Source organism: Lepus europaeus, chromosome 15 (assembly GCF_033115175.1).
Source record: "Lepus europaeus isolate LE1 chromosome 15, mLepTim1.pri, whole genome shotgun sequence".
Lineage (NCBI taxonomy): Eukaryota > Metazoa > Chordata > Mammalia > Lagomorpha > Leporidae > Lepus > Lepus europaeus.
In genome coordinates this window covers 24,248-135,477 of record NC_084841.1, presented here as the reverse complement: position 1 = coordinate 135,477, position 111,230 = coordinate 24,248, and the positions used below count along the sequence as shown (strand labels likewise).

The window sequence follows — 111,230 nt, the reverse complement described above, 5'->3', positions numbered from 1 at the left end:
GTGGCTCTGGAACCAGACCTGAGCCAAGGGGCCGAGCAGGGAAGGGAGTGCTCCCATGGGCATCTTCCCCTGTGTCTCCATCTGTGGGGAGTGAGGTGCTCCCCAGGAATGCCTACACTTGCAGGGTGACAGTCACCACAGCGCCGACTACTGGGTTACACACCGGGTCTCAGGTAACTCATGTTTATGTGTGATTGAAATCCTCAGAACCAGTGTTGGTGAGGGAGCTGGCTCAGGGGACTGTGAGGAGGGCCTGAACTGGGCCTGGGCCAGCAGCTGCCAGCTCTGCTCCTGCCGGACAGGCTGACACTTCTCTGCCTCGTGGCTACTTGGAAGCTCAACTTCCTGCGTAACTGCATTGCACCTGTGGCTGATGCCAGCAGTGTTCCTCTCTATTAAGTTCTTTTTTTTTTTTTTTTTGACAGGCAGAGTGGACAGTGAGAGAGAGAGAGAGAGACAGAAAGGTCTTCCTTTTGCCGTTGGTTCACCCTCCAATGGCCGCCGCGACTGGCGCGCTGCAGCTGGCGCACCGCGCTGATCCGATGGCAGGAGCCAGGTGCTTCTCCTGGTCTCCCATGAGGTGCAGGGCCCAAGCACTTGGGCCATCCTCCACTGCACTCCCTGGCCACAGCAGAGAGCTGGCCTGGAAGAGGGGCAACCGGGACAGGATCGGTGCCCCGACCGGGACTAGAACCCGGTGTGCTGGCACCGCAAGGCGGAGGATTAGCCTGTGAGCCTCAACGCCGGCCTCTATTAAGTTTTGACAACCTCATCACCATATTTCTCTATTAATTAGGACTCTGGCCGTAGGCAGCTGAGATCAAGGTCTCTTAGAAGGGGGACTCACTCTGAGGCTACCTCATGGGACCTCAGGGCAAGAGCAGAGCATGCAGGTCAAACCCCAGAGAGGAACCTGAAGTTGCCAACAGGTAGATGTTTGGTGCGGTGGGTTCACCCGCATCCCATGTCAGGTGTCTTGTTCAAGTCCCAGCTCCTCCACTTCCTGTCCAGCTATTGCACATCATCGGAGGCAGCAGGTGAGGACCCAAGTCCCTGGGTACCTGCCACCCCCACGGGAGACCCAGATGCGGACTCCTGATGTTGCTCTGGCCCAGCCTGGCTGTTAGAAGCATCTGAGGGCTGAATTAGTGAATGGATCTCTCTGTCTCAGATATGATGAAAACCAAAATATTTTTTTCAAAAAGAAATGAGAAACACACAGCTGTCCATCTCCCTCTCTGCATGCCTGTTTGAGCCTGTGCTGGGGGTGGTCCAGCTCCCACTTGCCTGCCCTGCTGTGCCACACAGTGTGGAGATCCTTGGGTTGTGCAATGTTGTGTTGTCTGAGTGCAGCACGGACAGTGACAATCAAGGGTTGAGAGTGTGAGGCTTTTCCGATCTTCACAGGAAATCTTGAAAAGACCAAAGGCTGCAGTGCTGGAAGGGCCGGGGCCCCATGGCAGCTGGGAAGGGCGCTGTCCTCTGCACGGACCCTCTGACAGGCCCAGGTCCTGCCGCCAGGATGAAAGGACAGTGTGCAGTGTGCAGCAGCACCCAGGTGGCCTGAGCCCTGGGAGGGATGTTTGCTGGACCAGCCTAAGCACTGGAACTCCAGATTCACAAGAGCCCTTTGTGCCAGCACAGCCAGCCCCTGCCTGTCGGGAACGCAGCTTCCCCTTGTCTGCCTGTGCCCATTGCCCCTCCTGCTCTGACCCACAGGCCCAGCCTCCATGCCAACGTGCTGCCCTAGGAAGAGGTACAGGGCTTGGCCTGGGTGCAGGCAGGACCTGGTAGGGATGGAGAGGGGGAAGAACAGAGGAACGGGATCTGGCGGAAGGAGCCACGTGCAGGCACTGCAGCAATCCCGGGCTCACTGAGACGGAGCCATCCTTGCTGGGACAGCACCTTGAAACTCTCGAGGGGCCAGTCTGCAGGGAGTGGGGGCCGCAGCCTCTGTGTGTGGGGAGGGGTGGGTGTTGTAGCACCAGCAGCCCTGGGGCGGCTGCTCTTGCGGCTGGGGCTGACTGTTGAATGCCTTCCCCCACGGCACTGACCCACAGTTCAGGACCCGCGCAGGGTCAAAGTGCACGTGCCCGAGGGTGAGTCCAGGGAGACTGCCAGCAGCAGAGCACCTGGGGCGGACAAACCGGGCCAGGGCAGTGCCTCTGACCCTTGGCCAGTGCCCCGCAGTTCTGGATCTCAGGTTGAACCAACCAAACACCAGCCTCTGTCTTGAGGGAACTTTTTATTTTCAGGCTCTACAGTCCTTTTAGAAATTCTGAACTGCATTGAAATAAACACTGCAGCTGAGTAAACTGCACTGTGTCTTCTTGGCACTAAGCCGTTCAGCTCTGCACAGAGCAGCTCTGGGAGGAAGCCACGGGCAAATGCGTCTTCCTTGGTTGGTGGACCCGGGTGGCAGGCGTCACATGAGCACCAGAGTTGCCCCTTGGCTGCCCAGCAGAGGCGAGGCACAGGTGGCTCAGATGTCCTCAGTCCAGTTGGCCTTCGGCATCGCTCACTGACTGTGAAGCACCCTGAGAACGAGCCGTCCAGAGCAGGAGCCATGGTTCTGTGTGGAAGATGCTGCCGTGTGGGCATCAGTGCTGCGCCTCAGGCGTGAGGAGCAGGACGCCTTCCTGCTGGGCATGGGCCTCGTTCACTTCTCACTCTTCCTCTCCTTTCTCGGTGACAGTCTATGGGCTCCTGCTTACTTCACACTTCCCTCTGACATGTTCTCTAACTCCTCCTCCACTGCTGTGAGACCGGGGCAGACCCGCTCCCACTGTCCCAGGCCTCCACCGACCCTCTTGGTGGCCTCAGCCCAGCTCTCGTCCTGCTGTGCTGGTGCTCGGGGCTCCTGGAGCTGCATCTCCTAGAAGGCAGAGCTCCCTGTCCCCCAGGGCCTGACAGGCACGCTACGATTCCACTACAACTCACTTTGCGTGGTGGCAATGCAGGTGACGAATGCTCAGCCCAAGCCCCAGTCCAGGGTGGACTCCCAGGGCCTGCAGGCTGAAAGGTGAGGCCCACCACTGGAGCCACTCGAGGATCTACTCCGTTTGTCTCAGCGTTCTGGAGAAGTTTTCTAGAGCAGTTTTGAACGCTTGCAGCAAGAAAGCACCAAGCTCATTGCTTGTTTCTTCGATGTCTGGGTCAAAACTCCCATAGAGGGGCGTGGAGGCCTGGATATCCTCCCTGTGGGCTTGCAGCAGCACCATTCGCAGCTCCTCGGCGATCAGGTCATACTTCTGCCGGTCAAACCTGGCCAGGCCCAGCTCGTCCTGGGGATAGGCAGCGTCCTCAGGGTAGCAGTCTCTCGGCACCGGGAACTCGATGCATCGCAGCCTGGGGAGCTCGCAGAGGGCAGTGAAAAGGCGTCTGAGGGCGCGGGCCGACAGCGGGTTCCCCAGGAACCTGAACTCCTGCAGCCGGCAGCAGGGGCTCAGGCCCAGGATCATCATGCCCACGTGGTTATCGGCGATGCTGCAGTCCTCCAGGGTCAGCACCCTCAGCGTCTGGGCAGCCTGGCTCAGCAGCCTGAAGAAAGTCGAGGGAAACAGGTGGACCAGGTTGTGTCCACTGAGGTCCAGCACCTCCAGGTGGGCGGCATGGACACAGTCTGCCAGGTAGGCCATGTCCACGTGGTTCAGGGCGCAGTTGGCCAGGTCCAGTGTGCGTAGCGGGGTCCTCAGGGGGCTGCGGGGAGAACAGCACGGGTGAGGAGAGGGTCTGGGGGTCTGACCACAAACCAGCACGTGGCCAAATCCGGCTGACGGCTGAGTTCCAGCAGCCAGCGCACCATGGAGGGCCTTGGTATTTCCGAGTGGTGAAAAGCCGGAAGAGGAGCAAATGGTTCGTGACACGTGAAAGCTATGTGCAATTCAGACATCAGTGTCCCTAAATGGGTTTGCGGGTACACAGGCCACAGCCACACTCACACTCATGTGTGGTCTGTGGCCACGTTGGTGCTGCCACATGGAGCTGAGCGTGCTCACTGTGTGAAGAGCCAACCTTACCCAGGAGAGCTTTGCATCCTCAGCACCGAAGATGGCAAATTTGTTTTCTCAGCAACCGGGTTCGTGTTGTGCGTAGGGAAATCACGCACACGGCTCCGGCAGACCGTGAACTAGCAGGAAACAGCACATCACTCCCCTCAACAAAGATGGAGCCTGGCTCTACAGCTGGGAAGGGAAGCCTACTTTGCCCCTGCCTGGGGCTCTGCATCTGCAGTCTGATGAGTCGATGTTGGGTAGACAGGCAGCGAGAGAAGGCAGTCTAGGTGCTCGCCTCTCAGGGGACACAGCTCCGTCTCTGGGACGTCATCTTGTCCTCTCTGAGCCAGAAAATGTTACCAGGCTCACGCCCGCTTTTCCCTCCAGCCCCCTACTCCCACAGTGGGCCCCATGCACGTCCTGCTTACCCTCACCTGCCCGAGAGTCTGGGTGTGGCCAGTGCCTCCATTCGAGGCCACCTGGACCCACCCCTCCCTGGCTGCTGCCTCTGCCTCTCTTCAGGCAGAGCTGGTGAGAGGCAGACACCTGCTGCTCCAGGACTCCCAGTGCCCAGAGTCCAGGCTTCTCATGAGAGACTCCAAAGAAGGACCTCACCCCTTTGGGCCTTCCCATGAGCCCGCAGCTCCCCGCAACCATGGATAGAAACTTCGAGCTGAGCTGCATAGGTGCCCTGACCTGGGGAGACTGTGTGTGAAGCCACCAGGGTTCAAGGTGGTAACCCCACCCCATGGTGCAGTTACTTCTGTCAGGGGAGTGAAACGGGCCCCATCACTGCCCCTCCAGGTCCCCACCCCGGGCGGCCCCCTGGACTTACCCGAGCAGCGTTGGGATCTTCCCGGTCAGCGTGGAGAAGGCCACACTCAGCTCGGTGAGGTAGGCCATCCGGCCAAGTTCCCCGGCGATGGAGGTGAGGAGGGAGTCTTCACTGCCAGGGGTCGGGGCACAGGTTGGGGGCATGTCAAAGGCCTTGGTGGGCAGGGTGAGTGAGGCCAGCTGGGGGAAGCCCACCTGGGCCAGCAGCTGCTGCACGTGGCCGGCATGCAGCCGCACGTTGTGCACCACCTCGAGCTTTCGCAAAGTGCCCGGCCCGGCCAGGTGCAGCACATGCAGGAGCTGGCCGGGGCTGAGGCTGTCTGCCCGAAATGAGGGACAGCGCACCCGCAGAGGGGCCGGACCTGCTGGCCGCAGGGCCTGCACCACAGCCTCAAAGTTGCCCTCGGTGACAAAGAGGTCAGCGAGGACCTCGATGGGGCGCCCGGCCACACGAGGCCCAGCTTGCAACTCACAGCAGGTCCTAGCCAGCAGCTCGGTGCGGCCCCACCTGCCCAGCGCCCTCCTGCAGGGGCACCGCTGCACCTGCACGTCACGGATGCCTGTGAGGTCAGCCAGTCGCAGCCGCCGCCGGCCGCCCTGCAGCACGTGGCTTGCGAGGCCCCGCACGCAGGCCTCCAGGCAGGCCCTGCAAGCCCGGTCACGCAGATCCTCAGGGTGGTCGGCACTCGGACCCAGCAGCGCACCCAGCCGGAACTCCTCCAGTGGCCAGTGTCCCAGCACCGCACAGACCACCTCCGCCTGCTCCTGCAGGTAGCTGGCTTTGAACAGCAGTGGGTAGAGGTTGTGCGCCACACTGTCCAAGCCCTGCTGGGCCAGCTGAGGGTGGGACACCAGGGCTTCAGCAGAAATGAAGCGCAGCGACCGCATTGCGCCCGTCCGCCTGCCACTCTCCCCAGGCTGTGCCCTTCAAGCCTATTTTTAGCTGTAGCTGATTTGGGCCGAAGCCGTGAGCCACCCTTGCAGTCATCTGACTGCTATTTTTGTCCTGGGGCGCCTGCTTGGCTGTGACCGAGTGGTGCATGCTAGACCTCATGGCCCCAGCTGGTGAAGGCAGAGCGGCTTCAGCTTGGGGTGCCCCTGCAGAGCTGATCAGGCGCCCCGGGACAGACCTGCAGAAGCCAGCCCGGGAGGTGTCGGTGCAGGTGGAAGGGGAGGACAGCGGCACAGGCCCCGACTGCCATCTAGTCGGGGGCTGTACCACACTCGGGCTGACCGGCATGGCCTTTCCTGAATGGCCCTGGGGCCTCGAGCCTTCCTGTGTCTTATGCCTGGAGTCAGAGACGTGGGTCTGGGTGTGAGGAGGCATCTCAGACTTTAGGCAGAGGATGCTAAGCCCCCTGGGGCCAGCACTGCCCCCCATGTCCTCGAGTCTTCAGTCCCCCGGCGGGCTTCAGGCTTCAGTGTCCCACGGAGGGGAGGCCACTTGTACAACATCTGATAGGCAGGTAAGGCTGCAGGTAGACGCAGGGCCCCAGCACGAGCAGTCATTGACGACTGAGCGACGGGACCCTCCCCTGCTGAACCCATCACTCAGCTCAGGCCCCCAGGGTGTGCCTGGAGGTCACAGGCAAGAAGAGGAGAGACAGAGAGGCAGAGATGGGCATGGAGGGAGGGAAGGAGATGGAGCTGCCTCGGGGGACCCACCAGCCCCACGGTCTGACCGTCCCCAGCTCGTCCTCTGGCCTGTGCTTCTCCAAGGAGGACCCGTTACAGGGAGGGGGTTCTGCTGCAGGGTGGAGCCCCAGGCGTTCTCAGGGAGGGTCTGTGCAGAAGATGGTGGGACCTGGCTGGATATCTCCCTGGGTGTGGCTGTCCTTGGTGGGTGTGGCCATGGGCCATGGCGGAACCCATGGCACCTTCCCTCATGAGCTGCAAGTGACATCAGACACGTGGCCTGCTTCCTGGGCCAGGGGAAAGAATCCAGAATGCACAGTAGAAAGCACGTTCTGTTCGTGTCTCAGTTTTGAACACATCAGTCCCGACACAAAGCAGGCAGCATACGGCAGCCAACAGCGCCTGCGTGGACTCAGCACCGGTGTCCTGGCCTTGTCACCAGGTCCCTGGGCCTGGGGAGGGGGCAGGGAGCCTGCACCAACCGGACTCAGGAGATCGTCCTTCCCTTGTATGTGGGGTGGTGCTTCTCTGGGGAACACAGATGCCAACAGCACCTGAGCTTGGGTCAGGGCGGAACTTTAGTCCATGTCCCCCAACGTGGAGTGGGGAGTCCAGGAAGTGATCAGTCTCCCCTAACGTCCTCTCAGGCCTAAGGCAAGTACCATGCATGCTAACTACACACAACATGTTTTAAAAAGAAACAAAATGAGATCCAGTTATTGCAAGAGGCTGGTCCTGTGTTGGGGATGGACCGTGGGGACAGGCCTGGGGACTGTCTACCCTCTGGCCCTTGCTGGCCTGAAAGGTGGGTGTAGGGGACAAATGCAGTCCTAGTATGGCTCTCTCTGGCCCTGGGACACCACAAGCCGGCTGTGGGTGTGGCACAGGGTGGCACTGCACAGGGCTCAAGGCTGCTCCTGCCAGGACCACACAGTGAGAGAGGAGGAGGGTCAGGCCAGGCCCAGCAGGCAGGGCCTCACAGGACGACTGTCAGTGTGAAGAGCCTCCAGCTCAGTGCTGCATCTCCAGGCCTCATTGGTGTAGAAGCCTGGATGGAGGTCTTTCTGCTCCTGCTGACCAGTGCTCTCCCCAGAGGAACAGCTTCTTATCCAGGTGGATCACAGCTGTCAAAAGAACAGTGGTTGTTACCTTCCATGGACGTCTCCCGCCTGCCCCGTTTCCATGACTGCGACGGCACAGCCAAGCCCATGTCACAGGCACAGCATGGGGCCCCAGGCCGATTCTCACTGAAGACACAGCTGCGCTGGAGCTGCTGTCCTGTGGGTAAAGGAGTTTGGGCCCTAAAACAGGACAACACATGTCCATTCTGTGCTTGCTGCTCTGACCCCAGACCCCAGTGCCTCTGTGTGTCTGTCGCCTGTGTGTCTCCGAGCAAAGACCATTTCACATGTGTGGAGTCTAGAACACAGAATGCACGTGTCCACAGTGACTGGAGCAGAATTTTCTCCCCCGAGCTCCCCAAGGCTCTCGGTCCCCATGGGCTGCTGTGGTGTCTCCCTGCATGGGTCCGTCCTTTGTGCCCCCTGCCCCGCCACCTGAGGGATCCTGCAGCGCTGGGGGCTCTGTCTCGAGCTGGCCGCTGTGCAATTTGGGGCAGGTGTAAAAATTCCCACACACCTGCTCTGTGAACACGATTAGCTGAGCCCGGCTCCGGGCGCCCAAGGAGTGAATCTCTTCACTGGGTAGAGCCGAGCCTGGCAGGCGAGGTCTCGGCTTTGTCCCTCACCAATGTCACCTCACAGCTACACTGGCACTGGGAGGTCGGCAACTAGAAGCCGCCTCCCACAGCCACTTCGCACCCAATGGGGGGGGGGGTTCAGCCAGCAGCAGGGACAGTGTGCGTGGTGTCAGCTGCTCCTGCGGGTGCTCTCGGCCATGCTCTGGCCTCTGGGAGCTGATCTGGGGAGACAACCGCACCAGGGGCTGAGTGGCAGTCTCTCCCATGCAACTAACCAGGAGCCCCTGCTGTCAGCCCTTAGTTACCTGGGTGCTTGAGCTTTGAGGAGCTGTGGGCTGGATGGGAAGTGGGGGGAAGGGACGAGGAAGCCCCTCAGTGCTAGGCTGTGCTGTCCCTTTGGAAACATCTGGAGCAGGTGCCAGGCAGCCAGGGTGGCCTGTGGGAGGGCCTGGGGGAAGCAAGGCCCCCGGTTACTCTAGGGCCAGCAGGATCACCTATTACAGAGGGTGCAGGCCAGCCTGGGGCTTGGGGGTTGGTTCTGAGGAGGGAAGGGACTGCTCATCAGAACTGAGTCACAGGGCACAGCGAAGATCTGGGGACACGGACTCCAGGGCTTGTGATGTTCGGCCCAAAGCCCTGATCCTTGGACTCTCGGCTCCGGGAACCTCAATCCTGCCTCCCACCTCTTCTCACACTGCCCAGGCAGGACCCTGAGTGGATGCAGGCCAGGATAAACCCACAGCCTCAGAGAGGCAGTCTCTCTGAAGGTGCTGATGGTGACCACGACTCCTGTCTGACCCTCTGCTTGGTCACCTCGCTGTGTTCTTAGGGCATGTCTGGGTGCACACAGGGCTGTGGTGGAAAACACTGGACTTGCCCAGGGAGGGGACCCATCAAAGGCTGGGGACACAGGGCTGTGTGCGCATTCCAGGAAGGACAGCCCCAGACCTTTGTCCACGGACTCCACGCCTGCTTCTCCACGAAGCTTGGTTTAGAAACACCTGAGCTGATCGCCAGGGGGTAGCAGCTAGGCCTGCACTGGCCCTGAGGACGGGGCCTTGTTCCCTGACTCCACCTGCCTGAGAAGTCTCTGATTTCAGGGCCCCCAGAGTGCAGGATGGCGCTGATTCCCGTGCAGACCAGGCCGGTGGGGCACACGCAGAGGGGTCTCAGAGGAGGGACACTCACAGCCGTGGTGACCTGGCCACCTTCTAGCTGCAGCTGGGAGCTCCTCACAGGAAGGGGAGGGCAGGCATCACAAAGTAACTGCCGGAGGCAGGATGGCCCGCGGTGGACGGTGTAGCCAAGGCCACCGGCACTGGCCCCTGTCAACTCAGAATTCTTGGGCACTGCAGACGAGAAGCCGGCCAGGGGCCAGCCCCTCAGTGCCCTCCATGTCTGGGACACCCACCCTGCCAGAATCCTCTGGTGCTGACCGGATGTAGCATCGCAGGGAAGACACAAGTGAGCCCCAGGCCCTCGCCCACCTCCCAGCTTCAGCTCACCTGCGCCCAAAGTTGCATGAAATGAACAGGTTCATAAAGGAAGTCACCGCACCTGTTAGTTCAGCCCGCAAGGCTGGGCCCAGACAGGATGGCAGCACCGCAGAAACCAGCAGCACCACAAAGCTCAGGAAGAAACTGCGCCCCCTTTTCTGAAGCCAGTCAGACCCGGGGCAGACGAAAGGCCAGAAAGGGAGGTGCGCGGTCTAGCATCTGAGGACCTAACTTGGCCCTGATATCTTGGGCTTTGGGCCACCAGTCTGGGCTCTGTGACAGTTTAGACGTGCAAGTCACAGACGAGGCCAATAAGGGCCATGTGGGAACAAGCGTCATTGTGCAGCAGGCTGTCACCACTTGGGACAGCTGCATCCTACACTGGATGGAATTCCAGGCTTCTGGCTTCGGCCTGGCCCAGCCTTGGCTGTTGCAGCCATTTGGGGAATAAACCAGTGGATCGAAGATTTGTCTCATGTCTCTCTCTCTCTCTCTGTTGCTCTGCCTTTCAAATAAACAAAAACTTTTAAAGGGAAGAAGACAGGCCCGTGGCTTAACTACAAAGCTGGACCACAGCAGCCGCCTTGGGTGGTGCCCTGAGGCTTCCATGCATCAGCTCGATCCGCTCAGAGCGAGGGCTCTCCCTGCCACACCCGGCGGCGACTCTGCCCCCTGGGCATACAGCACCCCCTCCTCCGGAGGTGTCTCTGCCCCCTGGGCATACAGCACCCCCTCCTCCGGAGGTGTCGTGTGCACTTTGTCAAACACAGTTCTGTTGGGATGTAAGTGACAAGCAAGGGGCCAGTGCAGTGGTGTAGTGGGTAAAGCTGCCACCTGAAATGCCAGGGGGGTGTGGTGGGTAAAGCTGCGCCTGCAGTGCCAGCAGCCCATATGGATGCCATTTTGTGTCCCGACTGCTCTACTTCTGATTCAGATCCCTGCAAATATGCCTGGGAAAGCAGTAGAAGATGGCCCAGGTGCTTGGGTCCCTGCACCCATATGTGAGACCCAGAAGAAGCTCCTAGCTCCTGACCAGCCCAGCTCTGGCCATTGCAGCCACTTGAGAAGTGAACCAGCAGATGGAAGGCCTCTGTCTCTCCCTCACTCTCATAAAAGAAAGTTCCTTGTTCTCCTTCTATCTGGTTAAAAGCAGGACATACACTTCTAGGCATCAGTGCTCTTCCCTCTTCCACACAAAGAGGAGGAGAATAATTTGTAAAAGGTGACAGGCAAAGCCGTAGTTTTGCAGCCTACACACATATGATCCAGAGCCCACACGTCTACCCTCATAGGAGTCCCTGCACCCGACCACCCTGGCCCAGGGGAGCTCTTCTCTGAACATTTTTGGATTGAATTTTTTATGGTTCCATTACATCTCCATTGTTGGCTTCTTGGTTTGTTATTTTGTTGTCATTTTAGAGCTTGTAACTCAGTACAATCTATCTCAAACAGTCTCACCCCACTTCATGCAAACTATCAAACCTCACAGGGTACCTCTATGTCTCCCCCAGCGTTTACACTACTGTCACCAAATACTTCATTTGCATATGCATTGTAAACGCATTACTATTATCTTGTAAACAGCCAGCTACCACTTGAAGAGGTTTCAATAAGAGGAAGAAAGTCTCCTATGTGCCCGGTTCACTTCCTGTTTCCTCAAGGACACCATGTAACATTTGTTGTGGCAACATGTAACATTTGTTGTGGCAACATGTAACATTTGTTGTGGCACGAGGCCACTGGTGAGAAATGGTGTTCGCCTTTTTTTTCCTTTTCTTTTCTTTTTTTCTTTTTTTTGTTTTTTTTTTACAGGCAGAGTTAGACAGTGAGAGAGAGAGACAGAGAGAAAGATCTTCCTTTTTCCGTTGGTTCACCCCCCAAGTGGCCGCTACGGCTGGTGCTCTGCGGCCAGCGCGTTGCACCGATCCAAAGCCAGGAGCCAGGTGCTTCCTCCTGGTCTCCTACGCGGCTGCAGGGCCCAAGGACCTGGGCCATCCTCCACTGCCCTCCCGGGCCACAGCGGAGAGCTGGACTGGAAGAGGAGCAACCGGGACAGAATCCAGCGCCCCGACCGGGACTAGAACCTGGGGTGTTGGTGCCGCAGGCGGAGGATTAGCCTAGTGAGCCGCGGCGCCGGCCAAGAATGAAAGGTTTTGCCAGGCCACAGCTTCTCTTCTGGCACCGTGGCCGTGGAGCTGTGTGCTCATCGTCAGCTCTGCCGCTCTCAACACCACATACTTTTCTCTGGGTGCTCTTACGATGCTCTGCGTATCACCGGTTTGTGTAGTTGACTGTGGAGGCCTCCCGTGTGTGTGCTGTTTAGGTTTATGGTTTCATATGTAGAAAACAGCCCGGCTTCTTCTGTGCACGTCCGTGTCGCTGTGGCCGGCACATTCGCTGAGATGCTGCTGTCTCAACAGCGCTGCTGGGCTCTTCAGGCCTTGTTCTGAGCTGCTGCCACGTTACTGGGAAGCAGAGTGGAGCAGGGGCCAGCCCTGGGCCATCTCCACTCCTGGGCTCTCCACCCAAGGCCCTGTGAACTGTGGGTTTTCCACCTGGCTGTGGGGTCAGGTGCAGCCACACCCACTGTTTACCAGGACCTGGTCTCTAGTCTCAGAGGGGCCTCCTTGGAAGAACCTGATGGTCAGCACCTGGTGGGCACACTGTGCAGGTTCTTGGCCCTGCTGCCTTGGTCTCCCCAACACTGCAGTGGCTGCCGACCTCGCTGGCTGCCTCTCCCAGCTCTGCACTTGCAACCCTCAGGGAGAGGCCTGGGTAGTGGCCGGCTCCTGTCTCTTCTCTCTGCTCTGAGGAGCACAGTTTTTGTCACTGGGTGTCCTGAGAGCTGAGATCTTTCACGCTTACCATTGTTGGTTCAGGTTTTGCTTGTTTGTGTTTCTTCCCCATTACCTTGCCTTGGGTGAAGGTGAAAGTTTTTTTGTTTTTTAAAGATTTATTTGAAAGCCAGAGTTACAAATTCCATCCACTGCTTCACTACCCAGATGGCCACAATGGCTGGGGCTGGGTCAGGCCAAAGCCAGGAATCTGGAATTTCATCTTGGACTCCTGTGTGGGTGGCAGGGTCCCAAGCACTTGGGCCATCCTCTGCTGTTTTCCTGGGTCATTAGAGAGCTGGATCAGTAGTGCAGCAGCAGGACTTCAATCAGAACCCTCATGGAATGGCACTGTTACAGGCAGTGGCTTTACTGGCTATGCCACAACACCAGCCCTGGTTTGTCTTTAGATAAAAGGAAATTCAAATTTGTCTGACAATCTTTCCATATATAGTTGGCCTCCAATTCTGCACCTACAAATGCAGCCCATCACTGACCAAAATCATTTTTTTTTGACAGGCAGAGTGGACAGTGAGAGAGAGACAGAGAGAAAGGTCTTCCTTTTCCATTGGTTCACCCCACAATGGCCGCTGGGGCTGGCATACCACGCGATCCGAAGCCAGGAGCCAGGTGCTTCCTCTGGTCTCCCATGTGGGTGCAGGGCCCAAGCACTTGGGCCATCCTCCACTGCCCTCCCAGGCCACAGCGGAGAGCTGGATTGGAAGAGGAGCAACCGGGACAGAATCCGGCGCCCCGACCGGGACTAGAACCCAGGGTGCCAGCGCTGCAGGCGGAGGATTAGCCTAGTGAGCCGTGGCGCCAGCTGACCAAAAACATTTGAAAAGAGAAATCCTGTCTGTACTGCACCCATGGCCTAGCTATTTCCCCTAATGACATAGCCTAATGGCACTCACATTGTTAGTGTTAATGATCATGTTAGTGACCCAGAGACGACGCCACGTGCAGGGAACATGGGTGCTTGTCGTGCGCAAACCGCACCATTTTATTACAGAAGGGGCCTCGGCATCTGAAGACGTTAGTACCCAGGGGGACTTCGGACCAACGCCCCGGGGTGACTACGCTCAGACTTAGGTGAACACTGAGCTCCTTTCTGGGGCCCCACGCTAGTCAGCACCCACCACCCAAACTCATGGTCAGGGGCTGCCCTGCCCAGGGGCCTGACCGCACTCACACACGGGGGTCTGGCTGCCCGCCTCCTGCTCCAGCTCGTCTTCCTCAATGCAGGTTCTGACGTCAGACGGCCAGGGCCCGAGGGCAGGGCTGGTGGACACGTGCAGGTTCAGTGGCCCCAGGAAGGAGGAGGCTTGGCTGCCGGAGGAGCTGCTGCTCTCTGAGATGGTGGAGTGGGGTCTCTTGACGCGGGTGGCATGGTCGAAGGAGGACACTGCGATGGACGCTCGGGTTCGCGGCACTGGAAGGGACCTGGGAGGTCTGGCTTCTGCAGAGCGGGCCCATCCCCCGCACTCGTCCATCCACCCTGACACACAGGCCTTTACCTGTTCCCTTCATGATGTGGTCAATGGCCCGGTCGCTGATGGCTGCTTCACTGGGCTGGATGTCCAGGAAGGGCTTGCTGCCCATGCCCATGGACGCCACCTCCCGCATCCGGAGTTCTGGGTGGAGGAAGGCGTGGCAGTTTCCAAAGCCACCCTTATAGTGATGTCATCCCCTCAGCCCGGTCAGGGGTGGGAAGCAGGGCCTGTCCAGGGCTTCATGCCCTGGGTGTTAGGGGCCAGGGGGCCTGGTCTGGGAGAGGAGGAGCTCCCTGTGCCAGAAGCCAGATAGAGGGGGACAGATCCTGAGGGGACATGAGTCCACAGGAAAAGACAAAACCAACATTTCCTGGGAGTGTCTGAATATTGAGAGGAGAACATAGCACAGGGTGAGAGTACAAGGATGAGTTTATTCATGGTAAAATGAAGCAAAGGAAAAAGGGTAATAATTGGGGCCGGCACTGTGGTGTAGCAGGTAAAGCCACTGCCTGCAGTACCAGCATCCCATATGGGTGCCAGTTTGAGTTCAGCTCTCTGCTATGGCCTGGGAAAGCAGTGGAGATGGCCCAAGTGCTTGGGCCCCTGCACCCACATGGGAGACCTGGAGGAAGCCCCTGGCTCCTGGCTTCGGATCTGCCCAGCTCTGGCCATTGCAGCCATTCCAGTGATGGAAGGCCTCTCTCTCTCTCTCTCTCTCCCTAACTCTGCCTTTCAAAATAAATAAATAAATAAATCTTCTTTAAAAAGGTAATAATTGTGAGGAAAAAATGTGTGAAGGTAGAAAATAAAGTTACATCTGCTACTGGATTCATATTTGCATAGCTATGAACCTGAGAGTCGCGATGCACATGCAGAATACTGGTAATGTTCTGACAAAAGTGGTTTGTGTCTTGGGGGAACAGGAAGTGGGTGCCGAACCTAAGAGGGTCAGCAAGGCCCAGCCCAAAGCCTGTGTGTCCCTCCGCCTGCACACCTGTGCAGCTCATTGGACTCTGCCTGGAGAGACCGATCTGCTCCCAGGGGTGTGGGTTGGGAGTGTTTATGTGGAGAGGGGAGAATAAAGCAGAGCTGAGGGCATTGGCTGAGTTGATGCCTGTTGGGTAGGCAATGGCAAGAAGCCCGAGGACCTGGAACAGTCACAGAAGAGACATGGAAACCACAAGGGGTGGAACTGGGCTTGGCCTTCCTCCTCCCAGCAGAGGCTGGCTCTACATGTGTTGAGAGAGAGGACGGGGAGGCCACAGGTGCATGTGGCGGGAGGCCACAGCCCCAAGGTCACAGAGAGAGGGGCTTGGTGGTCATCCTGGGAGTTTGGACCCTTGGTCCCAGCGATTCAAGGGCCTGTGGGTTGGAGCTGCCAGCAGTGGGCTGGCTCTGCCAGTGCAGTCTAAGGCATCATGGTGAAGAAATTAAGGAAGAGGGGGACTGGGTGGAAACAGAGGTTGGAGGAGACTTGTGTGGGACCCTAGTGGCAGGCGACAAGGTGGCTCATGGAGGAGGGGCTGCACCTGCCAGGAGACCAAGGGCCTCCTGCGGAACACAGCATCTGGACAAGAGGCCAGAGAGGAAAGCTGACCGGGGAGACTCGGGCCTTTTTCTGGGGCTGCCGCAGGGCCAAGCGGGCCAGGAAGGGTCTTGCTGATGCTGATTTTTAGGGGAGGAGGCCAAGTGTGAGACTCCTGTTGGACCCGAGTTGACCAAGGCCTCTAGGATGGGCCTCCAGCCCCAGCCCCTGCCCCTGCCCACGGCCCTGCCGCCTCCCCACCTCTGTTCCGCAGTGCCTGCCGCCACAGGATCTTCCTGATCACCTCAGTCCAGGCCCTCTTGACTTCCACCGAGCTCGCCTGGAGAACGTAGGTATCCTGAGGTTTCCGACGCCTGCGAAACCAGATCTCAAACCTCAAGCCGCTGTCTCCCACGTTCTCGGTCAGGCCGATCTCAGCTGTCTGCAAGCAGCAAACACCACGCAGGCTGCAGCGTCAGGAGCACAGACCCTCGCCAAACAATGGGCTTTCTGGCCCCAATGGTCTCGGAGTAGGTGGGCACCTACCCCGGAAACCACGTGACTGTGTGGCACAGTGGGCACCAGAGCCCAGGTGAACTTGCCAAGGGTAGCGTGGATTCAGTCCCCTCTTCCTCCCCAGCAGCTCCCTCCTGGGGCCTGTTTCCGCAGCGGAGAAAAGAGGGCTGGCCCGGAAGGCCCTGTGGTGCCCTCATGTCTGCTTTGTCCTGGGTGACCACAGCCCCTCACTGCACTGATCCAGGTTACAGCTGTGGGATCCTTCCGTGAACCCAATGCCGTTAATGTGCAGAGTGAATACTTGCAAGTGTGCAGGGCTATGAGTGTGTGAGGCTGTGAGCGTGCAAGACTGTGATCCTCATGGCCCCTGTCAGGAGTGGGGGGACCTGCCTCCCTGGGAGACAGGTGAGGACCACTTGTGGAAACCCACCATGCCTTGGCACTTGGATAAAGCCCTGTCTGTGGACATCAGAGGCCCAGGGGAACCTTTTCTCCTGTTCACCTGTATACAAAACCCCAGCACTGAGCCAGCACATGGAAGACAGGTGTCTTCCAGGCGTGTTGAAAGGCTTAAAGTTCAGATATTCACCAAAGAGCCACAGAAAGTGAAAGACACTGTGTGGCTCCTGCCAGCTCTCCTGAGTGCCAGTTTCTCTGCTGGTCTCCAGTGAGACAAGGGTGTGAGATGCCCAGGGGCAGCAGGTGCTGTACCTTGAAGGACTGCTTGTACAGGTAGAGGTCGTAGCCTCCGTCCACCTTTTTGGTCTTGCTGAACAGGATGAGGTCTTCAAAGAGAAACACGTGCCTCAGGTACTTCCTCCTCCCACAGCAAATGAGAAACTCGTCCTGGCATTGGAGCTGCCCCTGCTCCTTCAAGTCCACCTGCAAGAATCAAGCTGCCTCAGGGCCTTGGATGGTCCCAGGAGAGGTTCTGGCAGACATCCGGAGGCCAGCGCTGACACAGGAGTGGGAGTGTCAGGACAGGAACTGCAGCGCCACATTCAGACCTCAGGAGCTCACCCTTCCCACAGCCCTCCCACCTTACCCTCTGCGGCCCACAGAGCAAGGCAGAGACCCCCTCCCACACTTGACTGTATGCTGCTTGGGGACGAGGGTGGGGCCGCTCTTATAAAAGCCCTCGTTCACCTTAGTGAAGCCCCCAGCTGCTGCAGTGCTGGGGTCTCAGGTACCACCGACCCGGGGGAGCAGAAGTCCTCTGAGCATGATCCACTCAGGTACCCCAAGGAAGGGCGCCCCCTCTGCTGCCTCTCTGTCCATTTGTCTGAGCGCAGCTCACTCACATCGCAGCCACGGACAGCGTCCATGGCTAGCAGGTCGTTGCCGTGGCGCAGCTGGAAGCGGACCACCTCTCCGGCTGCCTGCAGCTCGCCTAGCTCCTGCTCACGGCCTGGGCAGCGGCCAGCCTCCTTGACCAGGTCCTGGAGCAGCAACACGTACTTGCTCATGCGCTGCACAGGCTTCAGCAGGTAGGAGGCCAGGTCCATCTTGTCGCCCAGCTCCTGCTGCTTGTCCTGCAAGGCCAGGCAGAGGTCAGCTGGGGCCAGTCCGAGGCCTGTGTGGTCTGCGGGGAGAGTGGGATGACCCTGACCTTGAAGAAGGCGTTGCCATGGCTGCTGAGCAGGGCGTCCGACTGGGGTTTGTTCTTGCTGTAGAGCGCATACATGCGGAACTCTTCCTCCTGGAGGAGGGGCAGCAAGTCGGGCTCAGGGCGATTCCCAGGCACCTCCCACAGAGACCCTCAGGTGCAGTTCTCACTGCGGCCACCTGAGAGGGAGACTCAGTCCTTCCTGACCCTGAACAGGGCTCCCAGACAGTGGGCTACTGGGCATCAGTTTACCAATGCCCAGAGTACTAGAATTTGTAAGAGACAGACTGTGGGGCGGGGAGGATGCAACTGCACAGTGGGCCAGCGGTTGTTTGGGAAATTGTCATGATGCATGTCCATACGAAACAACACAGAAGTTGCACCTTAAGTCTGAAAGTATTTTAAGAGACAGCTTAGGGGCCGTTGCCGTGGCTCACTTGGTTAATCCTCCACCTGCGGCGCCGGCATCCAATATGGGCGCCAGGTTCTAGTCTCGGCTGCTCCTCTTCCAGTCCAGCTCTCTGCTGTGGCCCGGGGAAGGCAGTGGAGGATGGCCCAAGTGCTTGGGCCCCTGTACCCGCATGGGAGACCAGGAGGAAGCACCTGGCTCCTGGCTTCGGATCGGCGCAGCGCCATTTAGGGGCCGTTTGGAGGGTGAACCAACGGAAGGAAGACCTTTCTGTCTCTCTCTCTGTATCTAACTCTATCTGTCAAATAATTAATTAATTAATTAATTTAAAAAGAGCGACAGCTTCAAGGCAGAAGGTGGGATTGCATTGCGCGTATTTGTTTGGTGCTGAACCAGACAGCACACTGCTCAGTGAGCATCGAAAGAAGTTCAATTTCTTCTCAGAACAACAGCGAATGGTCCAGAGCGAACAGGGCCCACCCTTCCAGGTGAAGAGAGGGCCGTGCTGCAGAGCCAGGGACCTGGGAGGTGAGGGAGGCGCCACGTCTGCTGTGACCTTTGACCAGTCAGCCCTAGGTGGCAAAGGGACAGGGCTCTGGGATAGATGGAATCGATGAGGCAGGCAAAGCTCCCTCTGTGAGGTTACCCCAAACATGCAACATCACGAAGGCTCAGTGTCCTCGAGGGCATTGTGTGTTGGCTGCCTTAACGCACCGGGCCACGGTGACCCCACTGGGGTTCGCTCTGCGCACCCAGCACCCACACCTGGGACACAGCCCCGCCAGGAGGGGACTTACATGTCTCAGGAAGCCACGGCCCACGGCCAAGGGGCAGTGCCGGCAGCGCTCCAGCTCCTGCAGGAAGTACTGCTGGTGGAAGTCATGGAGCTTCTCCAAGTTCCCGAAGATGACGCTGCGCTTCCCTCGCAGGTCCTGGGGCAAGTCCATCCTTTCCATCTCTGGAAAATAGTTGTCGATGACATATCCTAAGGACCGGACATACTCCTTCTCCGTGGAGATCATCTCGGCCACTATGTGCTGCAGGCGGCTGTGGGGAGACACAGGGAGCCATGAAACCCAGCCTGCCGCGGCCATGGGGCCAGGATCTGGGCTTCTTACTAAAGACGCCGTGTGCTTTGGGCAGAAACAAAAAGCAAACTTTGAGAGTCTGGAGGAATAAGCAGCGATTACCCCAGCATGGGCACATCTGGCGTGTGCAATGGAGCCAGTGGTTTCAAGTGTGCCCCACCCCATGCCTCCCTCTCTCACCACCAACTGGAGTTGCACCTTTGATGGACAGGCACACGAGAAGGAAAGATGTATTTCTTTTCTTTTCTTTTTTTTGACAGGCAGAGTTAGACAGTGAGAGAGAGAGAAAGGTCTTCCTTTTTCCGTTGGTTCACCCCCTAAGTGGCTGCTACAGCGGGTGCGTTGCAGCTGGCGTGCTGCGCCGATCCAAAGCTAGGAGCCAGGTGCTTCCTCCTGGTCTCCCATGAGGGTGCAGGCACTCAAGCACTTGGGCCATCCTCCACTGCCTTCCCAGGCCACAGCAGAGAGCTGGACTGGAAGAGAAGCAACCAGAACAGAATCCGGCGCTCCAACCGGGACTAGAACCCGGGGTGCCGGCACTGCAGGCGGAGGATTAGCCTAGTAAGCCGCAGTGCTGGCAGGAAAGATGTGTTTCAAAGAGACTTGTTGCACTTGTCTTTTTCACCAAAGATCCCTTTGAAAGAGAAGAGCGACTCCCGGCTGCCAGAAGCAGGGTCTGCATCCTGAGGCTGCTGTTTGCAGGTCTGGCCCACCGAGGGGCGGCTTGAGCAGGAGGGCATAGGACTGGGGCAGGCGCCTGGGCACTGGAGAGGTGAGGCTCCAGGATGGTGTCTGCCCATGGGAGCCCTCGTCACAGCTGGGGTCCCTTGCCTTAAAGGAGGGTCCTGGGAAGGGGGCTGCAGGCCAGACTTGTCACGATGTCCGTTCTCACGATGGGTACCTCTGAGGAGCTCCCAATACCCCCAGTGGGCCTTGCTGCTCACCGTCTGTACAGGATGTGGTCTCTGGCTGCTCCATGTCCTGCCCTCATATCACCAGTGTTGGCAGAGCCCAGACACTGGCCAGAAACCACCAGTGTGGCCCAGTAGAGGTGAGACTGAGCTGGCCAGTGCCTGAGTGTGTGGTCAGCTTGGCAGCACGGTCCCTTGTGTGCACAGCACTGGGTCTCCCTAATTAGGTGGGCTTTTCTTTGTTTGCTGGGTCCGGTGTTTTACGATGAAAACGCCTAGAATCCAAAATAACTGTTTCCTACAGATGCCAGGTGCAGAGGCCTTCCCTATTTTCACAAGCTGGCTAGCTGCGACCAGCTGGTCACTAGGTTAATGGACAGTGGCCAATGTGGGGACCTTGGTGACCTGGGCTGCAGGGCCCCTGTGTGAGGGTTCTCTAGCTCCTTCTGGGGTGGAGCCCGAGCTGTCTCAAGGCTGTAAGCTGCAGTAGCACTAACCAACCGCACTGTCAAGGGACAGGACCAAGTTCACGGGAGCTGGGGCCCCACCCCATGAGACAGGGAAGTGGGGCCTGGGCCACACCAACCCCAAATATGACTGTGGGATACCAGGATAACCACGGGTTATTCCAACAAACTGTGAAAAGCTGTCCTTTTGCAAAAGAAATTTGTGTCTGTTGAGGAAAGCTACGCTCACAAAGTATCTGCAATAGGAAGCTGCCTCCAGACAACGTTGCGACCTGGACTGAGGGTACCTGAGGTGCTGCCTCTCCTTCCTAGAGACAGAGCCCCCAAAGGAACCCGGCTGTCAGGAGCCCCTCCCTGGGCTAGGAGTGTGCAGGGGCAGAGTCTGTGAGGCCAGCCTAGGCCAGGCAGTCACCTTTCCACAGGAGGCCTGGAGTTCATTGACTCTCTCTCTCCACACCCCCTCTGCCTAAATGGAGATGGTATCAGGGAACTTCAAAAAGTTAAAGAAAAAATGAAATTAAAATGTTTACTTTGGTGTACAAATTTTTGAAATCCATGCATATAAGGGGTTTTCAGAGAGTTCATTGGAGTCTACGGCCATACCACCATGAATACACCCGATCTCGTAAGAGTTCATTGGAAATATGCTTAAGAAAAAACCATACATAGATTTCCATTTTTTTTCCACCAAAATAAAGTTACCGATAAATTCTCAAACTTCCAAAAGTGCCCCGTTGGCATGAGACCCTTGTTCTGGCTGGGTGTCCATGGCTCGCCCACGGGAGGCCCTGCACGCTTCCCTCCTGCGAATCTGTCTCATGTCCATGCATCATCTGAGCCTTTCTCCCTCCTGCACACACCACACCCCAGCCTTCCTAAACAACTCAATCTCAGTGTCGCCAGTCGGGGCTGGCAGATTGTCTTCTGCCACTATTTGCACTTAACTTTTTTTTTTTTTTTTTCAAGTGGAAAAAAATTAAAAGCGACTCCTGAAGTACACATCCCACCTGCAGCAGAGCTGGACAGCTTGTGCCTGCCCTCGCCCACCGCACAAGTGCTTGCTGTTCCTGGTAGGAGAGCTCCCCCTGGTGGCCATCTGGGAGGTGTCCCCACTAAACCAAAGGCTCCCGCAACGTCCTTTTTAAATTCAGGAACTATCACCATGAGCACACACATGGGGATTTGGGACGGTTCACACCGAAGGGAACAATGGCCAGAAGTGACTGAGGGTGTGCCCACTCTCAGCAGGAGGGCAGCCCCCACCGCCTGCTTCGCCTAGAACCTTCGAAATGAACTACGTACAGAGGCCGACCAGAGAGGTTGGGGGTTGGGGAGAGTGGCGGCATTTCTGATTCAGAAGATCCTACCTCTCCTGACCTGGCTGGCAATACCCTCCTGTCAACAGCAAATCAATCCTTCACCTTCCAGCTCGGGCTCCACCCTCAACAAGACAAAGAGCCAGGTTTTAAAACCTAAAGCATCTTTCAGAGGAGTGTTTTGTAAGCTTCCGGGTTCAGATCAAAGCCACACCGAGTTCAGATCAAAGCCACACTGTAGGCATGAGGAAGAAACACCTCCCACGAAGCATAAAGAACAAGCCCCATGAGCAGAGAAAACACACACACAGGCCATCTGTGCCCCAGGGCACAACCACACACACAGGCCACCCCTCCCCACAGCCACAAAAGCTCACATACACAGGCCGCCTCCACTCCAGGGCCGTGGCGGCAGTGGCCGCACAGAAGACTGTGTGACCCGGGTGAACAGCCTGTGAGCTCCAGGGACTGAGCCCTGGCGTTCTTGCCTTTCCACAAACCTCGTGGTTAAAAGCAATGAGTTAAAACAGCATCTTCATCAACGGGCACGCCCTCATCACCCCTTCACGTGCAGACATTTTTAAAGGAGTACTTTTTAAGGGAACGTTTCACTTCATGGGCCCAATGTGCCTGCTGCACTTCTCTATAAATGGGCCCCATGTAACCAGAGCTGCCTGAGTAGCCACTAGCTTAAGCATCACGCAGTGCATGAGGTTCCGCAGGAGCACTGGTAACGGTGTCCCGAGCAGGGCAGGGGCCGTCTCGTCCCCCTGGCGGGGGTGCCGGCCAGGGCAGGGTGGCGGCAAGGCGAGGTCTGCAGAGGGCAGCGCATGCCGATGTCTTTGGCTCCCAGACAGCCACGGCCACTAGGCCCTGAGGACGGGGCAGGGGCGTCCACCTCACCTTCCTGTGTGCTGCCTCCCCACCTCCTCAGGGGGTTGCGTCCTGGAGGGAGAGGGCAGACTACGGCTCCGAGGGACTGGGGGACACCCCGCAGGCAGCCTTGGCACAGTGCCCGTCACCTCCAGGCCTCTGATGAAGACCCCAGTGTGGCCCAACTGGCAGGCATCCCGGGGACCACTGTCCAGCTGAGGCATTTCAAAACCTGGAATCTTCTTCATCATTTTCTTCAGGGGGTGTTTCCTGGGGCGGCTGGCTGGTGTTGAAGTGGGGTTTGAGGAGCAGGTGGAGCTGCTGTCTGTGTCAGCCATGCTGGTCCCTGGCCCCTCAAGTACCCCCAGGGAGGGTGGCCCAGCCCATGGACCACACAAACCTTGACCCTCCCATCCACACAGAATGGCTTGTCCAGCGAGGCTGCATGGCCCTCGGGTCCATTCCCCAGCACTGCCGTCAGCCTTGGCAGGGGAACCTGTCGAGGGTTCACGGTGCTTCCATGTGGTCTCTTGGGCAAGCTTGAGCTTCGGCAGGCTTTGGTCAACAGTCAGCATGCCAGGGCCCTGGTTGGCTCCAGCAAGGGCTTCTTCCAAGCGCAGCTGCATCTGCTGGTACTGCAGCCACAGGTCACGCCACCGCTGCAGCGCCTGCTGGCCACCCAGGCCCAGCACGGTCCCACTGGCCCTGTGAAAGGCCTCTGCAGTCACCTTGGTGGCCTCATGGTGGCAGCTCTTCAAGTACTCAGTGACCAGTGAGGAGGGACGCACCTCTGGGACCACATGTTCTAGGTACTTGGTACAGCGCAGCAGCCATCTGTTCACCTGAACGACAAGGAACTGGTCAGGGTGGCAAGGATGCTAATGGTTCACAAGGCTGGGCCACATCTCAGTAACTCAGGTCCATGCCACCCTGCAGGTGGCCAAATCAAGGACTGGGCTGACCAGAGGGCCAGTGCAGGAGGAAGTCCTGTTGCCTGTGGGGATACCTGCTGACCAGACTTGCCTGAGGGTGGACAGGATTCCATGGGGATGGGTAGTGGATCCCAAAACCTTGCTGGAGACAAGAACATGCCTGGGCAGTGAGCCCCACTCTGCCCCGCCACCTCCATGACCTCCCCAGAGCCTGTCCTGAGGGGTGGCCCTAATGGCTGGGCAAGTCTAGGCTGAGTCCACAGGTATGTGCTCTGTTGCACCAGTGTTTTAGGTCTTTGATGTAAGAAGGATTTTGTAACTAAGTTACATGTAGCTAAGTTTATATATACTATAACTAAGTAATATATAACATAGAAATGTGCTTATCTGACTGTTGTATTTGGCACAATAAATAAACTTGACACAGGTCTCTGGAGAGCCCTCTGCTGAGAGGGCCGGTGGTAGCCACAGGGCTCTGACATGGGCACTGGGCCAGCTGTCTCAGAGGCACCAAGGCACAGGGCTCTTGGGAGGTACACTGCCCACGCTGTCTATAGCTGGATCTCTTACCGTCTCGTAGAGCATGGACAGGTGGGTCCAGCAGGCCAGCTCTCCCTCCAGACACTCGGCCCGGCCGACCATGGCACTCAGGCGCCTTTGGAAGCCCTGGGTTGTTTCCTGTGAGTTTTGCGAGTTTTCCTTCACCAGCTGCAGCCCTTTCTGACAATATCGCTGTGGCCAGGGAACAAAGCATCAGCAGAGCCCAGCGTCCAGGCCTGGTCTGTCCTGGGGGCTGGGTCTGGTGAGCACCCACCGTCACCGAGGCCAGCAAGGCCTGCAGCTCCTGCTGTCGCTGCTCCACATCCTCATAGGAGAGCAGCTCCCAAGGGCCGAGGAATTTCTCAAGTTCTTCTTCAAACCACCGTTCCATCTGTGCAGGAAAAGAAGACGTTGCCTTTGAACGCAGGAGGGAGCAGCGCTCCGGGATTGAGCGTTGTGCCACTGATTCAGCGCTTCTCGTGTCAAAACAAAGAATTTCTCTTTACATGAGCAGCAGGGCATGCTCTGTCCTGACATAACTTCATTCTGAATGGACATTAGGTCACAGCCCCAACTCCCAGTGGAAGGCAAGGGGGTCACCGTGGCCATTCAATGCGCCCTGACCTGGGCGTGCCCCTCCTCCAGTGTCCTCAGCTCCCGGAGGTTCTCCAGCCGCTGCAGACCCCTGTTGGAGGCGAGGACCAGCCTGTGCACTTCCTCGTCCACTTGGTTGTACAGCCTGGAGGCGGCCTCAACGGCATCTCTGGAAGAGGAAGACAGCCCTGAGGTCTGGCCCGACTGCTACAGCCTTCACAGGTAGCCCTCGGGAAAGGGCTCTTGGTGATGGCCTCCTGGACAAGACCTGGACGTGACATCTCTCCTGCCAGAGAGAAGTGGATGCCTAGAGGGGCACAGTCTGAGACAGACATGCTCGTGACGTCCCCGTCAGCCACAGAGAACAGGGAATCCACGTGGGGCAGCTGTGAGGGCGACAGAATGTGGGTGGGTGGGCGCAGCCTCACAGGCAGCCTCTGGGAATTAGGACCACGACTCCCCGTGAATGCAGGTGAGCTTCCAGGACACACAGAGGGCTTTATGCCTGCATGCTGTGATGTCCCCAAGCTGCCCTCTGCCTGGCAAACACTGCCCCCGTCAGCGCTCACTGGCAGTCCTGGCCTGCACCGAGCCCCGCTCTCCTCAGCCGTGCCAGAACCACGCTGCCCTCCAGCCGGAGCCACACGAGCAGCGCATCTTCCAGGACGAGCTTCATCATCTCCTCGTGCTGCGTGATGGCCTCGGTGACTTCCTGAGGGTGGGAGGAAAGCACCTTTCAACCCCCCCCTCCATGGCCCAACACCCCACGTCCAACAGGAAGAGGGCACAGGCCTGCACCCACGCAGACAGCCTGGCTCAGTGGGGACGTGAGAGAGGGAGGGCAAATCTTAGGATGACGCTCACGGGCAGGAGAAGGAAGTGTGCTCCTAACTTAGCAGCAGGAAACCCGGTTACTCCTGGGTCTCACTGGCAGACCGGAGCACCCAGGAGGCATCTGGGGCCCCTGTGCCTGGACTCCAGGCCATGGAGGTCTGCACGGCCAGCCTCTCCCTGTGTCCGTGTAGATCACTCACCCCTAGCAACGGCCACCCATGCACAGACACGCCATTCCATGTAGTGGCCTCGTGTACCTTCTGGGTGTGTGGGGGGATGATATTTTGGCAACAGAGGAAGAGATGGGATCTTTCAGGAGTCTTTTGCTAATGATCAGAAACGTGTAGAGACCTCTGCCACATGCAATGGTGAGCCACACAAGCACATGCCACTCAAGTGAGGCTAAACCTCCAGTCCCCACCCACCCACACTTAGCTGTGCCGATGAGAACTCACCTGGGATGTCCTCTGAGCTCTGTGGATGTTCAGGGAATGCGCTGAGTTCTGCAGGAAGACGATGGCCTCCTTGCAGTCTGCAGTGAAGGCCTCCAGCTTCTGCCAGGGGTGGAGAGGGAGGCGACAAAGACACCTCTGTCAGGGCTGAACGCAGCGCCCGAGCCCCCGGTCCAGCCGATCTCGAGTGGGAGCTGCTGTGTGCTGTGTGCCTCTGGGCCTCTGCAAGACGGCAGGGCAGCAGCGCCTGCCCCGCCCAGGGCTCAGCACTCTGGGGCCACTCCTGCAAGATCATGCAGACTCCGACTGGGCACCAGAGTGAGGATGGGAAAGCCCTTTCCAAATCTGAGGGAAACAAACAGCTGCAAAGTCGCGGGAGACTGGTGTGGGTGGCAGCCATGCGCGAGCTATACCTTACCCTGCGGAAGCAGATCCAATCTCTGTGGCTGTAGGGGAACGAGCCATCCAGGTCTGCGGTCAGCTGGGAGCTGTCCACAAGCTTGTGAAGGGCCTTCAGGGAGCTCACCACCTCACACTGCCAATGGGAGGCATTCATTGGTTGTGGCCCCAGAGGCCCCTCTTGGGGGAAACCCCAGTGAGCGGGCCCATTCCTGCAGAACTGTTGCACTGGGCAGTGGGTGGGAGCCTGGGCTGGGGTCTCTTGTGCCCTGCAGGGCCCTGAGGACTGCACGTTTAGGCACAGTCAGGAAAGTGGGAAGAGCACAGCAAAGAGAAATGGAGAGGCCATGATGAACAGCAGACCCAAAAATGGGGCACGAGGGAGGAGAGAAAGGGCAGAAATGAGGGGGAGGCAAAAACAGTGTCCTGGGCTGGCAGCGCTGGCCCTCAGACAAAGGCCAGGGGGGAGAGGGGTGGCGAGCAAAGTCCGGCTGCTGTGGGCAGCAGCTGGTACCTGGAGCAAGGGCCAGCATGGCTCTGGCCTGCAGGCGGACTGCCAATGTGAGGCTCCTACAGCAAATGGGCATCTTTCTGAAGAGCCAGACAGAGCCAGGGTAGCCACAGCTCCCGGGAAGTGGAGGAGAGTCCCAGAGGCAGAGGGAGAGCTGCAGACGCACCGCCTCGGTTGTGTGAGGACTGGACCAAGCCTGCGGTTAGCCTCATCCATGCTCACATGGCAAGAACCAGATGGAGCTGAGGAGTCAGAGCTCGCGCCCCCACAGCAGCATCTTCCCCATGTCCAGACGCAGCCCTGGGCCACTCAACACGTGAGGGACCAGAAAATGCGGCCCATCTTCAAGAGGAGACGGCCCGCAGGGGCCAGCCTGCAGGCGGTGCAGCAGTGCAATCCGTGGACAAGCAGCGCTCCGTCCGCTCCGTGAAGGAAAGGAAAATGCTTGCAGCTCGGGAGAGGAGAGACACCGCAGGAGACAGAGTGTGTTTAAACCCACTGGAAACCTTACAGCTGAACACACACCATCTGAACTAAAAATCTCCCTGGCTGAGCTTAACCGATGAATAGAAACAGCAGAGTAAGGAGTCAGTGACCTGAAGACAGCGCCACAAAACAACCAATCTGAAGAATGCTGGGAAAACAGCAGACGCCAGGCAGCCCGTGGGACCTGTCAGTGACCCTCAAGTCCTCTACAGGGAGACGAGGGCAGAGGACAGGCAGGACAAACGGGCTAAGGAAGTCCTTGGGCTGGCAACAGACATAATTTTACAAATCCATGCAGTCCCACCAAGCCTGCACAGGACAAACGTGAAGAGGACCTTGCGTACTCAGAGTCAATATTTGCTAAAAACAGAGAGGAAGGCTGGGCTGAGTGACGCTGCAGATCCCACGGACTGTCCACTGGTGCCACACAGCCGGGCACACGGACCTCTTCACGGAGCTGGCACTCAGGCTGCTCTCAAGACGGACTTCAGCAAATAGCAAGGTATGTGTCGAGAATGAAGGCAAAGAAGAGACAGAGTGAGGTGGAAGGGAAAGGCAGATTTTAAAGTTTTTTGACTTTACTCTGCAAGGCTCCTAGGAGGTAAGGAGTGGAAGCAGGTCTCCAGGCACCCACACAGCTGCAACAGAAATTTACATAAGCTCTTTCCTATGGTTGTTAAGAGTTATTTACCTGTTTATTTATTTGGGAGGCAGACAGACACAGAGAGAGACAGACAGAGAACCAGAGAACACTCCCATGTGCTGGTTCACTCCCAGGAACTCAACCCAGGCCCCCTACTAGGGTGGCAGGTACCCAGTGACTTGAGCCATCACTACTGGCCCTCAGGGTCTGCACCAGCAGGGGCTAGGTCAGGAGGGGAGCCAGGTGTGGAACCCAAGCATTGTGATATAGGTTGCAGCCACACTAACCAGCTTCTTCTTCTTCTTCTTTTTTTTTTTTTTTTTTTTTTTTTGACAGGCAGAGTGGACAGTGAGAGAGAGAGACAGAGAGAAAAGTCTTCCTTTTGCCGTTGGTTCACCCTCCAATGGCCGCCGCGGCTGGCGCTCTACGGCCGGCGCACCGCGCTGATCCGATGGCAGGAGCCAGGGACTTATCCTGGTCTCCCATGGGGTGCAGGGCCCAAGCACTTGGGCCATCCTCCACTGCCCTCCCAGGCCACAGCAGAGAGCTGGCCTGGAAGAGAGGCAACCGGGACAGAATCCGGTGCCCCGACCGGGACTAGAACCCAGTGTGCTGGCGCCGCAAGGCAGAGGATTAGAGCTTCTTCTTTTTTTAAGATTTATTTATTTATTTAAAAGGCATAGTGACAGAAAGAGAGAGAGAGAGAGATCTTCTATCTGCTGGAAAGGAATGTGACATTTAAAAACTTTCATTTACAAAATCTATCTATTTTTATTTTATTTGAAAGGAAGAGAGGCAGGCAGAGATCTTCTATCTGATAATTCACTTCCCAAATGCCTCCAAAAGCCAAGGCTGGGAAAAGCAGGAGCCTGGAACCACCCCAGGTCTCCCACATGGGTTGCAGGACCTGAGTGCTTGCGCCATTGCCACGGCCTCCAGGTCTGCATTAGCAGGAAGCTGGACCGGACGCAGAGGAGCCGGGTCTGCAACCCAGGTGCTCTGTCCCAGGCAGCAACGCAGTCACTGCCCCAACGCCCGCTCCCCGCCAGTGTCTTCCCTAGCCAGTCCCGCCAGTGCTCTTCCCTGGTGCTCGAATACTCAGCCCCATCTGAGACTCGGTCACCCTCACCTGAACTGTCGTACCCGTGTCAGGGCTAAATGCAGATTCTTTATCCACCAGCAGCAAAACACTATGAATTACGGGAGGAGATGTGTTCTGAAATAAATAAGACATAAATATTAATGAGTAGCTTTATTTAAAAAAAGAGATTTATTTATTTATTTGAAAGGCAGAGTTACACAGAGAAGCAGAGGCAGAGAGAGAGAGGTCTTCCATCCACTAGTTCACTCCACAGATGGCCACAATGGCCAGAGCTGCGCCAATCCAAAGCCAAGAGCCAGGAGTTTCTTCTGGATCTCCCATGCAGATGCAGGGGCCCAAGGACTTGGGCCATCCTCTACTGTTTGCCCAGGCCATAGCAAATAGCTGGATCATAAGTGGAGCATCCGGGATTCGAACCGGTCCCCATATAGGATGCTGGCACTGCAGGCGGCAGCTTTAACCCACTGCACCACAGTGCTGGTCTCATGAGTAGCTTTTTATTTTTTTTACTTTATCAAGTTAACAGAATTGTCTAATTGTGACTGATGCTAGTTCTATCTTATAAATACGTCCCCAAAGCACCTGGCGTGCTGATTTTGCCCTGAATGTGAGCTACTTGCTCTTACAAAAGTTAATGCAATCAGGTTTGTTGAGCTATAATCTATACACAATAAAATTCACACTTTCTAATGTCCAGTTCCGCAAGTGTTGACAAAGGCATAGTCACATAAAGATGACCACAATCATGAGACTAAACAGTTAACCAACAACTTTGCCATGCTCCATAGAGCCAGGCTTTCCCCTAACCCCAGCCCCAGCAAGCACTGGTCTGACTTCTGTCTCCACAAATTTGTCTTTCCCAGATATGACAGACGTGGACTGGCAGTGTCAGCATTTGTCCACTTATCACAGTGCATTAGGGATTCAGCCGTGTATTTACCAAGGGCTCACTCCCTTCTGTTGCGAGTTGCACTTTACCATCTGCAGTACTGCACACCACAGTCTGTGCACCCACTCATCAGCTGAAGGGTAGTGAGCTGCTGCTAGTTCTTGGCAATCATAGGTGACTTCCTGGGGAACACAAGCCTTCTGGGTCACATGACCAGTGTGTGTCTTCCAGAGAGGCTGCACGACTGTATTTCCAACAACAAACACCCAGCGCTGGTTACCGTCGGGTTTTGGGGCTTGTTGCTGTTGCTCTGTGTGTTGTCTCATTTTGGTTTTAAGCTGCATTTCCCTGTGACTAACGATGTTGAGCCTATTTTCACATGCTTGATGGAACTGAGCTACCAGGTATCAGAAAGTAGAGTGAAGACCATCCTCATTCTAAATTTGCAAAGGACTTGGCTGCACTGTGTTCATGCCCTAAGGACAGAAGGAATGCAGAACTCAACGGTGATGCACTAGGTTACCTGGCTTAAGAAACTTCTCGAGCCGCACTCCATTTAGGCTGCTGTGCCACCGGTGAAATGACAGAGCACAGAGATGACTTAAAGACAGAACTACTGATGACAGGGAAACAGTGGATTTGGAAAATTCTCAGCCTGGTTGTGCACAGAAAATGAAAGAGCATTTTCAAGAGAGGAAATGAGGGTGGGGCTAAGACTCCCACAGAAGGGGTCATCATCAAGGCACTGGGAGAAAGGCCCCAGGCACTGCCCAAGAGCCTCCAGGCTGTCAAACGCCCACTCTAGGAGGCAAAATGGTTTCAGGGAATGGGCACAGGGCCCCCTCCGTGTCCCAAGGACCCAGTAGGTGGAGCAGACAGGATTTCCCAGAGAGCCTGGGCCCAGCCTTGGGCAGGAGAGGGCTCTCTACCCTTCCCTGCTAAGCATTAGTAGCCGTGGGGGTGGCCACGGGCCAGCTGCCACAGGAGGCCCTGCAGCACGTGGCACTGAGATGCTCCGGGTTCCCCTGGCGGGTGAAGACTCAGCCTCACCTGCAGTCCAGAGAGGGCCCAGGAGAGAGCAGGGGTGACTGGACTTCTGCGGGCGTCCACCAGGACAAGCAGCCCTAGGTCCCGCACCTCCTTCCTGGGGAGAGAAACACAGCCGGTCTCAACCAAACCAAACTAGCTTTTCCCTCTGAGGCTCCATCTGGCTGGTTCCAGACACTGGGGATTCTCCTCTGGGTCCTGCTTCCCGAGGGCCACTGCCCACCAGTGCATTGGCTCACCTAGCAGACGCAGCTCCGGCAGGCTGGGGTCACTTCCTCTTAAACACCCCACAGAGGGTGACCAAGGCCCTGCAACTGCCCATCCAGGGAGAGAAGACTCACAGGGGGCTGGGCTTCCCCACAAACACGAGCCTGGTCCTGGGGGATCAGCTCAGCCCCATCTCCAGAATCAGGCAGAGTCAGCCACCTGGCTCGTTATTTCCTCATAGCTAGCAAGAGATGGCTAGGATATTTTTTTAAAAAAGATTATTTAATGTTTTTGAAAAGCAGAGTTACAGAGAGAGAGGGAGAGACAGAGATCTTCCATCTGTTGTTTCACTCTCCAGATGGCCACAATGGCCAGTGCTGGGCCAGGCAGAAGCCAGAAACCACGAGCTTCTTCTGGGTCTCCCACGTGACAGGGGCCCAAAGACTTGGGTCATCTTCCGTTGCTTTTCCAGGCCATTAGCGGGGAGCTGGATCTAAAGTGGAGCAGCAGAACACAAACCAGTGCCCACATGGGATGCTGGCTTAACCCACTGTGCCACAACACTGGCCCATGTTAGGCCATCTTTTGAGTCTAAGATTACCATCTCCTGTGTTTGGAACCCTCCCTGTAAAAACTTGATCTGATTGTGATGGGAAGTTTTAGATCTAAATTTAATAGGGTGCGCTGACTCCTCCTTCAAGGTTTACTGCTCTAACGTCCAGGGTCAGTGAACACTCTTTCCAGTGAGCCAGGCGCGAGGATGCTCATCGCAGCGTGGACGTGCACTGTGAGCCAGGGTGAGGCCACCACCCACACAGGCCGGGACAGCTGCATCCTCACCCATCTCCAGGGCACAGCTCTGCTAAAGAATATCTAAAACTCGATGTTTGCTGCGGATGAGAAACAGTGCTCCACAAGTCCGCGAGAAGCACTCGGGAGCTGTGACGTGTGAAGGAAGCAGGCGTCTGGCACAGATGTGGCACCCCCTCCTCCCACAACCCTGCAGCCTCTTTGCCTCAGGGCCTCCTCTGCCAGGAAGGTGGCTGGAGCCAACTAGGTCTGCAAGGTGAGAGCCTGGCCCGGGGCCTACCTGGGTATGCCACAGAGGTACATCAGCAGGCAGCTCAGCTCGGCATGGGACGAGTGTTTGCTGGACCAGAGCGGGCCTCTCGTGCAGACCTGTACCACTGCCCTGCCGTGGCGGTCACGGGTCCCTGCAGAGACAGCGGCACCATGAATGGGGTCGCCACCAGCAGGCTTCCAGCTTGAGGGGTGTAAACCCTGATTTGTGTTGTTGACGAAGGCCTGGGCAGGGGACTGGCGCACACTCACCTGGGAGGGTGATGACTCCGGACTGCAGCAGCTCCTGGTTGGTGTCCAGCACTTGCTGCGGTCCCTGGCTGGGGAGGTCCACAGTGCTGGGTGGCTGCCCTTCACCCTCAGAGCATAGCAGCTCAGCAGTCCTGTCTGGACACCTGCTGGGCTCCCGTCCTGGGACAAAGGCTGGGGTAGCAAGAACAGCTGAGCAAAGCAGAGAGCGACGGTCAGATGGGAGAGGGTTCCCTGTGGTTTGAGGGTAACTGCTCAATTGTCACAAAGCGAGAGAGCACGTGGACGCAATAGCTCCGTGAGCATCGCCCTGATCCTGGAGGACGTGTGGCTCACGACCGACAGCCGCCCCAGAAACACGGACTTTCTAACACAGATGTCACCGTGTGTCATAAACACATCCACAGAGGGTGCGGGTACCCCAGGGGCAGGCGATGTCTCTCAGAGGAGTGGGGCCTTACTCTGCAACTCCCAGAGGGCAGGCAGCGGGCAGCCCGTGCCTGCACACGAGACACAGGGGCTAACCATGTCACAGCTGTGGTCAGCAGCTCCCCGGCCAGGTCCAGAGCAGGAGGGATGGCCCAGTGGACGTGGGGCCCCTGAGGCCTCCGGGACTGCACAGGAGCAGCCCACACTCTTTCCTCTGAGATCCCTGACTACTGCAGTGGCTTTCTCATTCCACCCAGGCCAGAAACACCCACTTTCTCTTCTTTAAACAGGGGTACTCTACACATAATGCACACACCTGTTTTAGCAGCTTAGCCGAGCAGAGCGCCGCCACCAGCCGGTGTAGAAGGGTTCCACGAGAGCCGCGAGCACCAGCTCTCTCGGCTCCCCCATGTATCTGGAGAGCCCCCTTATTCTGGGCACTTCGTATCAGAGGGACCGCACCCTGCGTGGCCTCATTTCTGGCTCCTTCACTCATACTTTTGGCTTCGCCCATGACTGCGCTGTTCCTTGCAGGGTTGCTGTGGGAACTGTTATCTGTCTGCGTGGGGTTTCCTGGGTGTCAGTCACACAGTGCTTTTCTTTTTTCTTTCTTTTTAAAGATTTATTCAACTATTTGAAAGTCAGAGTTAAAGAGAGCAGAGGCAGAGAGAGAGAGAAAGGTCTTCCATCCAATGGTTCACTCCCCAATTGGCCGCAATGGCCGGAACTGCGCTGATCCGAAGCCAGGAGCTTCCTCCGGGTCACCCACGCGGGTGCAGGGGCCCAAGGACTTGGGCCATCTTTTACTGCTTTCCCAGGCCACAGCAGAGAGCTGGATCGGAAGCAGAGCAGCCAGGTCTTGAGCCGGCGCCCACATGGGATGCCGGCACTTCAGGCCAGTGTGTTAACCCGCTGTGCCACAGCGCCGGCCCCGCACACAGTGCTTTTCAAAGTGGACTTCATCACGCCTGTTCCAGTGTCTTCCAGAACACCCCACAGGCTACTGGTCTTTGGCCCCCAGAGGCTGCAGTTCTACAGTGAAGCCCAGGCTGCCCACGTGCGTGGGGAGTGCAGATGTCACTTTTACATGGGACTACTCTCATCAGGCTGCTCCTGTGGGCTCTTCTTCAACTCAGTACAGAGCATGGGGCCATGGGAGGAGAAGCCTGAGGATCTGGGTCTCTCATAAGCCAGGAGGGCAGGCGATTAGCCTAGCAGTTAAAACACCTGGCCGGCGCCACGGCTCAATAGGCTAATCCTCCGCCTGCAGCGCCGGTACACCGGGTTCTAGTCTCGGTCAGGGCGCCGGATTCTGTCCCGGTTGCCCTTCTTCCAGGCCAGCTCTCTGCTGTGGCCCGGGAGTGCAGTGGAGGATGGCCCAAGTGCTTGGGCCCTGCACCCCATGGGAGACCAGGAGAAGCACCTGGCTCCTGCCTTTGGATCAGCGCGGTGCACCGGCCACGGCGGCCATTGGAGGGTGAACCAATGGCAAAGGAAGACCTTTCTCTCTGTCTGTCTCTCTCACTATCCACTCAGCCTGTCAAAAAAAACCCAAAAAACAACAACAAAAAAACCCACCCGTGTTCCATCCTGGATACCCAAGTCTGGCTCCTGACTCCAGCTTCCTGCTAGTGCAGAACCTGGGAGGCAGTGATGACCCAAGTAGTTGGGTTCCTGGTACTCATGTGGGAGATCTGGATTAAGATCCTGACTCCAGCCGGCGCCGCAGCTCACTAGGCTAATCCTCTGCCTTGCGGCGCCGGCACACCGGGTTCCAGTCCCGGTCGGGGCACCGATCCTGTCCCGGTTACCCCTCTTCCAGGCCAGCTCTCTGCTGTGGCCAGGGAGTGCAGTGGAGGATGGCCCAAGTTCTTGGGCCCTGCACCCCATGGGAGACCAGGAGAAGCCCCTGGCTCCTGCCACCGGAACAGCGCGGTGCACAGGCCACAGCGCGCCTACCGCGGCGGCCATTGGAGGGTGAACCAACGGCAAAAAGGAAGACCTTTCTCTCTGTCTCCCTGTCTCCCTCTACTGTCCACTCTGCCTGTCAAAAAAAAAAAAAAAAAAAAAAAAAAAGATCCTGACTCCAGGCTTCAACCTAGTTCAGCCTCAGGCGCTGCAGATTGGGGGAGTATCTGTCCCTCAATAAATAAAAATTAAATTTTAAAAACCAGCCAAGGTCAGAGCAAATATCCATGTGCTAATCAAGCCCTGACACTCGGATACCATTTGTTGGATGAATGAATTATCTGAGACCATCTCCAGGGACAGGTACCCTTGTAAGAGCAGAGGGAGAGGCCATGTGGAAACAGGAACGGAGGACAGAGGGACGCGTCCACAAGTCATAGGACGCCTGCAGCCCCCAGCAGCTGGAAGAGGCAAAAAGAAGCCCCTGGAGCCCCCAGAGGAAGCAGTCCTGCCCACCACAGGGCTGCACTCATCTCCACAGTGTGAGTCGATGTGAGCATGGGGACAGGTTTCCTGTGAGTCAGGAAGCACCCAAATCTGGACAAGGGGTGGGGAGGAGCACTAATTTCATCCTTGGTGCAGATGGGAGGGGAGGGGAGGGAGAGGGAGAAGAGCACTGACCTTCCTCCTGGGTGCAGGTGGGAGCTGCAGCCACGTGAGATGGGCTGACAGAGCAGGCGTTTCTGGTCCCCACAGCGTGTCCTCCTAGGAGACCCCCAGACCCTCTGCTCACTGCATGGCGGGAAGGCCTGTGGGCTGCAGGTTCTTCCCTCTGGGAGCTTCTGAGTGACCTGTCCCAGGACTGAGACCTCCTGGGACGGGTCCTCCCTGAGGTTCCTGAGCAGGTCCACCTCGGGGCAACTGTTTTCTCTTTGCTCAGGGTCTGTTGAGGGCTTCTTGTGGGGTCAGGAGATTCTCGCTGTGTTGGGCTGGTCATCGTCCCAGCTTTAAGGTCCTTATTGCCAGTCAGAGACTCCTCGGAGCTGGGGCCAAGGGGCATAGGGTTCCTCAGGGCCTCCATGTACGATTTCCTGAACCAGCGTCTGGCCTCTGCTCTTGCACGGTCCCCCACCAGCCTCCTCCTGGCCTGCGGGCTGCTCAGGTCTCCAGGGCAGGTGGGGTGAGGACTGTCCTGGTCTGTGTGGTCCAGGCCCCCATTGCTTTCAGGGGACTCCTGCCTGCCCTTCATCACACCTCTGTCTGCAGTTTTGCACGGGGTCCTGGGGCCATCCAAGTCAGCTCTTTGTAGGTAGGGTGGGTGCCCGGGCTGCTCGCAGCCCAGATGCCCATGGTGGTGAGGCAGAGTCGTGCTGATCGCCATGGCACGTGCTGGCCCTGGGACCTCTGAGGTGCTGCCCAGCAGGGACTTCTCAGGCCCCCCATGGCCGGGGCAGGTCCGCAGGATGGCTCCAGCGGGTAGAAAGACAGGGTCTGTGACACTGCTCCATGGGGTACGGTGGACGGCAGAGCCCGAGGTCAGGAGGCAGTTCTGCAAAGGGACACAGCCCCGGCCTGCATTCACCTGCTGCAGAAACTCTCCCGTGAAGACACAGCCGTACATGGCCTCAGGGACGGTGACTTCCTCTGTGTTTCCCAGCGGGGAGAGGCACTTCAAGACCAGTCTGGCTGATTGCCTCTCGGCTGGTGTAACCTGCAGGTAGAAGTCTCCAGGCCTGAGCCTGCCCTCGTGCAGGGATGCCAGCTGCACCACCACCTTCTCGTGGATGCACAGCGGCCAGCCTGGGTGGAGGAAGACGAGGCCTGTGTACCTGGCCTGGGAAAGAGAAGGAGGAGGTTAGCTGTGTGGCTCTGCAGGGGCCGGGGAGGCTGTGGTGTCAGCGAATGAGCTCCCACAAGGAAGAGGTCACGCTGGGGAGCGGTCCTTACACCTCAGCACACCAAACAAATCACACAGGTTTCTCTTTGGCTCAGATGCTATCATAAAGTTCTTTCTGAAGGCTGGAGGCAGGCGGCAAGTGGGACGGGGAGGGGAGGAGGCCAAGCTGACGGCACTTGGGAAGGGATGCTATTCCTCCAGTGCTTACCCTGGGCCAGGGGACCCCGGGAGAGGGTGCTGGGGTGCTGGCGCACTTCACTCCAAGATCTTTCCTGGAAGCAGCATTTCCTGGGCCACTGGGCACTCCTCACTTTCTTACTAGGTACTTATTGCCAGGGCCTGTCCTTCTCAGGTGTGGCTGAATCCCGTCTTACGTTAGAGGGACCAGGAGGGTGGGAGCGTTCTGGAGATGGTGCTGGGATGGTTTTATACGCAGAGGGGGACAGTGGCAGACTCCCATGCTCTGCCTGTCTCTCAATACACCATGTTCTTCGACCAGCTCGGGCTTGGCAAGGGCTTGGCAAGGTGGCCACTACTAGACCAGGTCCCAGACCTTGCAACTCCAGAACTATGAGCCAAAAGAAACCTCTTTTCTTTATAAAGTAGCCTGCCATAGGCATTTCATCACAGTAACAAAAGGCTAATATTTCTTTTCTCCAAATTTTGCTCTGATCAATTAAAATACTTCGGGTCTGGGGCCCTGCCTGGGTTTCAGATGCATCTGAGAGGGATCTGAGCATGCAAGGCCTGGGACAAGCGTCAGTCTGACATCAAATTCTGGTTAGTCTCAGGACCCAGGGCTGACCGGTCACCTCCTTCCTGTCTTGACCACTTTTGTGACAAGCTCATTTCATGCAGCACAAAGTCCCCATGGTGTGTCCAAGTCATCCGCGCTGCAGCATGAGCCACAGCTCTCCTGTTGAAGGGTATGCAGCATCTCTTGGGTCACCCTTCACGGCATCTGGGTTGCTCTCCCTTTCAGCTACTGTAAATACGCTGCTGTGAATATGACACACATACATCATTGGGAGCCTCCGGTTTCTATTCTTTTGGATCTCCATCCAGAACAAGAAGTGCTGGATTGTATGGCAACCCTTTTGGTTTTGTGAAGATCAGTCTTCCACAGCAGCTGTTCCACTTTATAACCACACAAGTAGTGCACGAGGGTTCCGATTTCTCCACATCCTCACCAACACTCGTTTTTTAAACAGGAGTTATCCTCCTGGACGGGAAGTGGAATCTACCTGGATGGGAAGTGGAGTCTATCTGGATGGGAAGTGGAGTCTACCTGGACAGGAAGTGGTGTCTACCTGGACAGGAAATGGCATCTACCTGGATGGGAAGTGGTATCCTCTTGGACAGGAAGTGGAGTCTACCTGGACGGGAAGTGGAGTCTACCTGGACAGGAAGTGGTGTCTACCTGGACAGGAAATGGCATCTACCTGGACGGGAAGTGGAGTCTACCTGGACAGGAAGTGGAGTCTACCTGGACAGGAAGTGGTGTCTACCTGGACGGGAAGTGGCATCTACCTGGACAGGAAATGGCATCTACCTGGATGGGAAGTGGCGTCTACCTGGACGGGAAGTGGCATCTACCTGGACAGGAAGTGGCATCTACCCGGACGGGAAGTGGAGTCCACCTGGACAGGAAATGGCATCTACCTGGATGGGAAGTGGTGTCTACCTGGACGGGAAGTGGAGTCTACCTGGACAGGAAGTGGAGTCTACCTGGACGGGAAGTGGCGTCTACCTGGACGGGAAGTGGCATCTACCTGGACAGGAAATGGCATCTACCTGGACAGGAAATGGCATCTACCTGGATGGGAAGTGGCGTCTACCTGGACGGGAAGTGGCATCTACCTGGACAGGAAGTGGCATCTACCCGGACGGGAAGTGGAGTCCACCAGGACAGGAAGTGGAATCTACCTGGATGGGAAGTGGTGTCTACCTGGATGGGAAGTGGAGTCTACCTGGACAGGAAGTGGAGTCTACCTGGACAGAAAGTGGAGTCTACCTGGACAGGAAGTGGTGTCTACCTGGACGGGAAGTGGAGTCCTCCTGGACGGGAAGTGGAATCTACCTGGATGGGAAGTGGTGTCTACCTGGATGGGAAGTGGAGTCTACCTGGACAGGAAGTGGAGTCTACCTGGATGGGAAGTGGTGTCTACCTGGATGGGAAGTGGCATCTACCTGGACGGGAAGTGGCATCTACCTGGATGGGAAGTGGCGTCTACCTGGATGGGAAGTGGAGTCTACCTGGACAGGAAGTGGCATCTACCCGGACGGGAAGTGGAGTCCACCTGGACAGGAAATGGCATCTACCTGGATGGGAAGTGGTGTCTACCTGGATGGGAAGTGGAGTCTACCTGGACAGGAAGTGGAGTCTACCTGGACAGGAAGTGGTGTCTACCTGGACGGGAAGTGGAGTCAACCTGGACAGGAAATGGCATCTACCTGGATGGGAAGTGGCGTCTACCTGGATGGGAAGTGGAGTCTACCTGGACAGGAAGTGGCATCTACCCGGACGGGAAGTGGAGTCCACCTGGACAGGAAATGGCATCTACCTGGATGGGAAGTGGTGTCTACCTGGATGGGAAGTGGAGTCTACCTGGACAGGAAGTGGAGTCTACCTGGATGGGAAGTGGAGTCTACCTGGACAGGAAGTGGAGTCTACCTGGACAGGAAGTGGTGTCTAACTGGATGGGAAGTGGCATCTACCTGGACAGGAAATGGCATCTACCTGGATGGGAAGTGGCATCTACCTGGATGGGAAGTGGAGTCTACCTGGACAGGAAGTGGTGTCTACCTGGACGGGAAGTGGCATCTACCTGGACAGGAAATGGCATCTACCTGGATGGGAAGTGGTGTCTACCTGGATGGGAAGTGGAGTCTACCTGGACAGGAAGTGGCATCTACCTGGACGGGAAGTGGAGTCCACCTGGACAGGAAATGGCATCTACCTGGATGGGAAGTGGTGTCTACCTGGATGGGAAGTGGAGTCTACCTGGACAGGAAGTGGTGTCTACCTGGACGGGAAGTGGTATCCTCTTGGACAGGAAGTGGAGTCTACCTGGATGGGAAGTGGAGTCTACCTGGACAGGAAGTGGTGCCTACCTGGACAGGAAATGGCATCTACCTGGACGGGAAGTGGAGTCTGTCTGGATGGGAAGTGGAGTCTACCTGGACAGGAAGTGGTGTCTACCTGGACGGGAAGTGGCATCTACCTGGACAGGAAATGGCATCTACCTGGATGGGAAGTGGCGTCTACCTGGATGGGAAGTGGAGTCTACCTGGACAGGAAGTGGTGTCTACCTGGATGGGAAATGGAGTCTACCTGGACAGGAAGTGGAGTCTACCTGGATGGGAAGTGGAGTCTACCTGGACAGGAAGTGGAGTCTACCTGGACAGGAAGTGGTGTCTACCTGGACCGGAAGTGGCATCTACCTGGACAGGAAATGGCATCTACCTGGATGGGAAGTGGTGTCTACCTGGACGGGAAGTGGAGTCTACCTGGACAGGAAGTGGAGTCTACCTGGACAGGAAGTGGCATCTACCTGGACAGGAAATGGCATCTACCTGGATGGGAAGTGGCGTCTACCTGGATGGGAAGTGGAGTCTACCTGGACGGGAAGTGGCATCTCCCCGGACGGGAAGTGGAGTCCACCTGGACAGGAAATGGCATCTACCTGGATGGGAAGTGGTGTCTACCTGGATGGGAAGTGGAGTCTACCTGGACAGGAAGTGGAGTCTACCTGGACAGGAAGTGGTGTCTACCTGGACGGGAAGTGGCATCTACCTGGACAGGAAATGGCATCTACCTGGATGGGAAGTGGTGTCTACCTGGATGGGAAGTGGAGTCTACCTGGACAGGAAGTGGCATCTACCCGGACGGGAAGTGGAGTCCACCTGGACAGGAAATGGCATCTACCTGGATGGGAAGTGGTGTCTACCTGGATGGGAAGTGGAGTCTACCTGGACAGGAAGTGGTGTCTACCTGGACGGGAAGTGGTATCCTCTTGGACAGGAAGTGGAGTCTACCTGGATGGGAAGTGGAGTCTACCTGGACAGGAAGTGGTGCCTACCTGGACAGGAAATGGCATCTACCTGGACGGGAAGTGGAGTCTACCTGGATGGGAAGTGGAGTCTACCTGGACAGGAAGTGGTGTCTACCTGGACAGGAAGTGGCGTCTACCTGGACAGGAAATGGCATCTACCTGGGCAGGAAATGGCATCTACCTGGATGGGAAGTGGCGTCTACCTGGACGGGAAGTGGAGTCTACCTGGACAGGAAGTGGTGTCTACCTGGACAGGAAGTGGCATCTACCTGGACAGGAAATGGCATCTACCTGGATGGGAAGTGGAGTCCACCTGGACTAAAAGTGACATCTATCAGAGGTTTTGATTTGCCTATCCCGAGTGATTAATGACACTCAGGACCTTTCCAGGTGCTGATTGACACTGACTTATCTTTTTGGGAGAAATGTTAATCAAGTCCTTTGCCCACTGTATGAGCTGGACTATTCTGCCACTGATCTTCTGGAGTTCTTCATATAGTCCTGGATACCTTGAGTTTATACATCATCAATGTAACCATCCTCCTAATACTTATTCCCTCTTCTACTAGTATAAGCAACATGGCAATGCATACTATTAGGAATAGATCTGGACCTGCTGTGAGCTAAAGTTTCTGATTTAAAATGTGCATGGTTATTTACAGCATCTCCATATACATTAAAGCAACTGCTTCCCAAGAGACACCTTTCTGATTCCCACAACCAAGAGCAGGGTATCAGCTTGTCAGTCTCACTCAGCACTCCCCTCTTTGAATACTGAATATTCAACTTTACCTTTTCCTGCTTATTCATAAGAGCTAAGTGTGTCTTGTTTACTTTGTGTTTCTTTGAACACCAAGAGGCTGCCCTCCCTGTGGCTTTGGTGAATTCACCCAACTCTTTGTGGTCTTACCAACTTTTCTGTTGGGCTCTTTTTTTTTTTTTTTTTTTGACAGGCAGAGTGGACAGAGAGAAAGGTCTTCCTTTTCCATTGCTTCATCCCCCAATGGCCATTGTGGCCGGCGCACTGTGCTGATCCGAAGCCAGGAGCCAGGTGCTTCTCCTGGTCTCCTATGCGGGTGCAGGGCCCAAGGACTTGGGCCATCCTCCACTGCACTCCCGGGCCACAGCAGAGAGCTGGCCTGGAAGAGGGGCAACCGGGACAGAATCCAGTGCCCCAACCGGGATTAGAACCCGGTGTGCCGGCGCCGCAGGCTTAGCCTAGTGAGCCGCGGCACCGGCCTTCTGTTGGGCTCTTGGGATTATCCTTATCTCTGTGAGCTCACTGCAAACATGAGTTAAGGATGTTTTTGAAGCACAGATTTTTTTTTTAAAGATTTATTTATTTACTTGAAAGTCAGAGTTACACAGAGAAGGAGAGGTAGAGAGAGAGAGAGAAAGAGAGGGAGAGAGAGAGAGCGCCTCCATCAACTGGTTCACTCCCCAGTTGGCTGCAATGGCTGGAGCTGTGCCGATCCAAAGCCAGGAGCCAGGAGCTTCTTCTGGATCTCCCACACAGGTGCAAGGGCCCAAGGACTTGGGCCATCTTCTACTGCTTTCCCAGGCTACAGCCAAGAGCTGGATTGGAAGTGGAGCAGCGGAGACTTGAACCAGCGGCCATATGGGATGCCGGCACTGCAGGCAGTGGCTTCACCTGCTAAGCCACAGTGCTGGCCCCCACAAATTTTTTAGATGTTTCTGCCATCAAACTATTTGTGATGTCTCTCTGCGTAAATCTGGAAAGTCAGTCCTTTCTTGTTGGGAAAGCAGGTTCCAATCTACCTGTATCTCTCTTTGATTCATAATTTTTTAAAAAGATTTATTTATTTATTTATTTGAAAGAGTTATACAGAGAGAGAGGAGAGGCAGAGAGAGAGAGAGAGAGAGAGAGAGAGGTCTTCCATCTGATGGTTCACTCCCCAATTGGCCGCAACGGCCGGAGCTGCGCTGGTCCAAAGCCAGGAGCTAGGAGCTATCTCTGGGTCTCCCACGTGGGTACAGGGGCCCAAGGACTTGGGCCATCTTCCACTGCTTTCCCAGGCCATAGCAGAGAGCTGCATCAGAATTGGAACAGCCAGGAAACCAACCTGCGCCCATATGGGATGCTAGCACTTCAGGCCAGAGCTTTAACCTGCTGTGCCACAGTGCCAGCCACATCTTTGGTTCATATTAAATTGGATTCATCTGGACTTCATTTGGTCTTAGGAGTGGGAGTCATGAGGGGGGGGATATGTACATCGACATTTTCCTGAGTGATTTATAGTGTGTGTTGGGTGACTGTTCAGCATACTCTTGTTGAAACTTGTCCCAGGACGGCGCCGCGGCTCACTAGGCTAAGCCTCCACCTGCGGCGCCGGCACCCTGGGTTCTTGTCCTGGTTGGGGCGCCAGATTCTGTCCCGGTTGCTCCTCTTCCAGTCCAGCTCTCGGCGTGGCCTGGGAAGGCAGTGGAGGATGGCCCAAGTCCTTGGGCTCTGCACCCACATGGGAGACCAGGAGGAAGCACCTAGCTCCTGGCTTCGGATCGGCGTGCTGTGTCAGCCGTAGTGGCCATTTGGGGGGGTGAACCAATGGAAGGAAGACCTTTCTCTTTGTCTCTCTCTCTCTCTCTCTAACTCTGCCTGTCAAAAAAAAAAAAAAAAAAAAAGAAAGAAGTTTGTCCTTGACCCACTGGTTTCTAGGCCGACTGTATACCATGCTGTGTTTTGTATTCTACACCTCCAGCTCTGAAAGGTCAGGATTGGCCATTGGTTGGCTAAGGCAGGCAAGGACAGTTATGCTAACCCTACATACTGTATTCTGACACTGGATCCAGAAATACACATTCACGACACCTATCTTTATGGGGATTGGAAGGAGAGAGCCCTCTGAGGCCTGTTCCCCCTTGGATGTTCCCTTTCAACCCCAGGGAAGGCTTCACAGCCCCACTGCCCCTCCACAGAATAGTTCTCCACACGAAGCTCCTCACTAGGTTGCTGTGCAGCTCCTGTCTCCCGACGGGATCACGCTGAAGAGTGCAGCAGGCCCTGGAGACCCTGCTGTCTTTCCTGGAATAACCACACCAACTCTAGGCTGTCTCGGAGTATCCAGAAAGTGGTGCAAGGATTTAAAGACATTAGGAAAGGAACAGGAAAGCAGGAGTCCTTAGGCAGAATGAAGGCAGGCAGCGCAGGAGGATTCACAATGGGAACCACTGGACCAGAGGACCATCTCCCGCCCACGCTCAGTCTGCAAGTTCAGGAACCAGGAAAAGAACAAGCTAAACTCAAAGCTGGCAGAAGGAAGGAAACAATACAGATTATAGCACAAATAAAACAGAAAACCGGTTTTTGGAAAGGACAAAAAAAAGAAAATGAAAAAAAACCTTTAGCCAGAAGAAAGAAAGGAAGGAAGGAAGGAAGGAAGGAAGGAAGGAAGGAAGGAAGCTCATATTACTCAAACTCAGAAACCAAAGTATGAACATTACTGCTGATTGCACAACATAAACAGGATTATGAGAAATTACTGTGAACAACTGTACACCAGGAAATTGGGTGAACCAGATGGATTCCTGGAAACACAGAACTATAAAGACTAGAGCGTGAAGAAATAAAAAACATGAACAGACCTATCATTGGTAAAGAGATGGAATCCGTTATCAAAAATCTCCCAACAAAAAGAAGCCCTGGAGCTGGAGGCGTTGTGAGAAGAGAGAAGCAGACAGTGTTCTCACAGACGCTGGGACTGTCTGACCCAGGAGCTGTTTGGAAGTAGGATACATAACTTCCACATATTTAGTTGTTTCCAGTTATTGGTTTTGTTAATGAGTTCTGACTTAATATAACTTTGGCCAGAGAAAGTGTTCTGTTCCTAGACAATCACTGACACTTCAAAGATCACTACAGTGTGTACTGAATTTTGGAAGAGGTTTCACATAAACTTGCAATAAATGCGGGTTCTGCATTTGTTGGGTGCAGTGTTGTATAAACGCCAAACAGGCCAAGTTTGTTGGCAGTGACGTTCTGATCTTTCAGATTTTTTCTTGATTGTTCTCTCAGCGGCTGAGAGGGGAGATGAAATCCTCAGTCACATTTAGTGTGGCTTCAGGAACTTAGAGATCTGTTACTAGGCACCTTGCTGATAAACCAGGGCCCTCATGAAATGTTTGGTGATACTTGTGGTCTTAAAACCCACTTTATCTGCCAACAATACCATCACCTTCCATTCTCACACTTGTAGTCTATTTTTTCTTTACTTCTGCACTCTGCCTGTCTTAATGTCTAAGGGACCCTTCTTACCACAGCCTTTGGCCAGTCTTGCCTCTAGTCTGGCAATCTCTGTCTTCTATGTGGAGTGTCTGACTCCTCTATGTATGTGCGGTATAACTACTGATGTGGCTGGATTAATTCTCTCTTCCTGCTCTGTGTGTTGGTCAGGGTTCACCAGAAACAGAGACAACTGGAGACAGATGTGGGGTCTGAGAGGAGGCAGGCTCTCTGCAAGTGGAAGCTCCAGGACCACGGAAGCCAGTGATGTCCTCCTCATGTCCGTAGGCTGAAGCAGCCACACCCAGTCCAGGGGTGCAGAACCTGGGGTTCTGTTTGCTCCCTATTGGCTCTCAGTGGACTGGAGGGTGCCCCTACATTGAGTGTGGGTCTTCCTTGCTCAGTCCCCACTTCACACACTCGTCTCTCCTGGAAGCCCTGCACAGACACTCACAGAAGCACTTCAGTAGCCCCACAGGTGTCCTCAACCCTGTCACCACGGCCCCTAAAGCTAATGTCCAACCGTCCAGTTTAGCCCTTGTCTCTGTCTTCTTCCTTTTGTCTTCCCTTCTCTCATCTGGATTCCACTTTATCTCTTCCATTGAATTTCTGGGTACACTTCCTTGTGTGACTTTCAGTGGTTACACTCAAGATTACAACAGGCACTTGTAATGTACCACAGTCTCTCTTCAAGTAGTATTTTATTATTCAAAACAAGGTACTAAACTTTCAGTTCCGTGATTCAGTCCCTTCAACACTTGGTGTTGCTGTGGCTTGAACAAAGTCTGAACACGTACTGGACGCGTGGCCTCCAGTGTGGCTGCAGTGAGAGGAGGTGGGCCCTCTGAGAGGTGCGGCCTGGTGCAACAGCATAGGTCACGGGGGTGGTGTCCTGAAAGGCAGTCAGGGAGTTCTCATGGGATCCTGGTGAATTCTCAAGAGAGGGCAGTGATGAAAGAGCAAGACTGGCCCCTTGCTTGTCTCACTGGCTTCTTGCCTGGCCTCCCTCATGTGGCCTCTCCCTCCCACACATGCTCCTTGTCGTGCTGTCAGCCTTGAAGACCTCACCAGCACTGTGCCCTAGAAGCCTCCAAGATTGTGAATTAAACATTTTCTTTGTAAATCACCCAGCCTCTGGTGTTTTGTTATGGCAACAGAAAATAATGCCATTGTCACACATTGCACTTCTATATTTGTTGTTGAAAGTCTCATGGCCCAGGGCTGTGGTGGGCAAGGCTCACTCACACATTCAGTCGTCCCTGGATGTCATTTCCCGCAACTCTGGTGACCACTTCCTGTATGGTGTCCTTGGGCTACTCTTGGATTTATCTGAGAATGTCATTGTGTTACTTCAGAAATGAAAGATATTTTTGCTGGGTATAGAATCCTAAGTTGGCGTCTTTCTTTCACCATTTTAAAGATGTCTTCCATCACCTGCTGGAGTCCACACTGCTGATGAGTCATCCGCCATTCTTCCTGCTGCCTCCTGTCTGCACTTGGCCTCTCTCCTCTGCCAGCTGTCAGATGGTCTTCTTGTGCAATGGGGAAGAACAAAAGCACAGAATATCCTGGCCCTAAAGTGTGCTCACAGCTTCACCCCAGGGGCCTGGCAGAGGGAACCAAGTGTCCTCACAAGTCTGCTTCACCTCCTGCTCGACAAACACCCCAGCCCTACTGATTTAGCCACAAAAGTCAGGCACACCTGGAAAGTAACCCCCCAACCCCACCCTACAAAACCCTCTCAGTTCCTGTGACCGATGACCTCTCTCAGGTTAATTCTCTGATAAACCTGTCCCAGCTGTAGTGTCAGCTTTCCATTTCCAATGCTTTCACTGCTGCATTTTTCTAACTCTGACATTATGTTTAATTACAATGTGTATTAATATTACTTATTTGCATATTAATTAATATTACTTATTCTCCTGTTCTGACTTTGATGACTTTTGAATCTAGGCGTTGCTTTTTTCTTTTCTTTTTTTAAATTACAATCATTCCCAAAAATATGTCCTTAAATACTTTTCTGCCCTTTTCTTTTTTCCCTGCCTGTCTACAAACCCAATTACACACAAGTTAACTACTGACAGTCACACAGGCTGGACTTTGTTCATTTTTTTCCACTGTTTTCTTTCTTTTTAAAGATTTATTTATTTATTTGAAAGGCAGAGTTACAGTGAGGCAGAGGCAAAGAGAGAGAAGTCTTCCATCAGCTGGTTCACTTCCCAAATGGCAGCAATGGCCAGAGCTATGCCAATCTGAAGCCAGGAGTCAGGAGCTCTTCAGGGTCTCTTATGTGGGTGCAGGGGCCTAAGGACTTGGGCCATCTTCTGCTGCTTTCCCAGGCCATAGCAAAGAGCTGGATTGGAAGTGGAGCAGCCGGGACTTGAACTGATGCCCATATGGGACGCTGGCACCACAGGCTGTGGCTATACCAGCTATGTCACAGAGCCAGCCCCTCAACTGCTTTTTTGTTTTGTTTTGTTTTTTTAAATCTCTGTACTTCCATCGGGATAATTTCTTTTTGGCATGTCTTCAGATTCATGAATTCTTTTATTGCGTCCAATCTACATTAATTCCATCCAGTTTCTTTTTTCTTTTTTCTTTTTTTTTTTAGATTTACTTATTTGAGAGGGAGAGACAGAAAGAGTTCTTCCATCTGCCAGTTCACCCCCCAACTGTGTGCAACAGCCAGGCCTGGGCTCAGCCAAATCCAGGAGCCTGGAACTCCATGTTGGTCTCCCACATGCATGGCAGGGACCACAGCACCGAGGCCAACCTCTGCTGCCTTCCCAGGTGCATGAATAGAAAACTGGATCTAGCACTCTGACATGGGATTCCAGTGTCACAAGGGGCAGCCTAACCCACTAAATTCTTAAATTGGAGATCTTGTATTTTTTGGTTCTAGGATTTTCTTTTTTCTTTTTCTTTTTTTTTTTTTTTGGAACGGTTAAAACCCTCCATCATGTCATCCACTTTGCCCATATTTACTTGTGGGTTATTTAACATGTTTACAATAGTTTTTAAGAGGTCTTTGCTTGGCAATTCCAACACCTGGGTAGTCTGTGAGTCTGTTTCTATTGATGGATCTGGTGTCCCAGAGTTTTTAAGAATTATGTCAGAGGGGCCAGCATTGTGGTTAAGTAGCCATCCGTAACACCTGGTGCCCCAGATGGTGCAGGTTTGTGTCCCAGCTACTCCACTTCTGATCCAACTCTCTGCCAATGTGTCTGGGAAAACATCAAAGGATGGCCCAAGTACTCAGGTCCCTGCACCCACGTAGGGTACCCGGAAGAGTCTCCTAGTTCCTGGCTTCAGCCTGGCCCAGCCCCAGCCATGTGGTCATCTGAGGAGTGAACCAGTGCATGGAAGATCTCCATTTGCCTTTACCTCTCTCTCTGTAATTCTGCCTTTCAAATAAAAACAAACAATAAATCTTTTTTTTTTTTTTAAAGAAATTATTGGGGCCGGCGCTGAGGCACAGCAGGTAAAGCCACTGCCTCTGGTACCGGCATCCCATATGGGCGCTGGTTTGAATCCCAGATGCTCCACTTCTGATCCAGCTCTCTGCTATCGTCTGGGAAAGCAGTAGAAGATGGCCCAATCCTTGAACCCCTGCACCTGCACGGGAGACCTGGAAGAAGCTCCTGGCTCCTAGCTTCAGATAGGCACAGCTCCAGCTGTTGCAGCCAATTGTGGAGTGAACCAGCAGATGGAAGACCTCTCTCTCTATCTCTCTCTCTCTCTCTCTCTCTCTCTCTCCCTCTCTCTCTCTCTGCCTCTCCTTTGCTCTGTGTAACTCTGATTTTCAAATAAATAAATAAATCTTTTTTAAAAAAATCTTTTTTTTTAAAGAATTATCCAGGCTGGCGCTGTGGCATAGCAGGTAAAGCCACTGCCTGCAGTGCCAGCATCCCATATAGATGCCGGTTTGTTTCCCGGCTACTCCACTTCTGATCAGGCTCTCTGCTATGGTCTGGGAAAGCAGTAGAAGATGGCCCAAGTCCTTGGGCCCCTGCACCTGCGTGGGAGACCCAAAGGAAGCTCCTGGCTCCTGGCTTCAGATCAGCCCAACTCTAGCCATTGCGACCAACTGGGGAGTGAACCAGGAGATGAAAAACCTCTCTCTCTGTCTCTCTTTCTCTCTCTGCCTCTCCTCCTATCTCTGTGTAACTCTGACTTTCAAATAAATAAATAAAAATGTAATAAAAATAAAAAAATAATAAAAAGAATTACGTCAGAGATTTTGTCTAACATGGGCTTTTCAGGAGAAATGTTCTCCCCTGTGTTAGGCAGCCTGGTTTAGGAGTTCATCAGTGCTGTGGTCTAGAAATATAGGCAGCTTGGGAAGGGGCTTGAATGTCTCCATAGGGGCTCGGCAATACGTTGCAGGAGAGAGAGGAGACCCCATTCGGCCCAGCCCCAGACTTCCTGGCCACAAGGGCCATCTTATCAAATTTGAGTTAGGAGGAGTTTGGTTTCAGCTTAAATTAATTTCAGTTCTGTGTCTAGAATTACCCGCTTTCGACAGTGAGTTCTCATCTCTTTACCTAGCGGGAGCCTGGCATCTATCACTCCTGGACTTAGTAACTAAGAGATGTTGAAATCTTGAGACTGAAATTGAGACTCAGAGACTTGGAGACTACAACTCTGACAGGGAGCAACTAGAAGATTTCCAGGTCTCTCTTTGCTTTCTGGCCCCACCCTGAGCCCCCATCTCCACTTACGCAGCAAAATTCTTTGTAAGAGAGTAACTTAGTAGAGGCAATTCTCTTGCGTTCAAGGCTCCTCTAGCTTCTAATCTGTCAGCCCAGAGGCTTCCTAAATCTCTGGTTTCTCCTGTTCCCCCCTGGCAGGCTGCTCCTCCTCCCACTGCAAGAGTGGTCCCAGCTAGGGAGGCACAGCCCTGAGGGGCCTTCCCAGCAAAGGGCAGGGCTCTGGCTTATCTGGGGTCTCTTGTTGCCTGCAGGAGTGAAGGCTTCACTTCCGTAACTGGAAATGGGACTCATCTGTTGACTGGTTCTAAATATTTTGACAATTTCCCTTGTGGTTCTCTGTGTGACCCTTTGTTTATTTAAGAGCTCAATAAAAATAAATTACCCAAATGTAGGCATTTCTTGTAGTTGGTGTTGATCTCTAATTTTCTTTTTTTGCATTGTTGTCTTAGATACCAACTCCTTGACATTTGTTGACACTTCATTGCTAATGGTCAGGTCTGGTCAGCTTGGTAAATGGACACATATGCCCAAGGAGAATGTAGGCTTTCCAATATTCTGTGATGTTGTACCCTTGAGATACATGTATATCCTATTATAATAAAGCTTGACCTGAACATTTTCCAAAATTTGGTCAACTCTGAGAAACACTGTATGTGTGCTTGTGAAGGGTGTGGCAGAGTTAATCTGTCCTCAAACGTGAGCTCTGGGTGGGTAAGGTCTGCCTGTCTCACTTGCTTCTGAAAGTGGCAGAATCTCCCAGTAGAATTCTGATTTCTCCTAGCAATTGGCCAACTTATGCTTCCAGCGTTCCAGGCTATGCTGCTGAGGACTCTCAGGCTGCTTTGTCTTTCTGGTTATTTGTTGCTGATGTTGTTATCAAATGAATCTCTTCAGCCTTAACAATACATTTTGCCTTTAAACCATGTTTAGCTTATTATGAATATTGGTATGCTAGTTTTCCTTTGGTTAGAATTTTGCTAGTTCGTCAATTTAAATAACTTCACTTTCAACATGTATTATTCACGTTGCACATTTATTCATCATATCTTTAGTTTATTTACTCTTTCCTTTCCTGACTTATATTTGATTCTGTTTTCTTAATCTAATTTCCTGCTCCTTTTGGTCCCCTTCATAGAAACTTCCATTTCTATATCTTTTTGATTATTTTTCTCTTAACTTTTCGAGTCATTTCTTGTCTCAAATTGTGACAACACAACGTGACAAATACCTGGTTATGGATTCGAAGTGCTTCTTGCACCTACAGAGGGTTGGAGGATGAATAGTGGTTGTTGCTGGAATCGTAGTGTCACATGACAATTTATTTTAGTATCATTAATAACAACCTCCAGTATATACATTTTGATGACAATGGATATTAAGCAGAAACAGAATTGAAGGTATGGGGCTAATGCTATGGTATAAAGCCTCCACCTGCAGTGCCGGCATCCCATATGGGTGACAGTTCAACTCCTTGGTGCACCACCTCCAATATAGTTCCTTGCTAATGCACTTTGGAAAGCAGTGGAAGAAGGCCCAAGTTCTTGGGCTCCTGCACCCATGTAGGAGACCCAGAAGAAGCCCCCGGCTCCTGGCTGCAGTCTGGCCAGCACCGGCCATTGCGGCCATTTGGGGAATGAACCTCAGAAGAAAGATTCATTTCTTTCTCTCTCTCCCTTTCTCTATGTTTCATCTTTTATAACCTCACAGTTTTGTTTTGTTTTGTTTTGTTTTGTTTTGTTTTGTTTTTTTTTGAAGGCAGAGTGGACAGTGAGAGAGAGAGAGAGAAAGGTCCTCCTTTTGCCGTTGGTTCACCCTCCAATGGCTGCCGCGGTAGGCGCGCTGCGGCCGGCGCACCGCGCAGATCCGATGGCAGGAGCCAGGTGCTTATCCTGGTCTCCCATGGGGTGCAGGGCCCAAGCACTTGGGCCATCCTCCACTGCACTCCCTGGCCACAGCAGAGAGCTGGCCTGGAAGAGGGGCAACCAGGACAGAATCTGGTGCCCCGACCGGGACTAGAACCCGGTGTGCCGGCGCCACAAGGCAGAGGATTAGCCTAGTGAGCCGCGGCGCCGGCCGACCTCACAGTTTTTATTCAGCAGTGCTAATAAAACAGTAAATGTTCACGGCTGGCGCCGTGGCTTAACGGGCTAATCCTCCGCCTTGCGGCGCCGGCACACCGGGTTCTAGTCCTGGTTGGGGCGCTGGATTCTATCCCGGTTGCCCCTATTCCAGGCCAGCTCTCTGCTATGGCCTGGGAAGGCAGTGGAGGATGGCCCAAGTGCTTGGGCCCTGCACCCACATGGGAGACCAGGAGAAGCACCTGGCTCCTGGCTTCAGATCAGCGAGATGCGCCAGCCGCAGCAGCCATTGGAGGGTGAACCAACGGCAAAAAGGAAGACCTTTCTCTCTGTCTCTCTCTCTCACTATCCACTCTGCCTCTCAAAACAAAACAAAACAAAACAACAGTGAATGTTCACTTGAATCACGTTTTTTAATCCTTAATTTCCCTTCAAAGACCAAAGCATCTTCCCATCTTCATTGTGTATTTCCCCAGATCCAAAATCCAACCTGCTTAGCCTAAAGAGTTTTCCAGGTCCCAGGTAACAACAACCTGCCTGCCTCCTCCTCCCAATGGAGAACAGCAGGTTACACCCTGTGGGGGAGGATCCAACACAGATTCACACAGACCCTACCCTCTGGGGGGGAGGTTCTCATAGACTCCACCCACTATGGGAGGTTCTCATTCAGGCTCCGCCCCTGTGGGGGAGGTACTCACACAGGCTTCCTGCTGTAGCCGCTGCAGAGCCTTCTTGGCTGGGAGGAGGAAGTGGGTGAAGCAGCGTAGCCCGTCCCCACTGTGGAGTGTCTCGGCCACGCTGAACAGCTGCCAGAGCACTGTGGCTGCTGTGGCCTCAAACGGCAGGTAGAAGGCAGACAATGTGTCCTGGATGTAGGCATCCAGGGATTCCAGATCCTGGAATGGAAGGCAGGATACAGGAAATGTAAAGACATAACTCGAGACTGCACATAGAACATCAGAGGCAGGCATGGCAGGATCCACTTTGAAGGCACCATCCTACGTCTTGTGTGATATGAATCAAGTCTGAAATACAAAAGGTGTTGGCAAATCCACTGCATAGAGTGAGCTCCTGGTCATTCTCAATGTCAGATAACTGAAGCAGGTCCTTTGGCAGGCTCAAGACCCTGCACCCAGGAGGACCCTAAATTGCATGAGATGTCACATGTGCCACAGGAAGGCACAGTCAAGTCTGGATTTAGCATCAGGGCCATCCCATCAAATCTGAAATGCTGTACTCTCAATGCAACAGGTCAAGATCTTCAGCGGAGATGTGCAATTTCACAGGGCCTTGTCAGGGCTTGGGGAGGGGTGTCTCTGTCCCCTCCGTGCCTCTCCTGACCCTACTAGATCTGTAAATAGGATAGGGGACCTCTATCTGCAGAGAGCACAGAGCTGGGCCACACATTTTACACTCAGAAAGGAAGACCATCCACAGCAAGCACAAATAACTGTTTTCCTGTAAAGGGCTCTGAGGGGAAACCACTGGGCCATCTCTCATCAACACAGTAGAACTGTGCCCCCACCTGAGCACTCTGAAAGCAGTCTGCTGTTGGTCACTGATTTCTGCTTGACATTTTGGTGTAGTATGCTTTTTGATTTTTTTTAAAGATGTATTAATGGGCTGGCGCTGTGGTGTAGTGGGTAAAGCCGCCACCTGCAGTGCCGGAATCCCATATGGGCACCGGTTTGAGACCCAACTGCTCCACTTCTGATCCAGTTCTCTGCTGTGGCCTGGGAAAGCAGTAAAAGATGGCCCAAGCCCTTATGCCCCTGTACCCACATGGGAAGACCGGGAGGAAGCTCCTGGCTCCTGGCTTCAGATCAGCCCAACTCCAGCCACTGCAGCCAATTGTGGTGTGAACGAGCAGATGGAAGACCTCTCTCTTCTCTCTCTGTACAACTCTTTCAAATAAATAAATAAATAATTTTTTTTAAAAAAAAGATGGCCAGCGCTGCGGCTCACTAGGCTAATCCTCCACCTGCGGCGCTGGCACACCAGGTTCTAGTCCCAGTCAGGGCGCTGGATTCTGTCCCGGTTGCCCCTCTTCCAGGCAAGCTCTCTGCTGTGGCCAGGGAGTGCAGTGGAGGATGGCCCAAGTCCTTGGGCCCTGCACCCCATGGGAGACCAGGATAAGCACCTGGCTCCTGCCTTTGGTTCAGTGCGGTGCGCCGGCCGCAGTGCACAGGCCGCAGCAGCCATTGGAGGGTGAACCAACGGCAAAGGAAGACCTCTTTCTCTGTCTCTCTCTCACTGTCCACTCTGCCTGTCAAAAAAAAAAAAAAAAAGATGTATTTCTTTATTTGAAAGGCAGTTACAGAGAGACAGAGGCAGAGAGAGAGAAAGAGGTCTTCCTTCCATTGGTTCACTCCCCAGATGGCTGCAGTGGCCGGAGCTGGGCTGATCAGAACCAGGAGCTAGGAGCCAGGAGCCGGGAGCCAGGAGCTTCTTCTGGGTCTCCCATGTGGGTGCCGGGGCCCAAGGACTTGGGCCATCTTCTTCTGCTGTTTCCCAGGCCATAGCAGAGAGCTGATCAGAAGTGGGACATCTGGGACTCGAACCAGCACTCCTATGGGATGACAGCACTGCAGGTGCTGGCTCTATGTGTTATACCACAGTGCTGGCCTCTGGTGCAATATGCTTTTATGTAAAGATAGAATGCTTTCTGTCTAAAAAAATCAATGCTATTCTTAGATATAACATTTCCTGAGGAAATACCTAAGGTTGATGCATTTGGAAATGAAATGCAAGACCAGGAATAAGTTAAAGCCAAAGAGGTCAAACAATTGGGAAATCAGGGGCCAGCGCGGTGGCATAGTAGGCTAAGCCTCTGCCTGCGGTGCTGGCGTCCCGTTTGGGCACCATTGATTCCTGGCTGCTCCTCTTCCGATCTAGCTCTCTGCTTATGGCCTGGGAAAAGCTGGAAGACGGCCCAGATGCTTGGGCTGCTGCACCCACATGGAAGACCCGGAGGAAGTTCCTGGTTCCTGGCTTTGGATTGGCTCAGCTCTGGCTATTACAGCCATTTGAGGAGTAAACCAGCAGATAGAAGACCTTTCTCTCTGTCTTCCCCTCTCCCTCTGTCTGTAACTCTTCCTCTCAAAACAAATAAAAAATCTTCTTTAAAATTTGTGAATTTATTTATTTATTAGAGAGGCAAAGACACAAAAAGAGAGAAAGAATTCCCATCTGTTGTCTCACTCCCCCAGATGCCTGCAACAGCCAGGGCTGGGCCAGGCCAAAGCCAAGAGCCAGGAACTCCTTCTGGGTCTCCACATGGATGGCAGAGATCCAACCACTTGAGGCATTACCTGCTGCCTTCCAGGGCCTGCACTATCAGGAAGGTGGAATAGGGAGTGCAGCTGGCATCAAACCCAGGGATGCAGGTGTTCTCACTGTGGCATCTTAACCACTGGGCCAAAACTCCACCCCGTGAAATTGATTTTTGGGGGAAAACTGCTACCTCTGGGACTCCTCTGAACAGTAACTTCTTATGTAAATTAAAAATCAAAAAGTGAAAGCAGCTTGTGTCCTGCCGGAAGAGTCTGGGCCCCTGCTTGTCTGCTCCCTTCCTCCAGAGGCCTGGCTCCGGGGCCACCAGACAGGGGCTCTCGTGATGACAGCAGGGACTGAAATGCTGAGGGCACTATGGTGTAGTGGGCGGAGCTTCTGCCTGCAGTGCCAGCATCCCATATGGGCACAGGTTCGTTTCCCAGCTGCTCCTCTTCCGATCCAGCTCTCTGCTATGGCCTGGGGAAGCAGTAGAAGATGGCCCAAGTGCTTGGGCCCCTGCACCCACATGGGAGACCTGGAGGAAGCTCTTGGCTCCAGATCAGCCCAGATCTGGCCATTGCGGCCATCTGGGGAGTGAACCAGCGGATGGAAGACCCCCCCTCCCCGCTCTCTGTAACTCTGCCTTTTAAATAAATTTTTAAAAACAAACAAACAAAAACCTTGGGCCCTCGCGGGTTTACTTGATCACAAACCTTCCTGTGGCCAGAATGTGATTCTGAGCTAAGTGAAGGCCTGCGGGGAGGAGGCTGACACGGCGTGGTGGGAGGCATTCGGTTCCCAGTCCACGGAGCTCCCTGTGTTACTGCCTGGCCAGCTGACAGCACAGCCCTGCCCCTCGACCACGGAAGCTGCGTCTGTGCTGAAAACTTGTCTTAAAGCTTCATTCTCCAAGGAGGGATTTATTTTCCCTATTAATTTTAGGTAAAATTTTATTAGAATGAGAATGGCTCTCTTAAGCTAAGCTTCTTGTTTCTCATACCCGTGCTCCTGTGATCTAGCCTGCTCCTCTTGGCACCTTGTACCACTCCCCCAGGCCACACGTGTGACACCACCCAGAACAGGGGCCAGGGGAGGCACTGGTCACACAGGCACTCCTCTCCGAGGACATGTGCGGGAGGCTCTTCATTTACTCCGGGGACTTCTGCCTCCGGTCAGACTTAAAAATAAAAACTCAGGACGTACGGGCGGCAGCAGATACCCACTAGGGACATCAGAGCCCGCCGGGGACGGAGGGCACACACACTGCCTGGCTCTGCCCCACTTTCCATCAATAGCTGCTTTGCTGGGGTGAAACCCGCACACCCCAGGGGAATCGCTCTGGGCAGCTGCCTGGTCACAGCTTCCCAGGCACTGTGAAGAGGATTCTGGTCATGAGAGGGAGCAGTGATGGCATCTGGTGCTCTGCCCAGAGCAGATGGACATCCCTGGTCTCCTGTTACACAGACTGAGAAACCACCTCCTGCATTGGAACTCACCGAGAAAGTCTTACCCTCTCCACTGGGCTTAGTGCGCTGGACACCTGTATACACCTGGTCTACCCACACCTGATCTGTCCACACCAGGCCTATCCTCACCTGGCCTGTCCACACCAGGCCTGTATACCCCTGGTCTGTCCACACCTGGCCTGTCCACACCAAACCTGTATACCCCTGGTCTGTCCACAGTAGACCTGTATACCCCTGGCCTGTCCACACCTGGCCTGTATACACCTGGTCTACCCACACCTGATCAGTCCACACCAGGCCTATCCTCACCTGGCCTGTCCACACCAGGCCTGTCCACACCAGGCCTGTATACCCCTGGTCTGTCCACACCAGGCCTGTCCACACCAAACCTGTATACCCCTGGTCTGTCCACAGTAGACCTGTATACCCCTGGCCTGTCCACACCTGGCCTGTATACACCTGGTCTACCCACACCTGATCGGTCCACATCACGCCTATCCTCACCTGGCCTGTCCACACCTGGCCTGTCCACACCTGGCCTGTATACCCCTGGCCTGTCCACACCTGGCCTGTATACCCCTGGTCTGTCCACAGTAGACCTGTATACCCCTGGCCTGTCCACACCAGGCGTGTATACCCCTGGCCTGTCCACACCAGGCCTGTCCACACCAAACCTGTATACCCCTGGTCTGTCCACAGCAGGCCTGTATACCCCTGGCCTGTCCACACCAGGCCTGTATACCCCTGGTCTGTCCACACCTGACCTGTATACCCCTGGTCTGTCCACACCTGGCCTGTATACACCTGGTCTACCCACACCTGATCTGTCCACATCAGGCCTATCCTCACCTGGTCTGTCCACAGCAGGCCTGTATACCCCTGGTCTGTCCACACCAGGCCTGTATACTGCCAGTCTGTCTACACCAGGCCTGTATACCCCTGGTCTGTCCACACCTGGCCTGTATACCCCTGGCCTGGCCTGTCTACACCAGGCCTGTATACTGCCAGTCTGTCTACACCAGGCCTGTATACCCCTGGTCTGTCCACACCTGACCTGTATACCCCTGGTCTGTCCACACCTGGCCTGTACACTGCCAGTCTGTCTACACATAGCCATCTACACCAGCCCTGTTTTCCAACAGGCTATTTTAAGTGATGAAGGTTCTTTTGGCCACAGCTGGCACCTAGAGGGATCCCAGAAAGGATGGGCACATTGAAGGAAGGGACCACCCTCACTGGATCCTATTCTACTGAAGAGTTCCGTCAGTGCCGGAAGCAGTGGCGTCCCTATTTCCTAATCCTCTGGTCCAACCCCTCTTTTCCCATGTCTGCGTAGTCACCACCGGGGGCTGGGCATCCAGGCTGCTGTTCTACAGCCCCTCCTCCCCTGATTACACCTGCTGAGTTAGCCATTGTTAATCCTCTCCTTACACTGGCACCTCCCCGAACCTGGGAACACACACCTGGCACACCATGGACCCAGGGCTGAGGCCCTAGTTCCCCCCTCATCCCTCACTACTTATGATGCAGGCTGTTCCCAGACTCACTGAGATCTGGCCAGAGCCTCCTGGGCACGTCTAGCACAAGCCTGGTGGAGGCCTCAGCTGACACTGAGTCCCTGCCCAGGGAAACCCTGGCCTTCCAGGGACTAACAATCTGAGGGGGAGAGGGCTCCAAAGAACTGACCGTGGTCCAGGAAGTAAGGCCAGACCCAGGGCAGGGGTGGGGAAGCCCACGCAGAGCCTGGGGTCCAGGCCAGCCTTTGTGCGGAAGGGATGGCTGAACTGGGCCCAGCATCAGCAAGGTCTCCCCGGGTGGGCAGACTCAAGAAGCCCCCTCTTCCTGCAGGGGCCTCAGGCCAAACCTTGCAGAACCCACAAGAGCAGGATAGGAAGGAAGGGACTGGAGCCTGGGTGCCCGGGTCAGGGGACAAACCCAGCAGGAACCAGGTACCCAGGAGGAAAAAGAGCCACTGCTATGGGTCCCAGGGGTCACTGAGAGACAGGCGGGGGCTGGAGCTGGCTTTACGGTTGGCTGAATGTTAATAATGAACCCATTATGTTTAATTCCTGCAGCCTGACTGGGGTGGGTCTGTTTCTCCAGGTCCTGGTGGGCGGGTTCCAGGAAGCTGCACATTCCAGCTTGTTGTCCACGGCCCCACAGAGACGCTGGCAGGAGAGAAGCAGAGGGAACTGCACGTCCGTCTCCTTGTGAAGCACAGGTGCTGACAGCACACACAGGGCCAGGAACTACATCTTACACCCACACACGCACATGCACACATGTCATAGCCATGCTGGGGCACGCTTTGTGGTGCAGCTCCGGACGCCCACATCCTGTATCAGAGTGCCTGGGATCCAGCTCCACCCCTGCTTCCAGTCCAGCTTCTTGGGAGGCGGCAGGTGATGGCCCAAGTGCTTGGGTTCCTGCCACTCACATGAGAGACCCAGATGGAGTTCCAAGCTCCTGGCTTTGGTCTAACTCAGACCCAGCTATTGTGAGCATTTGGGTAGTGAACCAGAGGATGGAGGATCTCTCTCTGAGTCTCTGTCCATCCATCTCTCTGCCTTTCAAATAAATAAATTCAGAAAAATTGTTTTAAAAACCCTGCACCCTGCCCTTCAGTTTCCCTACATGTACACACTCGCAGAAAGCACGACTACACCACCCCCACCCCAGGTACACCTGGTTTCTGCAGCCTCATTTCTCACCTGTATCAGCTCTCAGGCAACACGCTGCCCAAGAGGAGGTACCAGTGAAATTTATCAGAGATATGAGAAAAAACTAATTAGAAACTTGCTTGTCTCAGGTTATGAAATGAGAGCATGTTGTAGACATGAATCGAGTGTCACATGCTCATGGAATTGGCTGACAAACACTGAAGTTTTTCTATGACTACCAACAAAAAATCTTGAAATAACTATGCAAGTATTTTAGAACAACTCAGTGTACTTAGACCTAAGGTAATTTTATCATTAAATCCAAATAGTAGGGCCAGAGTTGTGGCGTAACAGGCTAGGTTGCTGCCTGCAATGTCAGCACCGGGTTGTGTCCTGGCTGCTCCACTTCCTACCCAGCTCCCTGCTAATGTGCCTGGGAAAGCAGCAGCAGATGGCCCAAGTGCCTGTGCCCCTGCACCCACATGGGAGACCTGGACAGAGTTCTGGGCTCTTGTTTTGGCTTGACCTAGCCCTGGCTGTTGTGGCCATTTGGGTAGGGAACCAGCAGAAGGAAAATCTCTCTCTCTGTAAGTCTGTCTTTCAAATAAGTAAATCAATCTTTAAAAATTATTAGAAATAACAAATCAAAATAGCAAGATTTTAATCCAAGGGTGCTGGATGGGATGGGCTGCTAGGGCCCTGGCAGGACCCTCAGCTGCTGCAGGCCTCCACAGCAGGGGTGGGGTGGGGGCACACGTCTCCAGGCTGTGGGTATGCTCCACAGCTCTCCCTCATTTTTATTTATTTATTTATTTATTTATTTATTTATTTATTTATTTATATTTGAAATGCAGAGAGAGAGAGAGAGATGTCATCTACTGGTTCACTCCCCAAATGCCTATAACTGCTGGGGTTGGGCTGGGCCAGGCCAAAACCAGGAGTGGGACACTGAGTCTAGGTCTCCTACATGCGTGGCAGGGACCCAGTTAATTGGGTCACCGCTGCTGTTTCCCAGGGTCTTCACAGCAGGAAGCTGGAACTGGGAGCAGAGCCGGAATTTGACCTCAGGCACTCTGATATGGGATGCAGGTGTTCCAAGCAGTTTCCTAACTGCTACACCAAACGCCCCCCTCCTCCTCCTTTTTCAAATGAACAACTGTGACTGCACTGTTTTCATGGATAGCTAAGGACCTGCCCTCTATGATCTCCTCACTGAACCGCATCGTTAGTAACTACACGTCGATGAACAAATGTAGACACATTGCCTGCTGCGTGAGGAAGAGCCTCCTGTTAAAAACCTCAGATCGTTTTCCTTCCACGAAACACCTTGCAGGTGTGGAGACAGACCCATGATCCTGTACCCATGGGAACCCTGGACACTCCTGAGAGGACCAGGAACTGATCCCTACGGGCTCCTGACAGGACAGGAGACCCCACACAGCTGTGGGATGCAGCTCAGGAAGTCCTGACACCCGCTCAGTACCCAGTAGGAGACACCCTGCTGGTCTGTGGCAGGCACACGAGCACCTCAGTGCGGCCCTGCATTGGAGAACCCACCGGGGAGGGCGGGGCCTTGCCACAGCCACCTGGAAGTGGCGGGTGAAGCAGGGTTTGCACCCTGACACCAATGTGACAAGCTACTCCTAGGCTGGGGAGCAGCTCCAGGCCAGCTCTCTCCAGAGTAGTCTCTCTGGCCCAGGGTCCACAGTTCCCAGCTCCGTCAGCCATTCCAGCCACCCCTGGAAGCCCCCCCTGCACTGTGGGCCAGCAGCCTCCCCCTCCCTCAAACTGGCTCTCGTCTCCGACTCAGACACTCCCATGCAGTACCAGGCTGTCCTCCACTGCCTCCCAAGCATGGCCATGTGCTCCTGAAGGCACCACTTTGTGATTTAGTGTGCGTCCCTTCATCTGCCCCGATGACCACTCTCTGAGAGAGGACAGGGACGCTGGGGCACACAGCACACCTGTGAGGCACGGTCGCCTGCTGGGACTGGAGCAGGTTCTAACCTGCATCTGGCACCAGGGTCTGCCTCTGACCAGTGCACTGGGCTTGCCCCTGAGCGCTCATGGAGTGAACGTCTCGTGGAACACGAACGTTTCACAAAATGCTTATGACAAAGGTGCGTGGGCTCTTACTTTGCCCGAAAAGACCCTCTGCAGAACACCCTTTCCCTGTGACACTGCACAGGGTGAGGAGTCCTGCGTCTGCATGGCTCATGTGGGGCAGTCTGTGGGGTTGTACTGCTCACAGGAGCTCTGACTCTGAGAAGGCTGACACGTCCCTGCCCACTGGCGTCGGCTTGGCTGCTTGGCAAGGGTGTGTGGTGGCTACAAGCCTCAATTCTGGCAGAAACTTCCTGAGCCATACGCTGTAGCCTGGTGCCTTTTTCCTCTGCCCAGTGTCAGGCCACGTCTGAGCTTGAGGCCATGGAGCTTGGTGAGCATGGATGGGGGGGGGGGTTCGCCTCTGCTGTACCAACCCCTGGGGGTTCGCTATGTAGCATCACCAACTCACCCTGAGTGATGCTCCCTGGAACACAGGTCCAGGCGCCCTTGACCCTGGGGCCTTTGGACCCTGTAGGCAGCCAGAAACACCTCCCTGGACAGGCATCCTGTGATGCACCTGGAGGGAGCCAGCCATGTGCAGAGGGCGATGTGGGATACCCACGAGGTGGGCTTGGAGGCTGAGCCCTCACTTGTCCCTCGCACTGGCACGGGCGGTTGCAGGGCTGGAGGCCCATATGGCACATACTAATCTTGCCTGCACTTCCAGGAGGCTGAAGGCTGGGAAACATCTCAACATTCAGAGAATTGGCTTCCTCACGGACCAACACCTTCCGTTCTCTGGTCCAAGTTAGGAGAACGTGTTTGTTCAGGGCTCGGTCATCAGGTCATAAGGTGAATGAGAAAAAACCTAAGTCCTGACAATGTCCTCTGCTCTCACAACATTGCCACCCGATCACAGCACCTCTAATTGCCTGACAACCATCAACAAAAGGGGAGCCTTGGCGAGCTAGCCCCGCCTGTAATTGCCACAACTGCTTGCTCCCATGGCTGCCGGGCTGGCTCCTCTCAAGCTCAAGAGCCCAGCAAGTACAGTCAGCTTCTCCCTTTGCTTGCTCCTCAGAAGCCCAGATCCACCTGGAGCAACACTTCCCAGGTGGTTCCTGCTCCGCCATCATATACCTACTTTTATTTGTATTGTTGAATGGAACGTGAGGGTGTTTACAAAACAGCTGGTGGCTTAGTGGAGCCTTCTGTCAGATCTAGTTTACAAGTAGAAGATAAGTTTTGGGGCATGCATTTGTCACACTGGTGACATTGCCCCTTGGGGGGGCCCACATCCCATCCTGGATTGCCCCTCCCTGAGGACTTGGCCTAGGGAAGAGTTGACAAGGTCCTGCAGTGGGAGGGGACACCAGGAGGGGAGTAGGCACAGTGACAGCCCCTGTGCAGCCGCCCAAGACCCAAACCCACAGGTGGTTTTGCACTAGGCATGCATTTCCCTTAGCTAGGAAGTCTGTGATGGTGGGATGATGGGGAGGGGGCGGGGAGTAATAGTTGATGTGAGAACAGGAAAGAGGAAGTTAAACAAATATTGAAATCCAGTTTATACTTTTTGGCAGCACCAAAGTTGGGCAAGGAAAGCACCTGTTATTGGCACTTTCAAATTCTGGAGAAGCTTCCCTTTGGCCTTACGCGTAGCCTTGGTTTGCTTAGCTCCTGTGAGGGGATGCTGGCAGGGCAGGACTGCAGCCTTGCTCTCCTCTGCCGGTGCTCACTGCAGAGTCCAGATGCTGCTTCGCCGTGTCAGCTCAGCCTAGGGCCAGGTGCTCTGCTTCCTCCCTGCTCTGTGGCTGCAGCAAAAGGCCATGGGGGACCCGGGGGCAGTTCATTTTGCTCCAAGGCCTCCCTATGTGGTTGGTCCCCATAACTCAACACCTTCTGCTCACTCACACCCTCTCTGGGCTTCCACAGTATGTGTCAGTCCCAGAAAGGGCGCCCGCCTTGCTGGATTACTGAGTTTTTTCCACACTGAACAGCAGAGACCCAAAGCTAACGTCACACTCAACAGTGAAAGGCTGGGAATTTCTTCCCCAAGAGCAGGAGTAAGATGGGGATGCCCACTTCCTCACTTTCATCCAACGTTGTCCTGAAAGTCCCAAGCAGAACAAGAAAAAGAAATAAAAGCATCCAAATTTTGGAAATGAAGAAATAAATCTATCTCTACTTATAGATGACATGACCTCACACAGAGAAGATTAAGCACACATACATACACAAAAGCCACTAAGATAATGAACGAATTCTGCAAAGCTGCAGCACACAAGACCAACACACATTACTACACACCAGAACGAACCATCTGAACAGGAAACAGAGGCCAGCATTGGTACAATGGGTTTGCCCATCATTTGCTACGCCAGCATCCCATTTCAGAGTGCTGGTTTGAGCCCTGGTTGCTCCATTTCCAATCCAGCTCCCTGATAATGTGCTTGGAAAGCAGTGGATGATGGCCCAAGTGCTTCGGCCCCAGCCATCCACGTGGCAGACCCTGATGGAGCTCCTGGCTTCTGGCTTCAGCCTGGATCAGCCCTGTTTCTGACGGTCATTAGAGGACTGAACCAGTGGATGGTTCAGTCTTTCTCTTTCTCTCTTTCTGATGCTGTGCCTTTCAAATAAATACTCTTTTTTTAAAAATGAAAAGAAAATTAAGAAAATGATTCCATATACAATACTCCAAAGAATTAAATGCCAATGAATAAGGAGTTAAAAGACAGTATCCAGGCATATGAAAGGTCTTCCAAAAGTTCATGCAAAATGCATTTTGTGAAAAAACTATGCAGGGATTTCAACTTCATTTTGAACCAAAATAAACTTGTCTTTATTTTTTAAAAATATTTATTTGAAAATCAGAATTACAGTGAGAGAGGGAGAGACAGGAGAGAGAGAGAGAGAGAGAGAGAGAGAGAGAGAGAGAGAGAGAGAGAGAGAAATAGATCTTCTATCCACTGGTTCATTACCCCAGATGGCTGCATGGCTGGCACTGGGTCAGGTCAAAGCCAGGGCCCAGGAGCTCCTTCTCAGTTTCCCATGTGGGTGCAGGGGCCTAGGACTTGCACGATTGTCCACTGCTTTCCCAGGCCATAGCTGGATCCAAACAGCAGGACTCAAACCAGTGCCCATATCAGATGCCAGCATCAAAGGTGGAGGCTTTACCTGGTAAACTACAATGCCAGCCCCTAAAGTTATCTTTTAATTCTACTTTTGCAGGAACTTTCTGAATTCCCATCAAAGACATGGAAAGCAATGAAACAGAACTGAGGGTCCAGAAATAGCCCATACAACCATGGTCAACTGATTTTCAATCAGAGTTCCAAGACTATTCAATGGGGAAGAATAATTTCTTCAACAAATGGTGCTGAGACAACTGGATATCCACATGCATAAGAATAACAGTGGACTTCTACCTCACACCATATACATAATGAAAAACGACTCAACAACTACATATAAGAGCTAAAACCATAAAGAAAGCATTAGAAGAAAACATTGGGTAAATCGTCAAGACCTTGCATGTGGCAATAGATTCCTTTTCATTTTTTGACAGACAGAGCTATAGAGTTCCCAAATGCCCACAACAGCCAGGGGGCCAAAGCCAGGAGTTGGGAACTCAACAGGTCTCCTCTGTGAGTGGCAGGGACCCAACTACGTGAGTTGTTACCACTGCCCTCCAGGGTCTGCATTTGTAGGAAGCTGGAATCGTGAGCCAGAGCTTCAAATCCAGTCACTGTGATGTGGGATACAGGTATCCTGTCATCTTATACGTTAGGCCAAATACCCCATGGATCCTTAAACATGACCCCAAAGGTGGGCATTTGGCCTAGGTTAAGACCCCAGCTGGGACACCCACACTGGAGTGCCTGGGTTTGAGTATCAGCTCCACTTCAGATTTCAGCTTCCTGCTAACACACACCCTCGGAGGCACCAGTGATGGCTCCAGTAGCTGGGTCCCTGCTGCCCACATGGGAGACCTGGACTGAGCTTCTGCTCCTGGCTTCAGCTTGGCCCAGCCCCGGCTGTTTCAGGCATTTGGAGAGTGAACCAGTGGGTGGGAGCTCTCTTGCTCTGTTGGCCAGTTTGTCTCTCTGCCTCTCAAATAATTCTTTAAAAAAATTGAAAAGAAGAGCCATGAAAGAAGAAAAGAAGAGGCCGGCGCTGTGGCTCAATAGGCTAATCCTCCGCCTGCGGCACAGGCACACCAGGTTCTAGTCCTGGTTGGGGCACCGGATTCTGTCCCGGTCGCTCCTCTTCCTGTCCAGCTCTCTGCTGTGGCCCGGGAGTGCAGTGGAGGATGGCCCAAGTCCTTGGGCCCTGCACCCCATGGGAGACCAGGAGAAGCACCTGCCTCCTGGCTTTGGATCAGCATGGTGTGCCGGCCGCAGCGCGCCAGCCACAGCGGCCATTGGAGGGTGAACCAACGGCAAAGGAAGACCTTTCTCTCTGTCTCTCTCTCTCTCACTGTCCACTCTGCCTGTAAAAAAAAAAAAATTGAATTTCAACAAAATTTTAACTTCTGTGTACCAAAAGACAATTAAGAAAATGAAAAGAACCTACAAATGGAGAAAATATTTGCAAGCCATATATCTGTTTAAGAGTCTGGTATCCAGAATATATAAAGAATTGTACAAATCTGTGCTCACGTCAGCAGCACATACACTAAAATTAGAACTTGCACAACTCAACAACAAGAACAAACAACCCCATTTTAATATAGGCAAAGGACTGGAACTCGACATTTCCTCAAAGAAGATAATTAAATGGCCCAAAGCACACGAGAATATGCTCAGCATCATCAAGTCACTAGGGGATGAAAATTAAAACTTCAATAAGATAACCAACACTTCACGTCTGTTAGGAAGACTGTAGCACTGATGTCCAAAAATGAAAAATAACAAGTGTTAGGGTCAACACTGTGGTGCAGCAAGTTAAGTCACCGCCTGCAACACTGGCATCCCATGTGAACACCGGGTTCAAGTCCTGGCTGCACCACTTCAGATCCGGCTCCCTGCTGAGCACCTGGCAAAGCAGCAGAAGATGGCCCAAGTGCTTGGGTCCCTGCCACCCACATGGGAGACTCAGATCAAGTTCCAGACTCCTGGCTTTGGTTTGGCCCAGTGCCAGCTACTGCGGCCATTCAGTGGGTGATCTTTCTCTCTTTCTCTCTCTAACTCTGCCTTTCAAATAAATAAATCTTTAAAAAAATACAGAAAAATAACAAGTGTTGGTGAGGATGTGGAGAAATTGGAACTTGAATTTTGTTGGTGGGAATGTAAATTATTTATCTGCTGTAGAAAACAACTTGGTGGTTTGTCAAAAAGTCAAGCAAAATTATGTTGGCTCTGAAATTTCACTCCAAAGTGGAGACAGGAAGCAGGGCCTGGAGGTGGGGCTGGAGTAGGGAGAAACTGCTTCACAGGGAAGCTATCCTCTGGAATCCTGGAAATGTTCTAGAAGTGGAAGGGAGTGGTAGATGCACAACCTTCTCGGTGCACTACATGCCACCGAATTGTTTGCTTCCCAAAGGTTAATTTTATGATACATAAACTTCATTATTTTTTCAAAAATTATTTCCAGTACCTCCTGGAAACTGTGCTGATATTTTTTCCTCACTGTCACTGCTGCTGCTCTCCTTTTATTTATCTTAACTTCCAGTACAACGGTAGAGTCTCTGGACACACAGAGGCCATTGTGAGAGCTGAATGCTCTCCCCTTCCCCTGGCATGGTCCTCCAGGCTAAGTGCTTCCAATTAAGGCTTCTTTGGTCTTCCTAAAGAATGCATAGGGAGAGCGCTGAGGTCCTTGAACAAAAAGGAGTTCAGGGGCTGCTGGTTTGGACATTCCACAAAACACTTCTTTTTAAAAAATATATATCATTTAAGTACTACACATTATAGCTGTAATTCCACTTCCCTTGATATCTTTCAGTATCAATATACCTTGAAGATAATTTCAATGAATATTTTTCCTTAATTAGACAAAAATTAAAACTCAATCCATTTATCTCTTATTTCTTAAAAAACTTCCCTCCCTCTCAACCCAGACTCACAGCACAGCCATCATTTGTTGACCTCTGCAGCCAATGTTCTGAGCACACTGTGATACTATTATCATCTCCATTCTAAGCACAGGGGAGGGAAGGCTGAGGGGCTTTCTTGCTCACTCAGTGGTGAAGTTAGCTTGAGCCCAAACCACTTGGGCTGCACGGCCTGCATCTTCAATCACCTTGTCAAATGCTTCACCCTACAATGGGTTAGACCCCAAAAGCACCTGCAAACTCATCCCAGCCACGTCACACTCTAGCTGAGGATGCAGGGTGCAGGGAACTATACTATTTACAGTCTGCAGCTACAGTCAAGTCAAAGCTCCTGCATGAAGCCACAACTCACCCATGGGCCATGAAGGGGTAGGTTTCGCTCCTTCACCAGGCCATGAGTGTCAGGGATCCTGCACCATGGAACCCTGAAGAGGCAGTGAGGGACAATGGGGCTGACAAAATGTCACTGACACCACTTCTTCCATCCCGACAGAGACCCCTGGTGCAGGAGCTGCGCCTGCCCTCTCCGTGACTCCTTGCAAAATAGCTGGCAAAACAGGTAAGAGGAAAGTTCCCAGCAGCTTCTGAAAAACCCCTACTTCTTACCAGCAGCAAGCCCCCTTTCCCACCAGCGGCAAGGCCCCTCTTCAATCAGGTAAAAGCCCAGCCCCACAAGTACCCTGAGCGAAGTCTCTTTGGTGACTGTCGCCATCTCCTTTTTCAGTCTCTTTTCCGGGGGCTACAAAAGGCTGGAACCCCAAGATATTCCAAACCTTATAGGTTTCCACCAGACACCAAAGGGAGGCCTTGTGGCACAGTGGGTGAAGGCACCATCTGCAACACCAGCATCCCATATGGGCACTGGTTCAGTCCGGCTGCTCCACTTCCCATCCAGCTCTCTGCTATGGCCTGGGAAAAGCAGCAGAAGGTGGCCCAAGTCCTTGGGCCCCTGCACCCCATGTGGGAGACCCAGCAGAAGCTCCTGGCTCCTTAGCTTCGGCCTGGCCCAGCCCTGGCTGTTGCTTCCATGCACCAAGTGAACCAGCAGATGGAAGATCTCTCTCCCTCTCTCTCTTTCCCTGTCTCTGACTTTCAAAATAAATAAATAAATCTTAAAAAAAAAAAAAGACACCAAAGGGGTGGGTCATCATCTCTAGCAGACATCAAAGGGGTGGGTCATCCTTTGCCCATTTGCTCTTTCACACATTTATTTTTTATTATTTAAAGATTTACTTGAGAGGTAGAGTTACAGGCAGAGAGAGGGTGAGACAGAAAGAGAGAGAGAGAGAGAGATCATACATTCTCTGGTTCACTCCCAAATGGTCACAATGGCTGCAGCTGGGTCAATCTGAAGCCAGGAGCTTCTTCTGGGTCTCCCACATGGGAGCAGGGGCCCAAGCACTTGGGCCATCTTCCACTGCTTTCCCAGGCCATCAGCAGGGAGCTGGATCGGGTGTAGCAGCTGGGACTTAAAACGATGTCCATATGGGATGGTGCCACAGGTGGAGGCTTAACCTACTATGGCACAGCACTCTGGCCCCTCACTCCACACATTTAAAGTAGTCGGGGCGTCCAGTCCTCTCTCGCCTCCAACACAGATGCATACTGTTCCTTCACCTGGTCTTGTCAGGTTGTCTCTTGAGTCGTCTTGGACCTGTGTTAACTGCATCGCACGTACACAAATAGTGTCCCTGAATGTGCTGGAAGCCGCAGCTCCCTCTGAGGCTACTGTTTTCATTCGTGGAAGTCTGGAGAGTGTCAGCCTGTTGAGGGGCACACAACTATGGAGAGTCCCACAGGAAGCTATGCCTGTATGTGGGGCTCCAGAGGCTAATCTGTCTTGGGTTGAGACCGGACAGGGCAATGACCACAGGTTTTCAGAGCAGGGCGCCAGGTATTTGTGGAGCACCAGGAAATGGATCATTGAGTAATGTGTAGAGCTAGTTTCCTATTACAAAGCATCCACAAGCTCGTGCCCTGAGGGGCCATCACTGCTGTCAGGGAGCTCACAGAGGCCCACAGGCTGGCGGGACAGGCTGGCGGCTCATCGTGGGTGGCGTGCTGGTCCCCAAGAGCCCAGGCCTGCTCACTGGGCACACAGTTGGAGTCTGCAGCCTCCTCCCCCTCTGTGAGTACCTACCCCTCTTGGTCCCTTGCAGAGTAAATGGAGATCATGGGATGCCTTCTGCTCACAGCACTGTACATTTTCAGCCACCACAGGATCAACCTACCTCCATGCCTGCCATCCCTCTCACCTCAACCTCCTCCTCTTCACTCTTCCCCCCACCAGAGATATGCTGTGCTTTTAGGTTAGTCTCTCTTGCAGGGTCGCCTGGGGTCTCTGCTGGATTAGGCAGCATGGGTAAACACATGGAGCACCTGTTCTGCCAGGTGTGGAGGGTGTGGGTCAGAGACGGAGCCACTGCCCCAAGACACAGAATCACTGACACCAGCATGGACAGCAGAGGTCAAGACTAAGCAGGGCTCTAACGCCCCAGGGCCCGGTGTGTGGAGAAGGAAACCAGGGCTTCGAGTCTGATTCTAACTTGAATTTCTGCTTCTTGGCTAAGAAAGCCTAGGCGATTTCCACCACTTATGGAATGGGCAGCCCTGCCTTGGAGGACCACGGTGCAGGTCAGCAGGGTCTAAATAATCTGAGTTTTTGTTCAACACAAAGGTAGGACATATTCTTATCTGGAAGGAGGCAGGTGGCAGATTTCCCACAAAAATCGCTGAGGTCTAGGAATACGGGGTCCCTGTGTTGGGTTGGATGATACAACCTGTGAGAACACGCTGCAGACAGCCGCCGGGCAAATCCAGGGCTCACATTTACTCCTCAACCTGGCACTCAGGTGATGCTTTACAAGGAAGAAAGCACGCTGTGAGCACCCGCAGAGCCACCCTGTGTATCCGCAGGTCCACGAAGCAAAGTGTGGTGCTGTCCCAGGGCAGAAGCGAGCTCACAATCGACTCCCAGCGCTGGCAAGCAGCACAGGCACAGTTCTGTTGTGAATGAGGACACCGGGTAGCTCACAGAATCTGAAACGCCTGGTCAGTGCCCTCTGACCAGAGTCAGGGAGCCTGGAAGTCTACACCTACTGTATCCACGCTGAAGTCTCTCAACGCTGCCTGGTGCTCAGCAGGTCCACATCGGCCCCCTCGCAAGCCCACAGTAGACGTCTCTAGGACACTTTATGTTTAATTACAGGCTTGAGTTCCTAATTAGACACCTGAGGGTGCCAGCTGACGTTTCTAGGCTACAGTACCTTGGGACGGAGTAGAACATAATTACTGGGCCAAACCACCCTTTCATCCAGTTTCACAGGAAAGGGGAACGCGGACCTGACACACTGCAACTCTCAGGAACACAGTTGCTAGGACTTTGCCCGAGCCGAAGCAGCTGCCGTGTCTCCCTAGACAGTGCTCTCTGTTTCAGCAACCCCCACTCCAGCACAAAAGGCAATCTGATGCTTTCTGTCTTTGGGTCATGCCTCGCAGCCCCCACCAGCTCTGGGCTTTCGACCCGGATTTCACAACTGCCTGCTCTGCATCCCCTCCCCTGCGCCCTTTCCGGGCCCTGAGAATACAAGTCTGTCTTGAAAAGCCTATTTTTTTTTTCTTGAAATATTATTGAAGTTTCAGGAACAAGTTTGTTACAGTGGCACTGGCACCTAAAGAAGTCTGAGCTCCTGCCCCGCAGGCCCCCAGGCCCCTCCCCCGGCCCGCAGGCCCCCATTCCAGCCCAACAGGCCCTGTCCCCAGGCCTCCCCCCGCCAGCTCCCCAGGCCCTCAGCCCTCCAGCCTCAGCCGGGCGCACCTACCCTGGGGCCCGCGCCGGGGCCGCCCGAGCTCTCCGCTGCGCTGAGGGCCATGGCGGCGACGCCTTTGTCCGGGCCCGAGGTGGTCCGCCTTTGTCAGGGCCCCACCGTCGCCCCTCGGTGGTCCAGGCAGGACGGGTGGCGGCAGCCGCAGGAGGAGCCAGGAGGAGCCAGCGGACGCGCCCTCACCTGGGCGGCAACGGCCCCGGCTCCTCCCTCCCGGGAGCGCGGGCCGCGACTGCTTTGTTCTGGGCCTCCGACACCTCCCATCGTGTGACTGTGGCGCTAAGCCCGATTTCTGCCAGTGTAGACGGGCCGGACCCTCCCCTCCCGCCGAAGGCTCTGCCAAGTAAATGGGACCCTGGGGCCCCTCCAAGCCTTGTCCTGAGAACGAGGCCCCCATGCCCTGCTGCACCTGCAGGGCCAGGTCTGTAGGCCCTCCCTGAACATGTGATTCCAAGGCCCAGGAGCACCAGGATCTCGCCCAGTGAGGGCACCTGTAGGGTCCTGAGCACCTGGGCCTGCAGGAAATGCAGCCAGGGAAGGTCTCTCCCTCCCCCCCCCCCCCCACCTCATCCCATCCCTGCTGGTGTTCAACCTTGGTGTCAGCACAAGTGTACTCATTTCTGGTCATGGGTGCTGCTGGGTCACAGGCGACAGCGAACAGAGGGTGGGTGGTGGTGGTGAGTTCTCTCAGCACACAGTGGGGCCTGAATCCCAGCCTGGCTCACCTCCTGTGCTTCCCACAACCTCTAGCTCCATCCCCAAGCCCAGCTCCTACTCAAAAGGCCCAACCCCTGGCCATGTGGAGTAGGGAGAGATCCTGACTGGAGATGCAGATCTGAAACCATCCACACATAGGTGTGCGTCAGGATGTGGATGTGAGTGTGCAGACAGAAGGGGGGGGCGGGGCTGGGCCCCTGTCACACACTCTAGAAAACTGAGGAGGAGGGAGCGCTAACTCATTCCGTGAGGCCAGCATTACTCTACACCAGAGCCAGAAAAAGACATCTACAAGAAAGAAAGAAAGCCACAGATCAATATCCTTTTTGAGTATAGAGTCAAAGAACCTCAAAAAAAGTTAGCAAATAAAATCTGAAGGCATAGTAAAAGAATTATTCACCACACAAGCGGGATTTACCCCAGGAATGCAAGGGTGGTGCACAATAAGAAAATCAATAACATAGGATGCTGTATTCACGGGACACTGGGGAAACACTCATCTCAGTAGACACAAAAAAGGCGTTTCAAAAACCCAACACCCTTTCCCCCATAAACGCACTCAGAAAACTAGGATTAGGTATAAAATTCTTCAACAGTATTTATTGAAAAATAAATAGTATTTATGAAACACCCACAACTAACATTATAAAAGTTTAAGACTGGCTGGCGCCGCGGCTCACTAGGCTAATCCTCCGCCTTGCGGCGCCGGCACACCGGGTTCTAGTCCCGGTTGGGGCACCGGATTCTGTCCCGGTTGCCCCTCTTCCAGGCCAGCTCTCTGCTGTGGCCAGGGAGTGCAGTGGAGGATGGCCCAAGTGCTTGGGTCCTGCACCCCATGGGAGACCAGGATAAGCCCCTGGCTCCTGCCATTGGATCAGCGTGGTGCGCTGGCCGCAGCGCGCCTACCGCGGTGGCCATTGGAGGGTGAACCAATGGCAAAAGGAAGACCTTTCTCTCTGTCTCTCTCTCTCACTGTCCATTCTGCCTGTCAAAAAAAAAAAAAAATTTTAAAAAAAAGTTTAAGACTATAAGTGCCCCCAAGATCAGAAACAAGACAAAGATACACACTATTGGCTAGCCAGAGCCATCAACACAGCAGAAAGGAAGGAAGGGGCGCCTGCGCTGTGGCACAGCGGGCAAGGCCACCACCTGCAGTACTGCAGCAAAATGATGGAACTGGAGGTGTTACATGAAGGAAATACTCAGTCACAGAGACACCACCACATGTTCTCGGTCATACGTGGAAGCTACATAAAGTCAACCTGAATGCAGAACAGTGGCTAAAGGAGGCTGGGAAGGCTGGAGGGAGGTGAGAGAGAAAGGGAGGTGGGACACCAGATAGCAAAGCAGAGGTGGAGTGAGTCCTGGTGTCCCACAGCACAGCGGAGTGACTCGAGTCCACTGTGACTTATTATATGTTAAGAATAACAAGATGAGGGGCCAGCGCTGTGGCATAGCGGGTAAAGCTGCTGCCTGCAGTGCCAGCATCCCGTGTGGGTGCCAGTTTGGGTCCCAGCTACTCCACTTCCGATCCTGCTCTCTGCTATGGTCTGGGAAAGCAGTACAAGATGGTCCAAGTCCTTGGGCCCCTGCACCCAAATGGGAGACTGGGAGGAAGCTCCTGGCTCCTGGCTTCAGATCGGCACAGTTTCAGCTGTTGCAGGGTGAACCAGCAGATGGAAGACCTCTCTTTCTCGCTCTCTGCCTCTCTCTCTGTGTGTAACTCAGACTTGCAAATAAATAAGTAAATCTTTAAAAAGATAATAAGAAGAAGACGACGAAGAAGAAGAAGAAGAAGAGGAGGAGGAGGAGGAGGAGGAGGAAGTAGTAGTAGTAGTAGTAGTAGTACTGGAAGTCCTCAAACATAAAGAGATGGAAATGCTACTTACCCTAAACACTAAACACTGTATTGAAACATCACACTGTACTCTGGAAATACATACAATTATTACAGGTTAATTAAAATGTATAATAAAAAAGAAACCAACCATATAAATAAATAATATCACACTGCTATGTAATAGATTCAGAAATTGAGCCACAAACTGGTAGTAAATACTTGAAACTCTCTTAACCTAATAATGACCAGCACCCAGATTACACAAAAAACTCTCTTTAAATAAATACTGTTCCTGGGACCGGCATTGTTACCTAGTGGGTAAAGCCAATGTCCATGATGTCAGCATCCCATATGGGAACCTGTTCTAGTCCCAGCTGCTCCCTGCTGATCCAGCTCCCTGCTAATAGCCTGGGAAAGCCTGGGCCTCTGCACCTACATAGGAGACCCAGATGGAGTTCCTGGCTCCTGGCTTGGGCCTGGCCCAGTTCTGGTCATTGCAGACATCTGGGAAGTGTACCAGCAAATGGAAGATCTCTCTCTCTCTCTCTCTCTCTCTCTGTGTGTAATTCTTTCAAATAAATAAATAATCCTGCTCCCATTCCTGCACTTTACCTATATCTCTGCTTCTAATTCCTATCTCAGTGGGAGTCAAGAACCTGGAAAAGCTGCTGGGGAATCTGTTCCCACGACTTCTCCAGCATGCAGGCTGCCCTGCTCACAGAACATGGTGGGGTCCCAGCCTGGAGCGTCCTAGCAGGCAGTGCTGTGCACCTGCAGAGCACGGTGACTGTACCTGGAGGCTCCACTCACAATGCAGAGTGAAGCCTGGGAGGCACACACACATTGGAAATGGCGTCATGGAGCAGCTGCCCACACTGGGCTGGCCCAGGGCTCAACACCCTACCCCCACCCTCCCTCACTGCCTGCTGGTAACCCTGTCCCGGCCCAGGCCACGGCCCTTCCCACTGCAGCCCCTCCCCACCTGCCTGCCTTCCTGACTCTAGGCCTCCCTGGTGCAGGTGCTAGGGGACAGGACTGCACAGACTGGCCTTGCTGGGCCAGCCATGTGTATTTTCAACCTTAAGACAAAGGAAATGCAGAGTTCAGCAGGCAGAAGGCAATGTGCCTGGGGAGTGGGTATGGACGCTGCCCATTAACCTTGCCAGGGCAGCCCCAAGGCTGGCCTCACTGGGGAAGCAGCAGAGCAGAGTGCCTGCTGTGGCACCCCGGGCGCACAGAACACCAAGCTGGTTGCTGGACAGAGCTGCCACTGAGGCACACCCAGCCCTTCTCTCAGAGGGCGATGCCTCCCACCAGAGAAGAGCTTGAACACATTATGGAAAGTACCAGGTGGGAGTGAAATGGAGGGAGAGGGGCCAGGACCTGGCTTCAGGCACATCAGGGACAGAGAGGATCACAGCCCACAGGCCAGGAGTCGGGTCCACCACACAGGAGGAGCAGGCACAGGGGCAGGATGAGCACAGGGCTAGAAGTGGCCAGTGTGGCCTTGGGTTCAGTGGGACAGATGACCGTTGGCTAAAGAACAGCCTTTGGTTATTCTCAGGTCTGAGGTGGGGAGGCCCCTGGCTCTTTGTTGGCCTTGGGTTGTCTATGTGGTGGGGTGACCAGGGCTTGATGTTGGCTAAGGCCAGGGAAGGTAGTGTCTGGGGAAGGGGGTGACAGGGCTGGGGGTGGGGGTGGGGCCCTGCTGCTAAGTCACAGCCCCGCAAGCCCACAGCTGCACTCTGGCTTTTACCTCCTGAGCACTGAAGTTCTGTTGTTGGGCACCTAAATGAGTTGATTCTTAAATAAACAGACGTTCCTGAGGATGCTCCATGAGCTGAATGGAGGCCTTCCTTCGTTCACTTGTTTTTTAGAATATTTAACTTTCTCTATCTTTTATTTTATAGACAATCTAAATTGAAAACCTGACTGATTCATTTCATTTTTAATACTTTGTTGTTCCAACAGGCTGTGGTAAAGAATACAACAGAAATCAACTGCTGTGGTTTGCATATACTCCAAAAGTTCATATACTGAAACCTTAACCTCCAAACACGTCAATGATATTTAGAGGCGGGGTCTTTGGGAGGCGATGTGGGTCAGATGAGGCCACGAGGGTGGGATCCCCGTGATGCTGTCAGTGCCTCTGTCTCTCACTGTGACGTCTCCGCCCAAGGATACCACAGCCCAGGGCCCTCTCTGGATGGCAGCGCCCTGTTCTTGGATGTCCCAATTTCCAGAACCATGGGCCAACGAAATTCTGTTCTTTTTAAATCACCTGGTCTCAGGTATTTTGTTATAGCAACCGAAAAATCACCTAGACAATTAGCTTTCAACAGTCATGAAACAGCAGAAAGTAGCTCTGCAGGTGAATGTGACTGCCGCTCATGGAGACCCGGCCCCAACCACTGGCTCCGTGGAGGTGACCGCTTTGTCCCCCTGACAGCTGCTTTCAAACAGCACAACACAGAGCCCTGCGTGGAGACCCTTAGGTCCTGGGTCACTGGCAATGCTTTTCGAAAACCATTTGTGAGCCCCAAACAAAGCTGATCACATCTGTGTAAAGCTGCACAAGGCTTTCCTCAAGGAAAGCGAGATCTGTGTCTGTTAGTTCTGCTGTGGTGTTTAATAACCGTGTTTCTCCTCAAACTATTTCAAATTTAAGCCAACACTAAATGCTAAGACCATGCAGTTGGAAAACTGTTACCACGTTAAAAGATTCTAACTTAACTGGCCACCTCTTCTGAAGTACACCCCCTTCCCTACTGAGGAACAAAAGAATTACAGTGCTGTGTGGTTTTTTGCCCAATTAAAACATAGTTAAAAAGCCAAAAGTCCGAATGGAGGGGGAGAGGGAGCGGGAGAGGGGAGGGTTGCGGGTGGGAGGGAAGTTATGGGAGGGGGAAGCCATTGTAATCCATAAACTGTACACTGGAAATTTATATTCATTAAATAAAAGTTAAAAAAAAAAAAGCCAAAAGTCCAAGCAGGGTTCAAACAATCCTTCCATTCTTATCCTCAGACTCCTGATTCTTCCAGAGAGCTCAGTGGGAAGTGGGGGTGGGGGGTGCAGCATGAGCCAGGGCTGCCAACTGCAGCAGAGCACACAGCAGAACTCAGAACGCACAGGGAGGCAAACATTCCACCCAGCCTTGGAATGCAAATTATTCCAGAGCAGCTCCCTGGTCAGCGCAGGTCAGCCTGTGAGGGCCCGGGAGCTTGTCCCTCACTTCCACAGACGTGTCTACCGCCCTGTGGTCAAGTGGGAGCTGCCAGGCCCGAGCGTCGCTGGCTTCCCTGGAGAGCGACACGCCTGAAGGGTCTGTTCTGAGGTCTGAGTCTGAGCCACGGGAAGCCTGCACCTGCTGCTACATCTCTCCACACTGATCACAGACAACTCCTGCTCCCCAGCAGACCCCAACAAAGGCCAGCAGGGCAGGGTCCCCTGGGAATTTCTGTCACACCTTTTTAACTGGCATATGCACTGGAGCCACTACCACTTGTTAGTAAAATGGTGCCGTCTTCTCTGTGGCACCATCTAAGCTCCAGACACCATCTTAGTCACCTTGCACAGTAGGCTTCAGTCCTAAGCCCCATGGCCCAACCACTGGTGTCGGCTCCACCCCCACCCCCACCCTAATGGGATTCGCTGCTCCTGCTTCCCTGGACTTCCCCTCAAAGGTACAATAGTGAAGTAGGCAGGTATCTAGGTTTGTGAGCTGGAAGACCACGCCTTCGCCACGCCCCGGTGTGACCTCACGCCCTACCTGATACCTTTGCCACACCCCTGTATGTCCTCCTGGGTGCCCACCAGCCAATCAGGTTAACCACTCCCCTTTGGAAGTGGGTTAAAAGCCTGGGACATGGTGTGTCCCGGCCCTTCTCTTCTTCCCTGGCCTCTTGCCAGGAGGGGGCTTGCTGTAGCCCTGCGCCCTCAGGACGCGTGGCCTTCGGGTCACCCACCCTAGGCTTCCAGGCCTAGATGCTCCTCCACGTGGCTGGTTCCTGGTGCTCGGTATGAACCCAGATTTACCTCTCTCCCTTAATAAAGCTCTCACTCTCCTATGCATCTTTCTCACTAAATAAAGGCTTAAAACGTACCACGCTGCCTCGTTTATCTGTGCCGGTATTTAGAATTCTTCTCTAAATATTAGGCAAGAACCCTCTAGAGCTTATTAATATTGGGGATTTATTAGTAAGCATATGGTGAAATCGTATGGCACCCCAAATTCCGGTAGCACATGTGGCACCCCAGATAGCACTTCTGGGGAACTTTAAGGGGCCACATTTTTATATAAATTTTAGGGAGTCATCTCCAATTTCAACAGGACCTGCTTCCTGGACACTTGCCCTCTTTTTCCTTCTTCGTCCCTTCCCTGTGACCTGTCAGATTTCCCCTGTCAATAAACCATTCCCCTTACTCTGGTGTTTGGTGTTTTGTGGTGGCCTTACACCGCTAGGCCTGAGGGAGGAGGCGCAGGACACAGGTGGGGCTGGGAAGAGGGGCGGGGATAGATTGCCCAAAATGGGGTAACTAGATCAGACGGTGCTTACCCTGTTACAACAGAGTGTGCCTCACTGCACCTTCCATGGCACTGAGCAGCACTCAGGAATGCTGGGACTTTGTAGAACTGCAGTTAGGTGAGCAGTGATTGGCAGTAGTCAAACAGACCACACCACTCGTGCGTATATGATGGGGTCCCTGGTTCAGGGAAGTGGGAAAGTCTGATCCGACAGATCAGTTTGCTCAGGAAAGTTCTGTTGAAAAATATGACCCAGCGATGGAAGAGTCCTTCAGAAAGCAAGCTGAATGCTCAGAAATCCTGGACACAACAGCAACAACAGTTCACAGCAACACGGGATTTGCATATGAAGAGGGGCCCAGGTTTGCACTAGTTTATTGTATCATAGCTCAGTCGACATGGACAGGTGGTAACTCACAGGATCCAAGCAAACAGATTTCATGGTTTAGAGACATAGAAGATAATTCCCAGTGTTTGTGGTTGGCGATAACTGTGATCTGGAAGATGAGCGAGCAGTTGGCATGGAATAGGGCCAGAATCAAGCATGACAGTGATGTTACTGCCTTTCTAGAATCTTCTGCAAAGTCCAAGATCGACGTTAATGAGATCTTTTATGACCTGTTCAGACAGAGAAATAGAAACACACCAGCGGAAAAGACGTCTAAGAAGAGCAGAGACAGCAGTCAGCAGCGGCTCTGAGCCACCCTACGGGAATGAAGAGCTGTGGCCACCCTGGAAAGTGCCAGCATTCCAGACTTTACAAGAAACCCGAGGCTTCTCTTGCTTTGCGCATTCTGTGAAGAATTTAGATCTTATATTGGTATGCACAAATTTCCTGGAGAAAAAAATTGCTCTGTGTTTATCTCTTGGAAAGTAAGACAACAGTATTTTTCCTTTGCAATAGCACTTGTAACAGACTTGAAAATAAATATATTTGATTCCAATATGCTTATACAAACTAGCATGGATGTATTTCAAATGTTAGACGTTGCTAACATAATTAAATAATTTCATATCACCATTTTTATCGTGAGTCCCCCTATGAAGCACTAACAGGTTGAACCATAACTCTGTGTCTGTGATGATATAGATAATGAAATTTCACCTCAAATTCATTTCAGCAGACAGCTATTTTTGACACAGCAACTTAATTTTATATTTGAAAATTATGAAATATCACCTGTCATTATATTCTAATTAAAATTGTTTGCACATAATGCTTTGGAAAATGGGTCTTTTATAGGAGAAAACTGGGATAACTGATTTCTATGGCTGTCAAAGCTAAAATAGATAATACATTAAACCAACTCTGATATTGCTTCTTGTGCTTTACTGTCAGACTAAATTACAGTGTTTTTTTTAATAAGATTTATTTATTTATTTGAAAGGCAGAGTTACAGAGAGGCAGAGACAGAGGAGGAAAGAGAGAAGTCCTCCATCCACTGGTTCAACTCCCCAAGTGGCTGCAACGGCCAGAGCTGGGCAGATCCGGAGTCAGGAGCCAGGAGCTTCCTCCATGTCTCCCACACAGGTGCAGGGGCCCAAGCACTTGGGCCATCTTCTACTGCTTCCCCAGGCCATAGCAGAGAGCTGGATCACAAGTGGAGCAGCGGGGGCTCGAGCCGGCACCCATATGGGATGCTGGCACTGCAGGCATTGGCTTTACCCACTACGCCACAGCACCAGCCCCTACAGTTTTTTGTGGATGATTTGATTTTACTACATTTTCACTGGGAAAATTTTAAAAATAAAAACATAAACAGAAGTAAGTTTAAATGTGTGAAATTAGTTTTAATAATATATTTTATATAACACAACATAGCCAAAAGTATGATTTCAGCGTGTGACGACATGACATGAGAATATACAAAGTTACGGAGCTGTGTCATGTGCTTTTCCACTCAGTCTGGAGCATCCAGTGGGTCCCTCATGCAGCAGGTCCCCCTTGTGGTTCACCACTCGGGGTGAGTGCAGGGTGCAGCTCACCCACTGCCCTCACTTGGGATGCAGGGGCCCCGTCTCCGACCCCCACCTCACGCTCTGACACTACGGAGTGGGGGGCAGAAGACATCAGAGTCCCAACAGCCGCTCCTTGAGAAAGACCCTGGCTCCTTCCTGCCACATCCAGGATTCCCCTGGGGAGAGCAGAAGAACTGAACCTTGGAAAGCTGCAGCCTGTGAGTGCATCAGAAAGCAATGAGGCTGTTTGGTCTGCACAATTTAACCTCCCACTCGGGGCATCTCGACAACCTGAACATCTTACTCCTGCGAGAGGAGTCCATGAATGCACTGGTCCTGGCGCACCACGCCGAGGATGACAGCTGCACCCACACATCACCCCTTTGCCAGTCGGCCCTACTGAAGCCTCATCACCAGTTTCAGAACCTGCTGGGCCTGGCACTGGTAGGCTTGCACCTTCTGCCCTCGTGGGGTGGTCAGGACCAGGCTCCCTGCCATCAGCACCCAGAGCTGGCTGCAGGCTCCTCACAAAGCTCCAAGCCTGGCCTCCCCCAGGAGTGGTGGGGTCAGCCTGGAGGATCTAGCAGATCAAAGAGCACAGAGCCTCAGCCTTCCTCCTCCTCACTACCTAGGCAGAGAAGGCTGCTCTGATGAAACACTGGCCTGGCCTCCCCCAGGAGCAGTGGGGTCAGCCTGGAGGCAGCCCTGGGTGTGCAGATGGCCAGGATGACATCGCCTCCACAGGAGTGTGGGTCCCTTGTAACCTCTAGCATAGTCACAAGCCCATAGGGGTTCCAGTTGATGGAGGAGGCACCTGCTCTGCCTTGGGAAATAACAGGGTACTTCAAAAAGTTAGTGGAGAGGGGCCAGTGCTGTGGCGTAGCAGGTAAAGCCCACTGCCTACAGTGCCGGCATCCCATATGGGCACTGGTTCAAGTCCCGGCTGTTCCACTTCCCATCCAGCTCTCTGCTATGGCCTGGGAAAGCAGTGGAAGATGGTCCAAGTCCTTGGGCCCCTGCACCTGTGTGGGAGACATGGAGAAAGCTCCTGGCTCCGGATCGGTGCAGCTCCAGCTGTTGCAGCCACCTGGGGAGAGAACCAGTAGATGGAAGACCTCTCTCTCTCTCTCTGCCTCTGCCTCTCTGTAACTCTGCCTTTCAAATAAATAAATACATAAATCTTTTTTTTTAAAGTTAGTGGAGAATGGAATTAAAAGATGTTTGTTTCACATCCAAGCATAGGCTTTCCACAATATGCATTTTCCATGAAATTTCTGAGGGTGCCTCATTTCTTTAGGGTTTCCTGGTCTAACCCTACTGCACAGGAGGAATCTAGCAGATCAAAGAGTACAGAGCCTCAGCCTTCCTCCTCCTCACTGCCTACACAGAGAAGGCTGCTCTGATGAATCCAAGTGAGGGCCCCTGGCCTAACCAATCACTCCAAGAACACTGAGCTCCCACAGGCTACTCAACAGGAAGGTCCTCCTGCCTCCAGGGAGGCACCCGACAGACACCTGGGAGGTTACACCTCTGCTGAACAAAAGTGCCTGGACCCAGCCAGAGACTTGGAGTATGCTGTGGAGTGTCAGGCACTGTTCACAGAATAAAGACCTAGAAATCACAGGGTCTCCATCCCCCAAGACACATCATGTTGTCCTCACACACTGAGTCAACACTTCACAGCCTCATCCCTGAGATGTGAACATGTGTTAAACACACAGTGCAAAATACCAGGTTACATTTTTAGTTTTCATCAACAAATAATTTCAAGTCTATGGGTTAGGCATTAGGCCACCAAAGATTTTTACCATTGTCACGTTTAAATACAGAGCTCCTAAGGATCAGTTCTCAACTTTTGGGATTTTACAGCAAGGCATCATTGCAGCTACAGCAAGCTGTCTACCCAAGTCACGGCCTTCTTGCTATTGGGCTGGCCATGGGATGGAGAGCTCACCTACAGAGGTCCAGGGATGCCTCCTGGCTGCCTTCTTTCCCCTTTCTGCCTGGACAGAGGTGACATGGGGCAGGAGATGCACAGCCATAGGCTGCAAGAAATCTGGGGCTCTCCATGGCCCCTAGGAAAGAGCCACCTGCCAACTACCAGGGCTGTTGTGTGATAAGAAATAAGCTACTAGGTCTTGTCATTACATCTTGGGTTTATTTGTTGGGATTTCAATGATGTTGAATTCTGCACAAACTCTGATGAATCTTATGAATTTTACCCTTCAAACAGAGCAAGATATGCTCAAACCTTGTCTCACTGTGACCTCCTTAAGGTTGGGGTCACTGCAGGGTGGTGGCTTCTGGGGTGCCACAGTGCTTCCAAGGTGGACACAGGGAACAGCCCTCTCAGACTCCACATCTTTCTCCGCGCACTCTCTCAGGGTGGCCAGCGTGGTCTACACTGTCAGAGAGGCTGCAATTCCTTCTAGCTGCTTCCTGCTCACTTGAACCTGGACCCCACCTGCCAGGACCACATACCTGCTTCTGTCTTCTGCACTGGTAGCCCTGAGGGTATGGTCTCTGACCTCTCTCCTGCCACCTTCTTTCCTCTTTGTCCACCCAGGGTACAGAGTGCAGGGCACAGTCGTGTCTGGGCATTGGCTAACAAGGTGCAGGAGACCTTGTCCGCCTAACTCACCTCAGAATCCCAAGGCTGTCCTTCCTGACATGGTCAAGCATCCTGCATGGCCAGTGTTGGTCACACAGGAGTAACTCAGCACTAGAGGCCAGAACAGCTGTAACTGGGCTTTAAGACATCACCTAGCGTGGCCTCCTGCAGTCACTCCAGCTCCCACCTACCATCCCCCACCCTCCACCCCTTGTCAGCAAATTGTCAGCTGCTAAGACAAGTACCACCCTCCCCCCACGGAGCCCCCAGAGCGTCCTCTCAGACCGGCCTCTTCCTCTGCCAGGACACAGCAGAGGTGCACTCAAGGCAAGGCAGCCGCTTAGTCACTAACTGACCTTGCAATGGGGCACGCGGTCTGGCTCACCAATGTGGCCAACTTCAGACCTCCTGTTCCCACCACCCTCCACTGTCATCCCATGGGAAGAGGAAAGGGAAGGGCACAGGAGGAAATGTTTCAATCCCCACTTGTTTGACAAGAATGAGACTTAAAAATATTGTTCGGGGTTGGTGCTGTGGCGTAGTGGGTGAAAAAGCCTCCTGCGATGCCAGCATCCCATTTGGGCACCAGTTTGAGTCCCAGCTGCTCCACTTCCGATCCAGCTCCTTGCTAATGTGCCTGGGAAAGCAGCAGAGGGTGGCTCAAGTGCTTGGGGCCCAGGGGAAGCTCTTGGCTCCTGGCTTCAGTCTGGCCCAGCCCTGGACATTATGGCCATCTGGGGAGTGAACCAGTGGATGGAAGATCTCTCTATCTGTCTCTCCCTCTCTCTCTGTAACTCTATCTTTCAAATAAAATAAAATAAAATCTTTTTTTTATTTTTATTTTTTTATTTTTGACAGGCAGAGTGGACAGTGAGAGAGAGACAGAGAGAAAGGTCTTCCTTTTGCCGTTGGTTCACCCTCCAATGGCCGCCGCAGTAGCGCACTGCGGCCGGCGCACCGCGCTATTCCGATGGCAGGAGCCAGGTGCTTATCCTGGTCTCCCATGGGGTGCAGAGCCCAAACACTTGGGCCATCCTCCACTGCACTCCCGGGCCACAGCAGAGAGCTGGCCTGGAAGAGGGGCAACCGGGACAGGATCGGTGCCCCGACCGGGACTAGAACCCAGTGTGCCAGCGCCGCAAGGCGGAGGATTAGCCTGTTGAGCCACGGCGCCGGCCAAAATAAAATCTTTAAAACAAATATTATTCAAGGTTGCATGGCAGAGAATGAAGATGCAGCTGGAAGCTGCAAGTGAGCAAAAGACAGGGGAGCGGGGGAAGCAGGTGCTCCCCACCCCTGCTGCCTTGCCTGGACCTCTACCACACTCCACAGGGCCTGTGGGGAGGGTGGGGGCACCACCAGCAGGTGTGGGTAGGACAAAGCTAGCAGCCCACGTCCACCCAGCCCAGCAGCCAGAGGGAAACAAGAGCCGCAAATGCCAAATGGAACTTGAATGTCTCTGGCTCAGACATCCTGTTACTCGGGACAACTGGGTCTGTGGCCTCCTTCACACCACACACCGCACATTCTAACCAAATGAGCACCAGGGACAAGCTGAAGAGCTCCAGAGCATGAGTTCTGAGATGGGGTTTCCTGTGGCTCACAGCAGCCTAAGCACAGGGTTTGTCTCACACCCAGGGCCCATGGAGCTCGTGCTGCTCTCTCTGAGCCCATTCTTCTACTCTCCTGGGTACACTGCCTCCTTAGCTGTCTCTTAGTGTCTTCCAGAGACAAGTCCTTCCTATCTCACTGGATGCTGGCACATCTCTAAGCCTGATAAACAGGGAAACTTACTGCTTTCTCAAAGGGCTGCTGTCAAAATGAATGCTGATGGAAGGAGTTCGGCACAACACACACACAACTGCCAACATGGGAGTGCTTGTCCCATGGCTGAGCTAGCACTTGTGGAAGTGCAGCTACTGGGTTTCCTTTCTAAGCCCAGGTTTGTGACAATCCAGACTCTGGTGTAGACGGTTGTCTGCCCATTAGCAAGGCAGATTCCTTGGCCAGGGACTTTCCTTATGACCCCAAACCCCCTGACTAGCCGAGAGCCAGCCCAGGATTTGTGAAACTGAAGGAGAGTCGATCTCACTTACCTTTTCTTTCTTTGAGTCTACCTCACACAATGAGAAGCAAACAGTTTCCAAACACAGGGGAATGTGAGCTTTCACCAGCACCCAGACAGGTGCCCCTTGCGTTGTCTCCTGACAATTGCCCCCTTCCCTGCTGCAGGAAGCCACAGGCCCAACAGCTGCCATCGGGCTACAATGACACGCTCTGCTCCTGACCTCCAGCTTCGACTTGAGCTGTGGGTGCCGAGCGTGAAAAGCGCCACCTGTAATTATGCTACCGCAGAGCTCTGGCTCCTGTCTGAGCAGAAGCTAGGAGGAGAGCAAAGCTGCATTGCGGTGTTTGTTGGGGCCGTCCTGCAGCTGAACGCCCATGAAACCTCCCAGCCATGTTCCTGAAACCAAGCCACCGAACCCCTTTCTCTAAAGAATCAGTGAGTTACACAGAGAACAACCCCCACAGGAGATGCCTCCACTGCCCCAGTCCTCCAGTGAACAGAGCCTTGGTTGTCCCCTCCCAGATGCTCCCGCCAGGCTCCAGGCACTGTCTTTTATCTCCATGTGTGGCCCTGCATCAACCCCCCTGTGTTTTCACAACAAACACTCTTTCAGGCACCTCTGGTCCAAGCAGGCTACCTGTGCTCACAGGGAGCAGCAGCTTCGCCCTCTGCTCCCTGGGGGCTCTGGGCAGGGGCTCCCTCCCGTCCTTAAAGACACCCAGGGTTCGCTGCTGCAGTGGCCTCCCTGGAGCTCACAAGTCTGACCTGTTCGGTTAGTTGTGGGGCTTCCCTCATGGGTGCTGTTCTTGGCAGACCTCGGTGTACCGGAGGAGCTGGGGAGGTGAAAGCCACAGGGCCACAGGGTATGTGATGACCCATGTTCTCCAGTCTTGCCCCCAGATGTTGGCAGAAGTTTTGTGAGCACCGGTCTGTTGACAAAGATGCTGCCATGAAGGAAGTGGGGGGCATGCATTGCAGCCAGAGGGGCTGGGGGACAGGACAAGCTCTTGCTATGGCAGCTGAGACGGGGCAGGGCTACCACGTGCACCTTACATACAGGTGTTCTTATTGTAAGAAACGAATAGAGAGGGATCAAACAAATGAAATGGTGAGGAAGAAAACAAGGAAAGCAAACAAGAAAAACAAACAGGGCCAAAGGATAAAGTGAGAAGAACAAAACCAAGTTAGGCACACTGCACCTGGATGGGCAGCAAGGAACCACTCCTTCTTGCCCACTGATATGTGTGTGCCCACAGACTCCGCCTTCTGCCTGGGGTGGGCTGGCATGGAGGGCTGACTGCACAAGCCGTCCCCCGTCCCTGAGTGGCCGTCCTGGGGATCTCACTTTGTGTCTCTCCTTGCCTTGCTCTTGGAGGTTCCTTTGCTTTGTGCCCAGTCCTCTCTGGTCTCCCACTCTCTGCTGCACACTGGGCAGAGGGCATCTGCACAGTGAAAGGGAGAACTGGACCACCAGGCCAGGGTGGGGAGCAGGCAGGCTGGCCCCGCAGCATCTGATGAGAAAGTAGAGGTGCCCTGCTGGGAGTCACGGGGTCCACCTCGTCTTCTCCAGCCTCTGGCACGTAAACATGGGCATGTTCACGACAGTATCAGTTTCTGCAGATGCTGTGCTGAGTTCTCCAGGCTGAATTTGCTGCCAGCCAGAGTCTGTAAACTGTCCTACGAACAACATTCCAGACCCCAGCTTCAGGGACTCTGCCTACTGCTTTACCACTTTTATTCCCCAGTGATTCTTTACAGAGAAAGTTACACACAGAAACAAACCCTGAGGCTGCTGTGGTTTGCCGAGGCATCGCCAGCCCTGTGCACGTACACACACACCCACACCACACCCACACCACACACACTCACATACCACACACACTACACACCCCACTCCACACACACGCACCCCCCCACACATGCACACACACCACACACACACACCATACACCCCACACCCCCCCAACACACACAACATTCACACACACCACACACCCCACACCACATGCATGCACACACACCACACACACCCCACACACATACCACACACACACCACACACCACACACACACCACACACACTCACATACCACACACACTACACACCCCACTCCACACACATGCACCCCCCCACACATGCACACACACCACACACACACACCATACACCCCACACCCCCCCAACACACACAACATTCACACACACCACACGCACACACACACACCACACACCCCACACCACATGCATGCACACACACCCCACACACATACCACACACACACCACACACATACTACACACACACCACACACACACACCACACACATACTACACACATACCACACACACACCACACACTCACACACCACACACATACCCCACACACCACACACACACCATACACCCCACACATACCCCACAATACTCACACACCACACCACATGCATGCACACACATCACACACTCACACACCACACACACATACCACACACACACCACACACACACACACACCATGCACGCAAACACACTCACACACCACACACATACTACACACACCACACACACGCATGCATACACACACACACATACACACGATGCCATCAGGACAGAGTGGGTTTTCAACGTCTGTGCTGTTGGTCTGGAAGGTGTTGTGAATCCGCACCTGAGTTCACAAGGCATATGATCATGTGCAGGAGACCACAGGACGCTGCCCAGGAGACGGTCCCCACTGGCCAAGAGGAATCAGAGGAGGAAGTCCCCCTGCCCTCCGCCCAGAGGGATGTGCAGTGAGTGAAGTCACACAGAGAAGGGCACGCCAGCTTGTGGGGTGGCTGGACATATAAATGCTGACTTCCTGAGACTTTCTAGCATTTCCCTTTCAAGCATAAATGCCAAACTTTCCTTTGCATCTGAATAAACAAAACCAAACTAAAATCCGTTTACTCATAAAATGTATCATGGGACTTCCAAAAGCTTGCACATTATCTTTTAATTCCATGTTCAAAAAAAATTTACTTATTTATTTTGAAACTCAGAGTTACAGAGATAGAGGGAGAGACACAGAGAGACAGAGAGATCTTCCATCTGCTGGCTCATTCCCCAGACGGCAGCAAAGGCCAAAGCTGGGCCAGGCCAAAGCCAGAAACCAGGAGCTTTGTCCTTGTCTCCCACATAGGTGCTGGGGCCGTTCCCACCTTCTCTTCACTCTCCCAGAAAACACTTTCCCTGCTCCCCTCTGCAGTTTGCTTCTGTGTGGTAAGGTCCTTTGACCCCAAATCCCAAGGCCTCTCTCCCAGGATCTCTTCTTTCAAGTATTTTACTAGGAATGCATCTCCTTGTCCGATTTGTGCAGCTCTAGGGTAAGGGTGAAACATGCTGTGCTACGCAGGCAGCCATCCTGTCCAGGAGGCCACGGAGCCAGGGAAGGGCCAGGTCAGGGGCGCAAGGTTTGGAACTACACCTCATCCACTTTGTGAGCCTACTTCCTGCGGCTGACTCACAGGGAAGCTGCAGGATTGTAACAAGTTTTGGGAATACAAAAAGCTAACTTCGCTGGTTGGCACCCTGCCAGCCGCCCACTTAAATGAGAAACCTTCTGGCCGGCCGCTGGCAGGGGTTGAGAGTCGGTCTCGAGATTCCAAAGCATCCCAGACGCCCTTCCTCTTGCTCACCTCACACAGCAGCACACGTATGACACGCTGCTTCCCCGACTCCCCCTCACAAACCCACACAGTCACGGCAGCCAGGCGCACGTTGGGCAGACGTGCTCACCCCCTCTCACAAGCACCCCTTCCGCAGAAAACATCAGTGTGCAAAAAGGTTGCAGAAGTAGAAAGAAGAGAAAATTGAGGCAGTTAAAGCGAAATACAAACTGCAGAAGCCCACGGTACAGAATTTAGGAAGGCAGTCAAAGAAAAAAGTTGGGAGCAGGTGGAGACTGAAGCCGTGGCCGGGTTGGGAGAGCCCTGAGAGCTGAGGCCCCACAGGAGCCCTGTACTTCGGGGACGCTGCCACCTGGAGCAGCTGGACACTCTGGACACCTGCAGGGCCTGCCCCCCCCCCCCCCCATCTGTAGGGCCTGGACATTGGCGCGCTCCCCCGGGCGCCTCCAAAACGCCCTTCGGAGTCCTCAGGCGACGCCAGCCCCTCACAGCACCAAAGCAACACGGACTGGGACGCTGTCCCCAGGAGAAACAAACCAGGCTGACAGCCCCCCCGCCCCGTCACTCGGCACAAACGTGGGCCCTCACGGGCACCCTCAGCGCCCCGCGCTGCGAGACGGCAAAGCGCCGCACCTCGACGCTACGCACCACAGAAATCCAGCAGGCGGGCGCGCGGGGACACTACCCGCCCACGGCACCCGCCGGCCCCGCGCGGCACACGACTTCCTCAGAAAGGCGGATCTGCCTTCTGGCTCAGGTGTCCGAAAGCGCGAACAAGGAGGGGGCCTGTGCGGCCAAGCCGCAGCCTGCAGGGGGCCCTGGCTCCTCGGGGCTCCGCACTGTAAGTGCTCCCCCTCCCCGTTCTGCCCCCGCACCCTCGTCCTCCATCCCCGCCGGCCCCGGGCCGCGGTTCCCGCGCTCGCAGGGACCAACTCGGGTGCGGCGCCGAGATCCTCGCGGAGCCCAAACCCTCACTCCGCGTGCAGGGCGCGGTTACCTGGGGAGCAGCTCGGAGCGCGCAAACCCGCTTAGGAGAAAGACGCGGGGAAGCCCGCGGCCGGGACGACCTAGTACAAAGGCGCAGTGCGGGCACCAGAGCTGCGCGGCCGCCCGCCCTGCCTCCGTCCGGCCCCGCCCTCCGTCCCGCCTCGGTCCGCTCCGGCCCCGCCTCGGTCCGCTCCGGCCCCGCCCCGACTGCGGGCGCGCTGGGCAGAGGGGCGCGGCAGCCACCTGCATGGCTCTCTAGGGTTCCCTTCTCTTTGCCAGCCTCTCAGAGCCCGGGAGGAGCTCTGCGGAGCGAGCGAAGCGAGGGGCGAGCCCGACAGGCCGATGGTTTTGTGCGGGCACCCTGGACCAAGCCCAGTCCGGGGCGACCCCTGAATGCCGCGCCCCCTGCCCCGACTGTGTTCAGGTGAGGCAGCCAGGTGCGGAGACGCAGCCGCACGTCTCCTCCGCCTGTCCTAGGGAAGGGGACCCTGGGGAGTGCAGGGCCGGTCCGTGGCACCACAACCTCCCACGGGCCTTCTGCCTTTGCACGGGCTCTAGGTCTCAGGCTCCAGTGGGTGCATGGGTGACGACCCCCACTCTGTTCCCCTGCCCTACCGTGGCCCAGCTGTAATCTTGGCGATGCCCGCTATCGGCCGGTCTGAGGCCGTGGGACGCCATGGGAACTTCTCCCTCCTGTCCAGCATTCTGTCCAACCCTCCTCTTTGTTTCCTACTTAGATAACCAGTCCGCATTTGACCCTGGCACTAGTCAACATCTATCACTTCTGTGTGGGTTCAGGAAAGTGGAAGAAAATCTCTCCTGTCTCAGTTTGAAGTATCAGGCATACAGGGTCATGTCCGACTTCAAAGTTTCTCCCATCTCAGCTCGAAAGTACTTCTAACTTCCAAAGCTCTCACTAAAAAGCCAAACCCTTTTCTCCTACGTTGGCAGTCCCACTGCGCATCTCACCGTACCTCCCCTTCCGGCAGGGAATTCCAACCTGCCCTAATCCAAAGTCTACCCTCCCTGCGCGGATCTAAGATCCTCCTCTGGCCCTCATTCTCCAACCTGACTTTGCCCCACCCCATCCTGTTCCAATTTTACCATAAGAATAGCAAGGGAGCTCTCAAGTCTCCTCCCCAACCCCCATAGATGGCTCTTTTGTTTCACCGAGAGCAAGGTCTTTTGATGGGTTTTGTCCCCACCCACCCACCTTGTATCTGAACATCAAGCTGACCTGCCAGGTGGCCTCAATTCCTACAGACTCGATTCCCTGGTCCCATTAGCCAGCATTTCCTAGATATTTCATTGTTAGCTCCAAGTTAACAGCCAAAGCCAAAACTGCCTCTCTACCTAAACCTCCCTCCTAACCTAGCCACCTGGGCATCTCTCCACCCTGCCCCAAGAGGGTCATAAAGCCCTCCACCCACCGGTGTTCTTGTTACCCTGAGAGCTCTCCCAACCTATGTGAAATGATCAAGACTACTGGCCCTTCAAACCAGCAGGCCTTCCGGGTTCATTACTATTTGCAGACATAGCTCCTTGCTATGTCAGCGCCCTGTATTCTATCACCTATCACAGTCTTTTCCTTAGGAATCTCTGGAGAGTTGCCCACCTGCTCTGGTGGACGCCCTCTCTCATGAAACCCACCATAATGGTGAACAATCTCCAGTGGGCTTCTTGTCCCTGGCACGTCGGCCCCTAGTCCACAGTCCCTTTGGGACCTGTCTGGCAGCCTGAACATTTTGTTTCAGTTCCAAGTAGCTGTTGACTGGGGCATCATTGGCCCAAGGTGCTTTTGGAGTAAAAGGAAAAGTTGACTCTAATTCAACTGGAATCTAAAAAGATGCCTTTGGTAAATAACAATCTCATGCTTGAAAAGTTGGTTCAGCTGTAGCTGGACATTGGGTTTAAAAGAATTTCTCTCTTTGAATCTAGGAATATCACTGCCTTTAAAAATATTGCTTTGTAACTTACCAAACTTGTTTTGCAGTTTGTTTTACCAGGTTCCTGATGATATAGCAATGGGTAATCAGTGCTCATTGTAGTCCCTAAGGTGGATTTTGCAGTCTGTTTAATGTCACTGATTCATAGCTAGAGTCTTATAAAAGGAGTAGAATTCCATATGAATGCAATTTTGACCTTAATTCAGAGAGAGAGAGGATATAACAACATCCTCAGTCATCCAGGTGTAATTGCTGAATGTAAATTGGGTAAAGGTAAATGAGATAAACGTCTCTAAATGTAAATGCTAGGACTCTTTTTTTTTTTTTTTTTTGACAGGAAGAGTTAGACAGTGAGAGAGAGAGACAGAGAAAGGTCTTCCTTCTGTTGGTTCACCCCCTATATGGCCGCCACGGATGGCTTGATATGGCTGGCGCGCTGCGCCAATCCGAAGCCAGGAGCCAGGTGCTTCCTCCTGGTCTCCATGTGGGTGCAGGGCCCAAGCATTTGGGCCATCCTCTACTGCCTTCCCGGGCCATAGCAGAGAGCTGGACTGGAAGAGGAGCAACTGGGACAGAATCCGGCGCCCTGACCAGGACTAGAATCCGGGGTGCCGGCGCTGCAGGTGGAGGATTAGCCAATTGAGCCATGGCGCCAGCCAATGCTGGTACTCTAAACACCTTATATTCTATAAGAAAATTGTTGGGTTGCTAATGTTTTCATATATTGTCCACATGAAAATAGTTCAACATTGATTGTAAGTAACTAAGGTTGAAATTCAATATGTTATCTTACTTAGAAAATTTTATCTTAATTTGGAGTTTCTAAAGGGTGATTTCAAAATGTAAATCAAGGAAATCAGTAGATGGAATCATGGAACTATAATCTGATCTTCTGTTGAAGCAATGAGGTTTTTGCAATGCATATATGTTAGTCAATATTTTAAATAGTCTTAAAAATCTGTTTAAAACCTGCAGCATCTCCTTTTGAAAGTTTTTGTTTAATTGGCAGCTCTGTCAGTTTTCTAGCCAGCTCCACTAAGCTATTTTTCCTTCCCTAGTTCTGACTCTGTTAAAATTATTCCAGGTTATGGAATAATTCCATGTGCTAACTAATTTAACTTTTTATTTCCAGTTTTTGGAATGACTAAAGAGACTACTGTTAAAGTAATCTGTTGTGTTCTCTACTGTCCCATTAAGCTCTGTTTAGGAACAACTGAGTTTAGAGGAGTTATGATTTGTTTGAATATACACTCATTCTAAAGCACCTGCATAGCGGCCGGCACTGTGGTGCAAGCGGGTTAAAGCCCCAGCCTGCAGCACCGGCATCCCATTATGGGTGGTGTTTCGAGTCCCGGCTGCTCCTCTTCCAATCCAGCTCCCTGCTCTGGCCTGGGACAGCAGTGGAAGATGGCCCAAGTCCTTGGGGCCCTGAAACCGTGTGGGAGACCCAGAGGAGGCTCCTGGCTCCTGGCTTCAGATCAGCGCAGCTCTGGCCATTGTGGCCAACTGAGGAGTGAACCAGTGGATGGAAGACCTCTCTCTCTCCGCTCCTCTCCTTCTCTCTCTGTGTAACTCTGACTTTCAAAAAATAAAACAATTCTTTTTTTTTTTTTTTAAAAGCACCTGCGTAATCACCTTGTGACAGTGATCACATCTGGTCTATATTATGTCGTGATGTTAAGGGATTCTGTTTCTGCCAGATATTTTCCAGCCTTCTTGGCATCCTTGAAGGCATTCCAAAAATCAAAGTTCCAAAGTTTTTGGACTTTGATATTTCCAGTTGGGCCCCTGGGAATGTCAAAAGATATGTCTTTCACCTTGTAGAGACACCAACTAGTCAGGCTATTTGGATTATATTATAGGTACTGTTAAGATGTGAGGTGGTGCTAAATTTTAAGTTATGATAATGTGAAATACTACTTATACAAATGTTCAAATTAAAAAGTGTAATGATCTTGTGTTACCAGACATGATAGTTATCTTAATGAGAAAGGCCCAGAGACCCAAAAGGGATAAATGTCTTGTAAAATCTACAGGTGCTTTCAAAAATACCGTGTGGAGTAAGCAAGTGACTCTTGTTGGTTAATGAGTTTATAATGTTAAATGTTTTTTTTTTTTTTTTTTTTTTTTACAGGAAGAGTTAGGCAGTGAGAGAGAGAGACAGAGAGAAAGGTCTTCCTTTGCCATTGGTTCACCCCCCAAATGGCCGCTATGATCGGCGGCGCTGCGCCTATCCAAAGCCAGGAGCCAGGTGCCTCCTCCTGGTCCCCCATGCGGGTGCAGGGCCCAAGCACTTGGGCCATCCTCCACTGCCCTCCTGGGCCACAGCAGAGAGCTGGCCTGGAAGAGGAGCAACTGGGACAGAATCCATCGCCCCAACCAGGACTAGAACTCGGGGTGCGGCGCTGCAGGTGGAGGGTTAGCCTAGGTGGCACTGGCCTATAATTTTAAATGTGGCTATTTAAAGTCTTTTGTCATTTACAGTTTGTGTTCTTCTCCAAACACAAGGTTAAAATGAGCAATCTTCCACACAAAGGAAAGCAGGAACCGTAGAACATGGGCCTGGTTGTGTTAGCCTCTCTTTGTCAAGAGCTGTGAACCAAGTCTGACGTTCTAATACAGTGCGCAGATTGACTGGTGGGGACTGGTGGTTTTCCTGGTCCAATGTGAGCCCAACAGTGCTCCCCCTGGTTCTGTGTGGCAGAAGTCTCTCACATCCAGCACTGCTCAGGGTGCGGCTGAATATACCAGGGCTCTCCAGTGTTCAGGACGTGCCCTGCAGAACTTGGCCAGCTGTGGTGCCCTGCAGATCTTGGCCAGCTGTGGTCCTCTCCTGCAGATCTTGGCCAGCTGTGGTCCTCTCCTGCAGCCATTCTTTCCTGCAAACTCTAGCCTCCTTGGGCTCTGGACTCATAGCCTTCTTTCTTTAACTCAGAGACGTTTCCAGTCTCTACCCAGATTCTCCCTCCTTGTGCTGTGGCCTAGAATCTCACTCAAGAAGGCAAACTGGGGTGATGGGAGGACTCACCTGGTTTATTGCTGCCCCTCGTCCCTTTAGGTCCAGTATCCTGAACACTGTGTTCCCTTGTATTTTATCTTTTCTATTGTTTTGGTTGTTTTTGGCAGTGGGATCTACCTAACAAATCTGTTCCCTGGTGCTAGGCGTTGGCCAGAGCAGTGTTCTCTTGAATCCCAACAGTGTCATTTTTCATGAAGAAAACATGCCAGTTTGGCATTCTCAACAATAAGTATGGAAAACATATGGAAGTGATGGCTGTGGCAGAGGCTTTTTGGCACAGAGCAGTGAACTGACTGCTTGAATCAGACTCCTTCCTGGTGCCTTGGATGTGGCAGGTGTCCTGTGGCCTGCAGCTCTCCCAGGAACCTCTGGCTGAGAGTCTGCCACCACCTTACGGTTAGTTTTTTTTTTTTTTTTTTTTTGATAGGCAGAATTAGACAGTGAGAGAGACAGAGGGAAATGTCTTCCTTTTCCGTTGGTTCACTCCCCAAATGGCCACTACGGCCGGCGCACTGCGCCTATCCAAAGCCAAGAGCCAGATGCCTCCTCCTGGTCTCCCACGCGGGTGCAGGGCCCAAGCACCTGGGCCATCCTCCACAGCCCTCCTGGGCCACAGCAGAGAGCTGGACTGGAAGAGGAGCAGCCAGGACAGAATCCGGCCCCCCAACCAGGACTAGAACCTGGGGTACCGGCGCCGCAGGCGGAGGATTAGCCAAGTGAGCCTGGTGCCGGCCAGGGGTTAGGTTTTAGCACAGGAATCTGGGGTTACACATTAAGGCTATAGCCAAGGCTGGGGGCTTTGACACCCTGTCTTAATTTTGGTGACACACACACTGAGGCCATAGCAGAGGCCCTGTGGCTTTCACACTCTGTCGTAAGTAGATAGCCAGGCTGTCCTTTGATCTTTTTAGTACTTGGTCACAAGTAGCAGTATCCAACCAGCATCCAACTGGCATGACTGCTCTTCCCTGTAGCTGCAGAATGTCAGTAATGTACACACAGGAGCACCACTCCTACAGCCTGTCCTGAAACACCTTCCTCCTAATACTGCAGGTTGTCAGGGACCACACCAGGGGCCCTAAGGGGTAAGAGAGGGGCCTTAAGTCTGAGATCATTGGCTCCGTAGAAAATGGTCTGGACTGTGCATGGTGTCAGGCCATCCTGAACTCAGAGTGCCAGCTGGTCATGGGCTCTGTACCTGAGCAGCATCTCTCTAAATGGTGCCACTCAGAACACACAGGGAGGGGAAGCCAAGTGCAGGGGCCTTTTCCTGACATTATCATCAAGGACTGGCCAGGTGGTCAGTGACTGCATGTATTGGACTAGGATACAAGCCTTCTGGAGACAGTGCCCAGAAAATGTGGTCTGTGTGTGGAGTCTTGCTTGGGCCTGGAATCCTGTTGGGCAGCAGTTCCTGACCAGCCCAGCTGCCCAATGAGTGTTATCTGCAAAAGTGAGACCATCCCAATCTTCCCTGGGCCCTCTTGTGATCCAGGGGCCCTGGCACCTCTGAGTGGGGCTCCAGGGATCCACTGGTGGCATGGCTGAAGAGCCAGGGTTGTCCACATGATATTCAACAGGAGAAAATGGTGGAATGGGCCAGCACCGTGGCTCACTAGGCTAATCCTCCACCTGTGGCGCCAGCACACCGGGTTCTAGTCCCGGTCGGGGCGCCGGATTCTGTCCCGCTTGCCCCTCTTCCAGGCCAGCTCTCTGCTGTGGCCCGGGAGGGCAGTAGAGGATGGCCCAAGTGCTTGGGCCCTGCACCCGCATGGGAGACCAGAAGAAGCACCTGGCTCCTGCCTTCGGATCAGCGCAGTGCGCCGGCCGCAGCGGCCATTGGAGGGTGAACCAACAGCAAAGGAAGACCTTTCTCTCTGTCTCTCTCTCTCACTGCCCACTCTGCCTATCAAAAAAAAAAAAAAAGAAAAAAGAAAATGGTGGAAGGAACTGACCTACTGCTGGGCCCCCCTGACGTTGGCAGCAGGAAGGATTGGGCAGGGCTCTGAGAGGAAGGCCATGCCTAGATTCTGTGCCAGGAAACCCACTGGGTGCATTCAGTTCAAGCTGCCCCTGGACCGTGGGTCTGACACTGGCTCCTTCCACACCTGTAAGTGTCCAGGAGTGCATGTCCTTTTCTGTTTAAGCAGACTCCTTGTCCCTACACTATCCCTGAGGATCCTGCCACCAGCAGAGTGGAGGCACTGTATCTCCATCAACTTCCTGCCAGAGTAGGAGCAGAGCATCATATGCTTCAGTGGCAGCATGAACTTTACCCAGTACAAGATGATGATGCACACAGCTATATCCAGTCCTTGCCAAGCTCATGGAATGTGGCTGTGGATTCCCAGGTCCCTGGGCACAGCTGCTCAGCCCTCCTGCACAGCTCCCTCCAATTTCCAGTTCAGAGCCCTCTTGGTGGGAAAGGGATGTGCAAGCTCTTAGCCTCCCCTTTCACGGCTCTCATTCCTGGGGCCCAACCATGCCCACTCAGGATGCACTCTGTGCCCCTGTCTTCTGCTCCAGGGAAGGCTCTGGGCCCATGGGTCCTGGAAGGGCTCAGGCTGGAAAAAGGGGGAGACAGAGGATGAAAGACTTCTGCCAGGTGGCACCAATTGGAAACCCTATGGTAGACTTCAGGGTCCTTCAGGGCTGCCCAGCCTCTCTCAGGTGTCCCTAGGTCAACGTCCACCTTCCCTACATACTTTTCACCTCCCTGCCACCCCTGCTCTGTCATAGGACTCCCCTCCTCCCAAAGAAGGACTCAGTGTTGGGGGTGCCCACAGCTAAGTTTGGGGAGTCTTGGTCAGAATCTAGCGACGCTGTGCCCATGGTAGACCAGAATATGTCCCAGGTGCAGCCTCTGAGGCCCTGACTGCAGAAATAGACCAGGCTGAGGTCACTGGGAGGGCGTGTGGAGAAGCCAGGTTACACAGGGACACTGCCCCTCTCTAGGGTGAGTGTCTACATAGAGCAGGGATCAGGATCCTAGGAAAAACTGCTGTAGAGCTTAGCACACGGTGAACCTCTCTAATCCACACTGCACAGGACAGTAAGCCCTGAGATCAGACTCGATAAATTCAAGTGTTGCCTTAAACATCCCATTAGCAAATACCAAGAGTGATTGACCTAGCTACTCCATGCATATTCCTTCTCGCTAAAAGGAGAGTAACAATAATAACCTACTATTTCAATTATCTAAGGCTGCATAACAAATTGTTACACACAGTTTAAAACAACTCCAAACTATTAGCTCATGGTCTCTGGGTCCAAAGACTAGGTAGTCTTGACTGAGTCTTCTGCTTGAAGTATTTTTGATGTTAAAAAAAGTCCTTGAGATGCAAAAGTTTAAAATGCAAGATGATAAAAATATTGGAGTCCTGCATAAAATTTAACCAAATGACTGAAGATTCTATAATCAGTATATTTATAAATATCATTACATAATTATAAATACAATAAGAAATACCATATTTATTATTTGTTGTTTGCACAAACTGAAAGACAAGTTAAAAATTTTCTAGTTACTAGGGGTTGGAGATGGGGAATGAACGTAACCAGCAATGGAGGAAAAGTGGTTCTGGATTCTATGCTTCTTTTTTTTTTTTTTTACAGGCAGAGTGGACAGTGAGAGAGACAGATAGAAAGGTCTTCCTTTTCCATTGGTTCACCCCCCAATGGCTGCTGCGGCCAGCGCGCTGTGACCGGTGCACCGCGCTGATCCGAAGCCAGGAGCCAGGTGCTTCTGGTCTCCTATGTGGGTTCAGGGCCCAAGCACTTGGGCCATCCTCCACTGCACTCCCGGGCCACAGCAGAGAGCTAGACAGGAAGAGGAGTGACCGGGACAGAACCCGGCACCCCGACCGGGACTAGTGGATTCTATGCTTCTTGTCTTCTAGGTTATTGTGCTCCATCATCATTCCTGTGCCCACTTCTGGGCCAGGCCCTTCTGTGCATCAGCACAACCCACCACTACGAAGTTGATACTCTTACTAATTCCATTTTATAGATGAGAGTACTGAGGTTTGGCAATGAACTGATTTTGAGCCAAAAAACTTGCAGTGGTATGGATGGTATGCCAGTTCTAGTGTGTCTTGGATCCAAGCTCTATCTGAATCCAGGTATGCTTCAGCATCCAAACATCTAGCCAGTGAGAATAATTCCTTTATGTGTGTATGTATGTAAGTAAGTAAGAGGCAGAGTTACAGAGAGAGGAAGAGACAGAGAGAAAAAAGTCTTCCATCCGCTGGTTCACTTTCATCCAGCCACAACAGCTGGAGCTGAGCCAATCCAAAACCAAGGGCCATGAGTCTCCTCCAGGTCTCCGATGTGGGTGGCAGGGGCCCAAGCACTTGGGCTGTCTTCCAATGTTTTCCCAGGCCATCAGCAGAGAACTGGATTGGAAGAGGGGCAGCTGGGTCACCAACTAGCCAGCAACACAGGCAGAGGGCTTAGCCTACCATGCAACAGTGCCCTTCCCAAAAATAATTCTTGTAAGCTGTTAGTCAGTTAAGGCTGCTGGAACAAATTGCCATAGGTTGGGTGGCTTAAACATAGCTTTGGAGGATGGAGAGACCTAAACACAGTTTTAGGGTGCTAGCAGGTTCAGTCTGTTGAGGGCCTGCATCTTAGTCCTTGGATGGCTGTCTTCTGTGCCATCCTGTGGCAGAGAGAAGAGAGCACTTTGCTCTTCTCACAAGGGCAGCAATACACTTATGTGGCTCCACTGGATGTAACTGCTCCCTCAAGCCTCCATCTCCAGTTATCACCATGGTGGGGATTTAGGCTTCAACACAGGAATTCAGGGGGCCAGTGGCACTGTGGCCTAGCAGGTAAAGCCATTGCCTGCAGTGCTGGCATCCCATATGGGTGCCAGTTCAAGACCCAGCTACCCCACTTCCAATCCAGCTCTCTGCTGTGGCGTGGGAAACAGTAGAGGATGGCCCAAGTCCTTGGGCCCTTGATCCCATGTGGGAAACCCTGAAGAAGCTCCTGGCTCCTGGCTTCAGATTGGCCCAGCTCTGGTCATTGTGGTCATTTGGGGAGGGAACCGGTGGATGGAAGGCCTCTCTTTCTCTCTCTCTCCTTCTCTCTCTGTGTAATTCCGACTTTCAAATAAATAAATCTTTAAAAAAAAAAAAAAAACACAGGGATTCAGTCCACAATAAACTCTCTACACTTCATTTTTGTTTTGCTGCTACTTTATTCTGTTTGCATTAAGAGAACATGCCCAAGTTATTTTCCTTGTAACACTTAATCTACAGTACGGTAGCAGATATTTGAAGGAAAAGGCTGTAGGAAAGGAAAGAAGGAAAGGAAGGGTGAAGGTGGAGGAGAGGCCAAGGGAGGGATAAATGTCAATGTAAGGAGCAGAAAATTAAGCAACTTCACCATAATATTGACAAAGTGAGCAAGAACTAAGCTGACTACAGGAGATTTGCATGGACTTGATAAGAACCACCATGGCCTGCACACATCTTCATGGAGACCTTAGGAACCCTGCTCTGTCAAAAATGGACATAAACCACAGACTAAAGAGGCCTATGGAGACTCTCCGAACAGATTCTTCTGAGTGCAGCTGAGCAAAAGCTCTGGATTGACCCCCACACTCAGATCTTCACAGTCAGCCTTGCGCTCACCAGGCGTTGAGGCTGTGCTCTCCCTGCCTTGAAGCCGGAAACACCAGAGACCCTGATTGCCCTTGAAGACCTGTGCTCTCAGGTTCAGAGGCACCGCCCCGTGGATGCTGTGCAACTTCACCCTCTATGGCTCACCGGAGGTACTTTGGGAACTCTGGGGTGGTTGGTTTATCCAGTGTGTTGGGTTATGCAAATTAAAACGTGTGATTTCCCTACTGCATAATAAAAAGCCTTATTGGGACCAACACTGCCTCTGTATCATTACTATGCTTGGGACAGTCAATTAAGAAAATAAAGTCCTGTAATGCAAATCCCTAATTTGCAGACCTGACGTCTTCAAAATGAAAAATGTCTTATTAGATGGTCATGAGCGCAAGAGGAGAGGAAGAGGCTAACATGTGCATGGCTGCTATGGGTCTAGGAGCACACATCCATTTTTTATTTCAAACAGAAGAGTAGAGGCATTGACCTGGAAACATCTTTCACCAGTTTGCTTTGTTTTGTTTTAACCAGGGAATGAAGAATGGTGCTTATTGTCATCGGTCCAGGCAAGGGCACAGAGCATGCATTTAATGCTTCCCCGTGGTCTTTTTAAAGTTTACCTAAATTTTAAATGAGAAAGGTTAGGGTTAGGGTTAGGGGTTAGGGTTAGGGTTAGGGGTTAGGGTTAGGGTTAGGGCTAGGGGTTAGGGTTAGGGTTAGGATTAGGGTTAGGATTAGGGTTAGGGTTAGGGTTAGGGGTTAGGGTTAGGCTGATAGTGTGGGCTTGCAGGTGGCCTGACCTGACTCCAATTCCAACTCAGTCACTAATCTGTGACCATGAGCAGGATGTGTAGCTCTCTCGGCAGTTTTAGTTTCAACTTATTGTTTTTTTTTTTTTTTGAGATAATGTATTTTCAGTTTATGTTATAATCAAAGACTTAGTGCTCTACTAAAGAAAGAGTCAACTAATAAAAAGTACAAAAATCATTGTTCAGCTGGACAATAGGCTAGCCCCATAAACAATAATGAAATGGAAATTTTTCAACTTCTTTCATTTACGGCAAATTTTAAAACAGTCGTTTGGCAGTTTTCTTGACTATGATTTATTTTTCTTTTGCTACGTGAATGGTTTTCACTTCTGCCTTTTACTAAACAAACATTTAATGAATTTAATCTTGCTTCACCCACATTCATGTCCTGCAGAGGTAGAGAGAGAGAGAGGTCTTCCATCCACTGGTTCACTCCCCAGACGACTGCAACAGCCCGAGCTGGGCTGATGTAAAGCCAGGAGCCAGGAGCTTCTTCCAGGTCTCCCATGTGGGTGCAGGGGCCCAAGGACTTGGGCCATCTTCTACTGTGTTCCCAGGGCATAGCAGAGAGCTGGATGGGAACTGGAGCAGTCAGGATTCGAACTGGTGGCCATAATGGATGCTGGCTGGCACTGCACGCAGCAGCTTTACCTGTGGTAAAGACATGTAAAATTTCACATTTTAATACTGATGTTGTACACTGTTTTACTTAATATTTTGGGGAGTAACTGCCTCTGACTTCAATTCAAGAGGATACTTTTTTGTTGCTAGTATAACCTGTTTTTGTAATGGCATTAGCAAATAAAGGGATGTTTATTATTCAAACAAAAAAGTGTGTTATCCTTGCTGATTGTTAGCTATGACTATGACAATTATTAATTGATTTACTCACAGTCTCCTGTGGAGGCTCTGGGATATGGGGTAACCAAGGCAGATAAGAATCCCTACTTTTTGTGGTAGGGGCTTGGGAAAATCGCTTTTTCTTTCTGGGAGTCATATTCCTCATCGGTATGATAAGGCAATGGAGCTGTCTGGGGGCCTTTTCTGCTCAGTTTTCTCTGAGTCCCTGGGTGACCGAGATGAGTGTTCAGTGTGCACTGGGGACTGTGGCTAAGAACTTGTACAGGTGGAAAAATAGAGGGACAGCCTAGCATGGCTTGTAAGTTCATCTTTTCCAGAATTATCATGATGATATCCAGTCTTGATGATAAGTTAAATTGCACTGCACACATCACTACTCTTTTATTGTTTTTTAAAAAATTAGCTATTTGAACATCAGCATGAGAGAGAGAGAGAGAATTTTCCATCTACTGGTTCACTCCCCAGATGGCCCCAATGGCCAGCACTGGGCCAGGTCAAAGCCAGGAGCTTCATCTAGGTCTCCCATGTGGGTGAAGGGGTCCAAGTATTTGGGCACAGACAGAATTGAGCTTTCTACTCTAACTTCACTCTGCAGACAAACACTCATCCTCTATCCCTTTTTCTAGCCAGCAGCTTCTTTCTCTGAATCTTCATGTCTTGTGTTCTGTGTGGTGAGAAAAGGAAAAATGCTTCCTTGGGTACTGAGAGAAGGAAGAAGAATACCCATGGAAAATGCACGAATAGGTACTCTGAGCAATAACCCTGGACCCAAACATGGTCCCTTCATGCATCACAGAGAGGGAGGAAGGGAGGAAGGGAGGGAGGGGCAGCAGTCTTCCATTTGCTGATTCACTCCCCAAATGGTCTGTTAGAGTCATAGTTTCAGATTATAGATTTAGATCATGATCCATTTTGAGTTGATTTTTGTAAATTAAAATCCAATTTTCCCAGTCCAATTAAACAGATGTGCATATCTCCAGGTGTTGTTTTCCACACCTTTGTCAAAAGTAAGTGGGATGTAGGTGCATGAGTTTCTAGGGGTTCTCTTTTTTCCATTGCCTATGTGTCTATTCTCATCAAGATGGTTGAGTGTATAATAAGGCCATTGATTCTGGAATTCCACACTGTGTAGCTAATAAAGAATTAATAACCCAGAACACATAAGGAATGCAAACACTTCCCCTGTCAGGTGGAGGCCTCACAGCAGGAATGTGGGGTTTCCCTGGGTCATGAAGGGAATGTGAATGAGATGTTGGAGGCGTTTGTTACATGTGGATGCTGTGTGTGATCCCTTCCATCTGTGCTGCTCTGACATGAAACACACTGCTTATCTGCCCCCATGTGCAGTGGCCATAGGGTGGCAGTGACAGTGACTCTAATACAGCAAGGGCAAAAATGGAGGCTACAAGGAAGTCATGGATCCAAAAGTTTTCAAGTTGAGATGGGCAAACCCATCAGGAGTTCCTGGGATAGGTTTCAAGGCCAAGGACTAATCCTCTGTGATGTGGGGCCTTGCCCTGGGTCTCAGCCTGCAATACTTCCATCTTCACTTGAGCCAGTACTTGTCCTTTCTTCTCACACTCCTCTGATGTGTGTCTTCTTCCTGGTGTCAGCAGCCTTCTCTTGGTTGCTTTGCACATACACCTTACCGGAGTCAGCCTGCCAACACCCCATGCTTGGCTCTGACCACTTTATGAGGGGCTGTTCTCATGATCTCAGGCACCTCTGGAAAATCTTTATTGGCCTGATTTCCATTGGTCATCGTGGTTTTTAATTTTTTGTCTTTGAAACTAGCAGCATTGCCTAGCAGAAAAGCTGGGTCCACAGAGGTCCAGAAGGAATCTCTACTCTCCCTGGCTCCAGGAGATAAAAAGAAGAACGTGGGTCTCCACACAGAAATGACCTCCATGAGGTCTGACACTCTCCAGCACTGCAGCAGAGGAGAGAGCCTGAGGGGGAATCCCAGAGGTAAGGGAGCACACAGGACAGGCAGGGCTGTGTTAAATACTAGTCCAACTTGTGTGTTCTCTGGTCCCTTTCTATCACCCAGTGATGGAAAACAGACAGAGCATAAGTAATGGGACAACAGAAGTGTGGGAAAAGCTGTGTCCAAGGAATGCCCTCATACTTTTGTTTGTTTTTAGCGGCAGAAATAGCAGTGCTTTATCTGAAGTCCACAAAACCCAACAATGCATTCTTGGAAGACAAGAGCCATGCTCGGGACAGGGAAGCTGAAGTCAAAGCTCATGGGGCGGCCCTCCCTCCATCAGGTGCTGTGGTGCCGAGACAACTTCTTAGTCTCTATGGACCTCAGGTTCCTCATCAGTGAGGTAAAGTGTGTATTGTTCCTCTCAGAGGTCCTGCTGCTTAGGTTCCTCGGAGTCCCTGGGGAACCGCACATGCCCTGGGAACTGAGTCTGAGACCTGACCTAGTCCCTCCTCTGTGTCTCCTCCCAGATCCGGAGCTGAGTCCACAGCCTGAGAAGCCAGAACTGAAGGTGCAGATGAAAGAAGACGAGCAGCTCTCTGGGACATGAGAATGACCCAGAGAATGACAAGGTAATGTTAGGGTGAAACCAAGTGTGGGTGAGATGAAGGACACATTGTGTCAGAAACCTCAGGGGATACTCAGAAAGGCCTACTCCACTGTCCAGCTCCTGAAGGAGCCACCTTCCATGAGCACTGAGGTCAGGAGAGAAACTGACTCCACAGTGAACCTGTGCACCTGGCCAGGGAGATTCTTGGATGGAATCAGAGCAGGTTTATGCTGAACAAAAGCTTTCCATGCAAACTAGAGTTCCTGGTAACTTCAGTGTCGCAACCAAAAAAAAAAAAAAAAAAGTGAGAGAGAGAGAGAAACCACACCTTCCTGCCCTCTTCAGCTAGGTACATTTTTCCACCCATGCTCAATTCTGCCATGCAGCACACTGCAAAAAGCAATAAAATGGCAGTGGTGCAGTCCCACGGCCCCAAGTAAGGATCCCCATGATCCCCACATGGGGCCAAGACCTATGTCCATTGTTCACAATGCTTTTGCTTTCTCTGTGCCAGAGTGTGAAAGCACTCACAGAACTCAGTAGCCAAAATAATTAATCATTCATCTGAGAAATTGGCAAAGGACCTGAGTAGACATAACTCCATGAAAGGAATACGCATTGCTACCAGGTTTATGACAAGTTGCCCATTATCAGTACTCATCAGGGAAACACCATTCCAAACCACAGAGGGATATCCCCTCAGAACCATATGGAAGCCGGCGCCGCAGCTCAATAGGCTAACCCTCTGCCTTGCAGTGCCAGCACACTGGGTTCTAGTCTTGGTCGGGGCGCCGGAATCTGTGCTAGTTGCCCCTCTTCCAGGCCAGCTCTCCGCTATGGCCCGGGAGTGCAGTAGAGGATGGCCCAAGTGCTTGGGCCCTGTACCCGAATGGGAGACCAGGAGAAGCACCTGGCTCCTGGCTTCGGATCAGCGCAGTGCGCCAGCAGCAGCAGCCATTGGAGGGTGAACCAACGGCAAAAGGAAGACCTTTCTCTCTGTCTCTCTCTCTCACTGTCCACTCTGCCTGTCAAAACAAACAAACAAACAAACAAACAAAAAACAAAAAAAACCATATGGTTAGCTGTTGTCACAAAGGCAAGAGAGAATAAATGTGGGCAAGGGTGTACTGAAAAGGAAACCCTTTTACATTATCTGTGAGAATTTTTCTTTTCTTTTCTTTTGAGTGGTATGGCCATTATAGAAAACACTACTGAAATATTTTTGAAACATTAAACTAGAACTGTGAAATGACCCATTCCTCCTTCTTATGGGTATATGTGCAAAAAAAGAAGAAACAAAAACCGTATCAGCATTTAGTAGAGATACCTGCAATCCCTAGTTGGTGCCTTATTCACAGAGGCCAAGATGCAAACTGCCTAAATGTCCATCAACAGATGGTTGGTTAAGAAATCTTGCTGGCTATATATATGGCTTGAAAAGTGTATTTTAACAAAAGGATACTAAAGACTTTCCATGACACTTTGGAATCACTTGAAGCTTTTGATCATTCTTATATATTTCTCTCTCTCTCTCTCTCTCTCTCTCTCTCTCTCTCTCTGTGTGTGTGTGTGTGTATAATGTGTAACAATACATTATACATGATAGATGTATGATTATACTTAAATATATATATTTATATGATGGAATGCTGTTCAACTCAAAGATAAAGGAACTCCTGTCATTTGTGAGAAACTGGATGAAATTGGAGGACATTATGGTAAGTGAAACAAACCAGATACAGAAATTATAACACAGCATGAAGTCTGTTATGTGTGGAGTCTGAAAGAAAAAAGGAAAAGTGTTGAATATGTCGCAACAGAGAATATAAGAGAGGGCTTCAAGGTAGTGGAGTCTGGTGGGAAGAATAGAGAGATGCTGACCCAAGAGTACAAAGTAGTAGTTATAGAGAAGAACTAAATCTAGGGTTCTGAAGTTAAGCAGGAGAATCTGAGTTATTCGTGGAGCATTTTATTCTCCATTAGAATGAGAAAGTCTGAGAATTTTCTAACAGTAGATTTTGTGGGTTCTTACCATGTGCAGGCACATAAAGGTTAACTGTGAGATGATGAATATTTTATTTACTGGTCTAGAGTAATCATTGCACTCTGGATATGTACATTACAATATCATTTTTAAATATTTTAATCATTATTTTAAAAGATTTATTATTCTATTTGAAAAGCAGAGTTACAGACAGAGAGGAACACATACACACTGAGAGGGAGAGACCTTGCCTCTTCTGTTTCACTCCCCAAGTGCCTACAACAGCCAGGGCAGAGCCAGGCCAAAGCCAGGAGCCCAAAATGCCATCTGGGTATCTCACATGAGCTCCAGGGCCCAAGAACTTGAGCTGTCTTTCACTGCTTTCCCTGGCACATCAACAAGGAGTTGGATCAGCTGAAAGTGGAGCCGCTGGGATTTCACCAGCACTGATATAGGAGAGTGTCTCAAGTGGTGGCTTAACCCACTATGCCACAGTGCAAACTACATCTATTTAGACATCAGATTTTAAAATTTGAAAAAAAATCCCAGTTTTGATCATCCACTCAAATGGAAACCTTAAAATTTGCAGCTTTGGGGACTGGCATTTCGTTCAGCAGTTAAGTGGCTTTTGCAATGCTCACATCCTATATTTGAGTGGCAGGGTTTGAGTCACCAAAGGGTTTCCTGTCCAGATTCCTGCTAATGTGCACCCTAGGAGGCAGCATAGGATGGATCAAGTATTAGACCTCTCAGTTCTAAGGGTACGGTTTAACAACTTGCCATAGGACCCCCCATCCCTTAAGCTGCCTGATAAAAAGAGCAGCTTCAGTGTTATAGAGTACATGGACAGGATTAAGTGGTAAAGTGAACATAGAGATAGGATCAAGTGTTAAAGTGATCATATAAATAGGACCAAGTGTTTGGAAACAATAATAGAATTCCAAAGGAGGGAAGAGTCTAATAAGAAAAGTGGTCCATACAGCAGACTCACAGAATGAATAGCACCGTGAACTCAAAATATCCCCATAAGGCATTCCAGTCTGGCTGGAAAGCTCACGAGAGCATTTCAGGCATGGGAATCTAAGACCCTTTGGCAAAAAATTCCCTACATATAGGACACCTGTGGGTGAAACTGAAGTGGAAAGAAGTGGCCACTATGAAGGATGCACATTCCCTGAAGGGAGGAGAGAGCTTCCTCTTTGCTTATGGCCTTGTTGAGTTAGGATCCAGAAGGCTTCTGTAGCCGAGGCAGCTCATGTCAAGCGCCCTGGGTGAGCACTGATGTCAGACATAAGAGTGTGATTTGTTAAAGACACAGTGAGAGCCACTGTGCACTGCCCTCTGTCCTCAAAGCTGTATCAAGGGACTTACTAGGAGAACTGTTCTCCAGAATCACTTCCTTTTAGTGCATTCAATGGAGGATATTCTTATGTCTCATGGGTTAGAGGGATGTCTAAGAGCTCACAACAGATGTATCATCCGTGGGTGCTTCTTTGGAGACCATTAAGTTTCTGAAAGGAAAGAAGGGGGAAGAAGGAAGGGAATAGCAGAAGGTGGCAAAAAGTGAAATCACCTTTGAGAAGTAATACCCTTGGACAGCCCTTTGCTAGGCTGTTGAGTAACAGTTCTCTTAGTTTTCTTGTTCCATTCTGTCTTTTTTTTCTTTCTCAGACTAAACAGGGGAGTTGGAGGAAGAAGAGGGGGAGAAGGGGGAGAAGAGGTGGGAGGGCAGGTAGGTGGGAAGAATGACTATGTTCTTAATGTTGCATTTATGACATACATACAACATTAAATAAAGAAGTTAATTAAAAAACTACTTCAAATATGTAACACCCATATTCCTCAAAATAAGTATGCCATCATTATATAAATAGTTGCAATAATTATATATAAATATATTATAAAAAAGCAGGCCAGCGCTGTGGCTCACTAGGCTAATCCTCTGCCTGCAGCGCTGGCATCCCAGGTGCTAGTCCTGCTTGGGGCACCGGTTCTGTCCCGGTGGCTCCTCTTCCAGTCCAGCTCTCTGCTGTGGCCCAGGAGTGCAGTGAAGGATGGCCCAAATGCTTGGGCCATGCACCCGCATGGGAGACCAGGAAGAAGCACCTGGCTCCTGGATTCGGATTGGCACAGCACTCTGGCCACAATGTGCCGGCCATAGTGGCCACTTGCGAGGTGAACCAATGGAAAAAGGAACACTTTTCTCTCTGTCTCTCTCTATCTCACTGTCTAATTCTGCCTCTCAAAAAAATTAAAAAAAAAATTAAAAAAAGAATTGGGTTCTTCCCACACTTTGGTAGAACAAATTGGAGTTCTGGACACCAAGTGTCACCCTGGCCAAGCCTGACTGTTGCATGCATTTGGGGAGTGAAATAGTGATGGAACACATAGCCTTGGTTGTGTTTCTCTGTGTGTGTATGTCTCTCTACATCTGGATCTCTACATCTCAAATAAGTATAATTAAACAAAATACATTTTCATTTTCATAAATTGCTTCATCTTATAAATTACTTGTTTTATCCAAAGGGCAAAGAGACAGAGAAAAGAGATCTCCTGTTGACTGGTGTGACCCTAGGAGGCCTGAGCTAACCTGGGCCTGGCCAGGCTGAAACTAGGACTGGGTCCATCCGGATCTCCCACCTAGACTGCAGTGACACAAGTACTGGAGCCGTCACTGCTGCCTCACAGTGTGTGCACTGCCAGGAAGCTGGAGGGGGGATCACAGCAAGGACTTGGTCCCAGGCACTCTGATCCAGGTGTGGGCACCCCAGGTGGCATCGTAACTGCTGTGCCAAATGCTTTGAAGAACCAAAGTGACTCCATTTTAAAACAATAAAAAAGCAGCCTCCATTTCCCATAGCAGACCCGGGTCCTTGTAAAAGCAGGCATTCAGGCATTCTGGAGATATCACAACTCACCAGGGACAGCGAGCTCGGTAAACCAAGGACAGCACAGGAGAGATTGCTAAACGAAGTAACTCCCTGTACCCAAAGCTTCCATGCTGTATGTAACTGTGTTTTTCCTGCTGATGGAGCCCTTTTTTCCTTTCAAATCTCTCCCAAAGAAAGACCGGGGCCTCACTCCTTCCTCCGCTGTGCCGGTTGGTTGGATGGGGTCCCTGTCATGGCTTGTACTCCTGCATAAACCTTGCTTTTGCAGTTCGGTGTGATCGACTCTCTGGGGGTCTCTGCGGGGATCTAACGATCTGGGCACAACATATTTTTTGGTGCCCAACAGCTTGTGTCAATTTCAACCTCTTAGAAGAAAAAATAGTACAAAATCTTTTCAACTTGAATTAAATTACATCTTTTAGGTAAGATACCCAAATTATATGTAATACAAGAATAATTTCATAAATGTCCTAATATGTTCAAATTTCCTGTTCAAAGTCATTGATAAGAAAATGAATAGACAGGCCAACATAGGGAGAAAACATTTTGAAATTGCATACCTGATATAACAATTCTATCCAGAGAACTAAAAGAGCTCTCAAAATTCCTTTCTAAGAAAATAAACTGACCCATTTCTCATGGAAGCTTAAAATTCAGCATTTCAAACAGGTAGAAAAGCCTTGAGATCTCTTTAAACAGCAGGTGGGGTGCCTTCCTAACAGCCCTGAGAAAGGAAGGCTTGTTGGGACACATTTTCTGCCTTGGTATTTTCATACACATACATGACTCTACGAGCGACACATGCTTAAGTGATTGGGGGACACGGTCTGTGGTATCAGCGCAGGATCTATAACTTTGAGACTGGCAGATGGGTAGGTTGTCCCCACCAGTAGGGGTCTTGTGCCTCTACCTAGCTTGGGCCCCTGGAAGGCAGAGTTCCAAAGATTCCGTGACGCTCTCCACCTTCTAATTCTGTGATGGCAACGGCAGACCGTTAGCTGCCACACAACAGCCAGTCCTAGCAGAGACTGAGCTACAGGCAGTGCCTTCAATCTAGGCCTTGGCAGTTTTATCCTTGTTTGTCCAGAGAAGAACTTCCCAGTGTTGTCGGGCTGTGGATCAGGTGTTTCACATCAGTAAGTGAAGCTTGACAGCTATTGTCCCCCCTCAAGCCTACCTGAAACTCTTGGATGTCATTTGTTTGACCCTCACCTGTGTTTGGGTTTCCTCTCCCCAGTCCCTGTTGTCCTGCTGTGACACACCATCAGCATGGCAGGATCCCACAGCCCTGCATCAGATCCCGTGGCAGAACTGAACGACCTCGAATGCCAGCAGTTGCGATCCCAGCTGGCAGAGAGCCAACAGGACTACTGGGAGCTCAAGGAGAAGTTTCTCATAGCTGAGGCTACAAACTTTGCCCTGGCCAAGGAGCTGAAAAAATACAGTAAGTTCTCTCGGGTCATTTCACCACAGTGATGATTGTCCTGTATCTTCTCCTGAGGAATTAAATGGCCTCACTACATGATTTTTGTCTGCTTTTTGTCAAACTTAATTTCCTCCTGACCACACTCCCAAGCTAACACACATGGTTTCGCAAGTTTTCCTAGCTAGCAGTGAGGTGCAGGGTGACAGGAGTCACCTGATGAGGCATAGAGCTGCCTGTTGTCCTCAGGGTCAGGCTCCACCATACTGAGCGCATGTTTATGATCATCCTGTCTGTGTCAGCTCCTGCAGCCTTATACCCTCACTGTGGGCCTCATTTCTGGGACTAACGCATTTCACTCAATTCAAGCTTCTGTTGAGTTCCCATTGGCAAAGCGCTGTCCTAGGTCCAGAAGTGGACGTGTGTTCAGAGTGAGCAGGATGGGCTTCCAGAGAGACAGAGAGTCTC

General features: G+C 52.7%; 2 protein-coding genes and 1 long non-coding RNA gene across 3 annotated transcripts; 1 reads left to right on the top strand and 2 right to left on the bottom strand.

Moving 5' to 3' along the window:
• Nucleotides 1–2,289: 2,289 nt before the first annotated feature.
• LRRC14B (leucine rich repeat containing 14B) lies at nt 2,290–6,440 on the bottom strand. Its single transcript, XM_062212027.1, has 2 exons — nt 4,831–6,440; nt 2,290–3,699 (listed from the first exon to the last, which is right to left on the bottom strand). The coding sequence occupies exons 1-2, from the start codon at nt 5,715–5,717 to the stop codon at nt 3,054–3,056; spliced, it is 1,533 nt and encodes a 510-aa protein (XP_062068011.1). The 5' UTR covers nt 5,718–6,440; the 3' UTR covers nt 2,290–3,053.
• Nucleotides 6,441–7,066: 626 nt separating this feature from the next.
• On the bottom strand, nt 7,067–90,375 carry PLEKHG4B (pleckstrin homology and RhoGEF domain containing G4B). The gene is made up of 23 exons (XM_062212603.1): nt 90,287–90,375; nt 89,682–89,751; nt 52,680–52,877; nt 35,681–36,833; nt 32,666–32,854; nt 32,424–32,547; nt 31,130–31,223; nt 29,218–29,304; nt 26,468–26,584; nt 26,053–26,151; nt 25,333–25,475; nt 24,794–24,932; nt 24,444–24,560; nt 24,200–24,361; nt 22,728–23,539; nt 18,840–19,089; nt 17,637–17,726; nt 17,329–17,559; nt 16,739–16,909; nt 15,773–15,953; nt 14,011–14,127; nt 13,686–13,925; nt 7,067–7,588 (listed from the first exon to the last, which is right to left on the bottom strand). The coding sequence occupies exons 1-23, from the start codon at nt 90,373–90,375 to the stop codon at nt 7,497–7,499; spliced, it is 4,965 nt and encodes a 1,654-aa protein (XP_062068587.1). The 3' UTR covers nt 7,067–7,496.
• Nucleotides 90,376–103,767: 13,392 nt separating this feature from the next.
• LOC133774206 (uncharacterized) lies at nt 103,768–104,429 on the top strand. Its single transcript, XR_009868053.1, has 3 exons — nt 103,768–103,895; nt 104,072–104,257; nt 104,385–104,429. It is a non-coding gene; the product is annotated as an uncharacterized LOC133774206 (long non-coding RNA).
• The last annotated feature ends 6,801 nt before the right edge of the window (nt 104,430–111,230 follow it).

What these genes read in the sequence shown, in the direction of transcription:
- LRRC14B (XM_062212027.1), bottom strand. Translation starts at nt 5,717, where the DNA reads ATGCGGTCGCTGCGCTTCATTTCTGCTGAAGCCCTGGTGTCCCACCCT. An exon ending in AAGATCCCAACGCTGCTCGG is followed by an intron (nt 3,700 to 4,830) that starts GTAAGTCCAGGG and finishes TTCTCCCCGCAG; the next exon opens with CCCCCTGAGGACCCCGCTAC.
- PLEKHG4B (XM_062212603.1), bottom strand. Translation starts at nt 90,375, where the DNA reads ATGCTGGACAGGAGGGAGAAGTTCCCATGGCGTCCCACGGCCTCAGAC. An exon ending in GAGCTCAGAGGACATCCCAG is followed by an intron (nt 25,476 to 26,052) that starts GTGAGTTCTCAT and finishes TCCCACCCTCAG; the next exon opens with GAAGTCACCGAGGCCATCAC. An exon ending in GGGAGGCAGCACACAGGAAG is followed by an intron (nt 19,090 to 22,727) that starts GTGAGGTGGACG and finishes GTCTCCCCACAG; the next exon opens with CCGCCTGCAGCACATAGTGG.